This window comes from Lutjanus erythropterus, chromosome 14, assembly GCF_056507025.1.
Source record: "Lutjanus erythropterus isolate fLutEry1 chromosome 14, fLutEry1.hap2, whole genome shotgun sequence".
In the NCBI taxonomy this organism is placed as follows: Eukaryota; Metazoa; Chordata; class Actinopteri; order Lutjaniformes; family Lutjanidae; genus Lutjanus; species Lutjanus erythropterus.
This window is the reverse complement of record NC_139330.1, coordinates 32,716,473-32,857,992: the sequence shown is the minus strand read 5'-3', so window position 1 is coordinate 32,857,992 and position 141,520 is coordinate 32,716,473. Positions and strand designations below refer to the sequence as shown.

Sequence of the window (141,520 nt, the reverse complement as noted above, 5' to 3'; positions counted from 1 at the left end):
CTGTTCAGACCACAGCTGGATGAACCTTTGGGGACTTTTGGGGCAAAAATTTGCCATTGGGCTCTTTACATCATTACAGAAGGTGATAATACAGAACCAAACTTTGCTGATATTGTATAACCAAACACAAAAAAATTAACAGTCAATACTGGACTTTCTGGGCTTCTTGGTGTTTGGAGTTCCAGACCAGTTTCATGCTTTGTCAGATTCAGACAGAAAACAGCACTACATTCATTTAAAAAAATGGACTGTGTGGGTTTGCCCATGCTTTTGTTTATGTTTTTTTTTTTTTTTTTTGTTTTTTCCAGGCATCAGGGAGCCAAGGCCTCTTTGAGTAATGGATACATTAGTTTGAAAAATTATTAGCTGTAGTTTATTCTAAGGATCACATCTTAAAGCCTTCATCAGTGAATGGACCTGAGATATGTTTGATATGGAGTTATGGCTGAAAGCTTTAAGACTTTATGGATATTTCTGTCTTTTAAGTACAGAGCTTTATTCATCTGGCCGCTGCTCCCTCTACCAAGACTTCTCTCCTCTGTTTCCTTCTGCCCCTGAGTCAGAGGGGTTAACACATTTCTCATCCATCTCTTCTTCTCTCTCTTTGACATTCCAGGCAATGATCTCAGTCTCCATTCATGTGAAACCACAAGAAAACACTCAACTGGTGCATATTTGAACAGCACTTACAAAACTGGCAGAGAGGACCTCAGAGGCATGTACATAGTGTTGATACTTAGTTAATACAAGTTGTTCTGTGCCACACTTTTGTGACAGATCAATAAAACCTTTGGATGATATAGTACATGGACCAAAAAGTAGAAAGTGGTAGTTCTACAAGGAGCTGTGATGGAATAAGCAAGTGGCAAACTATGGTGGACACATTTGCATTGTGCACTAGACCAAATTATGTCTGTGAATATTCTCAGTCATCCAGGTCACGGTATTCGTATCAAGGTTTGTAGTAGGCAACTGGACTTGATAGAGTTCTTGAAGACGTTTCGCCTCTCATCCAAGAGGTTTCTTCAGTTCTGCCTGACTAGGTGTTAACGACCCCATTAGGTTTAATACCTGAACTCCCAAACCAGTCAGGCAGAACTGACTCTTTCTCCCTCCCTCCATGTGTAAATCACTCACTGTGTAATCTGACCCACAGAAATTGATGTTACAGCTGTGGTGAGGAGGGTGGGGATAATGCCAGTTCAAGAGGAAGTGTAGATTCTCATCAACCTACTGGATTCTATCACTTATCATATTGACTACAGGCTGGACAAAACATCAGACGTTGGTTCCAGCTTTTGAAGGTAAAGTACTATTTTCTTATATGTATTATATGTAGACTTGATAAGAACAGTCAATGACAGAGCCCGAATATCTATATGAATATATCAAACTAAGAAGACACAGCATGTTTGATTTGATATTATTGTGGATATACTACAGTTGTACTGTATTTGTGTGAACTTTAGTGATATCACTGAACAATGTTTGGTAGATATTAAAACTTGTTCTCTGTCTATAACCTGATCTCTCAAACAGGTTTCACTCTGAAGAATGGAAGATTTCTACAAGAACATCACCTCACAGAACAACAGCTATGATTACAGCAACATCACCTCCAACTACAGGAACAATGATTATGACAATGTAACATTCATCATTGATGTGGTGACATACATTACCATTGGTATCGGCCTTCCTCTGACCCTCGTGGCCATCTATGCTCTTTATTGTCAGGTATTTACATTATGACTGAGATTGATTTATTTACTGTCTGTGTCATGTGTCTGTTGTACAGTCTGTCTGTTCACATCTTCATCTGACTTTAAATTTACTTTTACTGAGTATATATTTAGAAGAATTATTTACTTACTACTAGTTTTAAGGCACCATTTAGCTACAACGCAAAACAAACAGTTGTAAATTTTGCCAGAGTCATTTGTACAATATTATTTGGGCTCAATGTGACATTTTTTAGACATTCATGGTCCTCAGAGATGAAGCCTCTGTTTTCTTTAACACCACTATGAGGTTGATGGTTCTGGTTTTTAGTGAAATGTCTCACTTTGTTCAATTTATTGCCATAAAAAAAAACAAAAAAAAAAACATAAACATCTGTGGTGACTAAAAGTTGAATCATAATTATTTTTTCTGACTTTTCATTTATTCAAGACATCAGATCAAGTGGAGTTTGTTTACTTTTATCAATGTTTTTCTGCAGATACGAAAAGATCATGTTGCTCCGATCTACGTCATCAACCTTCTCATCTCTGACATCATTCAGCTCTGCTGCATGATTGTTCAGGTGGCAGCAACTGGCAATGCCATGATGTTTAGAGTCTCCGGTCTTATTTACCTCTGTTGTCTGATGGTCAGTGTTGGCTTCATGGTGTGCATCGCCCTGGAAAGGTAGCTATCTGTCTGTCCAGTATGTGTGAAGCTACTTCTATGTCTCACCATTACAATACTATATAATTTTGAAGCTCTTCAAAGACAATGTGTCCATCTTGTATTACAGGTATTTGGTCATCATCCACCCACTGTGGTACCGCTTCAGACGAACCATCAAGATCTCTGTGGTGGTCTGTGTCCTGGTCTGGGTCCTTGCTCTGTTCTGTCTCCTCATGTTCATTTTGTGGGCAGTTAAGAATTTCTTAATCATATTCGGCATCGTCTTCCTCTTTCCCCTCCCACTGTTCATATTCTTCCTGGTTGGGACCCTCAAAGCCCTGTCTGCCAGCCATGTCCCCTCTGATGAAAAACGACGGATTGTGGCAGTTTTGGTTCTGGTGCTGCTGATTTACACACTGCTGTTCCTGCCTACCATCATTTTTTTCCTTTCAATGGGAGTCCTACGTAACAGTACACTGAACATCCTGACTGACGTCTTGTCTCAGCTGAGTCCTCTTGCAGACTTGATTCTGTATATTTTCATGAGGAAAGGGATCATAGACAAGTTTTTGTCTTCTGTGTGTTGTTGCAGAATGGACAGTGATGATACCAACAGTCCATCAGTATGAATGATGACAACATTTACACAGTCAGCTTCGTGTAGGCAGAGAAAGAGAGAGAGAGAGAGAATGGAGAGAAAACAGAAGGAGAAATGTAGACAAATAGAAAAGACAGAGAGCAGACAGATACTGTCATCTACTGATATGATCTCCAATAAGACACCTGACTGTAGATAAAAGGATGATGGGAAACGTTTTGGTCAACTTGTTGTGGTTCACTGTGATGGTGCAGACAAATGTAACGTAATGTACATTTTTTTTATTTATCTGATTTGTTAGTTATGAGTTAATGTTTATTACTATTATCCTTTAATCACAGACGCAAACCAGATATTACTTTAATTGAGCTCATTATAGCCAACACACTGTCTTATTCCTAAATCTTCATTTTGACTGTTTGTATTTTAACAGGGAGAACATCTTAACAGGTCATTGGGACTTTTTGACATCATAGTTGTTTAATTTTTTTCCCTTAATGATCAGTAATGTTTTTCAATTCAAAACTGTTTTGCTTTTGGTTATTGTTTTGTAAAAATAACAAACTATGCCTGTAGGGGCTTATGTGATCTGTTGCATGTGTGCATGCATGAATATTTGATTTGTCCACAGCTGATCTCATATACTACTGGACCCATCAGCCTAAAAGTTTTGTGAGCATATAGAATAAAAAGAATATTCTTTCTGGGTTTCCTAGCAGAGAACAGCACTCTACTGTGTGGCCTCTTCTAGTTAAGTTTTGTTTTTGGTATTTTAGTAACATGCTAGTTTGTAGGATGTGATTCAGAGCAACAGTTGTTGTTTGCTTGGCAATATGGATAAAACTTTATATCACAGTATGTATATTGACAGGAAATTATGTTCTCTTGAAATCCAATTAGAACTCAGCTTCAAGACAAAATGTTAATGTCTCACTTTGACTAACTCACTGATTTAAAATTTTATATGAAGGCAATTTCTCTGCTGGTTGGCATTTAAACAATATCACACATGAGGGAGTGCTGTTGTACTGAATATCATGATATTCAGTACAACAGCACTCCCTCATGTATGATATTGCTATGTCAGTTAACTAATGCCATTTGTTAATTAACAGGGATTAGCATCATGTTTGTTTACTCATTTATCTTTATCTCACACTGTGTACTACATGTTATATCAGACCAGCTACTTTGTGTCAAAAACAGTATTTTAGGCCTGTAATGGGTGTTCTTTGGACCCAGTAGCAGCACAAAGAAAATCTGGGGCAGTTGGTAATGACCTTTATTTTAACAGAAACAGAACAGGAACTAGAGCTGATGAAGAAACACAGGTTACAGTTCGCTCTACGGGCTAGGAGCCCAAACACAGACTCAGGGTGTCAGACTCGAGGAATGGGTAGAGCCAAACCTGGACGCAGGGACCGAGGGAGAAGACGTGAGCCCTCAGACCCGTACAGTTCCGTTCTCTTACAGGCATGAGTGACAGAGAGAGGCTTACTGGAGGCAAGGTTGATGAGGCGACGAAGCAGAGGAACAGCTGAGGAGTGCGCAGCAGGGAAGTCGGGACCAGGCAGAGAAGTCAAGACCAGATGAGACTGCGATGACCGACAGACACGCCAAGCAGCCACAGGGACAGGCAGGCAGAAACTAGGAACGTAGAGACAGAACTCACAGTCAGGGACAGAAGGCTGAGGTGAACATCCAGGAACCAGGCAAGGCAGGTGAGTCAGACAGGCAGGGTAGGCAAACAGGAAAACAATCCAGGAAAAAAGGCTGAAGAGTCTTTCAAGGAATACTGAAGAACAGTCTGGCCAGGAGTGAGAGTGCTGGAGAGGCTTTATACTGGGCTGATTGGAGATGAGCTGCAGCTGAGCTTGCAGGTGGGTAGAGTTGGGCTGATGAGGTGGGAGTGGCTGGCAGGTAGAGTGGAGCAAAAGCAGGGAGAGTGGAAATTTACCAAGGGAGAGTGAGAGGAGGGAAACTGGGCCTGCAGAACTGTGACAAGGCCACAGAAATAATGGTGGGAAGTAGTGTTGTTTTTGGCAGCCTGTTTTAATTTTAGTTTTAGTCTAGTCTTTGTGTCAAACTGTCATTTTAGTTTTTATTAGTTTTAGTCACCTTCATACTCTTTTTTGTCTAGTCAAGTTTTAGTCGACTAAAAGTCTGAGCATTTTAGTCTTATTTTAGTCAGAATAACACATGACTATTTTCGTCTAGTTTTAGTCAATGAAAACTGATGACATTTTAGTCTAGTTTTAGTCAATGAAAATTGTATTTTACTCTCTTTTTAGTATTCTAATTCTATTTAATCCAATCAGTATAGCAGGGGTATTCAACTAAAATTCAAAGAGGTCCAGTTAGAGAAAATTTCCTAAAGCAAAGGTCCAAAACATCATAATGTCTAACTTAGTAACTAAGTAAAAACACTAATACCACAATGTAAAAATACCTAAGTAAAGAATGTGAGTATTTTTTCCATCACAGCAGGTCAGTGATCAGTGAATAGTGTTTTATTTATGGCGGCCCGCCACATTAAAAACATCGACACCGAGACATGATTTTCTATTTTTTTGAGCTGCGCACCTTTTTCGGTCGTGTCTAGAAGGTAACTCTTTATTTGCACAACTCTCGCGAGTTATTTCTACTAAAATAATCAAATTCGCGCGATCTTTCGCGGGTCTAGGGTTCCCTTCTAGACACGACCCTCTGTCTCTGTCAAACTACAGACAGCAGACTGTCTGTAAACAGCACGATGTTACACTCTGCAGTGTTTCACACAAAGACTTTATTTGTGTGGACATCCAGGTTTGGTTTGTCACCAACTTTGTCATTTTTATTTTTTTAGTCAGTCCGAGAGGACGACAGTATCAGTGATTGATTAGTGATCAGTCTGCCCTCCTCTCCTCCTTCACCTGTTCACTCTGCTGTGAGAAGATCTCAAAGTTTCTGACAGAGAAACACAGACTCTCCTGTTTTACGTTTAGGCCTCCTTATACAGTTGTTTCGTTTTATAAGCGCATCTGGTTGGTGTCGATGTCATTAACCATCACATTAGTTTCTGTTGTAATAAACTCGTCATTAACAACAGTCTCCTCCACACGCAGCTTCTCTGCAGTTGGTCTGTGTGTTTCCTGATCAGATAAACCAGCGACGGAAACACTAGAAAAGTTGCGCCAGTTAAAATAGAAGCGTCTTTAAAATCTCTTAATAATTTATTGGTTATAAGTCCGGGTCCGTATAGGACGGCGTCTGGGTCCAGACTCGGACCGCGGTCCACCTGTTAGCGACCCCTGGTATAGACAAAACCAGATTTTTCTTTTAGTCAAACCCATTTCACAAATCAAACATGGTTATCTTATTCTTATATTGTTACCTTATAAACTTGTCGTGTTTTTCCCCGTTATTTTGTGGCCGCATTTCTCCCCATCTTTTTCCACAACACATTCCGTTTTGTTTTCCACTTGTTTGTACTCAAAGTATGTCCATAGATCATGTCTTTGTTTTCTCCGCGGCTGCCCGGCCATGATCCCACCACAGCTGCATCTAAATAATGCCGCGAGTGGGGATTGGAAGTGACGTCGCCTGCGTCTGCGCAGTGCGACACACAGCCTAGGAAACAGAAACACTGCAAAATAATAAACGCGACTGAACATTAAAAAGTTATTTCGTCTCGTCTCGTTTTGGTCAACGAAAATGAAGAGACATTTTAGCAGGGTTTTTATTTTGTAAACCACATTTCGTCTCGTTTTTATTCGTCAACAATATTGCATTATATATTTTTATTATAGTTATCGTCACATAACCACCATTTACGTTTCGTCTCGTCTCGTTTTCGTCACGTGATAAAGGTTCGTTGACGACGATATTTCGTCATAAATTTCGTTGACGAAAGCAACACTAGTGGGAAGAAATCCATCACTGAAAACTAAACTCCACAATAGGAGGAGCTTCATTGAGTACAAACGAAGGCTCCTGAGGGATTGTAACTCAGGTTTGAGGTACTTGCACTTGAACTTCAGTGAAACTTCAACTGAACTCCACTGGACTCATTATGTTTTCTTTGATTTTTTTCCATATGTTTCTAGACTTGAAGAAAACTGTATTTTTCAGGCCCTGAAAATTTTGGCCTGTCTGAAGTTTATCTCAATCTATATTTCTGTAGATGCAGATTAAAAGTAACGTTCTAGTCAGTGTTAGATTATCTTGAAATTTTTTTCTATGCATTGTTATACAAATGAAGCTCAGCGTGAGTTTAATCGGCAGGACTTACTCGATGCCTCATTCATTCACAACTCTCTTTACCTCACTTATTCTCAATCAGCTGTCAATGACCGTTCATTGTTTAAGTTAAGCAAACAGATTTAGCCTCAGTCTCCATCAGCCAATCATGTCATTGCCATTAAAATTTTTAATCTGTTTTCCCCTCTGCCGCATTCAGCTGTCTTTTCAACATGGAATTGTTGAAACCCTCCGCCACCTCATTCACCTCCAGTTCTTCTAATCCAGTGCCCAGGTTGAGCTCACCAGAAATCCAGTCCTTATCACATCCAGATCTTGGGGGTGTCACTATCCCCTTTATACATGAGTCTAATCACCTCATCAAAGCAAAATATAGTCAGTTCATGTACCATATCCAAAATATCCATATCCAGGATCAATAAATCATCTGGGTCTGGACCCAGTTGCAGGCATAGGCACAGGCAAGAATAATAATATAGAAATAACTGATCTTCTTGCTAATGGTTTCCTTTAATTATGAATGAAATAGAGGTATCAGCTTTAAATTGGACTGTTTCATAGCAAGTTAAAAACTTCCTGTAGTAGCTTTAATTGTCTAGTCAACATTCTCTCTCCCTCTCTTCCTCTGTGTAAATCACTCAATCTCTAATGTGACTTACTGACACTGATGTCACAGCTGTGGTGAGAAGGGTGGGGGTAATGCATATTTAAGAGGAAGTGTAGATTCTCATCAACCTACTTGATTCTATCACTTGTCATATTGACTACAGGCTGTTTGGATGAAGAGGACAAAACATCAGACGTTGATTCCAGCTTTTGAAGGTAAAGTACTATTTTCTTATATGTATTATGATAAGAACTGCAAACAGTTATGACAATTAAAGTGCCTGAATATTTATATAATAAAAAATAAATGTAAGAAGTAGTACAGCATTTTTGATTACAACTATAGTGTATTTGTGTGAACTTTAGTGATGTCACTTAACAGTGTTTGGTAGATTTTAAAAAAAAACCTTGTTCTCTGTCTATAACCTGATCTCTCAAACAGGTTTCACTCTGAAGAATGGAAGATTTCTACATGAACATCACCTCACAGAACAACAGCTATGATTACTGGAACATCACCTCACAGATGGAAAACTATGATTACTGGAACATCACCTCACAGAACAACAACTATGATTACAGCAACATCACCCCTGCCCCTGTCTACAATCATTCTGACACTGAATTCATACTTGATGTGGTGACATACATAATCATTGGTATTGGCCTTCCTCTGACCCTCGTGGCCATCTATGCTCTTTATTGTCAGGTATGTACATTATGACTGAGATTGATTTATTTACTGTCTGTGTCATGTGTCTGTCGTACAGTCTGTCTGTTCACATCTTCATCTGATGTGGGGTCGAGGTGTCAGTGGGCTGAGACAAAGTGTTGTAATGATCCTGTAAATTTAAAGGAATAATTTACTCCATAATTAAAATTAACATGAAGTTTACTGGACTATAAACACATGCAGGTTAATGGTTGTTGGTTTTAGTTAAATGTCTCAACAACTAATTGCTCATTGGATGTATTGCCATAAAAAAATGACAAAGTAATGTTCATTAATAACAGTCCGATTGTTTCATTTTGTTCCTAATGCTCAGCTGTTAGTTATATGTGAGTCTATATTAATTTCATTTGGAGATAAGTGCTTCATTGGGCAGCTTTGAAAGCTGATTAGCCAGTGTGTCATATCTGATATTTCTGACATCACAAAGAGTTTGATGGAAAGAAAAATTTTTAATTTCTGACATTGCTAATGAAAGTTTGATGAAAAATGCATAAATGTCTCTGACTACAACTGCTGGGTGGATCAAGAAGACATATGTGGGAGGAGGTGGAGTTCAGAACATGTTTACAACTGTTTGTTTACTTTTATCAATGTTTTCCTGCAGATACGAAAAGATCATGTTGCTCTGATCTACGTCATCAACCTTCTCATCTCTGACATCATTCAGTTCTGCTGCTTGACAGTTAGGGTGGCAGCAACTGACAATGCCTTGATGTATGACATCATCATTTATAGCTACATCTATACTCTGGTGGTCAGTGTTGTCTTCATGGTGTGCATCGCCCTGGAAAGGTAGCTATCTGTCTGTCCAGTATGTGTGAAGCTACTTCTGTGTCTCACCATTATATTACTATATAATTCTGAAACTCATCAAAGACTATGTGTCCATCTTGTATTACAGGTATTTGGTCATCGTCCACCCACTGTGGTACCACTTCAGACGAACCATCAAGATCTCTGTGGTGGTCTGTGTCCTGGTCTGGGTCCTTCTACTTGTTTATGATATCATTTTAATTTTCTGCATCAGTAATGGGAACCTCTTGATCATCTTCAGCGTCTTCTTCCTCCTTCCCCTCCCACTGTTCATATTCTTCCTGGGTGGGACCCTCAAAGCCCTGTCTACCACCCGTGTCCCCTCTGATGAAAAACGACGGATTGTGGGAACTTTGGTTCTGGTGCTGCTTATTTACACACTGCTGTTCCTGCCTGCCATCATTTTGCTCCTTTCAAAGGGAGACCTACATGGCATCACACTCTACAACCTCTCTCATCTTTGTTCAGTTGAGTCCTCTTGCAGACTTGACTCTGTATATTTTCATGAGGAAAGGGACCATAGACATGTGTTTGTCCTCTGTGTGTTGTTGCAGAATGGACAGTGATGATACCAACAGTTCATCAGTGTGAATGATGACAACAAGCAAGGTGTCAGCGTCTCCCTCCACACCGGGCTCCAGTCTACCTGCGCAGTCTGCAATGTGTTTTTTATCACCAATTTTAATCTTTTCTGGAATTGTCCTTCCTTTTATAGGATTGATGGCATCCACCCCAATGACCTGGGTGCAGATAACTTGTTTTATGTGGTTTTTAACGGCTCTGAGTCCTGACTCACAGCTACCGCATGCCCACGGCCCTCACTGACCATTTTCGGTGTCCAGCCAAGGGACCACTTCACCACGTCCACGTTACCACATCACTCGCTGTTAGGCTCACCAGTGCCGCCCTGTGGCCTGGCGCCAATTACTCAAAGGTCATCTCCGAAAACTCCATTGGTTCAACAAACACTGCCGTCAGAATACCCAAAACATGATGAAACATTGTCTTCCATCCTCCCAAACACAATTCCACCTTCTTACCTGTATGCTCAGAATTTTTATTTCATATTTGTACCAAGAGAGAAAGGGGAGAAAACAGAAGGAGAAATGTAGACAAATAGAAAGGATAGAGAGCAGACAGATACTGTCATCTACTGATATAATCTCCAATAAAGCACCTAACTTTAGATAAAAGGATGCTGGGAAATGTTTTGGTCAACTTCTTGTGGTTCACTGTGATGGTGCAAATGCACATTGATGGCGTACGTTGATGACATGTTGTACACTGACTTGCGCCGCACAGTTCAGGAGGTGTGATAATTGTATAGCCTATATAAATCCAACTTGATGTTGGACCCAAGTTTATTAGATCCATGTCACTTAGTGTGGTTTGCATTAAACTTGTAAGATTGTTGAAACCTCACAGTCTGTATCATTTCAAAGTCTTTTGTGTGTTTTCAGAGCTTTGTTTTCAGTCATTTACACCTGTAATGTTGGCTGTTCAGACCACAGCTGGATGAACCTTTGGGGACTTTTGGGCAAAAAATTTGCCATTGGGCTCTTTACATCATTACAGAAGATGATAATACAGAACCAAACTTTGCTGATATTGTATAACCAAACACAAAATAATTAACAGTCACCCTTGACCTCTTGGGGCTCCTTGGTGTTTGGAGTTCCAGACCAGTTTCATGCTTTGTTTTGCCTTGGTTTAGACAGAAAACAGCACTACATTATTTTTTTTTTTTTAAAAGGGCTGTGTGGGTTTGGGTAGGTAATAGGGAGACAAGACAGCTTTGAATAAGGGATCCATGAGATTGGAGAATTATTAGCTGTAGTTTATTTGAAGGAACATGATATTACATCCCTAAAAAGTTATAACTGCCTTCATCAGTGAATGGTGCAGATTTATAAATTACATGGAGATATGGCTGAAAGCTTCATTCTTTTCTCCAGGCAATGATCTCTATCTTCATTTGTGTGAAACCACAAGTAAACACACAACCGATGCATATTTGAACAGCGCTTACAGACTTCAGAGGCATGTCCATAGAGTTGATGCTCAGTTAATACAAGTCCTTTAGAAGATCTAATTGGAAGGATTGCAAACTGGGGTTTGCTTGGTTTCACCAATTTTGTTACTTTATCCTTAGCTGTTGTAGTAAGTTGTATAGCACAAAACTGATAGGCATGGACCAAAAAGTAGAAAGTGGTAGGTCTATGAGGGGCTGCGATGGAAAAAGCAAGTAGCAAACTGTGGTGGAGACACTTGCGTTGTGTCCCAGGCCAAACATATCAGCTATGGGCTGAATCTATGGACCTTATTGACTTCTTTAACTCACTACAATTTGTGGCTTGGACTTTCTGCCTCATCACCATCAAACTTGACACTAATCACCCACCTCTAAAACATAATTTGTACCAATTCCAATTGGGTTACTAGATCCTAACAAGTCATATGTACCCTTCTAGAGACAGTCTTGCATATGCAGGACTCTGCAGTCAAGTTAGCTCTAATAAATATGCAACACTGGACTAAACTTTCAAAATATAGGCACAAAAAGTACTTGGTTTAAATTACGATTTATAAAATGTTCATCATATAAATCAACATTGACTACAGGATTTTCAAACAGGAACCAGGAAACCAAACCTGGGTAAAATTCCTGTGTTTATTTGATCCATTCTTCCAACCAATCACCTCCATTACTGAGTACTCATGGCACTGAACATCAACAGCTGATGCTACCTACACCAGAGGGGAAAACATTCCACGGCTCTCCACTGACTGTTCCTCGTATCACTTTATGTTATCTAGCAAACAGAAAAATGTTGACAACCTGCTATGCACTGAGCAGTGCAGTTTAACACTTCGTATCTACAGCAATAGGGTGGGAGAATTTATAGGTAATAGGAAGAAGCAAGCAACAAATGCCATAATTATTGTGACCTAAGATAGAACATAAATCCATTTGATAATAGTTCTGTATTAACATACATACAGCTACGTCTTCACGCAGATCTCCTCCTCAAATCTGGCAGCAGTTGGTAGATAATGGCAACAGTTGTCGCTGTATATTGCAGCAAAACCATGGTTACTGAAAGTGATGACAGTTGCTGTTCATCTTTGCTGTTTCCATCGGAGAGATGAGTCGGCCCCAAAGCTTATCCATGTACATATACTCTGCACCCTAATCAAGGGTGCTTCATTCAGCTACAAGGGGACTACAAAACAGAGTTCCCTCTGTGACAGAATGAAAGTGGGGAGCGACTGGTTTGAGAAAGGCCCAGGATGTTATGATCACACAGTTTGCCAACATGTTTACAGACTTTCTGCTGTGTGAATAATATAATAAGAACGTTGAACCCTCTGAGCATCCATTCTGTTCTGTCTGAAAAGAAAAAAAAAATATTTACAGGATAAAGGATGGATGAAAGATTCAACAAGTAAATGATGTCAACACACCAGACAGAAGCATGAAACAGTTCTGAGTCTAATGGAGTTTTTATTTTGTGGGTTTACTTTAGTCCATGTGTTTATTTGTGAGGGAATTATGTATATTGGTTAACCAACCACATCCACATTGAACTACATTAAAGCCATGCTAGTGATGTTTTGCATCATTAATACTTCATGTTAATGTTATTGTTGAGCTTTTAGTGGGAATTTAGAGGAAGAAAAAACATAAGATAAACATTTTTACATTAAAGGAATCTGTCTGAATCTGTCTTTTTGTGTGTCTTTCACATATCTCAAACAACTGTTCAACCGATCTACATCACACATCAGGGGAGTGGGCTCTAACAAAGAACTTTTTGAATTTCAGGTTTCAGGAACAAAATTATTTTCCCCTGGATTCTGTGGGTCCAGACAAATGAAGCTCAGCGTAAGTTCAATCAGGAAGACTTTCTTTTACGTTGCCATCATTCACCATTTTCCGTAATCTGTCTCTCTCCTCCTATTCCCTCTAATCAGCTATTTGTGGGCGTTCACCTTCCTCTTTACTGTCCATTCAGATTTTGCCATGGTCTCAGTAGCCAGTCAATTTGCTGCTGCCAAACTTTAAATCGCCTCTGTCTTTGCTCCATCAGTTGTCATTCAGTCAGTTGCACGATCACCTCGATCCTTCCTGACGCCCTCTTCTCCAGACTTCAGGTCCAGGCAGCCAGGAGTCCAGAGCCACTTCACCTCATCTGTCTCTGCTTTGCACATCTTCACCACCACCAGTGTCTAGACCCCGGGGGGTTCTCTTCACTACAGCTTCATCACCCCCATTTATATATGTGCATATTGTTTTCACCATGATGGGGTCTAACCGCCAAAGACTGTTCATGTTTCATTTCTCATGCTCGTGTTAATAAACTATTTTCTTTTACTCTTAGTCTCTCCTGATTGAAACCTATTTACCACCTCCCATTAGCATCTAGCTCGAATTTCTGTCATTTAGTATTTTCAGCTTTCTCTTTGTCACCGCCTCCTGAGAGTCCAGCTCAACTCCACTTTAACCTGCTGCTTTTCTATAACCTGCCGTCTCAAACAATCAAACAAGAAGTCTTACTGTGAATAATGGATGAAATCTACAGTTCAATCAGGAGAGACTTCATTCTGAGTGTATGAAATATATTTAATTGACATGTACACAATCAAGATGAGAAATGTGAAAGTTTTGGACAAGTAGACCCCATTGTCAAGTCATCATGTATATAGCCATTGCACCAAAAAAGAAAGAAAAGAAAGAGAGAAAGAGACATGTTTTGCTGAAAAGACAATTGTTACAATAATATAAATATTAAAATAATGCCATGAATGAGGATACGTCTACCATGATGTGGTGACTGATGTCACAAGTGGACTAAATTACAACTTACAAACTTAAAAAATAAATATGAAATAAGGCATTTTTCACCTTAATACATAAGGTGTGTATTTACAACATACCAAAAGAGCAACAAGGATCAAAATGAAATTAAAGTCAATGGGAGACAAAGTTAAAGGAATAGATAGCCTGGCAACCAAACAAATGAAGATCCAACAACCAGCTGAAAATGATTATACATGAGGTCACAAACACCATGTGTGATGTATGATAAGAATATAATGGGTGTAAGATGTTGCGAAAGGTGCCATGACCATGAATGAGAATACACAATATCTATTGTGATGACCATGAGCAGGGCTTCGCAGCCAGTTACATGTGTGTCTTACCTGGACATTAGGGCTTCAGGGATCTGCGATTTGCAAGAACAGCGCTGATATCAAACTGAATGTAGGAGGCGTAAGATGAAATACCTTGATTTGCAGCAGAAGTCGCCACACCAATTGAGAATACAAGGATACTGTTGGACATTGTCCAAGAGGTGTAGATCTCATTTTGGCTTTTACTGAGGTAGGTGCAAGGATGCTGCAGAGAAAAAAAATAATTGCCAGTATACAGATCCAGAGTAGTAGGCAATGTTGTTGTGCAGGTGGGAATTTTCAGGAGACAAAACATACTGGCACAGGCCCAGTGGTGTTAGTTTAGCAGCAGCAATAGTCATGGTAGCAATGGAAGCTTTTCAGTCAGCTGCTCTCCTCCATTAACTTGAACAATACATGTATTTTACCAGATATAGCTAAAAGCTCATCTTCATCTGTAGAGTCCTGGGCAGAGGCCACCAGTAATGTTAATTAACCCAACTTTTCAGGGAGTCTTGGTCTGGTTGTTTGGTTCACACCAGGGTTCAACTGACAACTTTCACACCAGCTCAAATGAACCACAGTAAACAGACACTAAACTGAATATTCTACCAGCATTTGTTCAGTAAACCTTTTGGATTGTCTGTATTCAGTGCTGCAGAATATTTTTAAGATGCAGTAGTCTTCAGGTGAAACTGGGGGGTGCCCTTCTGCCCTTCTGATCTCTTTCATAAAAACTCTTAAGACATTATTACCTGATATGAATTCTGCATTAAATACCATGAACAGTTCACCATGGTGTTGTTCATATAACAGTACTAACCAACCCGAAGCTCCAGGTAGCAGCTGATGCTGTAGAGATCTCCTCTGGTTGTGTGGATGGATCCATAAAACTGCATCAAGAGTGTATTCAGCTTGTTCTTCTGAACGGACTCAAAGTCCATGTTTACGAGGTGTGTCAGAAAAGTAACATGACTTAGTGTGCTGTGTGAACTATGAGTGGGGTACAACATGTGTTGTAATATCAGGGAGTATATAACTGCAATCTCAGCTCTCTGCAGCCATGAGCTGCTTGCTGTATGCTTTTGTTAACAGCTCCGTAATTTCAGGCCGTCAACACCTAAAATGTCCTGAGTAGTCCTTCGTCCTGCATGACACATATCCAAGTATCCCCTGTTGGCGGTGGCTAACAACTGGTGTCAGAAGTGGGATCCTCGTCTTCATGACCAGAGAAACGGCCTCGTAATGTCGGTTGACTCACTCCAGCAGGACGAAGGTATAGGCTGAATTAAGAGAAGACAAAAGTCAAAAGGAAAACAAAGCATACTGGTCAGTAGAGATGGGTAGAGTAGTCAAAAATTGTACTCAAGTAAGAGTACTGTTACTTAAGAATAATTTGACTCAAGTAAAAGTAAAAAGTAGTTATCCAAATAAATACTTCAGTAAGAGTAAGTATTTAGTGATAAAACTATTCAAGTACAGAGAAACTGCTAAGTAACTGATTTATTGTTTTAATAATCAGGGCATGAATGTAATCAAATAGACAAAAATATAAAATAGCAATATGCAAATTCAGATGTTGCCAAACAATATCCCTATAACTAAAACAATAATAAATGAAATCTTTACAAAATAACATAAATTCAGCCACAAGAAATGGTGATAAATCCTTTATTACCAATTTAGTAGTTTCAAAACATTCTCTTCTGTCAGACTTTTTTTTTCATAACAACATTTATTTTTGAAACCAGTGCCTTGTAAACAGCACCTGGGCACTGTGTTTGAACTTCAAACATTTGGAATGAGGTTTAATAATCAGTAAACGAGAGACTAGGTTATGCTGAATGAAAATTAGTAGAACAGATTTAGTCATTTCAAAACATTCTCTTAATTCGTATCATTCTTTTTCACAACATAAAGCTTTTGAAACCAATACTTAGAAAACAATATTGTATGTGAACCCTGCAAACTTTAGTTGTAGTAACAAGTTATGTATAGCAGAGAAGACTGAATGTGTTCTGCTGAATGAAATTCTGTGTGTTGTCCTCCTGATTGTCCTCAGAATGGGAGAAGTAGACGGCAGACATTTTATTTCAATAGCACATCATTCCCTTACTTGCTCTCCAAACAGCACAATAGGCTGAGCAGGCAAAGATTGCATAGAATAAGGCAGCCTGTACATTTAGGGGTCTCTGTGTCCATAAACAGCGTGTGTGTGTTTTAGTGAAAATTAGTGTTTTTGCATGTTCTGCCCTCTCCCCCCAAAAAATCACTGTGAAGTGACTGTTAAGCTTCAACAGTAGTTGGCTCTCAAGGTTCTTGCAGTGAAGCTGTGATCTTTTAGCAGTGAACAGGAGCCCCGAATGACTAAAAAGGAAGTCATGTGAGGAAAGGAATGCAACAGATCCATACCTCCAGTGGATGGACATGAAAGGTACCTCTCCAGCTCTCCTGTTTGTGATTTTCCTGACCTCATGGATGCAAAGAGGGCATTTTCATTAGACTGGCTGCTGTTTGCACAGGCATCATCATCCAAGTCAGTGTCCAGTTGATTTTTGATGCAGTCAAGGCCTGTGGCAACATAAATTGTTTTCAAAAGAATTAGGTTTGCACATCCTTCTTACACTTCTTCTGTAAAGGTTGCCAAGCTGCTGGTTTCTGGTATTAAAAGCTCTCAGAGCTTGTTACTCTGACACAATATAAACCTAAATGACATAACATAAATTTATATATGTCAAGGTCTGACATATATAGGTATATAGGTTTCTGGTACATATATTTATTGTGCATTGTCCATGTTAAATAAACAAATAAATACAAAATAAAATAACATTTAATAAACTATTTTATTCAAATCAACTACAATCACACTTACAACTACAATCATGTTCCAATATCACACAACCATAAAAAGAAAACTAATTTATACTGCAACTTAAGACAGGTGGATTCACCCATTAATCAGCAATGCTGACATCTATTTCATTACTCTTTAACCATGTGAGTTCTGCCAACTTACATCTTTATCTTCAATGCTGTGCATACATTACAAATTGCCTTTTCTCCTCGCTCCTTCTGGATGCGCACAATCCTTTCTACAGTGAGGAACAGGGAGCTCCAACGGGTCTGATTGGGTCAGAGGAACTGCAATTTGCCTTCACGTTCCCCTGTTTCAGATGCCATGGCAATGCTTCATTGCACCATTATATTGTACCTCATGATGCACTACCTCCACTGGTAGAAATAGGGCTCCAGAGCGATTCCATTTAGGAGCCTTTTGGTGATTGTGATTCTAAAATGTACATAGGACCAGTGTTTATTGCAAATATACACAATTTTTGGAATCAATGTAGGCTACAGCACATTAATTTCTAAACTGTTCATGTGGAGGCAGATATTTAGTGTCATTGTGTATATGCATGGTATTTCTGTCTATTACATCTATTTATTTTTATAACAGGGCTAATGTTAGCCTATCCACAGACAAAACCTGTCCACAACTTACCGCAATATGTTCTCTCAAGTTCGAAGTGGAGTTCTTGTAGGCTGAAATGTCTACATGTTTGGGCAGACACCGATGACAGCACATGAAATAGCTGATTTTTTTTTTTTTTTCGAAGTTTGTAAAGTACACATGGTTTTCATGCAAGACCACGGGTGTTCTGCCTCTTCTGGGTCACACACCAGTGTTTCTGCCAACATTGCCGTCCACTCTCATTCTTGTGTGTGTGTTCCCACATAGTCACTATGTTTCTGTGCAGGGCCGCGAAGAGTTTGTGTACGGTCATATGACTGCCTGGCTCCATTTGATTGGGGAAATGGAGTCCAACGTCGCTAGTGGCTACATTTGATTGATGAAACAGAGTCATGTGACAGAGCATTTGGCAGAAGTTTCGCTGATAAAACAAACAGATCCAAGAAGTCCAAGTAACGAGTGGAATGTAGCCCAATGTAACAGAGTAAAAGTAGCGCTTCTTCTTCACAAATATACTCAAGTAAAAGTAAAAAGTATGTTGCATTAGAACTACTCTTACAAGTAGCATTTATCAAAAAAGCTACTTAAGTAAATGTAACAGAGTAAATGTAACGTGTTACTACCCACCTCTGGGTGGCAGGAATTAAGAATAATTGATATATAACTGAGAAATAGCCAATCTTTTCACAAATGGTTTTGTTCACTTGTGTATGACAAATAAAAGCATCAAATTTAAATGGGACTGTTTCATTACTAATTAAAAACTCCCCATAGCAGCATTAACTAATTAGTTAACACGGTTTCTCTCTCCCTCCCTCTGTGTGTAAATCACTCAATCTTTAATGTGACTTACTGACACTGATGTTACAGCTGTGGTGAGGAGGGTGGGGCTAATGCATATTCAAGAGGAAGTGTAGATTCTCATCAACCTACTTGATTCTATCACTTGTCATATTGACTACAGGCTGTTTGGATGAAGAGGACAAAACATCAGACGTTGATTCCAGCCTTTGAAGGTAAATTACTATTTTCTTATATGTAATATATGTAGACATGATAAGAACTGCAAACAGTCATGACAATGTGTGCGTTAATATTTATATAAAAATATGAATCAAAGAAGACAGCATTTTTGATTACAACTATAGTGTATTTGTGTGAACTTCAGTGATGTCACTGAACAATGTGGGGTAGATATTAAAACTTGTTCTCTGTCTATAACCTGATCTCTCAAACAGGTTTCACTCTGAAGAATGGAAGATTTCTACATGAACATCACCTCACAGAACAACAGCTATGATTACAGCAACATCACCCTTGACTTTAATGATTACAGCAACATCAACAAAGACAACATCACCTCACCCTCCGTCTCCAAATATTATGATGCTGATTTCATCCATTTTGTGGTGACATGCACAATCATTTGCATCAGCCTTCCTCTGACCCTCGTGGCCATCTATGCTCTTTATTCTCAGGTATGTACATTATGACTGAGATTGATTTATTTACTGTCTGTGTCATGTGTCTGTCGTACAGTCTGTCTGTTCACATCTTCATCTGACTTGGGGTCGAGGTGTCAGGGAGCTGAGACAAAGTGTTGTAATGATCCTGTAAACACTTATCTCCACATTTTGGAGATAAGTGTTTTTCATTGGACAACTTCCACACCTGATTAGCCAGTGTATCATATCTGGATACAGTGGAGTTCAGAACATGTTTACAAAACATGTTTGCAAAAAAAAACTACTTTTCAGAAAAATTTGAACAATCCCGTAATGATATAAAAAACACATGGAACTATCCCATCTCAATTATTTGATGGTGTGAGAAGTTATACTAATCTTTCTGACATAACAAATGGCTTCAATGATTTCTTTGTAAATATCGGTCCTTCCTTAGCTAAAGACATAGAATAGAGAATACAGATGAATCCGTCTTGGTGAATATCAGTGAGCAGTATCCTCATATCAGTATGTTTGATCCCCCCACCTCTAAAGAAGTACATGACATTATATTGGATATGAAAAATTCTGGTCCAGGACATGATGAAATAAGAGCTAGTCTTGTAAAGAAGGTAGTCTTGTCTATTGTTGAGCCCCTCACCTATGTTCTAAGTTTATCCCTAAAAACAGGTGTTGCACCAAGCAACCTTAAATTAGCTAAAGTCACTCCGCTATTTAAATCAGGTGATTCTAGCACATTTACTAATTATCATCCCATATCTGTTTTACCTAGTTTTTCTAAAGTTTTAGAGAAACTAGTATATTCAAGAATTAAAAAACATTTAGATGAGAGCAACATACTGTACAGCCATCAATATGGTTTTCGGAAAACAAATGTCGGCTGAAATGGCTCTCTTACAGCTTGTTCATAAAATCTCTACAGCTTTAGATAATAAAAAAAATTCTCTTGGCATGTTCTTAGACTTGTCAAAAGCCTTTGATACTGTTGATCACAACATCCTTATTGCTAAGTTACAAAAATATGGCTTTCATGATGTTGCTCTGAAATGGCTGACTGATTATTTAAAGGACAGGGAACAATATGTATCTATAAATATAAAAAAATTCAAATAGAGCTAAGCTGCTTTGTGGGGTTCCTCAGGGTTCCATCCTTGGACCTCTCTTGTTTTTGATATATATGAATGATTTACCCAGGGTTTGTAATAATGTCCTGCCTCTTTTATTTGCTGATGACACATGTATTATTGCTTCACATGAACATTTTGGCACACTGATTCAAGAAGCAAATGGAGAACTGTCATCAATCTCTAAATGGTTTCAGATGAACAAACTCTCTCTCAATATAAATAAATCTAATTTTATAATATTCTGTAATAAAAATAAAAAGTATTCAAAAGAAGAAGCCAAATTATTTATAGACAATATTGGAATTACTCGGGTTCCTGATATTAAATTCCTTGGTGTCATAGTAGACGAAAAATTAACATGGAAATACCATATTGAATTTGTCTGTATAAAGACTATGAAGTCAATTGGAATTTTGAGAAGAGTTCGTTCATTGATAAATCATTCTTGTATTCTAACTTTTTATTACAGCTTAATTTATCCTTATATTATGTACTGTAACACCGTGTGGGCTGCCACATGTCCCACTTTTCTCAATATGATTTTGTCAGTTCAGAAGTAGTTTTTGAGAATGATGAGTTTTGCTAAAAAATCTGATTCATCTGCTCCTCTTTTCCTAAAATACAAACTGCTATCAATTTTTAACGTAAACATATACCAGACTTGTGTGTTCATGTACAAATATGGACACCTAACTCATCAATTGCCGAGCACTTTTCTGAATTTTTTTAAGTTTTCATTAGACATTCATTCTCATTATACAAGACACTCAAAAGACTTCCATCTTCCATATTGTCGGACTTCCCCGAACCAATACACACTGAAATACAGAGGACCATCTCTTTGGAATAATTTACCTATATCTCTACAATCAATTTCTACATTATCTTTGTTCAAAAAACATTTAAAAAAGTTTTTAATGAGCAAATAGCAGTTTTAATAAGCTTTTTTTCCTTTTTTGTTTGTTTTGTTTTTATGTTTGTTTGTTTTTTTGTTAATGCATCGCACCCTGTATACTTTCATTTCTGTATATTAGTTTTATATATATTTAGTCTTGAGACCTTGAAGTTGTCAATGTTAATTATATAGGGGAGGTATCTTTATAAGCCTTTTTGGCTTCCAACCTCTCCTGCACAATGTTTTAATCTTTTGTTATTTTTTTTGTCTTTGTATATATATATAATGTGCAAATAAACTAAACTAAAAAAAAACTAAACTTTACAACTCTTTGTTTACTTTTATCAATGTTTTCCTGCAGATACGAAAAGATCATGTTGCTCCGATCTACGTCATCAACCTTCTCATCTCAGATCTCATTCAGCTCTGCTGCTTGATCGTTTTCATCGTACCAAATACGGACTTGATGACAGTGGCAATCTTCATTTCTTGTTATAGCTATTGTCTGATGGTCAGTGTTGGCTTCATGGTGTGCGTCGCCCTGGAAAGGTAGCTATCTGTCTGTCCAGTATGTGTGAAGCTACTTCTGTGTCTCATCATTATATTACTATATAATTCTGAAGGTCCTCAAAGACTATGTGTCCATCTTGTATTACAGGTATTTGGTCATCGTCCACCCACTGTGGTACCGCTTCAGACGAACCATCAAGATCTCTGTGGGGGTCTGTGTCCTGGTCTGGGTCCTGCCTCTTGTCCTTGCTGCCATTTTCATTTTCTGGGTCACTGTTAAGAACCTCTTGATCATCTTTGGTGTCATCCTCCTCCTTCCCCTCCCACTGTTCATATTCTTCCTGGGTGGGACCCTCAAAGTCCTGTCTACCACCCGTGTCCCCTCTGAAGAAAAACGACGGATAGTGGCAGTTTTGGTTCTGGTGCTGCTTATTTACACACTGCTGTTCTTGCCTGTCATCATTTTGCTCCTATCAAAGGGAAAGGCATTTACCTTCACACTCTACAGCCTGTCTCTCTACTTCGTGCACTTGAGTCCTCTTGCAGACTTGACTCTGTATATTTTCATGAGGAAAGGGACCATAGACAAGTGTTTGTCCTCTGTGTGTAGTTGCAGAATGGACAGTGATGATACCAACAGTTCATCAGTATGAATGATGACAACATTTACACAATCAGCTTAATGTAGGCAAAGAGAGAGAGAGAGAGAGAGAGAGAGAGAGAAAGGAGAGAAAACAGAAGGAGAAATGTAGACAAATAGAAAAGACAGAGAGCAGACAGATACTGTCATCTACTGATATGATCTCCAATAAGACACCTGACTGTAGATAAAAGGATGATGGGAAATGTTTTAGTCAAGTTGTTCTGGTTCACTGTGATGCCTTCAACAAATGTAAATACAATTTCTTTTTTATTAGTTTGTTAGGTGTAAGTTGATGTTGATCATTATTATCCTTCAATCACAAAAGTAAACGAGATCATGATTTGTTTAACTGAGCTCATTATGGTCAGCACACCATCTTATTTCTATTTTTTTTATTTTGACTGTTGTTTGTATGTTTATGGGTTTTTTTGTCTTTTAATTTAGTGCTGATTTTGTTTTTAGCGTTGTTTACTCATAAATAATATTTGTCGGTTCAAAACTGTTTTGCTTCTCGTCATTTTATTTGAAAATAAAAAAATTGAGCCTGTCGGGGATCATGTGATCTGTTGCATGTGTGCGTCCATGAATATTTGTCCACAGCTCATCTGACATACTACTGGAATTATCAGCTGAAAATTTTTGTGCACATTAAGAACAAGAAGAAAATAGTTTGGGGGTTTCCTGGCAGAGATTTGCACTTTACTGAGTGACCTTTTCTAGTCAAGATGTGATTCTGAGCAGGTATTTAGCAACAGCTGTTGTTTGCATGGCAATATGGGTAAAATCTTATATCTCAGTGTATATACATTTACATGAAATTGTACATTTTCTTGAAAACTAATTAAAAATCTGTTTCTAGACAAAAATGTGAATGTCTGTCTTTGACTAACTCACTGAATTAAAATCTGATATGAACACAATGAATGAGGACAGTTTGCCTCTTGGTTGACAAATCTGTGATATGAAAAAAAGACGTCATGGTGGGTTAACACCTGAGCATATGTTAACATTTATGTATTTAGGTCTTCAAACGTGTTAAAGTAAGGTCACTGATCTATTGGTGCAAGTGTTATACTGACCTTTGCTTTAATTAATCAGTTAACAATCACAAAGTGCCATGAATTCAAACACCTGTGATTATTAATGCTCTTAATACAGTAACTTTTGGCTCTATCATCTGAATAACACAACACAATGTCTGCCACCTGCTTTGTGTGGAAATACTTCTAAATAATAAGGCAGGAAGATGTAAATTGTGTGGAGGGATAAAATCTGCTGGACTGAAGTTTGTTGCGACATTTGGAATATCAGACAGAATTCTAGATGAAAGCCCAAAGCTTCATGAACACTGGATTGATACTTTATCTACAACAAGGTTCCCCTATAGCTCATTTGTGCCCTCTGTCTTGAGGCTTTTAGTCCTCGGTTCGATTCCAACCTGTGGCTCACTTGCTGTGTCATCCCCTCTCTCTGTACCCTCTTTCCTGTCGTATCTTCAGCTGTCCTTATCAAAATAAAAGTAAAAGCCCTTAAATCCAATAAGAATCCTACCAAACCCTCACACAAGTGACTGGGAGTTTTTTGGTTTGTTTGTTTGTTTTTTTGGGAGTTTTGCATTTTAACTTGGAATGATGATTGACTTCATTAAGCCGACTATGTTGAACACTGAAGTGTGTGGTGCAATCCATCTGCAGCAGCCTCTGCATGCACATGGGATGTGGACTCTGTTTCAGCTCAATATCATGACTTTGAAAACACCAAATGACTTGTTTTAACTAATTTCATTAGTTTAAAAAAGATTGTAAAAAAAAAAAAAAAGCTGTTCAGTCAGACAGGCTGAACTTGGCATTTTATCCTCACATGCAGCTGCAGTGAAGATCAAGCTGCACACAGTCTGCACAGTTTATATTAAATTCATTATAATGTTAATTAATATTGACCTTGCGTACTTGTGCCTCAATAACAATTATTAGTATAACTCACTAAAGTCATCAGGTTTGGAACCCACATATATTGGGATAGTGTGCCTCTTTTACCTGGATAGAAAATGTGTCATTTTCAGGAAAATATGAATTCCTAACCCTCATCTCATCACATTTTAACATTATAAGGGCCGATAGTTTTTGACCCCCAGTGGTAAACTCAAGTTGGTGCCTATGATCCCATCACACACACATGAATGTGTCTCCAAGCTAACAATCTACAGTGAAGATTTAGGCTGAAATCATGGTGCAGCATGCACCAAGCAACATGGAGACATTTTATGCTTTTTTTCCCCCTTTTGTTTCTTTATGTTTGGAAACCGCTCACAGCAACTCTGTTTTCCTGTGGAACTCCAGCAGAGTTTTGTGGACTAAAAAACAAGGGTATGTAGATAATGACTGAATGTTCACGTTTGGGTGAACTAACCCTTTAATGCATTTTCTTTAGATATCTCAGGAGCTATTCAAGTACAATGTTAAGGTTGAATTTCAAGGTTGCATGTTCTTAATGAACATAACTGAAAATATTATGAAGTGTAATGTATATCGTGACATTTCATGACCGTTGGACTGTTGATTGCAAACAAGCAATTTAATGCAAATATCTCAAGCTTTAGAACACTGTAAGAGACAGTTATCACTATTTTCTGACATATAATAGACCAAACAATTAATCAAGTAATTGAAAAATTTACTGACAAAGAAAATAATCATAAAAGCTGATTTTTAAACATTTTCAGAAATATCCATATACATAAAGAAGGATGAAAGAGTCAACAAGTAAATGATGTCAACACACGAGACAGAAGCACCAAACAGTTCTAATGAGTCTAATGGAGTTTTTTTTATTGTGGGTTTACTTTAGTCTGCGTGTTTATCTGGGAGGGAATTATATATATCAACCACATCCACTTTGAACTACATTACAGCCATGTTAGTGTTGTTTTGCATCATTAATACTTCATGTTAATGTTATTGTTGAGCTTTTAGTGAGAATTTACTGTAAGAAAACACATAAGATGGACCAAACCAAAGATTAAGGTCAATGAAAGAACAATTTAAATAAAATAAAAAAGTAGGGGTTGAGTCTGAGGTTAGAGTTCAGGATAAGAGTTAGGGGTTAGGATTGGGGGAAGAGTTTATTATACTGATGTGGACTCAAAAAACCGCATGCACATCCAAAAGTGATGAGTACTGGGACAGTAGAACAGGTACAAAAATCAAAAAATAGGTCCGCACACCAGAAACAGCTCCTTAAGACTTTTGTAATAGCATCACCACATGTGACGTTTCGGGCACCAGCCCTTCATCAGACATGAACAAGATGAGAGGACACACCTCCATATATACAGCTAGTGGTAGTCACCCCATAGATCATGTGATCACAGATGCATATATACAAAAACATACAAAACACAGAATAAAACTACATGATTCCAAGGAATATATATACACAATTCATTTACCTTGGAAAAAGGACATTTACAAGCATATATTACAATAATATGGCCAACAGTGCCGAGGGTAACATCTTGAATATGACGTCAGAGAACATCAGGTGAAAAAATGTTATAATAACATGTAAAGATGGTATGTAATAGATTTCAGAAAATTCCTTTTTTTAAATAAAGGTGTAATAATACAGAAAGTAGCGATACTTCATGAGATGTACCACAGATATAAAATAGAGGTTGAGCAGCATGTGAACATCCCTCCCACAGCAATAGAAAAATACATCATACCATACAGAACCAAATGCTGGGGCAACAATGTCCACACAAGCACATTCACATATCCCAGATGCCACAGATGCATGATACGAATACAGTGGGTGTAAGATGTTGTAAATAATTGCTAAAGATGCCATGGCTATGAATGGGAATAAACAACAGCTGTTGTGACGACCACAGGCAGAGGACCACCACCAGTTTTATATGTATCTTACCTGGACATTAGGGCTTCAGGGGTCGTTGATTTGTAAGAACAGCGCTGATATCTGGGCGAATGTAGGAGGAGGAGGCAAAGGATAACCAGCGCCACATATCCAATTCTGTACTGGTCAAATTCACACACTGATGATCACATCATGTGTACGCTGACACAGACAGTAACATCACAGCCACAACAGTGCTGGTCACAGCAGAACACGCTCAGACGTTTGCTTGCAGTCGGTGTAGTCAACAGGTTCCAGGAACATGATAAAGAGAAGACAGATGGTCTTCATGAAGCAGCTGATGGTGTCAACAACTTTCTAGCTCTTTGGGCTAATGCTAGCCAGCAACACAGCGCTGTTCACTCCTCAAACACTTTCTCTCAGCAAACTGCTGCACCACATCAGTCTCTGTTTCCACATGAGATCTTGTGAAATCCTGTTCCATTTGAGATCCCGTGTTCCCTCTGGTACATAATCTGAATGTAATAAGGCCTGGTTCTAATCTGGACCACAAATTTTAAAGTTATTTAATAGTCAGTGGTTCTTTAATGTGCATTATTTTCATTCATAACCGCTTATTCAGTAAGGGTCACGGGCTGCTGGACTCTATCCCAGCTGACATTGGGCGAGAGGCGGGGTTCACCCTGGACAAGTCACCAGTTCATCACAGGGCCGACACATAGACAGACAACCACTCACACTCACATTCACACCTACGGGCAATTTAGAGTCACCAATTAACTTAGAATGCATGTCTTTGGACTGTTGGAGAAAGCCGGAGAGAACCCACGCAGACACGGGGAGAACATGCAAACTCCGCACAGAAAGGTCCTGCCCCAGCAAGATGGGGGATTTGAACTCAGGACCTTCTTGCTGAGAGGCAGCAGTGCTAACCACTGCACAACTGTGCCGCCCATGTAAAGTAATTTAACTGATTCATTTCATTTTACATTAAAAAATGTTACAAAAATAGACGTGTGCGCTGTCAACTATAGTTCTTAGAAAGACTGAAAATTAGACCCTTAAAAACATGGAAAAGGCCAAGGAAATTGCAATCGGTGCATCTCTAGATCCAAGTACCGATGCCTAAAATGTTTTAGATTCATTAAAACATAAAAGAAAAACTCCAGGATGTGTCAGTGTAGCTTGAAATGTGTCTACAAACATATTTAGGCTCGATGCCTACATTAATTCATTAACCCACCTTTTCAGGCAGACTCGGTGTGGTTGTTTGGTCTGCACCAGGGTTCAACTGACAACTTTCACACCAGCTCAAATGAACCACAGTAAACAGACACTAAACTGAATATTCTACCAGCATTTGTTCAGTAAACCTTTTGGACTGTGTTGGACTCTGTGCTGCAGAATATTTTAAGATGCAGTCTTCAGGTGAAACTTGTGTGGTGCCCTTCTGATCTCTTTTTTTAACACCTTTGATGACATTATTAGCTGATATGAATTCTGCATTAAATTCCATGAACCGTTCATCATAGTCTTGTTGATAAAAGGGTAGAAATTAAATTAGCTTCATACTCAGTCTGAGTAATTGATCAAATTAGATGTCCTATTAAATATTTTATGTACCATAACACTAAAATCTGGATCTGGGCCTGTTGGCAGGAGTTAAGAATAATAATATCATAGAAATCGCCAATCTTTTCACTAATGGTTTTCTTCGCTTCTGTATGGCAAATGCAAGCATAAAATTTAAATTTAGCTGTTTCATAACTAATTAAAAACTCCCTGTAGTAGCTTTAACAAGCTAGTCAACATTGTCTCTCTCTTCCTCTCTGTGTAAATCACTCAATCTTTAATGTGACTTAGTGAAACTGATGTTACAGCTGTGGTGAGAAGGGTGGGGCTAATGCATATTCAAGAGGAAGTGTAGATTCTCATCAACCTACTGGATTCTATCACTTGTCATATTGACTACAGGCTGTTTGGATGAAGAGGACAAAACATCAGACGTTGATTCCAGCTTTTGAAGGTAAAGTACTATTTTCTTCTATGTAAAATGACAGAGCTTCAATATTTATATGAATATATCAAACTAAGAAGACACAGCATGTTTGATTGATATTGTTGTGGATATACTACAGTTGTACTGTATTTGTGTGAACTTCAGTGATGTCACTGAACAATGTTTGGTAGATATTAAAAACTTGTTCTCTGTCTATAACCTGATCTCTCAAACAGGTTTCACTCTGAAGAATGGAAGATTTCTACATGAACATCACCTCACAGAACAACAGCTATGATTACAGCAACATCACCTCCTTCTCCATCAGCAATTATTATAACAACATTGATTTCATCCATTTTGTGGTGACATGCACAATCATTGGTATCAGCCTTCCTCTGACCCTCGTGGCCATCTATGCTCTTTATTGTCAGGTATGTACATTATGACTGAGATTGATTTATTTACTGTCTGTGTCATGTGTCTGTCGTACAGTCTGTCCGTTCACATCTTCATCTGACTTGGGGTCGAGGTGTCAGGGGGCTGAGACAAAGTGTTGTAATGACACTATTCCTATCTGGTGCATTTTGAAGCCATTTTGTAATCCTGGCCTAAATTCCTTGGTCCGTGGCATCAGAAGTCAGATGATTACGTTGCCCAGCCGCTAAAACACACACACACACACACATATAGGCAAAAATTCAGAATTGGGCATCAAGACCTGCAGTGTAAATCCAGCCATAAAAAATGCATAATCAAAGTGAGTCTGCGAGGGAGTCAGTAAACCTCAAGACAAACCAATTACTTACCAATCACAACATCTTTTATCTGCAGTTGCTGGAAGCCAGTCTTCCCAGTTATACCTCACATGTTGATATTCTTGGCCATAGAGTGTGCACAGTTGCCACCATGACTCTCTTTACACACTCCTTCACGTCTCCCCGATCTTTAAGAGCCAGTGCATTTCTCTGTGAATTGATATTTGTTTGTTGATCAGCAGTACAACATGCCCTAACCTAAAAAAAAGCAAAGCAGAACAGAAATTTTTGGGATTAATTTAATAGCTTATCAAACTCAAATTAACAGTTGGGGTTTACCATGGTTTTCTTGTTAGTAAGACAGCTTCCTCCCCAGAATCATTCCCTTGGGGACTAGAGCCAAATGCATGAAGAATCTTTGGTGCACTAGGCAGTTCAGCTGGTCTACAATGACATAGCAAACATTTTACATACCGATAGCAGAAGATTAAACTCAAATGAACAATTCAAACTTCTTACTTCTTCCATGGCTTAACTTTTAGAAAGACATGTGCCACCTCATCTTCATCTTCATCTTCATCTTCACCTTCATCTTCACCAAGGAAGAGTATTTTCTTTGGTCTAATTAAATACTTGATGTTATTATAACTGAAAATGCAGATAAATATAGGAATGTAAAAATAAAACATAACTTACATTCTTTGTGTTTAACCCTATGAGGTCTAAGCCTATTTTTTTGCCTTTAGATCCGCCTGGTCTTTTAGTGTAAAAATGCTTGTAAAACATCCCCCCTATGATGCACAATAAAGATTTTAACACCTTTTTTTTCAGGACAACCTAAGCTATCAGAATATATAAGCTGCAGTGGTGTCACATTAATTGGAGAATCCTCCCCATCTGTCCCAAGGCCAGTGTGTTCAACAGCTTCTGGAAGCTTAAGCCTTGCCTCGTTGTAATCATCTACAAAATAACAAGTACTTAATGGTTCATTTTTTGTTATTCACGTGAAAAAGCTTAAACCCGACTGGATATATTTCAATAATGTGACTGTTTATTTCCCTAGAAATTGTGCATTTACATTTGTTTGTGATGACTCGTGCCTATTTACACATTCACCAAAGATTAGTCTCAACATGTACCAGATTCCACACAACTGTACTTACTTGATGTGAATATAACTCAGACCCTATATGATTTCCAACCTGCTCCAGGTTGTTCATACATTCTTCTCCGTTGACCCACTTTGATGATGCCACTTCAACTTCATTAGTTTTCTCAAAAATAACAATGTGATACCATTGCCTATATAAATTTAAAGACTGTCACTCATTTTCATGTTACTGTGTTTTGTCATCTATAAAAAACTGGAGAACTTGAGAGCAATATGAGAAGACACAAACACTCTAGTCACTTTAAGATTAACTGTAATAAAGCAATAATTGATAAATATTGTGATAAATACTGATTCTGTTTACAGTTGTCATATTTTATTTTTTTAAAAAGGTTACATTAGATAAGTGGTTCTCAAACATTTTCATGTCAACGACCCCCACATTGATATCCATGTGGTGGTGGACCCTGATTTGAAACGGTTTTGTGCTAGGGACCCCCAGATGATTTGTGTTGTGAATGATTTTCAAAACTGTTCCCATTTTAAGATTTTTCATAATTTTGAAAAAAATACAAAAAAAGACAAACAGTGGATCTACAAGCTCACAAAGAATCCAATGTGATGTGCTGTGAGCTTGAAGATCTGCTTATTATTGATTATCCAAAGTATAAAATAGGGTTAAAGTGGTTTGACTGATTTTGATGCTACAATCTTTGCTGTGGACCCCCTGACCCCACTTTGAGACCCACTGTATTAGATTACAAATGTCTACCATTTTTAATGATTTGCCATGATGATCAATGATTGTACTGTACCTTAGACGTTCTTATTGTTCACACCGGCCTGCACAGCCACTTCATAATAAACTAGTTAAACAGCCACATATGTTTTACACATAAAACCAATTATGTTTCGTTTTTTAACAGCTTACGCTAGCTACTTAGCCTCGTAGTTATAACTCCACATCCCATGCAACTAGCCCATTGAGTTAGCTTCACTCCTTTCTATAACCCGGTAACTAGACCAGTATTGTTTTTACTAGGGATGGTCTTGGTGACTAATTTCACTGTCAATTAAACGCAAATTTTAATTTAGACTAGCCGATTAGTCTAACACTAAGAAAAGACTCAGTGCTAGGAGCAGCAGCAACTCCTCTTGCTGGTTAATATCCGTGTGTGTGCTTAATGTGGACATGTTTCTCCAGACAAATGATTATATATCAGCTTATTCTGTCACAGTCTACATTCAACATTACTATATATTTATATAAATAAAACTGTAAACTCACCTCTGTTCTCTCTCTGCTCAAAACGGCGCATCCAGTTTTGTTCGCGCTTTTAACAACAGGAAGTAGCTAGAGCCAGTGAGAGCATAGGAAACGGGGTCACATGTTGTCGGATGGCCAATGGCAGCGAAGGACAAGATTGGTTGGTTGGTTGTCAGGTGGATGGCCATTCTGTAGTTTTATTGGTTGGTTGTCTGGGAGGCATCAGTGGGCAGTCTTAAGGACAGTGAAACATTTATTTCTCAGCACACAAACAAGAATTGTCCTGTAACTCAATAATAGGTAAGGCCAGGGCCATCTGTTTTAATTATTACTCATTCAATTCTGATAAATAAAGGTTTTCTGTCAGTGTTGGAGGATGTGATTTGGATGTGTTCGTGAGTTTGAATGCATTAAATTGACTTAGGAGTGGGGTGGTGGGGTGTGAGACACCAGTAAAGGTAGAAAAACATTTTAAAGATAAGACTTAAAAAATCTTTGTGGTTCACACTTAAGACAACACGTGCACCTGTTCATATGAGACAGATATGGGAAACATAAGCTCAGCCACAATTGGCCCACATGTGGCATGGACAGATCTGGGCCACATAGACCGAACCACAATTGGGCCACATGTGGCATGCCATCATGTAAACAGTGCCGTCATTGCCAGACCTGGCCCACATCCAGTTGACATACCACTTGTCATACCAGCAGTCCGCCAGCAGTGCCGACTTGACACCATCTGGCCCAGACCTGTCTGCTATGTGGGTCGGTGGATCAAGAAGACAAATGTGGAAGGAGGTGGAGTTCAGAACATGTTTACAACTGTTTGTTTACTTTTATCAATGTTTTCCTGCAGATACGAAATGATCAAGTTGCTCCGATCTACATCATCAACCTTCTCATCTCCGACATCATTCAGCTCTGCTGCTTGATTGTTTGGGTGGCACCTGCTACTGACAACATGAATAACATCACCCATTTCTCTTACTACTATACTCTGGTGGTCAGTGTTGTCTTCATGGTGTGCATCGCCCTGGAAAGGTAGCTATCTGTCTGTCCAGTATGTGTGAAGCTACTTCTGTGTCTCATCATTATATTACTATATAATTCTGAAGCTCCTCAAAGACTATGTGTCCATCTTGTATTACAGGTATTTGGTCATCGCCCACCCACTGTGGTACCGCTTCAGACGAACCATCAAGATCTCTGTGGTGGTCTCTGTCCTGGTCTGGGTCTTTTCTCTTGTCTTTCACCTCTCCTTGTTTTTCTGGCTTGATTTTAAGACTGACTCCATCATCCTCGGTGTCTTCTTCTTCCTTCCTCTCCCACTGTTCATATTCTTGTTGACTGGGACCCTCAAAGTCCTGTCTACCAGTCGTGTCCCCTCTGATGAAAAACGACGGATTGTGGGAACTTTGGTTCTGGTGCTGCTTCTTTACATGCTGCTGATCCTGCCCAACATCATTTGGTACCTGTCAGAGGTAAATCAACAAAACGTTACATTCACCGTCCTGTCTGACATCTCTTTTCAGTTGAGTCCTCTTGCAGACTTGACTCTGTATGTTTTCATGAGGAAAGGGACCATAGACAAGTTTTTGTCCTCTGTGTGTTGTTGTAGAATGGACAGTGATGATACCAACAGTTCATCAGTATGAATGATGACAACATTTACACAGTCAGCTTCATGTAGGCAGAGAGAGAGAGAGGAAGAGAGAGAGAGAGAGAGAGAGAGAGAGAGAGAGATAGAGAGAGAGAGAGAGAGAGAGAGAGAGAGAAAGGTGAGAAAACAGAAGTCAGCTTGTTCTGGTTCACTGTGATGCCTTCAACAAATGTAAATACCGTTTGTTTATATTAGTTTGATAACTGTAAGCTGATGCTTATCATTATTACCCTTATGCTACAAAAGCAAACCAGATATGATTTTATTAACTCACCTCGTTATAGCTGCCACAACTTCTTATCCCAGTAAATTATTTCTGTAAATTAACAGGAAATTGTACATTTTCTTGAAATCCAATTAAAAATCTGTTTCAAGACAAAAGTGTGAATGTTTGACTGAATTCAAACCTGATATGAACACAATGAATGAGGACATATTAAATGAAATGTACAAATGCAGTCAGGTCTGCTTATTGCTGTTTATCAAACTGTTCTTACAGTAACTTAACAAGTGTCAGAGACAGTGGGCCTCATTCATTAACATGTGCCTGGAAATGTTCTTATTGTTCGGACTAAACAAGTTCCTTCACAAACTGACCATCATGAAACGTGTGCACCAGCCATTTTTCTTCTGTCCACCGTGTGCATGTTTGTGAATCAGAGTCATTCTAAACACAAAGGCTTAAAACTCAAACACACAGTTAAAACAAGCAGCTGTGAATTGAGAGTGAAAGAGTTTACTGCAAAAATACACAAAGAAGAAGTGCTGAAGTGCTGTTTTTCTTTATTTGAATGACACATGCCTCAGTAAGCTCAGTAAACTTCAGTCTTGTTTTGCCAGTATAAGGTGTGTTATCAGCAAAGTTACCTCTATATCAGGCTCATTATAGCATTTTGATTTTACAAGGAAACATATTTTCATGTTTTAAATTGATATAATAATCACCATATTACTGAATAGAGAAAAACAGGAATATTGTTTAATGTGGAGTCATTAATTGTTTACTTGTCATATTGTTAGCAATAATTAAGTGTTTTTCAGCTGTGATTTTGAGAAGAATATTGAAGAAAATTTGCTTTATTAGTTCTACTAAGAGTGTTTATCCAAGCTTTGTGTTTGTAATTGTAATTGGTGAAACAAGTACTGTTTCCACATTAAAATAATAACAATAAGAATAATTTCGCTTTCATTGAGACAGTGAGTTTATAGGTTTAACATTACTGTGTGAATGAATATTTTATTGTTTGTTTACTCAAATATTGGTTAAAATAAAACAGTTAAATTTATTTTCATGTGTGACATTTGCACTGTGTTAACATATGCTAAACACATCTGCATATTTTGTTAAGACAAAGTGATTCTAACCTTTGAGAATGTTAAACTGACACTTGGAGACCTAGTCACACTCTGAGAGAGTTTCAAAGATGGCCACTCTTACAGTCATGCGACCAAAGATAGTCTGGGACAAATTCTGATGGTGTCAAAAATTTAGAACAACCATTTCACAATTTGACTGCTGCTGTGACCTACGTCTGTTAACCAACCTATTGGAATGTAGTGTGTGTTGGTGAACAAAGACAGATCAACCACAAACTGTATATTAAGGCACGAACATATGTTCATGTATGCTATTTTAGCATTTATGTACATGAACAAACTAAAGCTCTCTTTGTGAAAATGGCGTCCCAAGTAGGCATCTTTTCCCTCACCATGACTTCACCATTTTCCATACACATAAATACCACTATTGCAAGGGCTTGGCTCTTGCTTAACTTGATTATTTACCACTACAGAGCTGCAAACTCACATTGATGCCATATGTCAATGACATGTTCTTGTACATTGACTGGCGCCGCACGATTCAGGAGGTGTGATAATTGTATAGTCTACATGCATCAAACTTGATGTTAGATCCAAGTTTATTAGATCCATGTCACTCGGTGTGGTTTGCATTAAACTTGTAAGATTGTTGAAACCTCACAGTCTGTATCACTTCAAAGTCTTTTGTGTGTTCTCAGAGCTTTATTTTCTGTCATTTACACCTGTAATGTTGGCTGTTCAGACCACAGCTGGATGAACCTTAGAGGAGGAGCACTACATTAATTTAAAAAAAAAGGGCTGTGTGGGTTTGGGTAGGTATTAGGGAGACAAGGCAGCTTTGAGTAATGGATCGATGAGATTGGAGAATTATTAGCCGTAGTTTATTTGAAGGAACATGATATTATATCCCTAAAAAGTTATAACTGCCTTCATTAGTGAATGGTGCAGATTTATAAATTATATGGAGATATGGCTGAAAGCTTCATGAACTTTATTTAGATTTCTTTCTTACAGATCTTTACTCATCTGGCCTCTGCTCCCTCTACCAAGACCTTCCTCCTATCTTCTCACAGGGTTCGCTCTCTTTCCACAGAATTTCTCTCCTCTGTTTCCTTCTCCTCCTGAGTCAGTTAGAGGTTAATACACGTTTCTCCTCCATCTCTTCTTCTCTCTCTTTGATATTCCAGCCAATGACCCCTATTTCCATTTTTGTGAAACCACGAGAAAACACTCAACTGATGCATATTTGAACAGTGCTTACAAAACTGTCAGAGATGACCACAGAGGCATGTGCATAGTGTTGACGGTCACTGAATACAAGTTGTTTTGTGCCACAGTTTTTTGACAGATAAATCCTTTGGATTATATAATTGGACAGGTTGCAAATTGGTTTTTGATGCTTAGTTTTTTTTCTGTATCCTCAAAACATGTATAGGCATGGACCAAAAAGTAGAAAGCGGTAGGTCTATGAGGGGCTGATATGGAAAAACCAAGTACCAAACCGTGGTGGAGTCACTTTTGAAATGTAACTCAGCAAAATTTGTGTCTTTAACTTTCTGCCTCATCACCATCAAACTTGACATGAATCCCCTACCTCTAAAACATAATTTGTACCAGTTCCATTGGGGGTGTCCCTGGTGGTCTAGGGTTTTAAGGTGCTGATATGACTAGTTCTCAACAGTAAGTCAACATTGACCACAGGGTTTTCAAACAGGACCCAGGAAACCAAACCTTGGTCTCTTTGGTAAAATTCCTGTGTTTGTTTGAGCCAGTCATCTAACCTCCATGTACAGATGTTTGTTAAATCTCCCTAATGTTCTTCTGTGTAGATCAGATCAAAATGATGGCAGAATCATGGGAAAGGGCCAATTGACCCCCCATTTTTCACCCATGATTTGTTTTAAGTTGCAGATCTTTGTATCTCATGTTCAATCATTCCCATCCACCCTAAGTTGTTAGTTTAAATTTCCTTGTGAATCTGTGTGCATGTGTGTCATTATGTGGTCCTGGAGACACCAACTATAGCCGGAACCACCACAGAACTGGCTTTAAGTATTTTTTCTGGTGTTTATATATCTGTCTGTGGACAGATTTTGTCAACACCATAGCGTCACAACCGTCCAAAGTGCAGTCACGAAACTTCACAGGTGTGTAGTTGAGATTGAAATGAAGGATGAGCTTTAAGGTGGTAGTGGTCCAACTCCTGGGTACTGAGGACTAATGTGATAATGACATCATAAGCTGTATCTCAAAGTCTCCTTTAAGCTTACAGGCTGTTTCCCAGAGTCTCCTTAGCTAAGGGTCGTCTGAACCACTTGTAAGCTGTCCCCCACTGATGTGCTCTGTTCATCCTGTTCATCCTGTCACAGTTTTAGCTATATTAGGCTAACATTATGCTTTTCAAATGGACAGTTGCAGTATACTTCATGTCTGGGCTACCTGCAGAAAATAACATAAGATGCCTATTGTGTGATGACAACAAATTTGTATTCAACCTTTTGTTTGTATGACAACAAAATCATTCACCCATTTCACTATATTATTTACCCTGGCCTTTCAGGAAGTCTGAGACTGTGGCTTACATGTCTCGATATAGCCTTTGTTTTAATATTTTGTAAGCTATAGGCTACATATTTATTGGAAATATGACAAGGTCTTCTTTGGACTCTTAAGTAGATTAAGCAGATGATCTATAGTAGGTCTTAAGGCCACCTAATTTTCTACCATGTAGGACAGCCGATATGGCACTGCATTGCCTTTTCATCATCATCACCATAGAGGACACTTTAACACATTTTGTCTACTGGAAGGGAACTGTATAAGACATTTAACCATTTTTCGTCCACTGAAGGGCCCCCAAGGACCCTCTCTGAGTCCACTAGTATCCCCTACCACTGGTCTTCCAATGTTGCTTTGGAGGTCATATTCGATTAATTGATTGATACTTTGCAAAACTATAAATCATTAAAATCAATTTCAAGGGATAAAGGCACAAATGTTCGAGACTCTCAGATGTGAATTTCCTGCTTTTGTTTGTGTTAAATTATAGTAAACTAGATATTCAGAACTGTTGGTCAAACTGTCTGAATGCTAACTTGGCTTTGAAAAATTATCATGAGCATTTTCAACCTTTTTTCTGATATTTCTGTGATCAAACAATCAATCAGTTAGTCAATAATGAAAAAGAGTAAGTTGCACTCATAGTCCACATTCATAGCTGACCTGATGTAAACAAAGTCTGGGAGCAAAGTATTGACAAGATCATCTTTTGTCCACTACAAACGTTTGCGGCAGGTATTAGTCTTATCCGGAGGGCTACTCGTCAACAAACACTACTGTGGCTGCAACCTAAAAGTAATAATGTCTCCATTTAGTGACTGGACAGGTATAAATAACCAGGTTAAACACTGTGACATGACTAGCAGGTGTATATTTACAGCAGAGCCTAGTTTTCTGTAAAAATCAATCACATTGTGTGACAATCTTTTGACCTTGATGTGTGATAAGACTGACTGGGAGGGCTGGGCTGGCTTTTAGCCAATTTTATTTTCATTTTTTACATCTCAGAGACACATATCACAAAATCTGGACAAATTAAAGCTCAGCTATCTGCATGACTAGAATGCCACTTAAAATAGGCAGGGGTAACGGTTGTTAAGGATAATAATTTGGTGCCCTCTGGTGGCACAAATGTAAACTGCACAATGTGAGTTTGGACTTCATACAGCACACATGTACTGTTTTATCAGGCGCTATAAGGTCTTATTACATGGCTTTGTTAAATATTAGATTCTGATTGGTGTATAACAGACTGTTGCTATGACAAAGAGACAGTTGCTATAAACATAGTTCTGATCATAGACTCTGGAGGAGAAATAAAATCATTTTTAAATTAATATTTTGAGTCAATTTATTTATTTATATTTTTAAAAATTGACAGTTACCATGTAACAAGCAGGATAATGTACAGTGAACAGGTCATTATTGCTTATATTTGCTTTCCGTCAGGGTCCTACATTATTTTGCAACAATGATCTGCTCACTTACTTGGTTTGGTAAATACTCAATTCTAATAAAAGATTATTAAAAGATTCATTAGAAATTTTGATTAAACCTTAAATACAGACTAAAAACTTCTGTCGCTGACATCAACAGATACCCGGACGATCTCTGCATCTTTATTTTCCCTAGATTCAATTTGAACTACAATGCAACAAGATTGTATAACAAAAAGAAAGATGATTTTGTTACAAAAGTGTGAATCTAACCTTTCCTGTCAGTCTATAATAACATTAGCACAGCAGCCAGAACAGGCTGAGGTCTGCCAACAGGATCATCATTATCAGATTACAAAAAAATAGTTACTATTATCATCCCAGATTACATTTGAAAAGTGTGTAATTATATTACACAAAATAGTACACCTGTAGTTTGTACCAGTACTGTTCTTGTGAGTAATTTGCTTTGATCAACTACTGAATATGCAAAATGCATTTTATTTGCATTTAAAATGTTTTAAGATATTTAAAGAGAAAAAATAATATTTGTGGAATCAATTTCTAATAAATTATAATATTTTCAATGCTTAATTTTGAAGTAATCCAAATCTATTCAGATGAGATTACATATTTAGTAACCCTAACCTTAACTCCAACAATTCAGTCACATGACTTACTTATTTTTACCCAAGTAAGCAGCTACACAGCATTCAACTCTAAATAAACTTTCAATATTGGTTAGAGTAATGAAAAAGTACTTGTTATCATCATAGTAATGTTTCTATTACCATTAAATATCAGCTACAGTAAACTGGTCAGTTTTATTTTTCAGATTCAGGTGAATTATCAAGACTTAAAGTAAAATATGAATTAAAATATTTAAGCAAATGAGTGTTCTTACCTCATCACTCTATTTTTTATCCAAATACTTTAGTAATTTCTTATAAATTCTCTTTTATACTGAATGCCATTGAAAACAAAACTAGTTTTATGTCTAGTACAGTATGTTAAATACAAAATCTCATGTCACTTTAATGTTTTGTAGAACTCAAATGGTGAAATTGTCACAGTGGTGTTTATTCTCCCTCTTTGATGGAGCAACGACTCAGAGAAAAATATTCAGATGTTTCAGTTTTTTGTGAACTCACCAAAGAATCTTTCTGTCAGACACATCAAAATAAACAAAATTAAAACACACACAATATGCCAATTAGAATGATTTATTAAAAATAGCAGTGTTGCAAATTCATATAGCCAATGATCAGATTGGTAAAGAGAAGAGATGGATCATTCACAACCAGATTCACAGTCAGATTCACAGTTTTGACCAGATTAGAATCTCTAATTAAAGATGCATGTTTTTTTTTTGAGTGTGGGAGGAAACCGGAGCACCCGGAGAAAACCCACGCAGACACGGCGAGAACATGCAAACTGCACAGACAGGAGCAGCCTCTGCTGTCGAGGCCGCTCCCATCTGTGTGAGGTGACAGGCTGATCACCGCACCACCGTGCCGCCCTGTAGGGCTGGGTACCATTTTTAAAAGGATGATACCAGGACTTGCACTCTTAGGCTGGGCTGCACCAACAAGGATTAACTTTTAAACCTAATTAAATCATGGTTTGACTTTTTATCGTGTTGCACCAAACTTTTAAACTAGCTTAAAATGGAGAAAGGTTAAATTTAAACCTTAGTTTAGTTTTTACTCCAAACCAAGACTAAATTTAATTTTGTTGTACCAAACCTTTAAACTCTAATTTAAACTGTCATCCAGTAGTAACTTTAACAGGGAAAACATTTTTTGGTCAAATTAATTAATTGGTCGGCTCACACTCACATTTACACCTACGGGCAATTTAGAATCACTAATTAACCTGGCATGCATGTCTTTGGACTGTGGGAGGAAGCCGGAGCACCCGGAGAGAACCCACGCAGACACGGGGAGAACATGCTAAGCACTGCACCACCGTGCTGCCCGTCTGCTCTGTATTCAGTTTTAAAATTGAATACAGAGCAGATCTTGATTGTTTCACCTTTTATATTTATTAGGTCCTGACAGCATTCAAATTAATTTTTTCACATTTTCTTTATTTTAATTTGGTTATGCAAGCATTTTGATCAAACTGTTTGGTTCACATGAATAAACTTGGATTTACTAAACCAAGACAGGTTTTTAATTGTGCAACAGAGCTCTGCTTAATTCAAAATTTGGATTTTCCTGCTTAATCTAAGTTTTGTTTTCTTTTGGAACAAATCTTAGAGTACATTAATCTTTGTTGGTGCAGCCTAGTCTTAAAGTGATACCGATACCAATAAAGTTGTTATTTGGTACCTTTATTTGCCCTACTTATGTGAATGGAAGTGTTCCTGAAATGACATAACATACAAACACAACACTACAAATGTCTTTAAAGGTTTTGAGAAAACAAAGAGCAGACAGGGAGGGCTGGATATTGATACTTGATACCTGTACCAGTACCCAGCCCTACTGATATCTCACTGTCTGCTCTTTGTGTTCTCTCTCTCCTCTCCTATCACGCCTTCGCGGTCCTCAGGATCTTCTCCAGCACACGTCGGTCCTTGTCAGCGATGATGTCTCGCCACAGATCGTTGAAGTCCTTGTGAAGGGCCAGTTGTTGGAGGACGGCGTGTCCGTGGGGCCTGTAGAGAGATACGCTTCTTATTTAGCACCTCAGTGTTCAAAGCAAAAGACTGAGCAAAAACAATTTCTCACACAAACCACAAAATTCATCTCATCAGACATTTCTTGATAACTTACCTGACTTCGGCGGCAGCATCCAGGGACATCTTGCTAACGGCCTTCAGGAAACGTTGGGCAGAGCTCTTTCCTGCTGTTAAGATGGAATCCGCTCCCAGTCTGTCAGCCAGCAGGTGGAGATGCTGAGCAGCACCGGCTCTCACTGCTGCACATTTGTGGCTGTAGAAGGACAAAGACAAACCAATCCATTCATATCTCATTCCAACTGAATGCAACTAAACTTATTCACAGATTGGGATCCTGCGATGTGGTCGTACCTCAGTCCTGTGTTTAGCAGAGGGGTCAGGACTCGACCTGAGCTGCAGTTCAGCACCATGGCCTCCAGGGCTATGTTGGCCTGCTGCTGAATGAAGGCATTTCCAGACGCCTGTGCGATCTTCAGCAGCAGAGCGATGCCTGTCCGCTCCACCTGAGGGTCCATCTCTTTCTGCAGGTAGATATATAAATAACGTAGGGTGTCCATCGCTGCGCAGGCGACTGAAGAGCGCAGGTTTTTAACCTGGAGAGTAAGAAGGAACATCGTCAGTCAGCGGTCACACTGCTACAAACGAGAACAGAAACACAGAGAGACAAAGAGGAAAACGTCTTACTTACTTCTTCTATGAGAACCAGACACACTTCATGAAGTTTGACCATCAGCGCGTCCGGATGGTTTTGAGCTAAAATCCGGATGGTTCGCAGTCCCTCGGTCTTCTTCTCCCTGTGTTTAGATGACAGTGTTATTAAACTGTTCTTTTATTCAGAAAACACATTAACATGATAAACCTTCAGTTCAAACCGCTGCTGCAAATTCTGTCACTGCTAAACATAAACAAGCGCTAATTTGCAAGACTGCAGACTGAACATTGAAACTGGGAGTAATTGTTGAAACACAACATTTCTTGCTGCCCACAGCTATCTCTGTTTAAAACTATGACTATTCCTGACTGACTGTAAAATCTTTTTCAGCATGGTGTTTAGAGTCTTACCAGTCCTCAGTGTTGATCATCTTGAAGCATGTGGACAGACCCTCCGTAGGGTTAGACAGCCGCGGGAGCTGCTCGACTTCCTGGCTGTCGGCTGTCTGGCGGGTGCTGTCTTTCTTCATGCCTCCGTTGCTGGTCTTGGCGGGCTTTAGAGTCGTCCCGCGACGATGTCCTGTTTTCTTCTGCGGGGCACGATTTGGGGGAGGAGCTGGTCTGACAGGCGTCACTGCAGGCACAGGTGTGAATTCTGGATCTTGCACGTGGTCGTTCTTGATGGTATCCTCCCTGCGTTCATGGCTGTTCATCCTCGTGTTCTTGTTCTCTACATTCAGTTGTCTTTTTGTCTTCAGTGCTTCGCTCCTGACTGTGGGGTTCCTTTTCGGTTCCTTCGGCGGTTGAGGCGAATGGTGGACGCCGTTTACGTTGAGGTTTTCAATTCTCCTCTGTATTTCCTCTACCTTACCTTGAACTGTTTGGAGTCTGCATCCCCATACTTCTTTGTCTGTTGAGATTAAGATTAAAATACGTGTCAGTCACATTTCTACCTCCAGTGAGCTCCAACCAGGATTTCAACATTGAGTTCTAGTTTGTTGGTATTAAAATATGATCTGTATCCAGATAAGTTACCCAGACTGTTTTACGGATTGCGTTTACACCAGACACAGACTAGACTCAGACTTGCTCCAGATTTCGTCTGGAAGATCTGATCACGAAGCGTTCACACCTTAACATTAAGGTGTGTTTTTCGTTATCTGGATACAGATCATATTTTAATACCAGGTGTAAATGGGGTGTAACAGACTGAGACCAGCAGGTTTAAATGATTCTAAGCAATAATAGAAACCTCGTTTTTAAAAATTCATTCAAAATTCAAAGTTCGTAGCTCTGCCGTTATGACTCATCAGTTTGTAATAGAAGAACTTACCTGCTCCACCGACGCATGTCATCATCACGGGGAGACGGGACAGTCTTCTTGGGGGTGTTGGAGGAGGTGGAGACGGGGTGACGGGCGTCTGAGGAGGTGACACCTCAACTGGACTTTCGATCAGTGTGATGTCCCTCAGCTCATCTGGAGTGTGAGCATCCAGTGAGCTGATGGAGCTCCGGGGACGAAGGTCCAGCTCCTCATCCAGTGATTCAACGCTCCTCTGGTGTGTTTGGGTCTTGGCTGTCTCCCCGTTATAAAAAGTTCCATGTTCAATAGGCTTGAGCCTCCGTCCTCGAACTGAGGACTGAGGCCTTTGCCTGTGAACTGCTGGGGGCTGAGGTGGAGGGACGGGGTCCTGCTGGGTGGAGATTCGCAGTCTCTCCAGCACAGCGTTGGTGCATCTTCTGTTTTGTGCATACAGCCTCTCTGACTGACGTTTGAGAGACTCTATCTCAGCCCTCTGCATGTCCAGGATCTTGACCTCACTAGTGTAGACATCTTGTCTCTGGTAGTTATCAGCTCTCTGTCATAAATAAGAAGTCATTTCAACAGTTAGTTCAATTGTCCATCCAGAAAAATGTGGTTTTAAAGACAGAGAGAATATAAAATACTAATATTATTTTATTTGGGCCAATAATTAATTACACATTAAATCACTGAAACAATCAGATGTTCTGTATGTGTCTCTGAATAACATTCATATAAGAACAGCAGAAAGTTTGTAAAATAAAATAGCTGTACTTACATTGTCACCAGACCTCCTTCTCCCAAATAGATTGGCCAGAAATGGATCCATAGTTTTCACTAAAAAGTTCCCGAAGTTTCACTAATGAACAGGTTTCTCCAACAAGAAAGTATCACTAACTTTCACTATCGACTGTTTCTCCAACAAGTAAGTTTGTCCAACAAGAAATATTTTCACCAACGACTAAGTTTCACTACAGTTTCTCCAACGAGTAAGTTTGTCCAACAAGAAATATTTTCACCAACACTAAGTTTCACTACAGTTTCTCCAACAAGTAAGTCTGTCCAACAAGAAATATTTTCACCAACACTAAGTTTCACTACAGTTTCTCCAACAAGTAAGAAAAGATATGAGTGTTTGTCTGCTGGCTGTTAGTTTTTTGGCCTTGATGTGTCACACGTTCTAAATGATGTCACAGTGAGACCTGAATGCATGAATTAGAACTCTGCAACATTCTAGATTCTCTTTTTCCATAAAAGGAAAATGTCTGAATTTTAAATAAAAACAAATATTTCTGCTGCTGTTGTGTGAAGCTGATAACCTGGTTTTATTTCACAAAGTGGTTCGGTTTCAAAGAGAAGAATAAAACTGAGTCAAACCCAGTTTCACCTGCTCACAGCGTGTTCACATCTTTCATATAAACTCCTTCACTCTGTCCAAATAAATCTTTACACCACATGTAAAGACATCCACCTTTCTACTTATTTTATATTATTTCATTACGTGGATTCAGGTTGTGGAGATGTGTGATCCCTAAACCTGATTTAGACTTTGTAATGATAAATTAAAATAACATAAATCATTAAGACATAACAGCTTGGTTATTAATTACAGCACCAGTCAAAAGTTTAGACACACTTTTCATTCTTCTAAGTCTTTTTTGCTTTATTTTAATTCTTATAAGAAATGGTTGTGATTTTACCAACAGTGTGTAAAGCAAAATGTAGCAGCTCTACAATATGAAAGAGCAAAAAACTTTGTTCTGTTGCAGGTTGACAGGTGCAAAAGCACTTCTTTTCACATTTTTTGCTCACATCATTCCATGTAATTCCGTACTTTATATGTTTTAATGTCTCCGTTACAATGTAGGAAAACAAACACTGAATGATGAAAGACTTTGACTGATACTTTATATGGTTAATACATCATTTACACATGATTTATAGATCACAGTTATAAGTAAGGCTGGGTTTTGTCCAGAAAGTTTTCACTCCTGGTACAGATAACGATATCTTGACTTCGATACTGAATGATACTTTTTTCAATACCATTTTTATAAAAAACATTTTAACAAAATGAAATAACAGTAAAATTACACATCACAGTACACATCTGTAGTTTTATTTTTCAGCTCCTTGTTACACACTAAACCCTTAAGCCCTCCTCTGGCATTTTTCTCTCTCTTTTTTTTTTATTTGGTGATCATTTTGGCTGTGTTACAGCTTCTGGCATGAATTTTTATAAGAAATTATCTTTTTAGTCAAATTTTTGAAATCCAATATCTTTTACTCTAACATGTCATTTATACTCTCTTGATGCATTTTGCACCCTCTGGACACCTTCGTGCCAAAAATGTACACGCACAAAAAAACTGCTATAAATCATCATACCTCAATATTTTTTTCTGCTTTTTTTCAGAAACATTCACTCATTTTCAGGATTTTAATCCTTTAAATGCCAGTTTAAGAATTTGAATTATTAATGATTTATTACATTACATTAATTATTTATTACACCACATCCATTACAATATAAAACCATGCATTTTGTAATGTCAGCATTTCATTTTGAAGAAAAGTAGTGATATTTGACATTTTTATTGTATTCCACCAGATTCAACTGTTTTCCTATTGTAGGCCGATGTATGAAATTCTTGTATTTTTGCCAGTTATATTATGGAGCCATGTGACTATCAGGGGGCGCCAGGAGTGATTTGTTTGTTTGTTTGTTTGTGTGTGTGTGTGTGTGTGTGTGTGTGTGTGTGTGTGTGTGTGTGTGTGTGTGTGTGTGTGTGTGTGTGCGTGTGTGTTTAGTTTAGTTCATTTCCAGCAGCAGACCAGCAGGTCCTGCAGCATGTGACACTCTGCTCTCTACAAATGCACCTGTTACACTTGGTGCAGGTGGTAGAAGGGTTAAAATCCTGAAAATGAGTGAATGTTTGGTAGTTTTGAGCAAGTCTGAAGTTGTTTAAGTGAGTTATGAAAAAAAAGTACTTGCTCACTTACTCCTAATGTATTGGCAGAGTTAGAAGGGTTACTTTATTACATGTTAAAAAAAATAGTAACCTAATGCAGTATCACAATATCAAAATAATGTAACTTGATTACTTTTGGATTATGTCTAATGTTAGCGGTTGTTGTGTTTAGCTCATATTGGCGGTTTGTTTGTGTAGCTATCAGCTGGTCTGTGTAGCTAAAGTTAGTGGTTGGTCTTAAATGTAAAAATCCCGGTTTGTCGTATTTTGGTTTTCTGTGAAACCACTTGGTGAACTACATCTCCCATCTCGCACAGTATGAGTCATCAACACCCACCTCACTGCACCTTGACTCTCTGTAGGCTCAACCTAAAATGAATTAATCTTAACTTTTGTTTTGGACTATTGGAAGTGAAATAAAACCTACTTTACATGTTAGCTACTGTTCTGCAGCTCCACTTCTCTTATTGTTGTAGAAATGACATGACACAACAAAGTTCTCTCCATCAGATGTTCATTTATTTAGCAGTAACCCACTGCACCTTGACAGACTGTTAGCTTTGGTCTGTTCTTACTGACTGTCATCTGTTCTGTACTCAGGCTTGAGGAGTAAACAGAAGAAAAGTTGTCTTATGTCCTTTTATGTCCATTTTTGTCATGTTATATCCTTTGCGTCATTTTTGTCTTGCTACATCTTAATGGGCCTTATTGAAACTAAAGGAATTCTTCTTATCATTATTATTATTATTAGGGCCCAAGCACCGAACCAACAGGAAGTCGGTCATTTTGAATTTTGTGGTCATTTTTGGCAATTTTTGACGTTTTCCACATGTCATATTTTAACAAACTCCTCCTACAGGATTAATCAGAACGGCTTCAAAATCACTGTGTATCATGTACACAACTTTGTGATCAAAAGTTATCAAAAGATTGCGCTCTCTTAGAACAGCGTGGTCGTCAGGTGGCGGCGAAGTTTGATGTCTCACCATGAAACACAAAATTGCTATAACTTTACCATAAATGGTCCGATCTGACTGACACTTAATATGTTTGTTAATGGTCCAGCCCTGAACGTATGGTGTGAGTTTCGTCGATGGGTGTGGCCCAATGGTTTGGCCACGCCCTTTAAACTGCAGCATGCCACATAGCAAGTTTCGCCAAAGTAAATTAAAATTGGTATGTACATGTATCACATCCAGACACACAAAAAAGTCTCTGGATCCATTGGCCAAACCCAACAGGAAGTCAGCCATTTTTAATTTTGCGACCATTTTTGGCATTTTCCACGTGTCTTATTTTAACGAACTCCTCCTACAGAAATGTTCCAATTGATGTCAAAACTGGTGTGTACCATTCTGACAAGTGTGTGATCAACAGTTGTTAAAAGGTTTGGTCAGCGTTAAACAGTGTGGCTGTGACGTGGCCTCGAATTTGATGTCTCGCCATGAAAGACGAAATTGCTATAACTTGGGTGTACATGGTCTGATCCGCACCAAACTTCAGAGGTCTCATTAAAGTTCCAGTCTGAACACATTGACATGACAGTCATGAGACATACTCATTGCGCCACCTAGTGGCGACAGGAGGCAACATCATCTGACATGCTACTGGAATTATCAGATGAAGAAGAAAATTGTTTGGGGGTTTCCTGGCAGAGATCTGCACTTTACTGAGTGACCTTTTCTAGTCAAGATATGATTCAGAGCAGGTATTTAGCAACAGCTGTTGTTTGCATGGCAATATGGGTAAAATCTTATATCTCAGTGTATATACATTTACATGAAATTGTACATTTTCTTGAAAACTAATTAAAAATCTGTTTCTAGACAAAAATGTGAATGTCTGTCTTTGACTAACTCACTTAATTAAAACCTGATATGAACACAATGAATGAGGACAGTTTGTCTGTTGGTTGACAAATCTGTGATATGAAAAAAAAGACATCATAGTGGGTTAACACCTGAGCATATGTTAACATTTATGTATTTAGGTCTTTAAAGGTGTTAAAGTAAGGTCTTATGATCTATTGCTAGAAGTGTTATACTGCTCCATCTGCAATTTTGCCTGATGTCAGTGGGTTTTATGCCCACTGAAAGTTGGGGGTGCAGTGACGCCCCCAGTTTTGGGGCACAGCAGGAAATATGCAGTTGTAAAATAGTCATACACTAATAAATTTTAATTGGCATTTCACAGGAAAGGAAAATAAAGTTATATCATGTGCTATATTGTTTCATTTTCATGCAGATAGTGCCTGTTTTGTTGCTCGTATGTGTTACTGGCCGAGTGCACCTAGTGCTTTAATTAATCAGTTAACAATCACAAAGTGCCATGAATTCAAACACCTGTGATTATTTATGCTCTTAATACAGTAACTTTTGGCTCTATCATCTGAATAACACAACACAATGTCTGCCACCTGCTTTGTGTGGAAATACTTCTAAATAATAAGGCAGGAAGATGTAAGATGTGTGGAGGGATAAAATCTGCTGGACTGAAGTTTGTTGCGACATTTGGAATATCAGACAGAATTCTAGATGAAAGCCCAAAGCTTCATGAACACTGGATTGATACTTTATCTACAACAAGGTGCCCCTATAGCTCATTTGTGCCCTCTGTCTGGAGGCTTTTAGTCCTCGGTTCGATTCCAACCTGTGGCTCACTTGCTGTGTCATCCCCTCTCTCTGTACCCTCTTTCCTGTCATATCTTCAGCTGTCCTTATCAAAATAAAGGTAAAAGCCCTAAAATCCAATAAGAATCCTACCAAACCCTCACACAAGTGACTGGGAGTTTTTTTGTTTGTTTGTTTGTTTTCTTGGGAGTTTTGCATTTTAACTTGGAATGATGATTGACTTCATTAAGCCGACTATGTTGAACACTGAAGTGCATGGTGCAATCCATCTGCAGCAGCCTCTGCATGCACATGGGATGTGGACTCTGTTTCAGCTCAATATCATGACTTTGAAAACACCAAATGACTTGTTTTAACTAATTTCATTAGTTTAAAAACAAAGATTGTAAAAAAAAAAAAAAAAGCTGTTCAGTCAGACAGGCTGAACTTGGCATTTTATCCTCACATGCAGCTGCAGTGAAGATCAAGCTGCACACAGTCTGCACAGTTTATATTAAATTCATTATAATGTTAATTAATATTGAACTTGCGTACTTGTGCCTCAATAACAATTATCAGTACAACTCACTAAAGTCATCAGGTTTGGAACCCACATATATTGGGATAGTGTGCCTCTTTTACCTGGATAAAAAAATGTGTCATTTTCAGGAAAATATGAATTCCTAACCCTCATCTCATCACATCTTAACATTATAATGGCCGATAGTTTTTGACCCCCAGTGTTAAACTCAAGTTGGTGCCTATGATCCCATCACACACACATGAATGTGTCTCCAAGCTAACAATCTACAGTGAAGATTTAGGCTGAAATCATGGTGCAGCATGCACCGAGCAACATGGAGACATTTTATGCTTTTTTTTCCCCTTTTGTTTCTTTATGTTTGGAAACCGCTCACAGCAACTCTGTTTTCCTGTGGAACTCCAGCAGAGTTTTGTGGACTAAAAAACAAGGGTATGTAGATAATGACTGAATTTTCACTTTTGGGTGAACTATCCCTTTAATGCATTTTCTTTAGATATCTCAGGAGCTATTCAAGTACGATGTTAAGGTTGAATTTACTTACTGAACATAACTGAAAATATTATGAAGTGTAATGTATATCGTGACATTTCATGACCGTTGGACTGTTGATTACAAACAAGCAATTAAATGCAAATATCTCAAGCTTTAAACACTGTAACAGACAATTATCACTATTTTCTGACATATAATAGACCAAACAATTAATCAACTAATTGAGAAATTTACTGACAAAGAAAATAATCATAAAAGCTGATTTTTAAACATTTTCAGAAATATCCATATACATAAAGAAGGATGAAAGAGTCAACAAGTAAATGATGTCAACACACGAGACAGAAGCACCAAACAGTTCTAATGAGTCTAATGGAGTTTTTCTTTTGTGGGTTTACTTTAGTCCGCATGTTTATCTGGGAGGGAATTATATATATCAACCACATCCACTTTGAACTACATTACAGCCATGTTAGTGTTGTTTTGCATCATTAATACTTCATGTTAATGTTATTGTTGAGCTTTTAGTGAGAATTTACTGGAAGAAAACACATAAGATGGACCAAACCAAAGATTAAGGTCAATGAAAGAACAATTTAAATAAAATAAAAAAGTAGGGGTTGAGTCTGAGGTTAGAGTTCAGGATAAGAGTTAGGGGTTAGGATTGGGGGAAGAGTTTATTAAACTGATGTGGACTCAAAAAACATCACACACATCCAAAACTGATGAGTACTGGGTGTTGGACAGTAGAACAGGTACAAAAATCAAAAAATAGGTCCGCACACCAGAAACAGCTCCTTAAGACTTTTGTAATAGCATCACCACATGTGACGTTTCGGGCACCAGCCCTTCATCAGACATGAACAACATGAGAGGACACACCTCCATATATACAGCCAGTGGTAGTCACCCCATAGATCATGTGATCACAGATGCATATATACAAAAACATACAAAACACAGAATAAAACTACATGATACCAAGGAATATATATACACAATTCATTTACCTTGGAAAAAGGACATTTACGAGCATATATTACAATAATATGGCCAACAGTGCCGAGGGTAACATCTTGAATATGACGTCAGAGAACATCAGGTGAAAAAATGTTATAATAGCATGTAAAGATGGTATATAATAGGTTTTAGAACATTGCTTTTTTTTTTAAATAAAGGTGTAATAATACAGAAAGTAGCGATACTTCATGAGATGTACCACAGATATAAAATAGAGGTTGAGCAGCATGTGAACATCTCTCCCACAGCAATAAAAAAATACATCATACCATACAGAACCAAATGCTGGGGGAACAATGTCCACACAAGCACAATCACATATCTCAGATATCACAGATGCATGATATGAATACAATGAGTGTAAGATGTTGTAAATAATTGCTAAAGATGCCATGGCTATGAATGGGAATAAACAACAGCTGTTGTGACGACCACAAGCAGAGGACCACCACCAGTTTTATATGTATCTTACCAGGACATTAGGGCTTCACGGGTCGTTGATTTGTAAGAACAGCGCTGATATCTGGGCGAATGTAGGAGGAGGAGGCAAAGGATAACCAGTGCCACATATCCGATTCTGTACTGGTCAAATTCACACACTGATGGTCACTTCAGCTGATGGTGTCAACAACTTTCTAGCTCTTTGGGCTAATGCAGCAACACAGCGCTGTTCACTCCTCAAACACTTTCTCTCAGCAAACTGCTGCACCACATCAGTCTCTGTTTCCACATGAGATCTTGTGAAATCCTGTTCCATTTGAGATCCCGTGTTCCCTCTGGTACATAATCTGAATGTAATAAGGCCTGGTTCTAATCTGGACCACAAATTTTAAAGTTATTTAATAGTCAGTGGTTCTTTTAATGTACATTAATTTAACTTATTAATTTAATTTTACATTAAAAAATGTTACAAAAATAGATGTATGATCTGTCAACTATAGTTCTTAGAAAGACTGAAAATTAGACGCTTAAAAACAAGGAAAAGGCCAAGAAAATTGCAATCGGTGCATCTCTAGATCCAAGTACAGATGACTAAAACCTTTTACATTCATTAAAACATGAAAGAAAAACTCCAGGATGTGTCAGTGTAGCTTAAAATGTGTCTACAAACATATTTAGGCTCGATGCCTACAGAACCTCTATCACGTTTTTAAACTAACTTGTGTGTTTAAAGTACTGCTCTCTGTGCTAAAGAACTCTACTTCCCAGATGCCTGAACTGAGAAGCAGTTTTGACTGAATGTTGAAGACCAAAATTCAACACACAATTCAATCTAATTAACTAATTAAATTGAATTCATTAACCCACCTTTTCAGGCAGACTCGGTGTGGTTGTTTGGTCTGCACCAGGGTTCAACTGACAACTTTCACACCAGCTCAAATGAACCACAGTAAACAGACACTAAACTGAATATTCTACCAGCATTTGTTCAGTAAACCTTTTGGACTGTGTTGGACTCTGTGCTGCAGAATATTTTAAGATGCAGTCTTCAGGTGAAACTTGTGTGGTGCCCTTCTGCCCTTCTGATCTCTTTTTTTAACACCTTTGATGACATTATTAGCTGATATGAATTTGTAGTGGTATAATTTTCTATCATCAAGTTCACTCCATCCACTGTAGTGATATAATTTTCAAGCACCAGACTCACTCCATCCAAAGGCAAAATTCCATTCTAAGGTAGATCATGATGCCCATCCAGAAGGATGATGAGGCAAAGGACCTTGTAGGTACTTTCCCACACCTGGTGTTTACCACATGGATTAAAAGTCAGTAAAAGTCAGATCAGCTGTTACCACACGGATTAAAAGTCAGTAAAAGCCAGACTAGCTGTTCTTTTCATGTAATGCATTAACCTGTATTGTCATTTAACTATTTTTAAAAAATATAAGATTAATGCATGCGAACCTAAGGGAAGCAGCAATTTGCTAGAAAATGAATGACATTATGATCCCATAAGGTAAAATTTAATACACAATTATGTTTGATTGTGAGCCAAAATGTTCAAAGTGGGAGGAGGCTCATAGAGCCTCCTAAACAGTATATAACAAGGTGTTTTGCACCTCTTTCTTCAGTCCAAACCTGGGTTTGACTCAAGCTTGTTGATTTTTCTACCTAGAGAGATCAATAAACTTTGTGTGGCAGAACTTTGTTGCTCTTCCAGTGATTTTTCCAGACTTTGCCTGATTCTTCTTTTTGATGGTTTTGAACTTTGAAAATATACAAGTGATAACAGTGTTTTTTTATTAAGGTTTTTAGGGTGTTGTGGCTCTAAGCCCAGACCTTACTGGCCTATTTTTCTGAGCTTTTTTTGTCACAACAAATTCTGCATTAAATTCCATGAACCGTTCATCATAGTCTTGTTGATAAAAGGGTAGAAATTAAATTAGCTTCATACTCAATCTGAGTAATTGATCAAATTAGATGTCCTATGAATTAAAGCAAGATGTGGTAGGTTTAGAAATATTTTATGTACCATAACACTAAAATCTGGATCTGGGCCTGTTGACAGGAGTTAAGAATAATAATAACATAGAAATCGTCGATCTTTTCACTAATGGTTTTGTTCGCTTGTATATGGCAAATAAAAACATCAAATTTAAATTGGACTGTTTCATAACTAATTAAAAACTCCCTGTAGTAGCTTTAACTAGCTAGTCAACATTGTCTCTCTCTCCCTCTATGTGTAAATCACTCAATCTTTAATGTGACTTACTGAGACTGATGTTACAGCTGTGGTGAAGAGGGTGGGGGTAATGCATGTTCAAGAGGAAGTGTAGATTCTCATCAACCTACTGGATTCTATCACTTGTCATATTGACTACAGGCTGTTTGGATGAAGAGGACAAAACATCAGACGTTGGTTCCAGCTTCTGAAGGTAAAGTACTATTTTCTTATATGTAAAATAACAGCTTCAATATTGATATGAATATATCAAACTAGGAAGACACAGCATGTTTGATTGATATTGTTGTGGATATACTACAGTTGTACTGTATTTGTGTGAACTTTAGTGATGTCACTGAACAATGTTTGGTAGATATTAAAAACTTGTTCTCTGTCTATAACCTGATCTCTCAAACAGGTTTCACTCTGAAGAATGGAAGATTTCTACATGAACATCACCTCACAGAACAACAGCTATGATTACTGGAACATCACCTCCAACTACAGCAACATCACCTCACAGAAGGAAAACTATGATTACAGGAATATCAGCTACAACTATGATGGTTATTGGGAAAATGTTGAATTCATCTATTTTGTGGGGAGATGCATAACCATTTGTATCAGCCTTCCTCTGACCCTCGTGGCCATCTATGCTCTTTATTCTCAGGTATGTACATTATGACTGAGAGTGATTTATTTACTGTCTGTGTCATGTGTCTGTCGTACAGTCTGTCTGTTCACATCTTCATCTGACTTGGGGTCGAGGTGTCAGTGGGCTGAGATAAGGTGTTGTAATGACCTATACATTTAAAGGAATAATTTATTACATAATTAAAATTAACATGAAGTTAATCAGATTATAAACACATGCAGCTAAATGGTTGTTGAGTTTAAGGCGTCATTTAGCTGCAACTCAAAGAAAAACACAAAACAATTATACAGTTTGTCTCAGTCATTTTTTCATGATTTGGGCTCAATTTGAAATTTTGCACATATCTGTGGTCCTCAGAGGATGGAGGATACTGAACTTGTTCATTGTCTAATATTTTCTTTAACACCACCATCAGGTTGATATTTCTGGTTGTAGTTAAATGTCTCAACAACAAATTGCTTATTGGATGGACTGCCATAAAAAAATGACACATTAATGTTCATTAATAACAGCCTAATTATTTCATTTTTGTTCCTGATGCTCAGCTGTTACTAATATGTGAGTCTATATTCAATGCATGTTTGTTTTACCCTCCAGTCTTGTAAATCCATGTGTTTTATGTTTAAGGTCTTCAGAGACAGAGAGAGAAGAATTTTCTCTGCAAACTGACAAACTGAGTGACTTCAGTAAATCCAGTGGAAACATAATTAACCTGTGATAACATGTGTCCTGGGAGGAGGTGGAGTTCAGAACATGTTTACAACTGTTTCTTTACTTTTATCAATGTTTTCCTGCAGATACGAAATGATCAAGTTGCTCCGATCTACATCATCAACCTTCTCATCTCTGACCTCATTCAGCTCTGCTGCATGATCGTTCAGGTGACACTAACTGACCATTACGTTATGCAAGATATCTTCTATTATATTTACTTCTATTGTCTGATGGTCAGTGTTGTCTTCATGGTGTGCATCGCCCTGGAAAGGTAGCTATCTGTCTGTCCAGTATGTGTGAAGCTACTTCTGTGTCTCACCATTATATTACTATATAATTCTGAAGCTCTTCAAAGACTATGTGTCCATCTTGTATTACAGGTATTTGGTCATTGCCCACCCACTGTGGTACCGCTTCAGACGAACCATCAAGATCTCTGTGAGGGTCTGTGTCCTGGTCTGGACCGTTCCTCTTGTCTTTGTCCTCGCTTTCTATTTCTGGCTTGATTTTAAGCTCTTCCACATTATCTTTGGCATCTTCCTTCTCTTTCCCCTCCCACTGTTCATATTCTTCCTGGGTGGGTCCCTCAAAGCCCTGTCTGCCAGCCGTGTCCCTGCTGATGAAAAGCGACGGATTGTGACAGTTTTGGTTCTGGTGCTGCTTATTTACACACTGCTGTTCCTGCCAATCATCATTTATTTCCTGTCAAAAGAACGCACACTTCAGTCAACCCTCAACTGGCTATCTCACATCTTTGTTCAGTTGAGTCCTCTTGCAGACTTGACTCTGTATATTTTCATGAGGAAAGGGACCATAGACAAGTGTTTGTCCTCTGTGTGTTGTTGCAGAATGGACAGTGATGATACCAACAGTTCATCAGTATGAATGATGACAACATTTACACAGTCAGCTTCATGTAGGCAGAGAGAGAGAGAGAGAGAGACAGAGAGAGAGAGAGAGAGAGAGAGAGAGAGAGAGAAAGGAGAGAAAACAGAAGGAGAAATGTAGACAAATAGAAAAGACAGAGAGCAGACAGATACTGTCATCTACTGATATGATCTCCAATAAGACACCTGACTGTAGATAAAAGGATGATGGGAAATGTTTTGGTCAATTTGTTCTGGTTCAATGTGATGCCTTCAACAAATGAAAACATGGTTTATTTTTTGTTAGTTTGTTAGGTGTAAATTGATGTTTATCATTATTAGTCTTTACTACTGGACCCATCAGTCTAAAAGTTTTGTGCACATTTAGAATAAAAAGAAAATTCTTTCCTGGCAGAGTGAGTAGTTCAGTACTTGTTAAGTTTTATTTTAATGTTTTAGTGACATACTAGTGTTTAGGATGTGATTCAGTGCAGGTATTTTGAAACAGCTGTTGTTTGCTCGCTAATATGGATAAAATCTTATATCACAGTGTTTGTAAATTAACATGAAATTGTACATTTTCTTGAAATCCAATTAAATATCTGTTGCTAGACAAAAATGTAAATGTCTGTTTTTGACTAACTCACTGAATTAGAATCTAATATGAACACAGTGAATGAGGACAGTGAGAGAGCTGTGATATGAAAAAGCACTTGAACATACAGTAACATTTATGCATTTAGGTCTTTAACCATGCAATATTCATAAAATGCAACACAAAGTGATATATAATAACACAAAAAGTGATGAAAATAAAAACAGATCATATCATTTATGATAATGCCTGAAAAAATAAAAGGGAAATAAAGATAAATTGACCATAAAAACACTTCCTGGATTTCCTTTTTTTCTGAATGTGGCTTTGATTTGTTCTGCATTTAGTTATAAGATCAGTGACCATCCTGCCCACTGAATACTTAGTGAATGACAGTGGGCAGTGACTGCTCCCCTAAACAGGGAGCTGACCAATCAGAGCAGACTGGACCTTTTTGACAGTGTTTCAGACAACGTGAATTAAGAAGGCACAAAAATGGCCAGTATAAGAAAAATAATGTGTTTCATGAAAATTAAAACCTGTAAACCACTGAACATGTTTTGACTGACATTAAGCAGGTAGCTGGCTCAAGAATACATTAGCAGAGGGTTGACTACACAGTTAACAATAAACTTACTAACCATAGTGCGATTCAAGCACAATGACAGTCAGCAACATTCAGCTTTGGGCTGATCTGCTGCCACAAATGGGCATGTGGCTTAATAGAGCCTGAGCTCAATAATGAACAAGCAAGCTACAGTTTAAAGTTTCTTGGTCATGTTGAAATGCTCTCTGGTGGACAGAACGTATAACAAGCACATTCTAATAGTGTCACTGGCAATGCATAAGGCTGCATAAAGTGTATAGGTGCATAGTAATTGTGGATAATATGCTAAATTTGAGCTTTATAAATCCTAATATAATTTGAACATTAAAAATAATAATGATGAATTATGATAAAGGAAGACTGACAGCACTAATTTCAGTTGTCATTTTAAGAGTCTGACATTATTGTCAAAAATGAGGTATTCACATATTCTCATTCACTGACATTATGCAAGGTATTTTGATTTTTAGGTTACAGGCAAGTTTGGGCTCTTTATTTAGACAAAAAGTAATTGTTTTACAGTTCCTTAATGTTAGTCTGCAGACAATGCTAACTAAAGGATAGATTCAGGTTTTTACCTGTGACTTGAATAAAGTTTCTAGACTTCAAACAACCCTGAGCTTATTCTTTAGTACTTTCCTCTTAGCGTTATGTTAGCATTAGCTGCCAGCAGGGTGAGAAATGAGTACCAGCCACCAGCCAAATGCTGGTAAAATGGCTGGTAGATTTCAGACATAAAATAATGATATACTACTGAGGTCTAGAAGTTAACTTTCCACCCCGGCTGCCAGGCCAACATTAGGAAGCTAGCATTAGCTTGCTAGTATGGTAGCTAATAATGAAAATAAAGTCCTCAGCAAGAGCAAAACAATTAACATGTTTACAACTCAATTGTTAACTCAACAATTGAGTGAAGAACAAACTGTGAAACATGAAAAAAAAGTTCTTGAAACAGTTTTAAATTTGACAAACATTTAGTCTTAAAAATCAGCAAATAGTCTACATTTGAATTGATATTGTCTTAATCAAACATAAATACTAATTCCATTCACTTGTCATTTTTTTATTTCCCCAAAATACTACATACATTTGGTGAATCAGGACATTTACAAATTTGATGATATTTTGATATTTTACATTTAGAATACATTTAGAGAGCCTGTCATTTTCACGTATGAAAGAGAGTTGTTCCACGTATCAATTTTGCTATTTGGAAGTAAAAACCTTTGATGCTCAATAACTCAAAACTACTCACATCACAGATAGAACCTTATATTTCCAAGGGTAAGATTTAAAGATGTATAGTAAAGTTTGTTTAGGTAAATGCTGAACTCACTGAAGACACTGCATTTCCTGTGACCAGTCTACTTCATAATCAAAGTCAATTCATGTTTTGCAAGTTAAATGATTTTAATGTGAATCTGCAGCAGTAGGAAATGTTTGGTTTATATAACAGTCAGTTAATACAGCACTCCACAGACAGGGAGCGTCTTGTAAAAAGCCAAGGGTTACCCAGCACACTGGTGTTGTCACAAGCTTATTATGTAAGTGAGAAAATTTCAACGCTGTAGTGACCGTAGTGTTGGTCCGGTTCATATCTTGGGTTGTTGTGTCTAAATCTTCAATTTTGACTGATGCTTGGGATTCTGCTATTTTGAAAGCAGGAATGTGTTAATGATTCTAAAAGTCTGTCAATAAGCTGTTCACCTTGTTTTATTTGTTAGTATGGAAATGCTTCCTTCCTTCCTTCATTATGAGGTCATTTTGGTTTATGCTGAATAAGCTTAAATTTAAACCAAAAATGACAATTCAGTCATTATCTATTCATCCTCATGCTGATTGGAGGTCGGGTTTATTTTGTTAGTCTGCAAAACACTATTGAATGCAACACTCTTTCACAGGAAAACAGTGTTTCCAAATAATTCACTATATTGTCACCACTTTTCAAATGGGAAAACCAAGCAAAGCACTGACAAACCGTTCACACACTACCACACCACACACACCCAGTTCAGACACATGTGAAAATCTGTCCAAGATAACAATCTACAATGAAGATTTAGGCTAAAATTACAGTGAAAATGACATCTTTCAAGTTGACTTGGCATGTCGGGGCTTTAGGATACTTGGGTTACACCAGACGAGCAGTATGGAGGCATTTTATGTTTTTTTTCCTCCTTTTTTTTAACTCTTGGAAATTGGTCACTATTCACTTCCATTGTTTGGGAGATTTTGCAATGTTGTTTTCCCATGAAACTCCAACAGTGTTTTGTGGATTTATAAAATAACCTCAACCTTAAATCAGCATGATTGTGTGTAGATAATGACTGAAGTTTTATTTTTGCATGAGCTATCCCTCTAATGTGTTTTCTTTAGCTATATCAGGGGCTATTCAAGACCAATGTCAAGGTTGAATGTTCTCCTAACTGAACACAACTGAAAATACATACAGATAATTTAATGACCCTTGTCCCCAATTCAAAGTAACACACTGAAAGGTGAGTTTTTATGGGGTTGTGTATATGTCTGAAGACTACAAAATGTACATTAAAAAACTTTAATTTCACATTCTAATCTTTCATGATCTAATATCTAATATAATATTGTACATCTCTGATATTCTGCCACTCATCTGTCCATCTGCCACAGCGACTTCCTTCCCTCCCTGTTAAACCTCAGAATGCTCTCAGTTCAGTCCTGCTTCATAATGAAGATGCATTAAGCCTCCAAAAAAAGGTGCCATTACTGGAACAAGCAATCACTAGATATGAAAAGAGAATGTGTGAACAAACAATTAGGCAAGATGCCTCCTCCACTCCCTCTGCACTTTCACATTGGAACAAGCTAGTAGAAACTCCTCTTTTCTCAAACCAGCCTCGATCCTCTTGCCCTATCTAGTCCCCCTCTGTTTGCATGTTCACACACCAGTCCACTATATTAAGTGCCAACCCAAACCAATTACTACTACCAATGCCTATGTTTATGAAGAGAAACAGAATACATGTGCATAAAATGCTAATAATAATAATCACAAGTAATCTTGGCCAAACAGATGCTGTGGATGCTGGACAGGAGCAGACAGCTGTGCAGCAATCCTGTGCTTTACATGGTTTCCAGTAGTGGGAATCCTGGGAATCTTCATCAGACAGAGGTTCCTCCATCTGGTCCAGAACATCATTCATGATGAGACAAAGATTATGTAAAAGGCACAGCAGGCAGTGATATCTGGTGTGATGGTTGGGTGGATCTCCATGTCCTCTGACAGTTGCATCACTTCAAAAGCTTGTTTACCAACAGAACAAGCCCTGGAGTCATGCAAGTTGTATCTTTCCTGGACCTGGGTGTGAAGAGGGTGCCTGTGGGGTCTTAGGACACCAGTTGAGTTTTCCAGGTGAGGATAGGCACCATCCCCTAGGAGAAAATAGCCAGCTGAGGGGCCTCAAGGAAAGAAGCTGCAGTGGGTGTGTGACATTAGCTCTTTTCATTCTGAAATCCTTCTTGAGGCAGGCTTCTGGAAATGCTTATAAAAGCATGCCAGGTGTGGCAGCATTTAGCTGCATGTGTAGCCCTCCACCCACCTGGGAAAAAGAATAACAGACACAGTTGTTAAAAATAAGCATAAAAAGCCAAAATTAATGTGACCTAAAATAGAACATAAACCCATTTGATATTAGTTCAGTATTAACATACATACATCTACGCCTTCAGGCAGATCTCCTCCTCAAAGCTTGTTGCAGTTGGTAGATGATGGCAAGAGTTGCTGCTGCATGTTGAAGCAAAAATCATGGTTACTGAAAGTCATGGCAGCTGTGGTTCGTCTTTCCTGTTTCCACTGGAGAGAGAGGAGTGTGTCCTGAAGCTTAGCCATGTGTTTCTACAGTACACCCTAAGTGAGGGTGCTTCATTCAGCTATGAGGGGACCACAAAAGTGGAGTTTTCTCCATGATAGACTGATAATGGGGATAATGGGACAATCACATGGTTTCCCACAGGTTGGCAACATGTTTGTGGTGAGTGGATGGATGGCCTGAGAATATTTTGGACTGTTGATAAAAATGACCCAATTAAATGCAAATCTCTATATCCAAAATGTTCCTTGAATATTCAATGTATACTTTAGATGGAGGAGCCTTTTGTTGATCCTAAAATGTCTTGTGAGCAGAAATGTGGCATATGTGTGTTCAGTATAGCTGTTTTCTGTCAAAGGACTAAATGTGTAACTAGACTCAAAACAGCATACTGACCTATTATCAAATGAAAAGCCCTCTCATGACTGTAGAAGTGGGCATTTTACATGTCTGAACAGGCTTCAAGAGAGGCCTGTACACCATGAATCCTCCTTTGTACATTTCAACCTGCTCTATGAAATGTTAACATGTTTACAGCCTTTCTGCTGTGTGAATAATGGAAAAAATTATGGAAATAAGGGCTGTTGTTAGAGTTTTCTTCAGTGACAATATTATCAACCAGAAAACTAGAAGTGCGAATCTTCTGAGTTGCAAACATCCATTCTGTTGAGGGAAAAAAGTAGTATTTTCTGGTAAATGATGTCAACACACGAGAGAGAAGCAAGGAACAGTTCTAATGAGTCTAATGGAGTTTTTCTTTTGTGGGTTTACTTTAGCCAGTCTGTTTATTTGTGAGGGAATTATATATATATTGGCCAATCAACCACATCCATGCTGAACTACATTACAGCCATGCTAGTGATGTTTTGCATCATTAATACTTCATGTTGATGTTATTGTTGAGCTTTTAGTGGGAATTCAGTGGAAGGAAAGATATAACAAAAATAGTTTTACATTAAAGGAAGGAATCTGTCTTTTTGTGTGTCCTTCACATACCTCAAACAACTTTTCATCTGATCTGCATCACACTTAGCGGGTGTTAGCAGGCAGCCCATCAGGCAGATGGGAAGTTTCAGGAAACAAAATGTACCGGCATGGGCCCAGCGCCATTGGTGTAGCAGCCGCAATAGTCATAGTAGCAGTGGCAGCCTTTCAATCAGCCTTTCTCTACTGTTGGGGTCAGAAACTACACTACTGAGACTGAACCAAAAAAGTAACGTTAGAACGTGGTAGCTGTTGTAGTGAGTTGATCACTGTGACTAGTTATGGCATTCATTGGTATTAATTAGAGGTCCACAACTGATGATGTGTCATACTGGTAGCTTCATATGGTGCTCACCTCCAAACACCCGCCTGCATAAGTATCGTGCTGATCGTCAGGGATTGTAACACCCAGTCCTAATATTCGTGTCGTGCTGAATCTTCAGGGACTGTAACACCCAGTCTTATCAATGAATCTGTACATCTGGTAAAAAAAAAACAGTATCTGCTGCGGAAGGGAAGCTGACAACTAGGGAAAGACCTAGTGACAGCCAGGAGACTGCTGACCGGAGGGAACAGACCCCACTGGGGCTGGCACAGGCTAGCTACTCATGCCAGCAGCATCCATCACTAGAAAGTGTAATGAATCCACCCAGCCATCACTATGAGAAATTAAGAAGAACACCCCTGGAGTCTGCGAGAGCTGGGGTGTAAGATGACCCACCAATGGACTACATGGTTACAGACCCACGAACTGAAATTACTATAATCAGAAGACCAGCACAGCAAGTAACAGAACAAAGCTGCACCCGTGGCTGGACAAAGATAACATCAGAGAAGGGCCTCAAGATTCACCAAGGTAGGAGAAAGTGCCTGAAGGAGATAGGCAACGGGCATTCCTAGCAGTAGAGAGTAAGAAGGAAAGAAGTAAGAAGGAAGGACAAAAGCCCACAATCTTTGTGGCCAAAGTCCTGCCAGAAAACACAGTGGGAGACCATCCACACAGACCTCATCCATCTTTTAGAAGGACTGAAAGCAGTGTGCGAAATACCCGTCAATATTCGGGGCGGTCCCCATCTCCCGATTGTTGCGCAATACCGATCTAAATGTTCTCAATATGCAGTAGGTCTATAACATTACAATATTTCATGGATGCAAGCCAAGACAATCAGTCTATAGCCTACGTGACAACACACAGACACACACTTAACAATTTTTGATAATCCCATAATATTCGCAAAGCAACACTGACATAGGAGGTTGCATTGGCTAAAGTTGTATGGATGCACGTTGTTTTATAACAAGGAGGCAAAGTTGTGCATTACAATGCAGACACAACAACAATTGACACCAATCTGGCGCACTTACAAGAGCAATTGACTGAATTAAATGTCAGGTATAACCTATCGGCACGCGATCAGTGCACTTGCAAATGAGAGCCTGCAGTATGACCGATCGTGTGACATAATTTAACCATCCATCTACAGCAAATATGACAGTGCTAGCAGCTGTAGCAGCTAACATTACCTCAGCACCTGCTGTGTCTTCAGAGCACTCGGCCTCAACTTCACCTTGTTCTTCTGTGGAGTCACTGGGTGGGAGAGGATCCTCTGTTCTGGTAGTGAGTGGAACACTGTTCTACCTGCACCAGCATCTTCATCTCTGAGTGCCACCTTTTTCAATGTGAACCCAAAGTGTGCGCGTGATACACTCTGGTTTAGCTTTTGCTTGCTTGCCATTTTTAGTATGACCAGTATGACTTCTCAACGTTACGTCTTTCTTCCGTTTGGTGCGCACATGGCTAATTTGCATACACACACAGGACTGGCTGGCTCCGTTTGGCAAAAAATATTTGTGAGTATTTTTTTTTAAATTCTGAATACTGGACATGGTGAGATTAAAAAACATTTTAGTGACCATTAGTGACAATGAAATATTTCTTTTGACAACATTTGAGACCCCCTTCAAATTTTGCTTTTGAGGCTTTCGTTGGTCTCATGGGTTAATCGGGGGGGTCGGACCCCCCTGGACCCCCCCGTATTTCGCACACTGACTGAAAGGATGTGTGGAAAGAAAATTGGAGCAGATAGGAGACACCATATACAACTACGGTGCAGAGAGATTTGGTCTGAAGATCAAGAACCACAAGACACAGAAGGGACCATCAGCCCAGCCCAAGTCCAGGAGACAGCAGTAAAATGTAGAGACTAGGGAAGGAAAGAAGACAACTGAGGAAATAGTGGAGGAAAGCCACTAAAGTCGAAAGACAAGGATTTGATGAGCTACAGGCAGGAATGAAGCAGCGTCTGGCAAAACTGTCTGAAAAGGCAGCATTAGAAGAAAGAACAGGTGAGGACTGCCTTTTACAGGGACCATTATATTTGTTAAAAGCCTCTTTGTCAAGGAGAAAAATGGGATCCTGGGAGCAGCAGTAAGGGATCTGAGGGAGCACCTAAGGAACAGCTATTCTGACAGCCAGAGGCACTAGCCAGTCACAATTCCAGATGGCATGCCACCTATCCACCCACCTAAGCCAAAGATGAACACAAGGCATCATTTGGCACCAGATCCAAACTGCCAGGAAGGAAAAGAGGAATCCCCTGGACCTTGCAAATGACTTCAGGTCAGTGCCACTTGAGACCCTGTGGGCAGCTTTAAACTTCTTCCAGGTCCCAGAGGGACCTATGAGGTTGGTCAGAGCATACTTCTCAGATCCCCAGTTCTGTGCAACAACACAGGACAACACCGTGGCATGGCAGCACCTTGAGAAAGGCATAATGGCGTGCTGTATCATCTCCCTCCTGGCATTCACCATGGCAATGGAGCTCATCCGAACATCAAGATGGGTGGTCAGTGGGGAATGCTTAAAGAGTAGACTGTGTCTTCCTCCTATCAGAGCACATGTGAATGACATTACTACAATAACAACTATAAAAGCATGCATGAAATACCTATTGGACAAACTTCACAGACGTATCAAATGGGTCCAAATGGAGATCAAACCCGGCATGTTCTGCAGCATTTTCAATGTGAAAGGTCAACTAACTGATGAAAGATTCCACATCAATGACAAACCAATACCAGCTGTTCTGGAGAAGGCTATCAAAAACCTTGGATGATGGTACAATGCAGAGCTCACAGACTCTGAGCAGGTGGAACAACTCTGGCTACAATCAGCGGCCTCAAGCAAATCAACAACACTGCTCTTCCAGGGAAGCTGAAGCTCTAGTGCTTTCAATTTGGACTGCTGTCTCAACTTGTGGTCAATCACTGTCTACAAGATCAGTCTATCTCATGCCAATCAACTGAAGAGTTTAGTGAATGCACAAGTGAGGAAATGGCTTGAAGTACCGAGATGTCTCAACAGCATTGGGCTCTACAGGACTGGAGATGACACAGAATCTTGGGACCTGGTGGTAAGACGCATGGCCCCAACCCTAGCCACAGGAAAAAAGTGGACCCCAGCTGCTGCAGTACTGGATGGAAAATCAGCCCTCCTGCACCCAGACATAGTTCACCATGTTCAACAAAGCAGAGGAGGCAAATGAAGAGAAGACAAATGAAACCTACCTGACAAAAGGCTACTCCAACCGAACGCAGCTCCTGGTGACTGAGGACGTGCACCACGAAAAAGAAGCAGCGAGGTGCACCAGAATTATCTGTCAAGCCAAACAAGGCAGCTGGACAAGGTTGGATACCATTGAGAGGAGGAAAATTACATGGAGTGATCTGGGGAACATGGAGGCTAACATGCTGAGCTTCACCATCAGAGCCACATATGACATCCTGCCCTCACCTAAACCTTGGGAAGAGAGAAGATCCAGCCTGTCCTCTGTGTACAGTCCCAGCAACCCTCAAGCATATCTTGGTAGGATGTAAGACCAGGCTAACACAAAGCAGATACACCTGGCAGCCTTGGTGGCTATGCTAGAGCACTTGAGATTAACCACTAATGCCATGCCTCTCAAGACCGAGGAGAAGCAGCGACACCTGCCATCCTTCATCTGGGAAGAAGAGAAACATGCAGCCAGCCACTCCCCTGCCTGCTCAAGCTTGCTGAATGCAGCCAGGGACTGGGACATGCGGGCTGACTTAAGCCAAAGACTCACTTTCCCATCCCTAACTGCAACAACCAACCTGCGATCTGGTTCTCTGGTCCATTTCCTGTCAGCATGCCTGCCTCGTCAGGCTTCCCAGGGAGGATGGTGTGGAAGAAGCTTTTGAGCACAAGAAGCCGCGATATGCTGACCTGGCAGCTGAAGCTGAGGAGCAAGGCTGGAAGGTTGAAGTGCAGCCAGTGGAAGTGGTTGCAGAGGCTTTGTTGCTAGTTCCACCGCAAGGTTCTTGAGGGATGTGGGAGTCAAAGGGCAGACCTACAGGAAGGCAATCAAATCCCTTTCCAACACTGCTGAAAGGAGCAATCATTTGTTGTGGCTGAAGAGGAGAGATCCCATCTGGGCCCCTAACTGACCATCCAAAGCTGGTTGTGATCTACTGTCCATTAAACAGGACAGAATCATTGCCTAGAGATCTTGCCTAGAGATGATGGTTCCTCCTGATGTGGTTATGCTGCTGGTTATGATTTACAGTCCACTTAACAGGGCTGAGTCATAAAAAGAAGATACCTGGATATGACTGTTTCTCATGATGGGGTGATGCTATTTCATAGTATTGTTTTAATTGTAAATTGTACTGCACAATGTGTTCCACCATCAGAGACATAGTGACCACAAGTGACTACCTAGAAACCAACCATGAGATACATACCCAGACTCGATCAACCTGGGTTGGGCCTGCCTTGACTGATGGTGTCTTGTGATAAAAGACAGAACCACCCAATGATGTCTAGGTCCACAACTGATGATGTGTCAAACTGGTAGCTTCATATGGTGGTCACCTCCAAAAACCCATCTGTGAAAGTATATTGCTGATTGTCAGGGATTGTAACACCCAGTCCTATTAATGAATCTGAATAGCCACTGATTATAATGGATCCTTGTCAGCTTGTCAGTTATTCCATTTGTAGGAGGCTGCAGAGGGTTCTGTTTGCCTAATAGATGGTGACATGGAGTGGCAAATAACACCGTGGTTGAGTGGTTTAGATATAAACTGTACATTGGAACATGCTCTTATTTGCTTGCTACTGTGTATCTTAAGTTGTACAATCACTGTGTGTATCTTTCAATGAAACTGCTGTTCTCACTGGATTATTTATTTACTGTTTACTTAGCAGAGGAAATGCACTATACATGTATTGTACCAGATACAGTTAAAAGCTATTTTTCATCTGTAGACTCCTGGGCAGAGGCCAGCAGAAATGGGCAGGTTACAGAGACTGAAGATCAGTTTTACCAAATCAAACCCTTAGACTTGGATTAAAAATTAGACAAAAAACACTAAATGACAAACCAAGAACAAAACAGCCACACTGCACTGAAGAACACTACTAAACTCCCTCTATGACACAAACCATCAGCAATCCTAAGACCATTAAAAACAGTTCATCACTACAAGAAAATACCAACCAATTCTGGCTATATTCAGTGTCTTATGTTATTTTTCGAATTAACTTTAAAATTTCAATTCAATTCAATATTAAAATTTTAATTTATTAACCCACCTTTCCAGGCAGACTGGCCTGGTTTGGTCCGCACCAGGGTTCAGTTGACAGCTTTCACATCAGCCCAAACAAACTGCACTAAATTGGCGATGAACAGAATATCCTACCAGAGTTTGTACAGTGTACCTTTTGGACTGTCTAGACTGCAGAATATTTTAGGATGCACTGGTCTTCAGGTTAAGGCAGGTTGTTTTGTCTCTCCTTTCCCCTTAACACGTGTCAGTTTCAAGAGAGACTGTTCTTATCTGTCCGAGACTGTGGCTCCTTAACTTATTATTACTTACTTAAAATATCCATATCCAGGCTCAATACCTCATCTGGATCTGGACCAGATTAAGGCATTAAAAATAACTGTATAGAAATAGTCGATCTACTTGCTAATGGTTTCATTTAATTATGGAAGTATCAGTTTTAAATTGGACTTTTTCATAACCAGTTAAAAGCTCCCTGTAGTAGCTTTTACTAGCTAGCAAACATTCTCTCTCTCCCTCCCTCTGTGTGAAAATCACTCAATCTTTAATCTCATTCATGGCAACTGATGACATAGCTGTGGTGAGAAGGGTGGGGGTAATGCATATTCAAGAGGAAGTGTAGATTCTCATCAACCTACTTGATTCTATCACTTGTCATATTGACTACAGGCTGTTTGGATGAAGAGGACAAAACATCAGATGTTAATTCCAGCCTTTGAAGGTAAATTACTATTTTCTTATATGTATTAAATGTAGACATGATAAGAACTGCAAACAGTCATGTGATGAATAGTTATATGTGTCTTAATATTTATATGAATATGAATATTAAACTAAGAAGACATGGCCTGTTTGATTTGATATTATTGTGGATATACTACAGTTGTACTGTATTTGTGTGAACTTTAGTGATATGACTGAACAATGTGAGGTAGATATTGAAAACTTGCTCTCTGTCTATAACCTGATCTCTCAAACAGGTTTCACTCTGAAGAATGGGAGATTTCTACACCTTACACCTGAACAGCACCTTACAGAATGAAAGCCGTGGCAGCAACATCTCCAGCAGTGATGAAAACGCTAAATTCATGTATTTTGTAGTGACAGTTATAACCATCTGTGTCGACCTTCCTCTGACCCTCGTGGCCATCTACGCTCTTTATTGTCAGGTATGTACATTATGACTGAGATTGATTTATTTACTGTGTCATGTGTCTGTCGTACAGTCTGTCTGTTCACATCTTGATTTCACTTGAGGTCTAGGTGTCAGGGTGCTGAGACAAAGTGTTGTTTAAGTGAAATGTCTCATCAACCAGGCAAAAAAAAAAAACATATTAATGTTCATTAATAACAGCCTAATTATTTCAATTTTTGTTCCTAATGCTCAGCTGTTAAGAATGTGTGAGTGTGCATCTTTCTTTTACCCTGCAGTCTTATAAATCCATTTGTGTTATATTTACAGACCTCAGAGACAAAGAGGAATTTTCTCTGCCAATTGACAGTTGTAAAATTGAGTGACCTCAGTAAATCCAGTGGAAATATAATTAAACTGTGATAAAATGTGTCCTATTATTTGTGTGATCCTCCCTCCTATCCTTCTATCTCCACATTTTGGAGATAAGTGTTTTTCATTGGACAACTTCCACACCTGATTAGCCAGTGTGTCATATTTGATATTTCTGACATCACAAAGGAGAGTTTGATGAGAAATACATAAATGTCTCTGACTTCAACTGCTGAGTGGATCAAGAAGACATATGTGGGAGGAGGTGGAGTTCAGAACATGTTTACAACTGTTTGTTTACTTTTATCAATGTTTTCCTGCAGATACAAAATGGTCATGTTGCTCCGATCTACATCATCAACCTTCTCATCTCTGACCTCATTCAGCTCTGCTGCATGATCGTTTGGGTGGCACCACCTCCTAATACAATGATATTTAATATCAACTATGTTGTTCACATCTATGGTCTGGTGGTCAGTGTTTGCTTCATGGTGTGCATCACCCTGGAAAGGTAGCTATCTGTCTGTCCAGTATGTGTGAAGCTACTTCTGTGTCTCGTCATTATATTACTATATAATTCTGAAGCTCATCAAAGACTATGTGTCCATCTTGTATTACAGGTATTTGGTCATCGCCCACCCACTGTGGTACCGCTTCAGACGAACCATCAAGATCTCTGTGGGGGTCTGTGTCCTGGTCTGGGTCCTGCCTCTTGTCTCTGTCCTCACTTTCTGTTTCTGGCTTAATTTGAGTAATTTCTTAATCATCTTCTGCATCTTCCTCCTCCTCCCCCTCCCACTGTTCATATTCTTCCTGGGTGGGACCCTCAAAGTCCTGTCTACCACCCGTGTCCCCTCTGATGAAAAACGACGGATTGTGGGAGTTTTGGTTCTGGTGCTGCTTATTTACTTACTGCTGTTCCTGCCTGAAATCATTTGGCACCTGGGAGACCTAGAAAACTTTACTCTCTACAACCTGTCTTTTATCTTTCTTCAGTTTAGTCCTCTTACAGACTTGGGTTTGTATATTTTCTTGAGGAAAGGGTCCATAGACAAGCTTTTGTCCTCTGTGTGTTGTTGCAGAATGGACAGTGATGATACCAACAGTTCATCAGTATGAATGATGACAACATTTACACAGTCAGCTTCATGTAGGCAGAGAAAGAGAGACAGAGAGAGAGAGAGAGAGAGAGAGAGAGAGAGAGAGAGGAGAGAAAACAGAAGGAGAAATGTAGACAAAGAGAAAAGACAGAGAGCAGACAGATACAGATCATCTACTGATATGATCTCCAATAAGACACCTGACTGTAGATAAAAGGATGCTGGGAAATGTTTTGGTCAACTTGTTGTGGTTCACTGTGATGATTCAACAAATGTAATAAATGTTTTTTATTCATACGTTATGTGTAAGATTAATTACGGAAGCAACTATATATTATTATTTGATTAACTGAGCTCATTATTGCCACCACATTGTCTTATTCCTCAATCTTTATTTTAACTGTCTGTATGCTTAACAGGAGGAGCGTCTTAACAGGTCATTCTTTTTTTTCCCTTTTAAGTTTAGTGTTATTTTTCACTTACATTTGGGTTTATTATGTTTGTCCGTTCAAAATTGTTTTGCTTAAAGAACATATTATTTGTAAAAATGAATAAAAAAACATTCAGCCTGTGGTGGATCGTGTGATCAGTTCCATGTGCGCATGCATAAATATTTGAATATTTGATATCTGTCCACAGCTGATCTCATATACTACTGAACCCATCAGGTTAAAAGTTTTGTGCACATTTAGAATAAACTGAATATTCTTTTTGGGTTTCCTGGCAGAGATCTGCACTTTACTGAGTGACTTCTTCAAGTGAAGTTTTACTTTTGGTGTTTTAGTGGCATGCTAGAGTTTAGGATGTGATTCAGAGCAGGTGTTTTGCAGCAGCTGTTGTTTGCTTGGCAAAGTCTTACATCACAGTGTATGTAAAGCGACATGAAATTTTACATTTTCTTGAAATCCAATTAAAAATCTGCTTCAAGACAAAAATGTGAATGTCTGCATTTGACTAACTCGCTGAATTGAAACCTGATATGAACACAATGAATGAGGACAGTTTCAGGAGGGGGGCAGGAGATAAGACAGAGCGTTTCAGACAGAAGTGTCAATTAAAAAGGTACAAAAATGGCCAGTATAAGAAAAATAATGTTTTATGAAAAGTAAAGCCTGTAAACCTTTTATGTTATATGTGGTGAGAGATAAACAATGACACTGTTTTGATTGGCATTAGGCAGGTAGCTGTCTGAAGAACACGTTAACAGCGGTTCGACTGCACAGTTGTAGCAAGCAACATTCAATTTCAGGCTGATCTGCTGCAACAAATGGGCTTTTCTGTTTCTGTTAAATATCCACATTAATAAAGTTAATATTCTACCCTGGCTGCCAGGCTAACATTAAGAACTAGCATTAGCATGCTATTTTCCTTCCTCAGCAAGATTGAAAGCAATTAAAAGAAGTTGCCTGTCATTTATCAAGTTCAAAACTCAACAATTGAATTAAGAACAAACTTTGTGAAACATGAAAAGGAATTGTTGAAATAGTCTTAAAATGTCTCAAATTTGATAAATATTTAGCCTTAAATAGTCTACATTTGAAATGATGGAGTTGTAATTCCATTCATTTTTTTTTTAGTTTTTATTTCTTTCCCCAAAATACTACATATATTTGGTGAATCAGGATCAGCATTTCTGAGATGAAACAAAACCTAAAAAATGTCATATAAAACATTCAATTTCACTTCCTTATTCATGTAGACATTCTGTTATATCACTAATTTTATGGTTCCTTGAAAATGATTGCAGACACTGAGTTCTTAGGATTAGAAGGTTCAATTTACAAATTTGATACATTTGATATTGTACATTTACATTACATTTAAAGTGTGTGTCATTTTCATGTATGAAAGAAAGTTCCATGTATCAGTTTTGCTATTTGGAAGGAAAAACTGCTTCCATTACTTGTTAACGAACTGAACTGTTCGGGTCCATGGGCACACGTCCCAGCCCTCGGTCCCGCTTCTGGGTTCAACTGAACTCACTCCCCAAGCCTAAGACCCAGAGACTGTGTGTGGGCTGTGAGCCCGAAGAACGAACTGTTGCCTGTGTTTCTTCATCTGCCCAAGTTCCTGTTTTGCCTGTGTGTGAATTCGTCATTACTGAACGTTATTCTGTGCCTGTGTGCTGCAAGTGGGTCCAATACATACCCGTTACATCACCCAGAAATGAAAATTCAGTCATTATCTATTTACCTCATGCCAAGTAAAGATCAGGTTTATTTTGTTAGTCTGCAAAACACTGTTGAACGCAACATTGTTTCACAGGAAAATCAGAATCTCCAAAACAACTGATTAATGGTGACCATTTTTTCAAATGGGAAGAACAACCAAAAAAAAAAAAAAAAAAAAACACAAAATGCCTCCATACTACTCATTTGGTATATTCCAAGTCTCCTAACACTATCAAATGCATGCACACGTGAATGTGTCTCCAAGCTAACGATCTACAGTGAAGATTCAGGTTAAAAACATGGTGAAAACGACAACTTTCAAGTGAACATGTAGATAATGACTGAATGTTTTTGGGTGAAGTATCCCTTTAATGCACTTTCTTGAGCTATCTCAGGAGCTACTCAAGAACACTGTAAAGGTTGAATGTTCTCCTCACTGAACAACTCTTAAAATACATGCAGATAATGACATTTAATTACCCTAAGGCAAAGTAAGGCACCGAAAGGTGACTTTTATGGGGATGTGTATTTGTGTATGGCTGAAGACCCCAAAACGGACATTAAAATAACTTGTAACTTGTGCTTGTTTGCTGCATCTTCACTGCTCTGTTTGCAGCTGTTTTTATTTCTATATTTATTTGTGCCCATTTGTTCATCATAAATTGATTGTAACACATCAACTGTAAAAGGAATTCATTTCAAAGCATCCATTACTGCAGGGTATCATGGGATATTTCAGAGTGCACTCTGCAGTTTGTCTCTCTGCATGCATGTCGACTGTGCTACTGTAGCTACTGATGTTCTTTTTTATTTTATCATAGCTACTTCTATTATTTGGTTTCTATTTCATTTCTCTGAGAGTAAGGACATTTTTGGAAAGCAAGGACAACTTGTCCAGTCTTGACTTCTTTAAAGTCTGTTTAAGGCTTGGTTTTAAAGGTAAAGGTCAACTTTATTGTGTCATATACAACCATACAAAGTACAGTTATAGTCGGTGTCAGTCTCTGCATTTAATCCATCATATTAGGAGTAGTAGGCAGCACCCGGGGATCAATTCCAGTTCTAAGCTAGCACCATGGACAGGAGTACTGATGGGAAGATTGACCTAGCATATTTGTCTTTGATGGTGGGTGAAACTGCAGCACCCAGAAGGAACCCATGCAGGTACAGGGAGAGTGAGCAACATCCACATAGAAAGGCCGTGTCCGATTCAAAGCCACAACCTTCTTACTGTGAGGCGAAAGTGCTAGTAAAGGGTTTTTGGTAGACCGCATATGGAGTTGGAAAATGTCAAGTCAGTTCTGTTTATATAACTCCAAACCATAACACAAGTCATCTCAGGGTACTTTTCTTTGGGAACAGGAATAGACCATACTATTTTTAATATTATTTAGAGAACCAACAGTCCTCATAATGAGCAAGCACTTGCCAACAGTGATGAGGAAAAATTTCCTTAGCAGGCAGAAACCCTGAGCAGAACCAGGCTCTAGGGAAAAGGAAAGTCTTAAGCCTCTTAATTGTGGAGACCTCCTGCACCCAAACAGGGAGCTGATTCCACAGCAGAGGAGCCTGGGTGGATGGATATCAGGCAGAAAGATTCTAACAAAGCAAGTTGTATTATGGGGGATGCAGGAACCGGTATTTTTGACCTATAGCGGGCTAAAAGGCAGAGTGTCTTTGCCTCTGTTGCTTTCGGTTTAAGCTTTATTCTTAGTCTCTCTCTTACAAATCTTTGCTTTACAAAGACAGATGTGGAGCATGGAGTAGCAAAAATTGTCTGAAAGTTGGCATCAAATGTCTGGCTGCAATCTTCTTTACTTCGTCTGTTGTTTAAGATTGTGATTGAAATCATGATGTTGTACATTTTAGACCTTTAGAAAAGTACTTAGATCGTTTTGGTATCTGAACCGAATGTCAGATGCTGTCTGAGAACATTGAAAAAACTTGAAATGATAATAAATGATAGGTGTATGTGTTTCTATAGTGTGTCAATCCTCAGATACAGTGGTCTAGGAGTTGAGGAGATCTGGGACAAAGCTCAGAGACTGCGCCCAATTTTTTTTTCTGCTTCCATGTGGAGGGAAATAACATTTTTCTTGCTTCAGCGCACAGCTAAAATATTTTTTTGCTTCTACTGAAATGTCTTAACAACTTAAAGCAGAAAAAAGGTCTGTGGAGAACACATATTGACACATAAATTCACAACAGTTAATGATGCAAATGAATGTCTTAACTTACTCAAGATTCAGTTAGCAGCTGATTAAGGTCAGCTGTTCAGATCTCTGTCTTGTTGCCTCATATCTGTTCTCTTACATGTGCTCCTGGCTGCACCTCTGATCTCCTTCACTGCTCTGTTCTTCACCCGTCTTCTCAACATATTTTCATCTCTCGCCCCCCTTGCTCTTCACCTTCTTTCTCCACAAGTTTTCACATGTCATTTTTAATTTTCCTCTTGCATTCTTTTCCTCAATTTCTTTTTCCCTCTTATAATTCTTCTCTCCTCCTCACTCCTTGAATACAGACTTCCACTTCAGTCCTCCTCTCACCAATCCCCCCTTCCTCTCCTCCTGGCTCCTCGTCAGTTATGTTTTCTCCTCCATCCTTCTCTTAACTTCTATACAGTCATAACCCAGTGCGCCCACTACAATCCTCCCTCCTTTAAAACTGTCCGCTCCATCCGTCAATCAAAGCATTAGTAGATCTATATACACTTCACTTCATAAGGTACACCTGTTCAACGGCTTGTTAACACAAATATCTAATCAACCAATCACATGGCAGCAACTCAGTGCATTTAAGCATGTAGACATGGTCAAGACGACCTGCTGAAGTTCAAACCGAGCATCAGAATGGGGAAGTAAGGCGATTTTCGTGACTTTGAACATGGCTTGGTTGCTGGTGCCAGACAGGCTGGTCTGAGTATTTCAGAGGGTATGGTTCCTCTTTTTTTTTTTTGCATTTGGCCTTTTTCTCTTTTACAGTATTATGAAAGAGAAAAAGAAGAATACGTACCTTGTAATGTGGCCTCTCCCAACTCCAACTTTTCTCCAACCATAAGTTTCTTCTTCTCACTCACTCCCTCATCTGCTCCATACCATACGTTGGTACGTCCGTTGTCTGTCTCTCGGGTGGAAGCTCAGCACTGCCCCTAGAGGACTGGACCACTTCCGTTGTATGACTGGATACGCAGCATTTTCCTTTTGCATTTGTCTTCTTATGTGAAGTGCATTTCTGTATATGCAGCATTTTCCTTTTGCATTTGTTTTCTTGTATGCGGCGCATTTCTGTACATGTAACTCATTTCTGTACATGTAACTTGTTTTTGTATATGCAGTGCGATTGATCTTGCTAGCCACCATAGTCCATCTGCCACAATGACTTTCTTCTTTCCACTGCTTTTCATAGGGAATGCAGATGGATGAGAATAATTATCCTATTAAACCTCAAAATGCTCTCAGTTCAGTCCTGCTCCATAATGAAGATGCATTAACCCCCCCCCCCACACACACACACACACACAAAAAAGGCACTGTTCCAGTAATACTCAAACACTGGATATGAAAAGAGACTGTGTTAACAAGCAAGTAATCATGCAGGATGCTCCCTCCCCTCCCTTCTCCTCCCCCCAGCAGTTAGGTAGGTATATTCCCATATACAGGCATGATGGGAGTGGCAACATTTACCAACATTTATAGTCCTCTGCCCACCTGGGAAAAAGAATGACAGCCACAGTTGTTCAAAATAAGTGGAAAAAATCATCAAATGCCATAATTAATGTGACCTAAGATAGAGCATAAACACATTTCATAATAGTTCAGTATTGACATAAATGATAAATAAACGATAACACTGAAAACAATAAGATTAAACATGTAAAAACAGACAATAGTAGTCATAATAATGTGAATTATGGTAAAAATGAAATGAAGAATAGCATGAAGTTATAAAATCGAGTAAATTGAATATCAGCTTGAATATCAGCTTGTTACTGCAATTAAAAAAAATCATGTGAATATTTGCTGCTTTCAGCCATAATTTCTGTGTGGAATTGTTGCGAATGTCAGAGAAGAGAAAAGATTGAAAGTTTTGACAGGAACAACGTGATTGGCTGATGTTCCTAAAGCTGATTGGTTTACTGAAAGGCTGAACGCTCAAAGATAGCTGATTGAGAACAAGTGGGTACAACGAGAGGGTAAGAGAGAGTTGTGAATGAATAAGACATAAAGATGGTCTTCCTGATTGAGCTCACGCTGTGCTTTATTACACTGCCTCACTGTATGGCAGCTATAAAGCTATAATAACAGCAACAAAAGCTCACTGTTGGACTAACATGAATATTGCAACATCACCACCACATGGAGCAACTTTGATCTTTTTCACACATTTCATTATAGCAGCATCACTTCACAGCACAACAACATTGATGTCAACAAAGTGCAGTCTAAAATTCAATCTGTATATGTGAGGAGGTGGTTGGTCATCTACTAAGCTCTTCTCTCCCTGCTGTGTAGACTGTGATTTATATGAATGTTTTTACAGGAACTTTCAGTTAGTGATGGGAATTCCGGCTCTTTTTAGCGAGCTGGTTCTTTTGGCTCGGATCCCTAAAAAGAGCCGGCTCTTTCGGCTCCCAAGTGGCTCCTCAGATTTTTTGTTGCTCAAATTAATTTATCACCCAAAATGATGTAAAATGAATTATTAATGTAAAAGACATACATTATATCAAATGTTTATTATTTATATGGCTTTATTTATATACTCAACATACTCAACATGGAGGAGAGTACTACAATATTAAGCAGAGTGCTTAATTTTGACAACAAACACCACATATTATATTAATTACTAATTTTCTGTGTAATTGTAATATTTAACACTGGATATATTAGTCTTCTGTTGTGCAATGAAGTTTTAATCTGTCAACAAGCAGATATTTTATCTGATAATGATAAAGATTATATATATGACTTATATATGACTTGGTTTTACAAGGCAGATAAAAGAACAGATGTTACATATATCAGAAGGGGGATCTCTTCTATTTTAACTTCAATCAGCGATCAAGAACGCACTTTATTTCTTCAGCTATGATCGTGGTCTGCAGACTACAGGTAACCTATTTTCTCTTAACTCTGTTGAAAACTGTCCAACTTGACTGTAGATTTTCGTCTCCACTTCCTGCTGCGGCCGCCTGATCTCGTCTACTTTCCAAGCGAGGCGCAGTTCATCTCAAACGAGTGTATTTTCTAACCTTTCAAGCGTGTTGTCTCTGTCTGTAGCGCATGTTCTCTCTCGTCTCCCTCCCACTTGCTTATGTGCTCACTGTGTTGTGTGTCTATAACCCCTCCCCTCCCCCTTCTACTCAGTGTGGACACACACACGCCACCAATCATGTGCGACTTTAACAGAAAAGAAGAGGAGAAAAAAACAAATCGGCTCCCAATCAAGAGCCGGTTCCGTTGTTCACTTCAAAGAGCCGGCTCTAAGACCCGGATCGTTCGCAACTGACACATCACTACTTTCAGTCTGTTTGTGAAGAAACTTGGCTGAAATTCAGATTTTGTAGTGTGGAAGTGAGTGTTGAAATTTTGTTACCATTGATTTTAGCACTACAACGTTAAGAATGCTTGAAACAAAGCATTGCATACAATGTATTCTCCAACCAAGTCAAAAACCATACTACTGACACAGAACCAAAAAGTAAAGTGAGAATGTGGTCATTGTAGTGGGTTGATCACTTTAACTTGTCATGGCATCCAGTGATATTGATTACAGCCACTTAAGATTATAATGGGTCCTTGTCAGCTCGTCAGTTATTCCATTTGTAGGAGGCTGCAGAGGGATCTATGTTTGGCCACTAGATGGCGACATGGAGCTGCAAATGACATAGTGGTTTAGATATGAACTCTACATTGGAACATGCTGTTATTTACTTCCTACTGTTATCTAAAGTTGTACTTTCACCATGTGTATTTTTTACTGTAATTGCTGTTGTCATTGGATTATTTGTTTACTGTTTATTTAGTAGAAAAAAAACAATACATGTATTGTATCAGATATAGCTAACAGCTATTTTTCATCTGTAGACTCCTGGGCAGAGGCCACCAGTACCGGGCAGGTTACAGGGAGTCTGATCCAACTTGTGTGAACTTCATCAAGACAACACATAATATGCCTCAATAGTGCGTATCACTGTATGCACACCCAACAACGTCTGGGCATGCAGCTGATGAGATGACAGATGGTGTCCTGGGGGGAATCTCTTCCCTGACCTGAATCAGGGCATCAAAGTGCTCCTGGACAGTCTGTGGCAGTACTTGGTGGCTTCGGACGCACGATACCTAACATCCCAGACATCAGTTGGCTTAATGTCAGCGGAAAGTGAAGGCCAGTCAATGGCATCAATGCCTTTGTCACCCAGATACTGTCTACACACTCTGGACACATGAGGCTGGGAAGGTCTGACAGTAGGTCTGAGGAGTTCATCCCAGTATTTAACAGCAGTCAGGGTACCACTAGCTAGCATGTAGAGGTTTGTGCGACCCTCCAAGAACATGCCTCCCCAGACCATCACTGACCCACCACCAAACCAGTCATGCTGGATGATGTTGCAGGCAGCATAATGTTCGCCATGACATCTCTAGACTCTTTCATGTCTGTCACATGTGCTCATCGTGAACCTGCTCTCATCTGTGAAGAGAACTAGATGATGTCGGGCCCTCATGCCACCCTCATGGGATCGTTTTTTCACTTTACACACAAGCTCCTTGTACACTGGTATTTCAATAGGGACAGAAATATGACGCCCCCAGTGGACATGCTATTTTTTGCCTCTTTTCCACAGAGGCAATGGACGCTTGTTGCCTCTGTTGCTAACTACCAGTGGCCTCCTTTATAAACACGACGTATGCACAAAAGCTAAAGTGCTAATACCAATAATTGCATGTAATGAAATGTATTTTCATAAATAATACGGTGAACAAGAGAACAAATTCCATTCACACCGAAGGCCTCAGTCAGGTAGATATGAGTCAATAATTTCATACTAGTGTTTTGTAATCTGTTCATGTCCTTTATGGATATTATTTCGTTTTATCTCTGTGTTTAAATGTGTGGAGTCGATTGTATCTGTAAGGACACGACTGCTGCTGCAGAGTTAAGATTCACAGCTGAGGCAGTGTGCACACTGCTGTACCACCAGCAACCTGCTGGAACACACAGCAGATTAAAGTAAAAAACTGTTTTAGTGAATAAAGCCCTGATTGTTTTTGTACATAAATGTGTTAGTGCATTTGCCAGACTTACATCTCAAACAAGGGAATACAGATGACACAGGCTACCTGAATCATCCAATGTCTGGCACACTCTGTCTAGCCCTCCATCTCCAACACTGCTCCACTCAGGTGGGATTCCTCAATAATCCCTGCCATTTTCTCATCAAAGGACTACCTTTCCCTGCACTTTTTGGCTTCTACTTCTACTTTTCTGTTGCACCATTATCATCTTCATGCAGTCAGTATCAAAAATATTAATTCACGCCATTTTGCTTTCCGTCCATAAGCAAATGTGGGCATTACATGACATTCGCTATGTTTTGTAGAGTTTCTAATTGAGCGGCATTAAGTGAAACTCTGCACATAACAAGTAGCAGGTTAGAATAAGATCCTGCTATGAACCACTGGAGAATATGATGCAGCAGACTTGCAGCAGAGACAAGGCGCTCTGGACAAGCGCAAAAAGGCTGCATGCAAATATGCAGAGAAGTGACTACATGATATGACCTTTCTTTGACCATGAGGCCTGATGTTATGTACAATTCTGTAGTTTAGACCGCAGACTGATTTCCCGGTTGTAATTTCCAACTTCCAATCTCAAAGTGTTCCAGGTGCACAGTTCCTAAAATGAACAAAAAACATGGTTGACAATGACAAATTGACCATTGACCATAACAATTGAGTTCCTCTGGCAAATGTACACACATTTGAACCCTCAGCAGTGCCGCGTCCTTACATAAAAACACAGAGGAGAAAAAATGATGCCTGATGTAACAGATGCCACTATACATTTTATTTTAAGGTATTCAATAACATTGGTGATAGATCATGGCATCAATTTACATACATGCCCGTGTTCATTAAGATAGTATCTATTATTTTTGGCTTCAGTGCATGCTGCCATTGTTGTGTGACATCATACCACAATGTGGTAGATGGATTTGCCCTGAATTCGCAAGCAGAAACTTCAACTTTGGGTAGCATTCCATTATACTTTTTCTAGTAGGAGGTAGTAGGAGGGCTTAATTATTAATTCATGGGTGAATTTAGGCCAAACACGCAATAATCTAATGCATGAATTACAGTTTCTAAGTTCCCAGATGATAAAAATGACCTGATTTTTTAGATGTTTCTGGGCTGAAAAATGCAGCAACACAATATGTATTCTGATCAAAATGAAAGCAGTTGATGCTGGGAGGAGGGCGTTCAGTGACGGCAAGGGTAACGGATGAAATATTGGTTGTAATGTTTTTGATTTTGTCATAGAAAAATGATCGAAACTGTTCACACTTGTCAATTGATGGTGCAGCAACAGCAGGAGGTGGACTCGATTTGTGACTTGCAATGTTGAAGAGGATTCTAGGGTTGGATCTAATTCTATCTAATGCTATGACCTGTTAACCTGACACGGCAGGTGGTTTGTGACACAGAACCATCTAGGACGCCATTCTTAGAAACTGTTTGGAAAAGGGCAGGCACATTTACTTGTTGTCTTTACTGCTTGATTAAAGGTCTTTAAGCATCTATTGTTACTTGTTAGCCAGGGCTAAGGTGTGGTTTGGGGTTTTCTAGCTGTTTCTAGCTGTACTGAGTTATGTATTTAGGAAGCTACCTGGATTTCTGTGTGGCTAACATTAAGAGTTGGTCTTAACTGTAAATGTTTTTTTTTTAAATAGATGTCAAGTCCTCGGATGTTGGCAGTATTATCACACCTGAAGGCAGAATTTGAATTGTACTGTGATGTAGTTTCCTTGTCTGATTTATTATTTAAAGACAAAATAATGGTTAATGGCACCTCCAATTTATGATTAAGCGGGATTCATCATCCAGCAGGTGGATGAGAGCAGATTTGGGTGGTTAAGAACATTTGGTGCACCTGGAGCACCAAAGAGTGAATTTTGCTGCATGAGGTCAAAAGTTTTGTGGTGTGACTGCCACAGGTCTTTCCTTATTCCTACCTCTGCTTTTTCCTTGCAGATCCTCCCTGAATACTTGTCCCTCACTCCTCATTGAGGGATGGCCTTCACCTGCTCCAAGCCTTTGAAGCTTAGGGAATCCAAGATGGTTTATCTCTCTCCCTCCTGGGTGCCTTTCAGGCAGCCACATTGGTTTTGTTTGGGGTGATTTTGTTTTAGCTTTGGTTTCTTTTTACATGTAGTTTATATCTAGTACACCCACTCACAGCACCCAACACCCTCACCACACCACTGATTGCTTACTTAACCATAAATTTTCTTATGCTGGCTTATTTTTTCAATAAATTACTCATTTGTATAAAGGCTGTTAATGTGTGGATCTCCCTTCTTAAGTTATGCTCTTCAACAAGTTGGGCATAACAGTGGAATTGTTTTAATGTGTCTGTCTCCAACACATCTGTTGATTTGCAGCATGTGGAATAATACAGCACAACAGTGTCTGTGGTTATGCTGCAACAGTCCAGTGCTAGTTGCGCAAAATTTCACCAGCGGATCAGCGTAATGCATATGAATGCTTGACTCCTTTTCTTCTCTTCCTTAGAATAGGAGGTGCACAGGAAATTACTGCAGGTTATCACTTCATATATTCACTGTGGACTGACAAGGACAACACATCGGTGGTGCAGGGAAGTCATTCAGGTGGAGTCTTGCAGCTTTCAAAAGGTTAGTCATGTTTCTTTTTTACTCAATTTAGAGACGATTATAGAGGATAAAAGATCTGCAAACAGTCAGATGAACATGCCTCTATATTTACAAATGTATAAAACTGAAAAGACAAAGCAGGTTTTAATTTGATTGTATCTGTATCTGTGTGAACTTTAGTAAAATCACAGAATAGTGTCATGTAGATATTAAAACTTTGCTCTCAAACAACAGGTTACAAACTGAAGTATGGGAGATTTCTACATTAACAGCACTTCAATGGACAAAAGCTACAATTACAGCAACATCACCTCCAACTACATTAACCACAGCAACACCAACTTCAGCAACATCGACACCTCTGAAAATGACTATTACACGAAAGTTCAATTCATCATTCATGTGACGACATGCATAATCATAGTTATCGGCCTTCCTTTGACCCTCGTGGCCATCTATGCTCTTTATTCTCTGGTAAGTACATTATGATTGACAATTATTCTGATTTATTTACTGTCTGTGTTGTGTATGGAAGTGTAATGCACTCACTTGAGAAAAAAATGTCCTGTTTTTCCCAAATTGATGAGATTATTATCTCAAAAGGTTTCAGAAAAAAAGAACTCTTCTGTGTTCACATAAGTTCCCACCTAAAGGTCAGATTCCTTAATTGAAGCAATGCAAGGATGATAAATTGTTTCAGTTTTACGACTGAAAAGTACATTGTATATTGCACATCATGGAGCACTGTCAGGTTCTGTTCATGTTGGTGATGATCTGGAGCGCATTTCAACAGACTTTAGAAGATGGCTCATCTGAATGTCCTGTAAGACAGCGGATATTAAATAAGTTAATAATGCAGGCATTTCTCAACTGTGGCAAGTCCAGCTTTGTCCCCTGCCAGTCTTCATTTTGGTAGCAAACATGCTCCTAGTTCAAATGTTTTTAAACCAGTGAAATGACACATACAATGGTATGTTTCTGTGATTGGTTCAAATTGTGTTCACACCAGAAATGAAACTATCCAGAGTTCATTTGACAGGGGAGTCTTATAGCAACCCGAACAAACCGCACCAAGAGGGTAAATGCTTCAGGTTTCAGTTCAGCTAAACTAAACAGGGCTGGTGTGAACCCACCCTAAAGGCCTTTTCACACCAGATGTTTTTGCTTCATCCAATTCATTTGCTTGTTAATAACGTTTATCCAATACAAGCATTCACATCAACAGCAGCAATATTTTTTTCCGTACCAAATTGCATGTGGTTGACCAGATCACATCCAAAACATCCAACATGGCAGATCACTTGTTTCACAAGGACTCCAGAGGCAAAGATTTCAAAGACAGCTTGTTGAAACGAGCTTCAGTATGACAATGGTGTGTCAATCAAGCTTCCACAGTATACAGAAAACATCTTCTTCAAACTTGGTGCCATCCTGAAATATGCCCTGCCTCTGGTACTTGACACCTCATGCCCTGACACTGGTTCATAGTGTCTACCTGTGGACACTGGAACAAGCTCAAGGCTAGTTATGAGATTTGGGGGACCTGAAATGCCTTGGGTTTTGAAAGCGTGCTGGAACTTTTCTCAGAATTCTAGGATTATCTGGCATAGTCTGTCTTTTAGTTACAAGTAGAAAAAAACATTATTTGGGTTCATTATTTTATTTAAAAAAAAAGGATCAGGGACCATGTGAAGTTTTGTAAACATTCATGGTCCCCATGAAGTACCATAAGTAGGTCTATGAAACCACAGAACTCTGTCATAGAGCATGACATACCATTTCATTTCATCATTTAGTCATATGGGTTTGTAAATTAAATATACAGTATATTTCTCTTCTGTTAAGTATTTCAGCAATGTTACCACCTCTCTCATTGCATCAAAACTCCATTTTCAGTGACCTTAAATGCCAAAATGCATAGAAAAAGCTATATATAAAAAATTACCCGTATGCCTGTGGATAAGGCACACAGAACATTAAAGTCTGTGTAAAGGATAATTTTTTTTTCTTTTAAATCATTATGCATTTTAGAAAAAAGTAGCTCAAAATTTGTGAAAAGGACTGACAGCTATGTACTACTGAATTGTGGTGTAGACCTATAAAATATTGTTCAATAATTACATGTTCAAGATTTTTTTGGGCGGACCTGAAACATGGCTCAGCGATGTGCCAGAACCATGGTCCACCAACACTATATAAGAACCATGAACTGACACACAAACGATACCACCTCCCGCTCCCCTCACCCTCCCCAGCAGTCAGTTATGAATGTACGTTCAGCGACTCTCTCAGTCCAAATCAGCCCTGCAGTTCACGCCAGCTCACTTCAGCTCCAACAACCAGACACAGAAGAAAAAACATACCATCCTGTCTCCGTCCTCTGGCTCTGGTGGCTCAAACAAAACTGCTAGACAGAGCGTCCATATTTCAGGTTGTTTTCAGATCTTAGTGATGTTTAACGCTGTGCTAATTTTTTCATAACCTAATTTTATATACTTAGCAATATTTTGAATCATTCAAATTTGACTGGGTGGTTAATATGTTTCTGTGATGTGACAAACTAAAAGACATTTATCATCGACTTTCAAGATCTTTAATTAACAAGTCTTGATCTATACTGTCGGATTGGAACAATGAAGTTACAGCTGTGCTTCATTTGTGGTGGATTGACTGCAGCGCCCTAGAAGCAGAGTGTACAAGTGTTGTAAACCTTTCTATGTAGGCAAATCTAATCTGAATAACCCTTTAAATAGAAAGAAAATACTGTGCCACTGACTTTAGGCCAGGTTTTTGATGTCAGTAGTGGAATTGCTTTCTGCTGCTTCAAGATAGCAATGTGCCAATAATCCACCTGACCACATCTCATATTAAAACCAACACGTCCATGGGTGCACAGATGGAAGCGAGCTACTTACACAATTGCTGTGAGCCAGTTTCGCTGGGTAGATGATAGCACCCCTATGGTCAGATTTACTAAGAAAATTTAACCTCTCCTAACGTGAATCCTCCAATTATTAGTGTGATCCTCCCTGAAATGCACGTGAAATACATTTCTGACATTGCTAATGAAAGTTTGATGAAAAATGCATAAATATCTGTGACTACAACTGCTGGGTGGATGAAGAAGACATATGTGGGAGGAGGTGGAGTTCAGAACATGTTTACAACTGTTTGTTTACTTTTACCGATGTTTTCCTGCAGGTACGAAAAGATCATGTTGCTCCAATCTACGTCATCAACCTTCTCATCTCTGACTTCATTCAGCTCTGCTGCATGATTAACTGGGTGGCACGACCTCAGTACCTAATGGAAAATGACATCTTCTACTATATTTACTACTTTGGTGTGATTGCCAGTGTTGGCTTCATGGTGTGTGTCGCCCTGGAAAGGTAGCTATCTGTCTGTCCAGTATGTGTGAAGCTACTTCTGTGTCTCACCATTATATTTCTATATAATTCTGAAGCTCCTCAAAGACTCTGTGTCCATCTTGTATTACAGGTATTTGGTCATCGCCCACCCACTGCGGTACCACTTGAAACGATCCATCAAAATGTCTGTGGGGGTCTGTGTCCTGATCTGGACTGTTCCTCTTGTCTATCTTCCCACTTTCCATTATTGGGATTACACAGAAATTATCTCAGCCATCTTCTTCCTCCTTCCCCTCCCACTGTTCATATTCTTCCTGGGTGGGACCCTCAAAGCCCTGTCTGCCAGCCGTGTTCCCTCAGATGAAAAACGACGGATTGTGGCAATTTTGGTTCTGGTGCTGTTTATTTACACGCTGCTGTTCCTGCCCAGTGTTATTTGGTATGCCACCTATTTCAAGAAACTCACCCGTGTGTCCCTCACATTTCTTAAATTGAATCCTCTTGCAGATGCATTTCTGTATGTTTTCATGAGGAAAGGGATCATAGACAAGCTTTTGTCCTCTGTGTGTTGTTGCAGAATGGACAGTGGTTATTCCAGCAGTCCATCAGTATGAATGATGACAACATTTAGAGTCAGCTTCACAGAAAGAGGGAGAGAGAAAGAAAGGAGAACAGGAGAAATGTAAGCAAACAGAAACGAAAGAGAAGCTTTTAATTCTATGTTTAACACAGGGAGCATCTCAACAAACCTTTACTGCTTTTTTTTTTTCCTTTTTGCTCTCTTACACATGTGAATTTAGTTGTTAATTTTTTCTTGGTTATGACTAGTATATGTCCATCCAAAACTGTATTTGTTTTGTCTTCTGTCTATTTTTTTTTATAAAAAGAATAAGAAGAGATAGGAAGAATAAGAAATATAGCTACATACCATTTGTTAATCTGTATTTAATATATGTTTTATTTTGGTGTTTTAGTTGCAGGGATGCTAGTTTTTAGGATGTGATTCAGAGCAGGTATTTTGTAGCAGTTGAGCACTTTGTAATATAGATAAAATCTTATAACACAGTGTATGTAATCTTACATGATATTGTACATTTTATGTTAATTCAATTAAAAATCTGTTTCTTGGAAAAAAGTGACCTTTGACTAACTCACTGAATTAATTCCTGAGAAATTAAGAAATAAATTGCAGCACAGTCTTTGCTGCTTGACTCTATTTTCTGGCATTTGCAAATTAAATGATCAGGAAATTAATGTGGTTTGTGTTAAAATAAATATATTATGGAGTATGACAGAAGTCACATACATAATTAAAGTTAAGCAACTTTTAAAATTTTTAATTTTAAATAAGACATTTGACTTTCACATGAGACTCGAAACTTCAGGGTGACCTGTCTGGAATCTCTCTCAGATGGTTTTTGATTTCAGAGGGGCACAGACCAAAATGCTCAAAAAAAGAAAAAAAGAAAAAAGTACAACCCGAATTCTGATTTTTGACTTGTATTCAACTGAATACAGTACAAAGACTATAAATATGTAGAGACCTGTCTCACGCTGATCTAAAGGGCAAAGTTCACTATCCAAAGAAGCTTTGTGTGTTTTTTTTTAATGTTAACACTGACAAATAGCAATACAATGCATGAACTGTAAATGTCATGCAGATATGTAACTAGTTATGTTTTACACTGAAGCACCATGAAATTCTGCTGTTTTATTTATTTATTTTTATTCATTTATTTATTTATTTATTTATTTATTATTTATTTATTTATTTATTGGTGAAAAAGTGTGTGGAAAAAGTGATACATACATACATATAACATACAAGTACACACATAAATACAGTTAGCATAAAACATATAGATATAGAGAACAGCGAAGTAGTTGCTAAGTCCAGCGGTAGCGATCAATTGTACTGTGTGTGTGTGTGTGTGTGTGTGTGTGTGAGAGAGAGAGAGAGAGAGAGAGAGAGAGAGAGAGAGAGAGAGAGAGAGGGAGAGAGAGAGAGTGAAGCGGTGTTCTGTGATATGATGCAGACATGGGGTAAATGTGGGAAAATAAATAGATCAACATTCAAAATAAATAATAATTATTATTATTGCCATACACTCATGGCAATAATACTAACTAAATAGTAATGATAATAATAATAATAACAATAATAATAATAATAATAATAATAATAATAATAATAATAATAATAATAATAATTGCAATATATGATGGAATAAAATATTAATGCTAGGGAAGAGAAAAAATAAATAAGTAAAAAAAACTAAATAAATAAATATTCCACTGTGTTTTATAGTTCATTATCATCATCATTGTAGTTGGCGGGCAGCACGGTGGTGCCAGCAAGAAGGTCCTGAGTTCGAATCCCCCAGCTTGCTGGGGCGGGGCCTTTCTGTGCGGACTTTGCATGTTCCTCGTGTCTGCGTGGGTTCTCTCTGGGTTCTCCAGCGTCCTCCCACAGTCCAAAGACATGCATGTTAGGTTAATTGGTGACTCTAAATTGCCTGTAGGTGTGAATGTAAGTGTGAGTGGTTGTCTGTCTCTATGTGTCAGCCCTGCGATGAACTGGTGACTTGTCTAGGGTGAACCCCGCCTAATGTCAGCTGGGATAGACTCCAGCCCCCCGCGACTCTTCAGGAATAAGCGGTTACAGAAAATGGATGGACGGATTTTAAAACTGGTCACCATTCACTTCCATTGTTTGGGAGATTCTGCAACACCGTTTTCCTGTGAAACTCCAGCAGTGTTTTATAGACTAACAAAATAAACCTGACCCTCAACCGGCATGAGGGTGAGTAGATAATGACTGAATTTTCATTTTAGGGTGAATTATTTTATTTCTGATTGAAAAAAATGTGAAAAACTTAACATAAAAGAAAGGTGTTTAGTGTTTGTGGAGACATGTGTTTCTGTGCTTTGGCCAAACACGCTGGTTGTTATCTTGTGCAGATGGACCTACTGCTCCACAGACTTTGTGATTCATCCAGGTTGCAAGTTCAGGTGCAAGTTCATTTGGTATCTTGCAGAGGTGGCAAAAATGGAAACTGTACTGGTGTAAAACAGCAAAGCAACTGATGTTTGCAACATGTTTCAACATTGTTGGGACAGGGGCAACAAAAGACTGGGTCCTGTTGTCACTCACACATGCACACATAGAAGTGATTACATGATCCCCTCCCAGCTTATGCCCAGCAGGCAAAATACGTGACTATGTCAGTCATTCCACATTTGATGAGAATATCAGCATGAGGAAAAGAAACACACCTTTTGTCTTACTATCTTTTTAGGACCCTAAGTTTGTCCAAATCCGTCTTTGTCATCTTTTGACAGGGCTATCCAGCCCTGTCCTGACTCTTGTGACTGTTGGATACACCATCAGTGGTGCACAATGCCCTGATTAATTCATGGGTGTGATTTAGGCCTAACATCCAATAAACCAATCAGAAAGTCAGCCCTCATCATCATTAAATTAATCATTAAATTAATGATGAGAGGCTTTTTGTGTAAATTTACAAATATATCATAATTTGAAATGCAGTCAAATGGGATAATGTCGACATAGTTATGAAAGGAAATTTATTTTTAAAACTCAAAATGTCTTCAAACTAATGAAATATACAGTCATTTGTGAAAAACTTTGGTTTGCTTAACAGCAAAGTAACTGCTCATGACTTGTACGACAGGTCTGGACTTTGTAATCTGTGTTCATAACTGAAGGAAAATTCAGAATATGAGAAAACTGCTCAATGTGACAAGTCCTCCTAAATCACTCAGGGGTTCTGTGGTTATTTGTGCAACAGCCTGCTGCTGGTTGCACAAAATTTCACCAGCTGATCAGCGTAATGCTTTCTCACAGTCTTAGAGGAGGAGGTGCAGCTCAAGAGCAAACCACTGCTGGTTATCAGTTAATATATTTACTGATTGACAGAAGACAACACATCAGAAGGTGGTGTAGGGAACTCATTCAGGTGGAGTCTTGCAGCTTTCAAAAGGTAAAGTTAGTCATGTCTCTTTTTTATTACATTTAGAGATAATTAAAAAGCATAAAAGAATGTTCATGAAAATTAACCATACTCAATATTTTTATAAATATATAAAACTGAAGGTTTTATTTGATCTGATCTGTATCTGTGTGAAGTTTATTGATATCACTTAATAGTGTTAGGTAGATGTTTTAAAAAACTTGTTCTCTGTCTATAACCTGATTTCTCAAACAGGTTTCACTCTGAAGAATGGAAGATTTCTACATGAACATCACCTCACAGGACAAAATGTACAATTACAGCAACGTCACCTTCAACTACTTTGACTATAGCAACACCACCATTGACAATGAGTATTACAAAAAAGTTCAATTCATCATTAATGTGACGACACGCACAATCATAGTTATCGGCCTTCCTTTGACCCTCGTGGCCATCTATGCTCTTTATTCTCTGGTAAGTACATTATGACTGAGATTTATTCTTTTACTGTCTGTGTCATGTGTATGGAAGTGTAAAGCATTCACTTGAGAAAAGTCAAAAACAAGTCAAAAAATGTCCTTTTTTCTCAATTAACAATATTTTTATCTCAAGATTGTTCACATGGGTTCCCACCAAAATGTCCTATTCCTGAATTGAACCAATGCAATGATGATAAAGTGTTTCAATTTAAATTCAACTGGAAAGAAGACATACTTTCTTAATCCCGGAGAGGAAGTTAGACTCTTTTCGCTCTGTTGTAATTTTGTACTTAGATACACAGGCCCAAAATAAATACACTTGCACAAACAGGACCTATAGACATGCATCTGAGACAGGGGTCAGAGAGAAGGGGCTTCACACATGCATATAGTCAGGCACCCCATACAGTTAGGGGTTCAGTGCGTTGCTCAAGGGCACCTCAGCAGTGCCCAGGACATGAACCGGCACCTCTCCAGCTAGCAATCCACACTTTGTATTTTGGTCCATGTAAGACTTGAACTGGCAACCCTTTGGTTCCCAAGCCAAGTCCTTACAGACTGAGCTACTGCTGTCCCAAAAGTGTTCATATAGGCAAAACTCATATGGTCCAGGAAGTGGAAATGTTGTTTGATTGTTCAGTAAAAAGACAACAAAACTGAACAATATCTATCTGTATTGAACATCATGGAGCACCATCAGGTTCTGGAGCGCATTTCAACAGACTTTAGGGGATGGTGCATCTGAACGTCTCGTAAAACAATGGGAAATAAAGCCTGACCAAAGCCCCTCACAGTGGCTCCCCAGCCCTGAGACAGGCTCTAATGAGCCCCAGCAGGCAGGATTCTCTGCCCCCTTTCCTTCACTCAAGGCCTCTAATTCTCCCTCAGGAAACCTCGTCCAAGCATGTGGGGCTACACACTTACAGATATCTGTGCTCTGGGTACTCCAATAGATATTTAGTGCCCCTGACACTGGTTCATAGTGTCTACCTGGGGACACTGGAACAAGCTCAGGGTTAGTTATGGGATTTGAGGGGCTAAGAGCCATCCTTGGGTACTGAGAGCCTGGTGGAGGTCTCCAGAGGATGGCCAGTGTTAGATGCTTAGGTTTAGGTTTTGGGGGCTTGAGCCCTGCCTGGACTGGCTTGAACTTTTCTCAGAATTCTCTGGCAAAGTCACCGTAGGGTTTCCAACAACTGCATTTTCAGTGACCTGAAACACCAAAATGCAAAAGGCCAAAGTCCTCATGAAAAAGCTGGATTCACAAGATCATGCAAGAATCCATCTTGCCACTTATCCGTTTGTGTCTGCACCAGAGGTGGTGCGATCGATCAGTGTAGAACCACTGGCAGTTATGGACGTGATTTTAGGTGTGATGACAGTGAAAAGCAGTCAATGGTGCAATTACTTTCTGCTGCCTCAAGATAGCAACGCACCAACAATGAGCCTGACCATACCTCATAGAAGACCAGCACGACCATGAATGCTGAGATGGGTGCAAGCTACTTACAGAGAGTGGACATGAAAAGGACAACTGCATTGTAGAACATATGTAGCAATGACTGCTGCACTGTGCACTATGGTCCAATTTACTAAGAAAATTGTATTATTGCATGACCCCAGTAAATCCTGTGGAATATATAATTAATCTCTGCTAACATGTTTCCTCCTATTATGTGTGCAATCCTCCCTGAAATGCATATGTAATGAGAAGAGAGACGCACCTTGCAAACACAAATGTGACTCAAACTGTGACTCCAGTCTGTTGAATCTGTGTGATAAATATGGTGCATGTGGTTGGTCCAGAATGCCTCATATCTGAGCTTGAAAAACAAAAACTGCAGTAAATCTGGGGAATTCAGAACATGTTTACAACTCTTTGTTTACTTTTATCAATGTTTTCCTGCAGGCACGAAATGATCATGTTGCTCCGATTTACCTCATCAACCTTCTCATCTCTGACCTCGTTCAGTTCTGCTGTATGATTGTTGAGTTGGTACACACTAAGGATTTGGTGACAAGGCAAAACTTTGGTGGTATTTACTCCTATTGTCTGATGGTCAGTGTTGTCTTCATGGTGTGCATCGCCCTGGAAAGGTAGCTATCTGTCTGTCCAGTATGTGTGAAGCTACTTCTGTGTCTCACCATTATATTACTATATAATTCTGAAGGTTCTCAAAGACTATGTGTCCATCTTGTATTACAGGTATTTGGTCATCGCCCACCCACTGTGGTACCGCTTCAGACGAACCATCAAGATCTCTGTGGTGGTCTGTGTCCTGATCTGGGGCCTTTCTCTTGTCTCTGTCCCTATTTTCATTTTCTGGGTTGATCTCAGCGTCTTCTCAATCATCCTCGGCGTCTTCTTCTTCCTTCCCCTCCCACTGTTCATATTCTTCCTGGGTGGGGTCCTCAAAGCCCTGTCTGCCAGCTGTGTTCCCTCTGATGAAAAACGACGGATTGTGGGAACTTTGGTTCTGGTGCTGCTGATTTATGCACTGCTGTTCCTGCCTGCCATCATTTTGCTCCTGTCACAGGGAGACCTATATACCTTTACATTGTCGGGCCTTTCTTCCATCTTTCTTAAGTTGAGTCCTCTTGCAGACTTGACTCTGTATGTTTTCATGAAGAAAGGGATCGTCGACAAGCTTTTGTCCTCTGTGTGTTGTTGCAGAATGGACAGTGATGATTCCAGCAGTTTGAATGATGACAACATTCACACAGTCAGCTCCACGTAGGCAGAGAAACAGAGAGAAAGGAGAAAAAACAGAAGGAGAAATGTAGACAAGTAGAAATGTTTTTGACTGTTGTTTGTATGTTCAATAGAAAGAGAGCACCTTAAAAAGACTTTGTTTTTTCTTCTTGGTCTCATACACATTTTAACTTAGTTGTTTGCTTTTTCTTAAGTATGGCTAATGTATGTAAAAAATATCCAAACCTGTATGTATTGAGCTTTTTTCTAGCTACTTTGTGCAAATAAGTTAAACTGTTTTTGAAGTTACAAGTTTTAAGTACAGTTTCTGAAAATTCAATTCAAAATCTGTTTCTAGACAAAAATATTCATTTTGTCTTTGACTAACTCACTCTCAATTGAAACCTGATAATGAAGGTTCACCAAAATCTCTGCTGGTTAACAAATCTCTATTGTCTTTCTGACAGTGAAATAGTTTTCAGCATTGCAGGGAGTAATAGAACAAGAAGGAGCAGCCACAGTAAGCTGTTACATGAGATAATGGTGGCAGGTTGCATGCCTCCAACTACTCTGTAAAGTTACCAACTCCTTTAACTGTGCCATCCTGCTGTGTGGAAAACTACCTGTATTGTCTGCAGAATAAAACCAGACAGTTGCTCATGATGTAAAAGGGTGAATTATTGACTAACTTCTTTACTGAAGCAATGTGAGTTTGTTTGGCCACAAATTTACTTAAATGTCACTGTCTTTTTCCTAAGCACTTTTAGTGGCAGCTAATGCTTGTACACTCCTGCCTGATCTAAAAGGAACTTTGTATTTACAATTGTTAGAAAAAATCTCTATTAAACTTTTTATTACATTCCTGATGATATGAAAAAAAGGCAGTTAAACTCAGATGACAGACATGTAGGAGTGCAATACATACGGCAACCTATATGTTACATTAGCATGTTTGTTTTACAAATATTCAAACCTGAATAAAGGGGTGTCATACTACATGTTTGCTATATTTTTTGGAATTTCACTAACAAAGACCACACCATATGTTCAGTATAAACGCTAGTTTATTGGATTGGTGACAGGATTTGTGAAGGATGTGAAGAGGGTTGTGTGCAGAGGGATGATGAGGGTCGAAGGGAGGGATGTAGGGGTTGAGGGCAGGGATGATGGGATTGGGGAGATGAAGATGGAGGGGTTTAGTGAAGGGTAAAGGGGTCGAGGGGAGGGATGTAGAGATTGAAGGTAGGGATGATGGGGTCGAGGGATGAAGGTGGTGAGGGATGGGATGAAGGTGGTGAGGGATGGAATGAAGGGGTCAAGGAGAGGGATGAAGTCTTTGAGGGAAGAAAGGGTGGAGGAGATGGATGAAGCCCTGCATCGGCGAGCATAACGGTTTAGAGTTGCCCCGGGTCGGGGCCAATGGGGCCGATGTCTTGTTACTAAAACAGCAAAGTTACAGTGTGATAACAATATAATTGTTTTACAAAGCTCTGTCATGACTACCGTTAGCTCAGCACATACACTGCTCCAGTCTGTTACCTGGCGGTGTTATCAGAGTTCAGTCTGTTGTCAGCAGCTCTGACTGGCTGTTTGTCGGAGTTAGAGAAGTTTACAGTTTAGTGACCTCAGCCCAACTGGTTATCTGAAACAGTCGTCTCATATGCTTGTAGTTTAGTCCTTATCATAAAAAGCTAAAACACCAAATTGGTTTATGACAGTGTGATGAAGTAAGTAGGAGTAGCCTACATTACTCTCATAATTCTAATAACATGACATCACCATGATATCAGCGTTCTGTCTTATACTTCTCCAACATGGATGAGCAGCTATTGACACTGTCTACTTTTTGACTGGTAAATGTTGGTGTCATTTATTTTCATTCTTATAATTCATCAGTGATACTTCACATTATCCAGTGATTGCTTAGCTCTTCAACAGAGACATGCTGTGGCATTATACCACATACCCTATATCCATCAAATGTTAGCAATTCATACCAAAGAAGTGTCTTTGGTATGAAATGTGATGTATACTGTCAACAAGCTCACCTGGCTAATATTGTGTTCATTTTTTGCAAACAATATCGCCTGTCACCACTTCTTGGTGTGGATTCTACAGAGAGAGAGACTTGGACTTGAATTGCAGTACCAGGATTCAAAGAAGTAACAGACCCACAGGATGAACCGTGACTTTGAACTGAATTTTGAATGCTTTTTGTTTTTATGCCTCCGCCCGCTGAAGGTGCCGGGCCAGAGGCATACTGTTCTCCGGTTGTCCGGCCGTACGTGAGTCCGTCCTTCCGTCTGTCCGTCACAGATTTTTGTTTGCGCGATAACTTTTGAACGGGTGGACAGATTTGCACCAAATCTTGTGTGCTAACACTCTATAACAGGTACATGGACTGATTAATTGACTTTGATATATTTTTGAATAACTATGTTGGATACTATTAGGTAATAAAGGTAATAGCTCTTTCCTTGCAATCTTTTCTCATTAACTGTATACTGTATCAATAGAGCCATAATTCTCAAACTCCTGGGACACTTGCAAATAGGATTTACAATGAATCAATGGTTTCAATCAGGTGTAGGGAACACAAAAAGTCACAGTTGTATGAAACTGTTGCAGGTGGAGGCATCAGAATCGACGCTTTAGCGTTGACTTCTACACGTTTTCATTTCTTCCTAGTGTGGTGGGACTCCTCCAGCAGTGCAGAAGAGTGAGTAGGCTGAATGCAGCCTGGGCCTGACTCCTCCTTTGTTCCAACGTCCTAATCAGAGCCAGGTAATGTAAGACACCTGTGGGCTTTTCCTCTCTCTCTTTTCCTGCATCATGCCCTGTCCCTGCTGTGGCTGTGAATGTTTGCGCACACAGGTATGTGCCAATAAAAGCCTTTTTGTGTACAATTGTACTTGCATTTTAGTTTTGTTTGGCATGTGCAATGTGTTGGTTGGCCAGGTACCACTGACTTCCCTCCTGCCCTGCTGTGTCCATTAGAGCCCAGACCTTGAGGTGGTGAGTAGGGTAGTTCATCATCAGTTTTAATATGACGTGTGGTGAGCCTGGCTAATTGTGTTTTCTGCCCTTGTTTCAGGTTTGTCAGTAACGAACCTGTGTGTCTTACATCTACCGTATACACAATATTCAAAGTGCTTTAAGTATTTCCTGGGGTGACATTCCCCAGGTGGCATTGTTTGGCATATTCTCTATTTCTTCCCTGTCATAATTCCATACCTACCTTGACTTTGACTAGTTTATATAATATTAAGATGATCATTTTGACATGAATCTGAATCTGCTACCCACATGGTGTCTGAACTTTGAACGCAGCTAACAGAACAGCAGAAATTGCACAGCCATGGTATAATGAAACAAAACCAATTGGGTAAGTGTGCTGGTGTGTCAACATAGTTATCAAGAAAAACAGTGATGCACAGAGAGATAGGAAGGCAGACAGGAAGGACAGTCTCATTAACAGTGATGGTGACAATGACGTGATGGTAGCTGTTATGTTTGGGTGTCAACGTCAGAGGATTTTTGATATGTGGTGTGATGTCCCTCCCACTGTGTCTAGACAGTTTGGTTTGGTTTACAGTGGAGGGTTGTCAGCTGATCTACAGTAACTCCCCTGAGTCCTTTTACAATGTAATAGTGGAAAGGGACTGGTGATAGCATGGATAAGGGTTTTTAAGCATAACCAGCAGGAGCTAGCTGGGATAGCATCTCTGCTGCTGGTATTATTTTGCAGCACAGTCATACAAACCAATAACCAGAAGCATCTATGCTTTGCACTGCTTCACATATAAATGAATGGGCAGCAAAAATCTGTTACCCCACTTTTAGGCTAAAAGAAGCTGACCCATGAGCTCAGTCATGCTATCCGCCTCCAGCTGTCCCACTCTGCATCATCTCTATGCCTTTATTTCATGGCTGAGGTTGTTCCACTCCATGAAAAATAAAGAAACTTTTGTTGACATTATTGTGACATATACAACCATAAAAATGTGCTATTATACAGTCAGATTCACTACATTTAACCCATTCCAGTATAGGGTGCAGTGGGCAGCAGCTGTGTAGTGTCTGAGGTCCCTCTTAAGTGTAAAATGTGATATAAAAAGTTTAATGTTTTTGTTATTGCTTATTGCTAGACAGATCACATGAGTAACACATGAGAGCGATGCAAGAATTGTCTGGTTGATAACACAACAGCACAGGCGTCACCTACAGGGCGCCATTGGGTTTTATGCCCCCCCCCCCAAAGTTGAATTTGGGGGTGCAGTGAGCCCCCAGTCTTGAGGCAAAAATGCAGGTTCAAAATAGCCATAGACTAATAAATTTAATTGGCATTTGACAGGAAATGAAAATAAAGTCATGGCATTTTATACTCGCATGGAGCTGCAGTGAAGGTCAACCTGCACAGTTTATATTATGTTCATTATCATGATGATAAAGGTTGAAATGACATTCTTCTGCCTCAGTAAGAATTGTTAATATGAGCAGATAATAGACTTAAGTGATCATGTGGTCAAGATGTGTCATTTTCGAGAAAATATTGTTCGTCTTTGTGGAAGTTCCAAGAGATATTCAGTGTGGGTGTTTTAATCTAGTTTAATTGCATAAGAAGGAGATGAATTCTTTTGAACTGGTAAATGCAACAATCTTTATTTACAACAGTTCATGCTAATAGTTAGCACAGTTCCCATGCTATGTATAGTGCGTTTTAATGTGCTTTATGTTGCTGTGACTTGAGACTAGTAGTAGAAAGGTATGTCGTTCATGCAGAAGTTGGGCTGCAGGCTCTCAAACGTGCAGTCGGACGTGTCCATGGCACAGCGGCCGCAGTGGCAGCTTAAAGCCACAGGGTAGGTGACGGTCGGGTCCACACCAGGTGGACAGTCAGAAAGCTCAAACGTCTTATAGTATAAGTCCCGGTACGTGCACACATGCTGATAAATGTTGCTGAATGGTATCTTGATGATAGGATCCTGGAGGGAGGCAAAAATAACAAGGTGAGTGTTTCTCTTAAGATGCCACAGTGCTATGAACCTATACATCATGCAGGGTGGGGAACAACAGTGCATGACTGCTAAAATGATGTAAACTATCACAGAATCAGCCACTCTTTGGACAAAACATTCAAATCCAGATCCAGATGGTGGCCAACACACCCACGGATTGGACAAGCAGCAGGAGTTCTGGTGAAGAAGTTAAGCACTGTGCTGCTGTGGACAGGTTCAGCAGCAAAACATATTTAGCTGACTATTCTCCTGTATGCTGATGATACAGTCCTTTTTGCAGTTTAACTTAATACTTAGTAAAGGGAAGTACTATTACTTATGGGCAAATTAACCTCTCTCGTTTATTAATTTATTGTCAGGTTTAATTCTTTTTATTCCTCAAAGCTTCAGATTTCCACTTCGTCACATTTATTATTTATTTAAGATGATCTTAAATGCTGTATGCATCATTCTCTGTTGTTTCACTTTATATAAATAAAAGTAAAATCCCAAAAAACACAGACTAGCTTATGAGGGTTAATCCTTTTTTCCCCCCACTTTTTTCACAGTTAAGACCTTCTTTCCTACATTACCCACAATACCTTGGTGAGGCAGTGGCCGCTGCAGATGGTTGTTTCCACTGGGTGACACTTGGGACAGCCCTCCTTCTCCAGAGACACCGTCTGGTTGATGAGCTGGCAGGGCGGCAGCTGGAAGGCCGCTGGTGATGAAAGATGATGAAGTGTCATAAACTTCCTACAGCTGAACTGTCTGTTTCACATTACTGAATGTCAGCATGCGTAATCTTCACTTGCACATTTCCTGTTTAACAAAACATTTGGGACTTTTTTGTACATCATAGATTACCAAGAAAGCCACCATAAAATTATGAAAACTACCTTAAGTGTTATACTTTAAAAAATGTTTTGACTCAACAGCAATCTTTTTGAATTATGACAAATTCAAATGAAATTAAGTTCCACCAATTAAAACTGAATTAGGAAAATTAGCTTATCCTCTACAGTCAAAACTATTTTAACTTTTTACGTCAGTTACTCAAAAAGTTAAGTTATTGAGTTGCTGAGACTTGCTTGATTCTGACCACAGTAACTTGGGACTCGCATGAGACTTGAAGGTTTAGATTTGAGACTTGCTTGTGACTTGCACAGGTCTAACTTTTGCCCGCCTCTAGCACTTATTTACGATGACTGTCAACACAAGTGTTTTTAGATTACAACCATTTAAAAAGTTTAAAAAGTTTTTGCAGTTAGCTTTTTCATGTTTTTTGCCAATGTAGTAGCTTTAGCAAATTAATTAAAAATGTAATAGAGAGAGTGTTTTCCTCTGGCCTGTTGTGCTATTTATCCATGTGTACTGGATTAGTTTGTGTTGCAGAATTTTGGAGATATTGGCCATAATCTTGTGGTGCTCGAAGCACCAAAAAAGTACATTTGAAAAATATATACTTTTACCACAGGAATAACAAGGTACTGTAATGTTAGTAGTAAAGTACTGTAGATATAAGAGAGAAATAAGAAATGGTACATTAATGTGTGTGTGTGTGTGTGTGTGTGTGTGTGTGTGTGTGTGTGTGTGTGTGTGTGTGTGTGTATGTTTCCATACACACATTGTTAAAATACTTAATTAATTAAATTTAATTAAAGCACGTTCGCCTTTCAAACAGATCAAGAGCCTGTAGCTCAGCCCAGTGATGAGTTCAGGTAAAATGGGACAGCTGGTAAAGTAAAATGTGACGGTAACTGATGGGTTAAAAATGACAACCAACAATTCTGCTTGGTTAAATAACAATTGCATTTGTTTTAAATGTTAAAATCAAATTATCAGTCCAGTTACTAATTCATTAAATCTTCTTTTATTCATTTATTGCACCTTTCATTCTGTCCTCCACTAATTTTACTTTCCTCCATCTTCTCCACCATGCTGCCCCTGTTCTTTTGATGCCTGTTTCCTTTGTCTTATATTTTTTACAAAAGATGCTAAAAATGTCAATATTCCCTTTCAAATTATAGGCTACATCCCCCACAGGATGTGTGTGTGTGTGTGTGTGTGTGTGTGTGTGTGTGTGTGTGTGTGTGTGTGTGTGTGTGTGTGTGTGTGTGTGTGTGAGAGAGAGCGTGGGAGAGGGAAAGAGGCAAATGCACACACTCGCAATTTGTGTGTGCATGTATGTGTGATATGCACAGGCTTCTGTGTGTGTGTGTGTGTGTGTGTGTGCTTGTGTGTGTTTTTAACACTTATGGCTAATTCTGGACTATAGTGGCGGATGTGAACTCACTGCACCATCAGTACTAAAATATCTTTAATATGAGAGGGTGGCATGCAATAGCAAAGGAACATGATTTTATGACCCCTGGTAGCTTAAAAAATATGGTAGTTTCACTTCAGAAAAATTTCACTTTTTAGCTACTTTTTTTTTTTATTACCACTTTATTTACCTGCAGGAGACCAAGTGGAAGACAAGGCTCCGAGAAACAAACTCAGCATCAGGGGGAACATCACTCTGCTGACCTGCACTGCCATCGTCCTGCAGGAGACGAGACGGGTAAGTTAGTCGGTAAACTTTGAACTCTGCGATAGAAGTTGTCGGCCAGTGCCTAATATTGTATTCTGGTGTGCTCGATGTCATTTCTTGGAGTATCTTCTGTAGAACCTCAGCTAAAAGATATTGCAAGTCAGTAAATTATAATAACTGATAAAATATGTCATATGTCAACATCATAAGGAACTATTTCTAAATTTTAAAAGATTATTTTAAAAGGCCACAAAAAGAAGCTGCTGTTGTTCTCTCTTGGTCTGACAGCAGGTTTATACAGTTCCAATCATATAGTGCAAACTCACCGTCTTGCTTTTGACGGTCAGGTGTTCAATCCAAGATTTTTCTTTTCTTTTCTTTTCTTTTCTTTTCTGTTTCTTTCTTCTTCTTTTTTTTTTTTTTGAAATGTATTCCACTCAGTCTGTGAAGGTAAGAGACTGGTGTAACACAGACTTCAGGTACTTGCTCCACCTCCTGGACGTTAATTGTAATTGGCTTAAATAGAAGGTTTGTTCTTTTTATCATGTCTGAGACTACAACTGTGGACACAATTTTTTTTTCCTGTTGACTCTAAATAACCTGCAAAATGTGAAGAATCCCAATGAACATAACCTTAGATATACTTTAAAGCTGCTATTACTAGTGATTGTGTGTTTCTGCCTCTATTTATTGCTTATATTTTTATATTTTCACATATTTTTAAAATATATTTATGTCTATATTTTTCTGATGCATGAAGAGAAGCCATTCTTGAGTATAATAACAATAAAGATCTTTCTGATTTAGACACAGTCACTGAGACACTGAGAGCAATAAGACAAATATTCTGTGCAGCATCACTTCACTGCAGTATTATTGCTGCATTATTTCCATGTACAATATTATGTTTAACATAATATATTGTGTTAATTACCATGTGCAATATCACTTTTTATTGTCATATATCATGTACAATGTTATGTTTAATATTATGCAATATTATGTTTATTCTCAGGTCCTATATTACTTTTCATTGATCCTCAGTATTACTGCTATATTAGTTTTGATTTCATTGTCAGTACTACTTTTCTATTTTAGATTAATTTAGCTTAAATTTTTACTTAACATATGTTACTATTATTTTGCTGTTGGGCACTGTTATTTTGTATTTACCCCTTACAGACTTTATACTTTACATTTCACAGTATACTTCTGTTCCTTCAGTGATCCATTGTTTCTGAGTCGATTCATTTGAAGTGATCCAGTTATTCATGATTACCTTCTTTGTGACTGCACACAACAAGAGAAAGACCCTTTTTGCAAATTCACAACTACTTTTACTTCCCTTCTTTCATAAAATAAAATAAAAGCCATGAACTAAGCATGTGCAAAAAAAGGCATAAATTATCTTTGCCAATGAGTGTTTGAATTATGCAAATGTAGCTGCAAAACAAAAACAATGCAGCAGTCCTTTTATAAAATAAAATAAAAATACTGAAACAAAAAAAAAATAGCTGTAATATCAGTATATACCACCACAGACATTTTTAGATATTCTTACATCTCTTCAGTTTAATGATACAGTTTATATTATTTACTTAAATTCTTCTGCAACAGCGCATTCAGAAATTAAAATGACTAAATATCATGTAGGGTAAAGTAATAAATCTGGTGGTTGTTGGTGTAAAGGAGCCTGACTTACCTGTCAGGTGTCTGCAGGTGTTCTGAGGTCTGCTGTCCTGCTCAGTCTTTATATGAACCTGGTATCCAGGATGAAGCCTGTTCAACCCTGGTTACCTGTTCTTGTTAAAGGTTTGACCTTTATTTCCCCTGGTGATTAGTCTCTCCACATGTATCATCCTGTGTTTTTTACTCACAATAAGTGCCTGAATAATATCAGTAGAAGGAGCAGCGGTGGGTTCAGTGCCGATGTGACAGTGGTAGTTTTTAAAGGAGGAGGGAAACTCATATGTCAGCTTTGGTAACCGTTTTGCTGTGACCTGAGGCTGAACTTTAATGATTAGAATTAGAATTACAACCAACAAAAGGATAATAAATAAAATCGTGAACAGTGGTGGACTCAAGTTCTACATTCAGAACCTTACTTGAGTAAATGTCGCATGCATGAAATACTTTGGGTAGTTTATACATCATATAAGATCATCATATGGTTTTTAAATATTTTATGGATCTTAAGAATTGGGACAATTTTCTCAACCCATAAAACTAAAAAAGTTACAGACACAAACATTCAAAATCTCACATCAATGGACAAGAAAGGTGTGGAAAAAAATGTTATCTGAAGAGTAAGCAGACAAATATAGTGGAGTAAAAAGTATGATATTTGCCTCTTAGATGTAGAGTGCAAGTATTGCTTCATATCATACTCAAGTGAAGTTCAAATACCTTGAATTTGTACAGTAGGGGAGTACAGGTACTTTGTATTAGTCCATCACTGACTGTAAAGCAGTAAAAAGTGACTGTTTAGATAGTTATTAGAATAGTTACTATGATTTAGATTTATTGAAATTAATTAGATGGATGATAGACTGAGTTTGTGCTGTAGGGAAGAATAGTTAATAATTTATACATGTAGCTGCTTCACTTATACTAACCATCTTTAAACTCTGCACCGTCTAAGCAACTTTTTTGGCAGTTTTTTTTGTTTTTGCTCTAAATTGCACATCTTACTGCACGTCTTCAGGCCTGTGACCCTGACTGGGAAACACACAGGGACCAACTAAATAAAGACAAATAAAGAAAGTCTACAAATTAATAAAAATGTCTCAATGCATTCACTTTAGAAAAAAACTTTTTTAAGCCATTGTTAAACTCTTTTGCATTTATACTTATATTTCTGAGAACACAAATATGTTTCTTCTGTTGATGTACATTTTCTGTGGTTTTTATTTTACATTTCTACATAGATAGATTGTTATGACATACTGGGCCATCACTAACTCGTCCCCTGGTTTCAAAAATAGCCGCCAGCAATTGGTCAAACCCTCCTATTCCATCGGACCCACATGCAATAACAGATGTAGTCAAGATCCTAGTGTCCCTGAGAACCCAATAAAATTCTTAGTCTCAATTTTATGAATGTTTACAACATAACCGCTCGTATCATTAGAATTTTATCAGCTCTATATGTTGCTGAGATTCAATAAAACAATTATTGGAGTATTTTTTTGATGGTGATACAGAGCAAACATTTTTTTTTAATTCTTCATCTTCTTTTTTTTTATAAAAGTGCAGAAGAATGTAAGTAAAACACCAATAATTAATAGGATAGCATAGCTAAGCTGTTTTCAGCACCATAAATATCATTCACGTACAAGTTAAAGTGATTTTTATTTATTTATTTTTTTAATTACAGTGTAAAGCGATACTAAATGAAAGAAGAGACATGTTATAATAACAACTGGATTTAACTGAATATTCTTTATGTGTAATTGGTCTGTTCTGCCACATGATGTGAAGCTGCTGCAGTCACCTGCTGTTTCCAAACATGACCACCAGAGGGCGCTTTTTCATCTCTCACAGACCTCACAACCTGTGGCCACAGTCTGTGTCCAGCAGTGTTGCTTTGTCCCTCTCTTTAATTCATTTTTATATGTAGATATAAAATAAGCGTCTTCATGGGCCTCAGGGTAAAACACGACTCTGTGTTTAGTGATTACTGATTCACGGTAAAGTGGCACAGTGGTATACAGGTTCAATTTAACACAATACATACACATTTTCACTGTCCATAACACCAATAAATCTGATTGACACAGTGATTGAAATGGTTTACAGATGGCCCAGATGGTCCAGTGGTTAGGATTCCTTGTTGTCACCCAGGTGGCTCCACTCTCAGTATGTGAACATTGGCTTTTCGCATCAAATTCCACATTGATTGCATCTAAGAAACACACTATAGCCTTTGTAATATTGCTGACAAGATGGTCGATTCTGCTTAACTGGAAATCCAAACATCCTCCCTCTCATTTTCATTGCATCAAAGTTATTCTTTACTTCCTTAAATTGGAAGTTCCTGAAACTATGGCTCCCTTTTTCTGATTAAGTCAAAAGTGTCAACTTTTCACTTAACAAAGATTAGAGGACATATCTTACCAGTAGAGTCTGCTCCTTCCCTTCCTGTACCAAATGTGAGATGTGACTTCTGGATATTCTTGCATGTACATTGTGCCCCTTACTGACTCCACTGACTGTATTTATTTTTCTTTTTCTATTTTCTCTGTCTCTCCCCTTTTCACTCTCTTCTCTTTCTGTTATTTTATTTATCTATTTGTTATTATTTTTATTTACTTATTTATTTCCTCATGTTTCTGTCTTGTCTGTCTTTATCAATGTGTTACTGCCAATATTTTAAATTTGCATTCTTTGTTTTTCTTTTTTCTTTTCACTTGTTCATGATAATACACTGATTATTATAACCATCTTGTTGGTATAAATATTCTGTGTAAAATCATATTAATAAATGTGTGAAAAAAATTACACATTGACTGAAGTCAGAATATATTCATCATTCTTCTACTTGATGCACTGCAGCTGAAATAAACTGCATAAACAGTAGTAAATGGCTTATTTAACTTGAACAACACTGATTATGTTCCATATTTCTATTATAATGATGACAACACATTCAATTTACAGTAATTTGAAACAACTGTAATCTAATTATTTAGTGGTAATTAAATCTCCAGTTTGAATATAAATCCTATAGACTCCTAAAGGTTGTCTTTAATGATCTCAGCCACAGAACAGGATGAGGACTGTCAGTGATCTGCTGCTGCCGGTGATATAATCCTGTTTTATCAGTGTGAGGTCACTCTGACACGCTGACTTCCTCCTCACGTGGATTATTTCTGACTTTGATCCCATCGTTTAGAGAATGAAGGTTATTTTTAATGTGTTGAGATGACGCAGCATGATTCAGCTTTCCTGTTTTTTGTCACGGATGAGCTAAGCACACTTCCGAAATGCAGCCTTGGGATTTCATTTTGATTAACTGCTTCTTTTCCACATCTGTTGTTTGGAACACAGGGTGAAACAGGCCCACCAGAGTGAAAATTTCAGTTGCAGAAGCAAAGACATACAAACAGCAGGCTGTATTAAGAACAGATAATAAATTGTTGCAGAAAATTAAAATTAAGCTGTGCAGCAACAGATTTTGCTCTTGCAGATTTCAGATATTATAAAATGTTACTGTTTTAGGCAGCAGTATTTTTATACAAGGGAATGTGAACTCTTACATTGCAGGATTTTTAGTTTCATCATTTCATTATTAGCTCATTTGGAGAAATCTGGAATATACAGATCAGCAAAGAACATAATTGATGTAGGCCTAAATATATATTATATTTTCATATTTGAATGTGTTAGCAATATAAACAAAATATGATATATTATTAATTTTGGTGCATAATGTCAAGAACAAGTAATTGCATCTCTATAACTATAGCAGAGAACAAATATCAGACAATTTCAAAAATACTAGTGAATAAAGAGAAGAACATTTTTGTAAAAAAAAAAGAAAGAAAGAAAGAACGGAAGAAAGAAAGAAATATACATATAAAAAGTACATGTTATACATCTAGCAACATAATAATAATAACATAATCCTCTGATATTTTTTACTTTTATTTTTAAGTAAATAAAGTTTAGACCAACCTTTGTAATCCTACATATATGAATAGAATTTAACTTCCACTGTGTCGGAACTATACATCAGCAGTTTGCGCCTTTCGAGTCGGCCATTAATAGCAGACGGACCAGTCGGTAGTTACAGCGCCTGCGCGAAGGCCAATATGGTTACGAAAATGGTTGTTACATGACGGGTGTTTTTAAGATAAATTGAACGCAAACTTCGCAGAAGGAGACAAACACAGTTGCACAATGGCAGGAGAAGAAGAGGAGACCAGGAACAAAGTAAGAGCTTCAAGGAGCTTCACGTTGCAGGGAAACATTTTAATGAAACATGTTTGTTAGCTTCCAGTTCTCAGAAGGTCAACAGCAGCGGTTAACGTTCTCGCAATGTTAACCTGATTCATAAAGTCCTCTCAGTTACTCTTGGTGATGTAACCTTGCTTTAGTGAGGCTCTCTGTTAATCTGAAACTATCATGTCACTAGTGTGTGTCCTCCGGTCTGAGTTGTGTGTTGCCATTCAGGGATAACAAACACACAGCTAATGTTAATATGAAACACAATAACGAGTTAACATGAAGAGCATCGTAGCCTGTAAACATAACAGCTAACCGGTATCAGAAATGACTCAAAGTCAAGTCAAACCAAAGCACGTACAAATATTTGATCATTAAAGATGAAGAACTTGTGTCCAGAAAGAAAACTTGAGTTATCTACATCCTGATTGAAAAGCTTTACTGAAACATTCCCATTGAATGGCTGACATATTATTTACCAATTAGCTCTGGATTTCAGTAAAACATCCATCTGTCTGAATGGCACAGCTCGTTCACTGCGTCTATCCAATTGCAAACTTGTACATTTTATAGAAAGGAGTTTTGCTAGGTGTTACTCCAGTGTGTAAGTGATGAGGTGATTGTAAAGAGATAGTTCACTCTAAAATGAAAATTCAGTAATTCTCTATTTACCCTCATGTGAATTGAGGTTCGGGTTTATTTTGTTAGTCCACAGATCACTGCTTTCACTGGAAAACAGCTTTGCAGAATCTCCCAAACAATGGAAGTGGATGGTGACCAGTTTTCAAACTTAATAAACAAGTGGGGGAAAAAAACATAAAATGCCTCCATACTGCTTGTCTGGTGTAATCCAAGTCTCCTGAAGTCTCGACATGCTGTTTGCACGCTGTCACAACTCACACACACACACACAGTTCAGACAGTGTGCATGTTCACGTGAACATGCCTCCAAGCTAAATATCTACAGTGAAGATTCAGGCTAAAAACATGGTGTAATGGCACATTGGGGCGTTAGGAGACTTGGATTACACCAGACAAGTAGTATGCAGTATGGAGGCATTTTATGTTTTTATTCTGTTGTTTGTTTGTTTGTTTGTTTGTTTTAGGTTTGAAAACTCGTCACCATTCACTTCTGTTGTTTGGGAGATTCTGCAACATTGTTTTCCTGTGAAACCCCAGCAGTGTTTTGTGGACTAAAAAAACTAAACCTGACCTTCACTTGGCATGAGAGTGAATAGATAATGACTGAATTTTCAACTTTGGGTGAACTGTCCCTTTAAGGTCACAATTTGATTGTTTTTTCAGTTTAAACTTTATTTTTGTTCCAGTCACGAGGGCCATGCTGTTGCTAGATTATGGAGTTCTTACTTGCAAAAAGCCCCAAGTCCCCTTTGTCTTTTGAGTAACCTGAACTCTAATATGTGACATAGGAGAGTGAGAAGTCTCTCCTGATGCCAGCATGTTACTGCAGTCCCAGAAAAGTGCTATAAGGGGTAGTAGTATAGCATAGTATCACAATATTAAAGTAATGTAACTTGATTACTTTGTTACTTTTGGATCACCTCAATATAAAGTATGGTGAAATTGTTTAGCAAAATATAGTGTTTATATACTGCAATTAACATTATTTTCAGCATCAGTTAATTGGTTGATAATTTTCTCAATAATCAATTAGTTGTTTGGTCCATAAATATATCATAAAATGGTGAAAATTGTTGATCAAAGTCCAAGATGATGTCCTCAAACATCTTGTTTTGTCCTCAACCCAGAAGCATTCAGTTTACGGTCAGAGAGGAGTAAAGAAACCAGAAAATAATCATGTTTAACATGCTGAAATTTTTATTTAAAAAAAGACTTAAAACTAACGTTGAAAATTGTAAGCACTTTTCTTGATTGACCACTGGTAACAGTAACAATCAATTAATTGATCAATCATTATTTAAAAAAAAAACATTAAAAAATTTGGATATAACAAACAGTAGCAAATGCATTTTCTCTCCTCAATCAATCATTTTCACAGCAACATATTGGATATTCTCGAACAGCATCACATAGCCTATGAAACATATACAGGCATAAAGGCCGACATATTGAACACATAAACTAAAATATCAGATAGCGTGTGGTTCACACTAAATAATCAGTTATATTTCAGATCTTTGCTAGTAGATCGATTAAATTTCACCTGATAGACTACATTCTTAAACACCAATTAATTGGTCATTGATTAAATTTCATTTCTTAAAACAATTCTGATCAAAATTAGATTAATTTCAGATTAATTTAATAGTTGATTAATAATGGGTTAATTGTGGGCACACTAAGTGTTGTATATTCATTGTTAGGTTCATTAGTTTGTCCAGCTGTGTTCCTTTGTTTCTTATGCGCAATTTATTGATTGATTGATTTAAAGAAAAAACATTGTGAAATTTCCACCCACTGAGGCCATGATCATGAATTTACAACTATGTGTGCACTGTGCATGATAGGATATCATTCTTTATTTTAAAAATGTAATCCTACTAATCCCCATTTTTACTAAATGTATTTGTAATCTGATTAAGTCTTTTTTTTATCTGTAACTGTAATTCATTTTAATTATTTTTTTTCCAATTGTGCTTATAATCAGAGATAAAGTACCATCAATACACATCCATTCAATGAAGGACATTTTTCTGGACAACATATGAACAGTATACATTATTGCTAACACACGCAGTGTTATGTACGGCTGACAAAATACACCACTCATAAAAAACAGTACATGAAAAAAAGTTATCTGTAATATAACTTTGCACCAGATTATATTAATCTTTGTAATGTTTGTTGGGATTAGCATTTTCAGTTTTCTTTATATTTAAATATGACCTTACTGTGGAGAATGTAAGAGAAAATAAGTCACATTTAAGGTCGACTTCTGTGTCTTTGTCTCGCCTGTCTGTCCGACAGGGTTTCAGGCTGCTGGGGATTCTGGATGTCCAGAACACTCCGTGTGCCAGAGACGCCATCCTGCACGGAGCCGGGGGCTCGCTAGCTGCTGGCCTGCTCCACTTTCTAGCCACTAGTGAGTCTTATCTGAGTCTGAACTCTGCGTGTGTCTGTGTGTGTGTGTGTGTGTGTGTGTGTGTGTGTGTGTGTGTGTGTGTGTCTTTGTAAGTGTGTGTCTTCTCTGTGCTAATTTAGTGATTGTTTTTAGAGGCGCACACACACCCCGTCCCGCCTCCCTCCGTTTCTCTCTCCCTGTCTGATCTGATGACTTTCTTCATCAGCTGGATGTTTTATGACGTCGGCCAAAAACACAACTTGCATTTTGTTTTGTTTTTTTTCCATAGATATATTCACCCACAATTCTGTTTTCACAACAGCAGGAGAGTTGCATGTGGAGGAGGCCTGTTGTTAATGACGTCACCAATTAAAACGATCAAAACCAAAGTTGTACTGAATGACATCAACACCGAACAGGTGCACTTATAAGATTTACTCAACAACTGTATAAGTAGGCCTTTATTTTTAACTCGCTCTCTCCCTTCTGTGTGTTTCTCCGAAACTTTTCCCACACAGCAGAGTGATCAGGAGAGGGAGGGGTAGGAAGGGATTGTTCACTAATCATGGGTGCCATCATCCTCTCAGACTGATTAAAAAAATATATAAAAATGCTAAAATGGGTCACAAAATGTATCCAGTGGTCAATCCCCTCCCACCACATGGCAGTGCTGGAACTCTTCTCAGTCAGCCTTTCTGCTGCCCCATATTTTTCCCACAGGTCTTCACAGTTTTTCCTAATCTGAGCATACAGTACAATTACAGGATCCTCTCAATAAAAGACTGTTAAGCAGAGAGAGTTTTGTTATCTATATTAAAAAGTTCAGTTTTGTCAGAAAGTAAATGAGCTGTTGGCTGTTCTTAAAAATAGCACCCGCACATCAGTCTCCAGAGAGTTTGTGATCTATAATAAGAACAAGATACTTCAGTCTCCTCTTATCCTAGATAGGGTGGGTGGTGGAGCATCACGTCTAAAATCTAAAATTGGTTCTTTGGTCTTGGACATGTTCAGGCTCAAACGCGAGGCCTCGCATCAGCCGACGAGGATATTTGGAAGCGCTTGACTTCATCCTGCTCCAGAACGCTGTCCAAGACGACGTCATCCACAAACATTATTATACGGTGCCAAAGGTATCTGCTAAAATGTAAAGCGAGGGTGACACAGCACTGCAAGAGCTCCATGAGTGTCCAAGTGTGCTGTCACTGCAGTCTGTCTTGTCTGTAATGAGACATGGAAGTGCTTCTTATAATGTAGTAAACTAGGCTGCACATCCAGTAAAAAGCTGATCAGATATTCTACAGTGACTCATTTAAAGCCTGATGACACCAGGCTTAAAAGAAATGAGTCATAAACTTATATTAACAGTGTTGAGGGAGGGCTCTGCACCTCTTAGTCCGTTAAATGGGCTACAATGTAATTCTTATGGGCCTCTCTGCACCATCAAATACCCCTTTTCCGTACACATGTTCTGGCTTGGTTTGACTCAGCACATCAACCCGACATAGCAGGTCGTAGCAGTGTCTTTAACTGAAGACTCACAGCTTAGCTCGAGTTCAGCAGCTGTAAGACAAAGAATAAACAAAGATTCTTCACAATAAAAGTCCCATGTTATTCAAAAGCTTTTATTATAAAGCAACAAATCAAGGAATTTTTACGTTTTCATCAGTGGTAACTTGACACAACTTCTGTACAGCTGAAAGTGAACATGATAATAAAATACAGCAGATACCTGAATGTAAAAACAGCAACACAAGAAAAACTTCAAACCACAGAGTTAAGTGTCTGAGAGCTGAACACACAGCAACAGACTCTTTTAAAAAAGGTCTTCCTCTCTGCTCTCCTGCACAAGCATGAGTTGAGTATCACAACACAAGCTTGTTCACCGAAACCTGCTTCGAAGTCAGGTCGGGCTTGCTTTGGCCCCGTTCCAGAGTAGGTCCATTTTGGGCATGATTCGGCACAGCTCAGCACGATAAAAGTTGTACTGGGTTAATCTGTTGATTATAAAATGAGTTGTGGACAGAACAAGACATTTGAGGAGAACAGTGATGAACATTTTCACCAAAGACATTCAGTTTGCTGTCGTAGAAGAGTAAAGAAACTGAAAAAATATTAACATTTAATAAGTTGAAATCAGAGAAACTTGATTTTTTTTTCTTTAAAAAAAGTCTCATATCGATTATCAAAATTGTTGGTGATTAATTTAATAATCGATTCATTGTTACAGTTATTAAAAGTATTTTCACTAAAAGTGACTGGTTGAAGTGTCTGATAACATTATGGAAAGGATCCCTACAGAGATGGAGCTTTGTTAAAAAGTGAGATAAGTTTTGTCAAATGTGAAAGTATCAGGCGAGGACAGAGAGGGAGGTGGGACATGAGAAAAGCAGCCAGGAGAAAACAGTGTCAAGCCAGAATATTTTCACGTCTCGTACTGAAATACGGGTTTATTTCAACCAAACCAGAGCTGGTGGAAAGACGAACCAAGATGGCTTTGGTGAGCTTTTAGCCGTTATTAAAAGGACAGCTGACAGGAGAGGTGTCCAGAGTGAGGGAATGACATGTAGCAAAGGGCCACAGAGAGAGGACAGTTTGTCTCAGTACATGGAGCGCAGGCTCTACCATCTGAGCGACAGGACCGCTCCTAATGGACGTACTTTGACGGTGTGCGGTTGACTGTAGGCATTATCTTACAGGTCAGTTTTGTTTTTGCCTGAAGCATTTTCAAAAGTCTTTGTCCCCATTAGTCACTCAGGTATTAGTCACTGGGGTCCAGGCCCTCTTTAGGGCGGCGGCAAAAATCACAGGGGGTCCCTGTTCTGAGGTTGTCAAAAATTAGATTTGTCCTTGTTAACTAAAATCACAACTTATCCAAAAGTCCTTCTACAAAACTATATAAAAGGATGCATTTTTTTTGTCCTCATTCATAAAAAGTAGGCTATGTAGTAGACCACACTTCTGTGACCTCTAAATCTCTGTGAAAATGAATCATTATGATTCTTTTGGTAAGAGTGAGTGTGTATTAACCCAGAGGTCCCCAAACTTTTCCATGCCGAGGCCCCCCAATAGCATTAGCCTGTGCTCAAGCCCCCCCCACCCTTTTGTAAGGTGTCTTTGAAAACTCAGCAGCATTACTACATAATATATATTGTTTTAGCATTTTCCCTCATCTTCCCCCCAGTTTGTGGAGGCCCACCTGGCACCCTACCCTTTGGGGTTGTTAAAAGAAAAAAATTCAAGCTAGTACTAGGAAAGATACATTCTGGATACACAACTTAGGAATTAATGACTTATTTGTTTGTGTGGGCTGGGGGGTCTCAGCTTTTCTTACAGGAGGGGGTTCTAAGGGAAAAAGGTTGGGAACCAAAGACTTAGAGAGCATGAGTTGTCAGAACATGAGAAAATACAAGCCAGAAAAATACTGAAGTTACCTTTTAAATACCACTATTTAGTTGCACATTAACCATAGGTATCACTCTGGTCTTTTAAGGGTCTTTAAAGGCAAATTACGCAGGATATTCTGAACAAAACAGTGCATAGACTCATACAAAACTAATCGAGACCCCACCCTCTGCCTTTACCTTCTTATTTCCTCTCTCTTTTTTTTTTGGTTTGTTGTGCCTGTGACACTTATCAAAAAATGTTGGTATTTGTAGTCCTGGGAGTGAGAGTCAACAATCACCTATATTTCTTATGTGTTTACAGACTACAGTGAACAAATTTTTAATTTTTGGACTAAAGCCCGTTACATTTTTCTTTTCAATGTCTCAGTTTTCTGAGAGTGACAGAAAGAGGTTGTTTGACGTGGTAAGGGAATGTTTGCCTGTCCTGTTATCCACAGGTCGTGTGAAGAGGTCTTTTGACGTGGGATTTGCAGGCTTTATGCTCACCACACTCGGATCCTGGTACGTCCTTACTTTTACTGATGCTCCAACCTTTTTTTGCATGTCTTTTACTTTCCATTCAAATCAAATGCTTTGTATTTTTGGCATGCTGAAAAACGTACAGTGAACCAGCGACCACCAATCACATCCGTGTCTCCCTCCCCAGGTTTTACTGCCGGATGAACAACGCCAAGCTTCGCGTGCAGCAGAGGATGATCCAGGACGGCATCAAGAACAAGGTGGTGTACGAAGGGACCGTTTTGGACCCCACAAACAAAACTGGAGCAGAAACGCCATCAGGGCCCTCATGACCCGCAGCTCTGAACCTCCTCCCCCTCCTCTGTCAGGGCTGGGAGGAGAAGAAAGGACACTGTCAGGGTCAAAAGACTGACTTCTGCTGCTAAAATGATAGAAGGGTTTAAAATTCCAGCAATTTGTGTGTGCTGTTTTTTTTCTGTATTTTGTTTTTGTCTGATAACTTATGATACAGCAAATCCAGAGCATAGGATCTGCTATCCCAGATCCCTAAATATGGACTTGAAGAGTAAGCTGTTCCAAAAGGGTATCATACAAGTTTTTAAATTAAATATTAGGACCCCAATATCAAATTCTCCCTCCTTGTTGCATGACATGATGTGATTTCAGTGACTACTTTTCTTTTTTTTGCACACCAGTCAAGCTCTAAACAGCTGAATTTAGTGAGATGCTGACATGCAGGAAACGTCCCCAGCCAGGACTAAACCAGGGTATTGTGTTTATTTGGTACGCACAGGTTTTTCAGATCTGTCAAAATCAGAACACCTGCTGTGACATCGCTGACTGGGGCGTGGCCTAATGTGTACCATGCTTGAAAGTTTTAACCCAAAAAGGGTGAGACAGCAGCTTTCTGTGATCAAGTGTTCAATCAGCCTTTGAATTCACCTCCAAACCTGCTATGTTATCGTTTCATATTTAAAGGTTGAATGTGTGGAAAATAAATTGTGTAATGATCTAACAATGTTAATGTGCACTCTGGGATGTTTCATTGCTGTTGCTGAAATTTCAAGTAATTTAGCATCTGGATTTTTCTTGTAAATACCTTCAGATTTTCACAACTTATCAATTAGTATGTCTGTAGTCAATTAAAGGACCAGCGTGTACAGTTTAGTGACATCATCTAGAGCCAGTGTTTGGTTTGTCCTCTCTGTGTTGCTGTAGGAAAATGATAGTTCAACATGGCGCCCTCTGTGGAGGAGGAGCAGCTCTGCAGACATAAAGTGCTCATTCTGAATCAGTGTTTCCCAGACATTTTTAGCTGGGGACCCACTTTTTAAAAATGAGAAACTACTGTGACCCAACTCACAACAGGCCTTTTCAGTAAAACAACAGGAAAACAACATAGCACATTTTGCCTGCTTCATAACTGAGACAAAATAAGTGCATTTAGACGGAATTAACAGGCACTCATTTTTTTCCCTTCACCAGTAAAACAATATGAACATTTTAAATGCTGTATAAAAGATGTACCATAGATATAAATCTTAAATTTCCAGAATTCTTTCCATAGTCTTATTTATTTGGGGACCCAAAGAAAAGCTCCTGTGACCCACCTGTGGGTGCCGTCCCAGTGTTTGGGAATGACAGCTCTAAAGTAATAAAAACACAACTCTTATATTCTTCCTTTTCTAATGAAAACATACTCATGAATATTATATTCAGTTTCTGTAAAAAGGTCATGTGATCTGATGAGTCCAGATTTACCCTGTTCCAGAGTGATGAGGGCATCAGGGTAAGAAGAGAAGCAGATGAAGTGATGCTCCCATCATGCCTAGTGCCTACCGAACAAGCCTGTGGGGGCAGTGTTATGATCTGGGATGATTCACTTGTCGAGGTTCAGCAATGTTATGAGCCCAAAAAAAATGAGGTCAGGTCAGTACCTTAATATAATGAATGAACAGGTTCTTCCATCAATGGATTTTCTTCTTCCCTGGTGGTACGGACGTATTCCGTTATTATGACAATGTCAAGATTCATCAGGCTCAGATTGTGAAAGCGTGGTTCAGGGAACATGAGACATCATTTTCATACATGGATTGTCCATCACCAGACCTTAACCTCATTGAAAATCTGGGATGAAGACTTTACACAGCGGTCTGACTCTCCCATCATCAATACAAGATCTTGTTGAAAAATTAATGCAACTCTGGACAAAAATAAATGTTGTGACACTGCATAAGCTTATCGAAACAATGCCATGGCAAACGCATACCATAATCAAAGCTAAGAGTGCGCCAACAAAATATTAGTGTCTGTGATGGGCAGTGTATATTAGATAAATTATTAAATCAGATTTTAATTAGTTAAGTGAATGATTCCAAATTTAAAATAAATCTAAAACATCAAAGTATTAATGGGATTTAAAACTCCTCTGTGAGCTCTGTTTGATTTTGGTGCAGTGACTGTAGAGTGAAGCTCCATTGTTCACAGTTGACTTCACAGTCTCTTTGAACTGAGCATTTCTTGATGCTCCGTACAGTTAAGTATCTTACATAACATGGCTGAATATCTACAAGCTCTGTGTTTGACAAACTAGCAACAAACATTTTTTATGTCTTAACTTCTTAGGCAGTGGATTGAACTGTTTGACCTGTGTAGAATGTGTTTGTTGTAATGTTAAAAATGTAGGACCAAAAAACATATATTATTGTAAGTCACCCTGGATAAATCTGTCAACTAGTGTCTGTCACATTAACCAGGTTTGGTGTTCTGTTGTACCACGAGACAACCAGCAGGTGTCACTGTGTCCATCCTCTGACTGTCTGACAAGTCCTGCACTGTGTGTATTATGTATTTATGTTCAAAGTTTGACCTAAAACTTTCCTTTACTGGCAGCTTAGCATGAGGGAAACATTGGGTCTTTTATTGTAATAATAATAATAATAATGATAAAACATGATTAATTTATCATGTAAACAAAAACATTATTTCAAGGTTAAGGAGTAACCTCATTCCAAACCTCATTCCTAGCATAACCATCAGCAATCAAACAAGGGACAGAGGAAGCAGCAGCGTCCTTCTGACATCAACACTTGCGTGTGTGGTCTTATTATAGAAGACCTTTATCTCAGTGTGTGTTGCTGCGTCCTGTGGGACGATTGTTCCACCAGAGCTGCTGGCACATGGACAAGTCAGGAGCGAGATGTCACCTCGTATGATACCACGCTGATATATTGTTCCTTGACTTAGATTGACGCGGGCATCGGGGGACAGTCCGGACATCTGTCACAGCCGCGGCATACCACGCAGTCCTATGTTGAATTATCAAGCAGAGGGGAGTTATTTTTGTGTGTCATCGTAAGCTCGTAGGACACTGGGAAGCAGCTTTAGGCGTGTAGACTTAAACAAGCAAATTCCAAAACTTATTGCATTCATGTTTGGCTACATACCCAGACAGATTTTAAAATAAAGGCCTCTGTCCTCACAAAATGTCTTGATTACCATACACTTTAATGTGACTCTTTTTTGAGAATTGGGACAAAAAGAATTATTATTAATACCAAAAATCTAATTCATTTTTTTGGATGAACATGTATACTACATATATTTATATATATATATGAAACATATGTAATTTATGAAATGATTTGGTTTGCTTTATTTATTTATTTATTTATTTATTTATTTTTATTTCTAAACTTGCTCTGTGTCAGAAAACAACCTTGTCCCAGACAAGAATTCAGAACTTCAAACAATTCAAAATCTAAAACTAACAATACCTACGAACACAGGTGTAAAATGAAATGAAAAAAGAAAGATTTAATCAGGCATAAAAAGGGTTAGCTATAGGGTTAGCTTAGCCTTGTCTCACTTCCTGTTTTAAAAAAAGGCGGGAAAACTGCTCTTTGTATTTAAAAAAAAAATAGTAATAATAGTAAATATATAAATAAATAAATAATGTTGCTATCAGATGTATCTCATAACATGTCAGCACTCTAGCCCTTCAAAATCAAGGCTAAATTAGAATTATGATTTAAAAATGTGTATTTTGATTAGCATTAAGAGAACTTTGAGCAACTTTTAAAACATAAATAAAATGGCTGCTCATTATGACTATGCTGTGAAATGACAAAAATGTAACATTTTGTCAACTCTGAGTCATCAGCTCTGTCAAATTTTCCAAAGACCAAAGGGTGCTCAAAGACAGCACCCACCCCAGTCACAGCCTGTTCACCCTCCTGCCATCTGGCAAGAGATACACGAGTTATCTGCTACCATGTCCTTCAGGCTGTGAGACTTTTCAATTCTTCCTCAGCATTCCAACATGAAAAATTGTGCATTTTATTTTCAGTTTCTACTGTATATAATTTTAGCATTTTTTGTGAGTAGCAAAAAGGTAATTACAACTTGAACTCGCTATACAACCCTATTTGTACCTGGTAATTATACCAGCAGTAAACAGAGAAGAGTCGACACCTTTTTTTTGTAGATATCTTTTTTGGAAGCGCTTCTGTATTTTTTTTTTATTGATTTTATTTTCTCGTTGTTTTATACTTATTTAAACTTCCATTCAACAGAATACAGTTAAAATAAAAACACAATTCTACTGAAAAAAAATAATTATGCATGTATTTCTGCATGTTGCAGTTCTCTGATATTCTATGTCCACAAAAGAATCCCTGTCATCGGAGGCATTATCATTTTCATTGGGAGTATTAATGACTAATTCAAGTGATGGAAGAGTTGCTGGGTTTGTCCAATGCAAGGATAACTACTGTATATAAAAATTAGTCCGCCATTTTTCTACAGTAGCCTTGAACAGACAAACCAAACACTGGCTCTAGATACAGACTTTCGTCTTTTGAGTTTCATGGCCACCATTCTTGACAGTGATCCTGATGTTCTTTCATATTAAATATTTAATGGGCTGATGATGCTTTGCACTTAACAATTTATAATGAGTACTGACTCGAGAAAATACTTAAAAGTCATCTCTCTGCCATATAGACAGATCACATTGTTGAGAGACCAGACTGACCACAGTCTGAAATAACATTTCAATAAATATACACGTGTAAAGAAAAAGAATGGCCATGGCAAAGACAGGAGGTTTATTTTAAATGAAATGGTTACATTTGAACATTTCCTTAATTTAGTGTCCTCCATAGGATGGCTTCCCTCACCCTTACAGACAGGGTGAGGAACTCAGACATCCAGAGTAGAGCTGCTGTCCAAGGGAGCCAGTTCAGGTGGTCTGGGCGTATGATCAAGATCCTCCTGATCGACTTCCTTTGAAGGTTTTTTCCGGTTACGTCAAACTGGTATGAGACCTCGGGATAACTTGAACACACTGGAGAGATTATACATCTCATCTGGCTTGCAACAACACCTCGGGATCCCCCAGGAGGAGCTGGAAAACGTTGCTTGGACTTCTCTGCTACCTTGCTTAGCCTGCACCCTCCACAACCCGGCCCCAGACAAGAAGTGTTCTCTTGGTCCTGATCTCAGTCAAAATCTTTTTGTTGTCTGATCTGACATTTCATTGTATTTTTGTTTATTTTTATTTTTTTCAACATAACAGAGCTGCACCGTGCATGCCAAGGGTACAGTAAGCACACACCAAAAATACAATTGACAATTGCGTAGCTCTGCTTCAAGAAGATATGACCTTCACTGCAGGTTTCCTTTAATTGTTTCCTATAAAACTGTGCACCTATAGCATTGTGTATAATAAGTGTAAGCTTTGAGAAGGGTTAAAGGTCCAGTGTGTAAGATTTAAAGGGATTTAATGGCAGTTTTCATTAGTGTATAATCACCTGAAAATAAGAATTGTTGTGTTTTTGTTACTTTGGAATAAGCCCTTTTTATCCATAAGAGGCCGGCATGTTGCACAGTCATGTTTCTATAGTAGCCCAGGAGAGACAAACAAACAAATACTGGCTCTAGAGAGTGTCTTTCGGGTATTCTTGCCACTGCAATTTCCCCCGCAAGCTTTGAAAGGGAGGGTGAGGCGAGCAGCATACTTGCCAACCTGGAAACCTCAAAAATAAGGAAAACCAAAGCCGGGGTTAAGTTTCATAGACTTTGTTTCCTGCATTCTGGTGACTTTTGAAAAATGAAACTACCAAAATACTGAGCAATGTACAATATTTTCATGAAAAGATGCCTACAGATGATGTATAAATGACAATAACTAGCTGAAAAACACAACGGGACCACAGCATTTTGCCTTACCTTGTAGTCCCGTTTCAAATTTTATAACAACACAGAAAATTAATATTTTACAAACGTTTTTCTAAAGGTATATCAATTAGGCTGCTCTTCTCTAAAACTTGACTTAAACAAAAAATAAATAAAATTTGTTATAATATGCAGAAATACAGGAATCCAGGAGTCCAGGAAAGGACTCAAAGAAAGGAAAGGAAACAAAAAACAGGGACAAAAATTGAGAGGGTTGGCAAGTATGGTGAGAGGTATTCAGTTGGTTGCAATCTACAACCTCACCACTAGATGCTACTAAACCATACACACTGGTCCTTTAATGGTTTCCTATACAATCTGTGCATCTATAGCATTGTGTATAATATGTGGAAGCTTTCAGAAGAGCTTATACAGCCTTCCTTTATCTCCACGAACAAGACACTAAAGTTCAATTTTTTTTCTGTTTACTTCTAAATTGTTCCTTTACGATCAAATAGAAGCATTTTTTTTAATAGATTTACAATCACACTGTTGCTTGTAGCATAAAAATGTTGGTCTATTGGTCCTAAACTTGAAGATCTCTGGATTGTTACCAGATGTTTCTGGTCCTCAGAGGAAGAATCTTGATGGTTTTGGTGAAACATAAATGTGACCCCTCCCCCATCAGATGAATACAGTTTCTAGAGTTGAGTTGAGCATCTAGTCCGCTGTTCTGATGACGGACTAGATGGCTAACGTGCAATATGTCGCTCACAAACGTGAAAACAACCGAGGACTGGGTTCCCGGTCACCTCTATTGTTTTTCCAACCCAGTTTAGACAAAGCCACACCCACTTCCACATAATGTTGCACATGACAGTCAATCAGAGTCTACAGCACTAATAGCAGCTGAGAATGACCACTTTTGGCACTGATTTCATGAACCGACTGTCTTTCATAGTGTTGAGTGATGGCAAACGTTAACGTCAGAGTGAATTAACAGATACTGTATTATGTGTAGCTCTGGTTGTGTAAAACAAACAGCCAGCAGCAGAGCTCATACATACAACCCACTGTTCCTTCAGCGGACCCTGCAGTCGCCATCTTGGCACTGCCAAAATCACGTATTCCTGGCTGCACCTATCGTTTTTCCAAGCTCAGTTTGTCTGGAGTGACAGTACCTACAGCACAGATTCCGGTGCCACATGCCTGAGCTGTCTATTGAAATAGTTTCCCTCTGTCACCGATGTTACAGACACATCACCGAATCTGCTCTCACTCTACATGGCTCTGGCAGCAGGTAGCCTTCCGTTAGCTAGTAGCCACGGTGAACACGGTTAAAATGTTGTGCTAAACGGTCTAAAGTGCATTAGTATTTCACTCTAAACAAATCCAACACTGGGCGGGATGGCCAACAAACAACTGCGTGTAAATGGGAGAAGCATTTGGCGACACACAGGACACTTTTTTTTCCCCAAGATGGTGAATTCATGACCCATGGGACATGATTTGCCATAGGAGGAAAATAAATCGTGCACGGGATGCACTTGTGAATGAGAAATGGGGAGCATAGATCTAAAACACTAGCTGAGATGTGTTTTAATGACATGGCATTTATATTTATGACGAGAAGACCACTGCTGATGACGACAGCAGCCTTTCTATGGTTAGAAAATATGATAAAATTCTTCAAAAAAGTTGCTGACGTTTGAAGCTGGAATTTTTATTTATTTGGCTGTTAAAAGTACTGTAACTGTTATGTAATTTAGTTGGGTTAGGTTCTATTTATCATGTGGATTTCTTATGTAAATTTGTTAAGTGTTTAGTACTTATTTACATTTTATTCATATTTATATATTTGAATATACTTTAAACTGTTAACAGTTTATATATTGTTCAATTTCAAATTCAAATTTGCCTGAGCAATGAAAAATTTTGTTCTTTTGGTTCAGGCATCGTTTAGGCACTGGCACTGTTTTAAAAGTATCATTTTAGCACGGGTATCGGAAAAACCCCAAACGATACCCCGACCCTAATCAACACCATGACTGGCTGTTTGTTTAAACCAACCGCAGAAAAACAAGTTTCTAGCTTAGTGTAATTTCACTGGCTGTCATTTACTGTCAAGACTTTAGTCATACGGCATTGGGTGGGCTTTCACCTAAACTAGGATGGAAAAACAAATGAAAATGCTTCCTGGTAATGGAAACACCTTTACACATTTGTGCCTAAGGGTCTATTTTCTTATATTCCCTCAGTGCTTGAAGGTATCACTGCTGCAAAAAACTGCAGAGAAAATGCTGAGCTCTTATAATTATAAAGAGCATAGGTGTCATATTTTTTCCATTTATGCTATGTATAAAAGTATACAAAAATTCAAAATATACCATACTATTAAAATAATATCATTACACATAACATACATTTGTTCTTAAACCAGTCCATACTGATGAAACATGTATAAAAATGTTTTCCAAATAATATTTCTTACTTAACATGTTGATTCTAGCATAGGTTCACACACATCATTGTTCTCATTTTGTTCTTTTAAGTTCTCGTGCTTCGTGTCGGATCTGGCGCCACCTTGTGTTTGTATTGAGTATTGAGCTTTTATATTAAAAATGTCCCATTTCTCAGGAATCAGGCCCCTGCTGAAGAGAAGAGACGCCAGGTAGGAGAACAACAAGATGGACACCACAGCGGACAGCATGCAGATGGTCCTGATTGGAGAGCGCTGGACGTAAACACCATTTACCAGAGTGCATCCTGGGAATTTAATAATCGGTGGTATCCCGAGCTGCGGCTCCCCGCACAATGCCCGCAGCAACATGCCCATCACGCAGCCAAGAACGGCCCCGTAGCCGTTGGAGATCTTGAAGAAGAGGACGCAGACGAGCTGCGGCAGCATGAGGGTGTAGGTGAGGTCAGATCGAAGCATCCAGATCATCAGGACGCTGTTGTCCATGAAGGTGAGAGACGTCCCGGCTAGGCCCACCACCACCACCGAGACCCGGATCACCCACTGGATCTCTTGCTCTAACGCCTGTAGGTAAGAAACAAACAATTATCTCTGGTTAGCTCAGTTAGCTAAGCTGTTGAAATCAAACATTGGTGCTAAACTGAGTAACAAGCTAACGCCGCTAACAGTTATCTAAGATACTGAGGCTCAGTATCTCAGTTAGAAGCTTAAGGAAGTTTCTCATTGTGGCACCAGCAATCGTTTTCTAGACTAGCATACACCGTCTTGCAAAAGCAATCAGTAAAACAGTCCCTCCAGGAAGTTGCCATGTTGTCATCACAACAATTGATGCAAATTTAACCAATCTCTGTGAATTCTGCATGACCTTGCAGTTTGGTTCAAAACCTGCAGTCGCCATCTTGGCACAACCAGTGACAACACGAAGTATTCCTGGCTGCACCTACTGTTTTTCCAAGTTAAACGATTTAAAGTGCATTAGTATTTCATTCAAAACAACTCGAACACCAGTCAGAATGTCAAACAAACAACAATGGAAATACGAGAAGCATCTGGTGACACAAAGGACATGGGACCTTACACTTCTGTCCAAACTCCACAACTTTTCCACAAATCTGACCAATCATCATAACTTCCTGCATGTTCTACCAATCATAGCAGTCCCCCATGCAAAAGTCATACATGTACAGTACATCTCAATAAATTGACTCTGTTTTGTTATTTATTAACATTTTATATTTATATATATTTTTGTTTTGTCACAGCTACTGAAAAGAACACAAAGTTTGTCATTGTCATTGACATTTATGAATTCTCTGTGCTCTTTTATTTTATAATTTTGTGCTTGCTGTTGTGACTGAGCTTGAGTTCCACAAAGACTTTGTTAGTTTTTGTGATCTTGAGCCTTTTTGGTAACGTTTCTTAGAACACTCAGAACAGTTTATGGTTTTGTTTTCCCCAGAACAAACGGCCTTTTATATTTAATGAATTATACAAAAAAATTACAAATTTATTTTGTTGTTGTTGTTGCAATTTTTATGCAATTTCATTGCAAAAAGTGGCTAAAAACATTGCAACATGCAGCACAATTTTTTAGGGAAAGCAGCTGTCAATTCAGGCATTTTAGGTTGCAACAATCCTTAAGACAGCCCGCTGTTGTAATAAATTCTGCTGCGTTTGAATGAAGATAATGACGATAAATAATGTTGCTGCTACAACAGGGATAGCATACTAGCTAACGTGAGGGGATTAAGGTTATAAAAATGCTCAAAAACAACTATAAACACAATGAATGTCAAATACTTTTAATAAGCTAATTGTGAAAAGTCAACAAAATAACTTAATGATGAAAAATCAGTAAGGTTTGTTGCAAAAATAACATTACTGAAGTTCATTGATACATTATTAAATCAATACTTTTTAAATGTACATTCAATCTGATGACCCTATTAATAACTTTGTAACTTTGCCTCCCCTCACTCTCCTCCTCCTCTTCCTCACCTGTGGCCTCAGGATGTTCTTGTAGATGTTGGAGGTGAAGATGGAGGCTGCAGACAGTAAGGCGGAGTCAGTGGATGACATCACAGCGGCGGCCACCGCCCCGATGCCGATGATGGAGATGTAGGTGGGGGTAAGGTGCTGCAGGACGATGGGCAGGGCGAGTCCCGTCTCCCCACGGTCAAACGGAGACGGAGAACCATAAGAAGTCATGTTCCAGTCTGAGGATCATACAGATGAGAAATGGTGTTTTTTCATTGCTTTTCTAATGGTTTTTATTTAATATTCATTCTTGAGAATTGGGATAGAACTGCATTTTGAGGGGGTTTGATTTTTACTCTTGAGTTATGCTGGAAAAAAAATATTTTAAAGGATCCAACTCTTGGCTATAAAACCTTTTAAGGGACCAACATCATAGTGATTACATTTTTTATTAAATCTAGACACCATCAGATTTTCTATCTGACGTCTTACTGAGTTGACAAAATGCTACATTTCTTCATTTCACTTGTTTGAGTGTGACTTATGTAACATGGACTTGAGTCACAACCTCTGGTGAGAACAGAATTATTTTCTATTTTTCATGTGATCCTTTTCTATTTCATGATACAACAGCAACAGTTCTTTACTTTTTTCAGATTCATATAGTTTTCCATCACCAGCCCCAAGTGTAGACATTTTCTGGCCAATTTGAAGCATTAAAATTTAAAGATTAAAGATGTTCTGTTCTCTGTTCCTGAACCTTACTTGTTGATGCAGCCACGGCGCCGAGGAGTATGGGAGGGATGCCCAATGTGGGAACAATGAAAGCAGCAGCGAAGCAGGTGATCTTTGCTGTAGCTGAGGAGGCGGCTGACAGCGTCCGCTGGTGGAAGTTCTGAAGACCCAAGTTCCCCAAACCCTTGGAGAGACAGAGGAAAAACAAGAGATGGAAGAAAATCAAGAAGGAGAGGTAGATAAGAGTATAGTATTGTAGCAGCAGAAAAGGAGCAGGTTTTCTGATCGTAAAATAAATTGATCAATCATCAAACATTACCCAGACATAAGAAAAAATAAAACAAGAGAGAATGAAGTCAAAATGTTGAGAACAAAGTTGAATTTCCATTTCAAGAATGAATTCAAACTTTCAATTTTATTCTCCACATTCTGCCTTTATTATCAACATTTAGTGTTATGCTGCAGTCACACCTTACTTTGTTTTTTAGGAGAATTATTTATGTATTTCCTTTTTATTACTCTATTCCAGGTTTTCCCATTACAAGTTATCTAGTTCATCACTAATTTAATTCATCCTGCCGCATTTTTACAGTTTTTGTTTTTACAGACAGAATGAGGGGAATAGAGGGGACTTTAGGGGAATTACTGATTAAACCTAAATGGATGGAACAAGAACACGAGGATTACATGGTGTATCTGTAAGTGCATACCACTAATGACAGACGTGACATGACGAGAATTACATAACAATATGAAAAAGACAAATCAAAGGGAAAAAAAAGGTCATCAAAGATGTACCAAGATGGAAAAGATGTAACAAAATGTAACAAAAGATGTAATATGACAAAAAAACATTACAAGATGAAAAGAATGTATCAAGACAAAAAACAACATAAAAGATGTAAAAAGACAAAAGAGACGTCACAAGTCAATAAAGACGTAGCAAGTTACAAAAGATATAACAGGACAAAAAATGACGTAAAAGACGTAAAAAGACAAATGAGGCATAACAAGTCAAAACAAGATGTAACATGTTACAAAAGACAAGACAAAAAACAACGTAAAAGATGAAACAAGTAAAATAAGATGCAGCAAACTGCAAAACGATGACAATGACTTGTTACTTTTATATTCAGAGCCTGTACTTTTTCACTTATATTTGAATAAAGAAGTTAAATCACTTCAACTTGAGAGAAGAATGTGTGTATTTTTTACCACTTCTGATGATATCAGTGTTTATTTTTTTTTATATCAGTTATCGGCAATATTGCAACACCTCTATTCTTGACATTTCGACTTTATTTTTGAAATGCAATATGTAAAAAGTCTTCCTCCTCTCATTTTTTCCCCCTTGTGCCTGGCCCTCATAGTCTTCTACAGATAATAGCTCTGTGATGTAAAACGTAATAAAACCTGAGAGGCAAACTGGAGCTGCTCCATCATCCTCCAGACCTCTCAAGAGTTCTCAGGAGTGCTGGGAGATGAAGTCTTTCAGTCTCTTCTGCACAAGCTTAACAGATTTAGACCTCTTCATAGGGTGTAATGATTAACGGCTGACCCCAGCTGTGAGTTACTGTAGTTATAGAAAATTTTAACTGGTTTTAAAAGTCCCATTTAACAACTACTTTGAGTGAAAGGATTCACATATGCAAACATGAAACTTAAGGAGGATGTTTGTGTAACACATGCAGCGCAGTTCACTTCATTGCACAAGACAGATCACAGTCTATTGTAAAAAGATAAACTCTCCAAAACAGCATGGATGCAAATCCTCTCCGGTTCAAACCTGAAACTCAATATGCCGTCCATGATTTAATAAAACAGTGAAGCAGAGGACACCCCTGCCGGCATCCTTGAACAAACTTCTCCTTTCATGAGAACCCTTCCAGTCTTACCAAAAGTAGAAAGTTATCGATCCACTTCCAGGCTCTGTCTGCCTCCAGACTTCCAACCCACGCGGGCTGGTAGGTGTAGTTGTAGGCTGTCTCGGTGATGTCCAACACAGCGGGGCTCATCAGGGCAAAGGGGACGCACAGCCACTAAGGAAATGCAATGACCTTCAGCACATTACAGAACACTAAAAACTGTCAGCAAAGGAGGAACATTAGTTGGTAGTTACTGTTAACATCATGTTCACAAAGGACATCCTGTAAGACCATACTTGCCATCCTTGAGACCTCAAACATAGTGAGAACTTTCAAACCAAAGTATGTTATTTTCTCCTGCATTCTGGTGACTGTTAAGGCCTAAAAATAACAAATAAAAACAACATTGCTGTTGGTAGACTTCACAGTAGACTTTTATAGTTGTAAGCCTTATATGCATACAGAGCCAGAAAGAGGTTGTGATAACAAAACAGGAAAAAAAAAAAATAAAATATCAACATATCAAGGTCACTTATCATCATTACACAACACAGGGTTGTGCAACAAAATGACAGTGGTACCTTTATGGTACACACACAGGCTTGGGGAGTTACGGATTACGTGTAATGGAATTACGTAAGTAGAAACAAACAAAGGAACTATTCCATTACAGCTACAAAACTATGACATAATTAGAAGAAAAGACCAACTGCTAACATTAGCTACACAGAACAACCGCTTACGTTAATGCTGCTACTGCTATAAATGAAAAATATTTTGGGACTATAGGTAGTGGTGACTGGGATGATGTGTGTGAGAGAGTGTGAGAAACACATTTAAATGTGCATAATTACTAATATTAATCTAAATGCGCATTTGCACATAACAAAGGAAAGAATACCTGGACAAACAATTATACCTAACAACGAACATATTTTAAATCGTATAAAAAATCGAGAGCCTGCTGGGAAAATAAGGAGGGTTGGCATGTATGTGTATGACCAAGCGGTGCCCATTAAAGTTTATCTTAAAACAACATATATTAATTTTATCCTTCACTCCATTCACTGGAGTTAGATTTAAGATTTCCTGTCTATTTATGTACTGTATCTGCTTTTACTGTCTAAGGACACAGAGGCTGGACTTTGTCCAAGCACAAGTTATGCAAGAGGCGGGGTACCTGTACAGGATGTCTTTTTTAGCGTTACCACAAATAGACAGACGAACACACTCACATTCACGCTTCAGCGGGTTTGGACTGGGATAATAATACTAATTCAGGCCAGGAAGCTAACGTCAATCCAAGCTAATTTATATATTCGCACTATTCACGACAGACTACAGTATACTGTGAGGGTTTCGTTGAAATTATTTTTATGCTTCTGTTTATGCCAGTGACATATCTTTTACTTTTAGTTTAAAAAAAATCTCCATCCAAAAATAAAAAAGGTTAAAAACAGCTAGGTGTCTTTTTCAAGAGTTAGTTAATTGCACCTCCAAGGCAACAGGACTAAATATTCATATCTATCATTTCTGTGGACTTTTGGAGGGTCTGTTTTGCACCTGTCATTTCCTCAGAGCTCTGACTGGACTTGTGTTGATCATCATGAAGCTCTGGTAACTCTGAGTAAACAGGATCTGCAGGTCTTTATTTTCCAGATTATTATGCATACACATCACCTGCTTTACTACATGATTAACTTTCTTAAAACAGAATCAACCCAGGAAAGGTAGTTGTGATTGTGATGGAAATTCCGAATTTACTGTCTGTAATCTGTAATATATTTTCTGTAATAAATCATAAAAAACACAATGTGTTGTCAGAGATCAAGGAAACTAAGGTGAAACACTTGCTTCACTTGCCACAGTATCCTCCTTTGAAGCTTCCACAATAACTGTTTTCTATGTCTGTGTCATGTTAATTAGAGCTAAATTAATGCCGAATGTTTGCCATATGAGTAAGTGTTTGTTTATGAGTTGCAAGAAATCATTAATAATCTTGTAGAAGGCGTAGATGTGTAGAACTGTAAAACTGAGTAAAATGTTAATGGAGTTTGGCAGGCAGTAAGACGGGCAGCCACTGAACTCACTGTCCAGAGTGTGTATTTTCAGACCAGTGGGCTTTTGTCTTCAGAATAACAGGCTTAACTTTACATTGACAGACATGACAGCTATAAACAGCTGATCAACTTACAGTGGAGGACTCGTCCTCGCTTGTCATTGTCAGTTTAGGAGGTTGCTTGTGTCTCCAGCTCCTGTACTGTTCATGTAACCTGCCTGTCTTTGTCTGGGGAGGAGGAGGCAAGGGGCTCTGAAATAATATATGGACTGCAGTGCTCATTTTTGCACGCAGAGGCTACATATAGCTCCTTTAAAGCTACCGCAAGGAGTTTTTAACTGGTTATGAAACAGTCTCAATTCAATATTGATGACTCTATATGACCTACATAAGCAAACAAGACCATCCAGGAGGAGACTGGCTATTTCTGTACAGTTGTTTTTAATGTCTGCAACTGGGTCGGTTTCTCTGTGAAATAAGTCTGTGGTTACGTCTTCACAGGCAAAGTTACAGTGATTTGTATATTAGCCAGTTAAAAACAAGCAGATTTAAATCATTTCATTTTTGACATTATATTTTATGGATATCACAGTGGAGACACTACCGCTTTTGGCCACAGGGGCCTCCAAAATCAATACAGTATGGGGGTTCCTTGTGGTAGCTTTAAGCTAATGATAACCTGAGAGACAGATCCATCTATAAAGATTAAGTGTCCTGTATGAACACAAATCAGCTGTAATAAACTCTTAGGGCAGCCCTGCTCTCTCTTGTAAAGATATCCATAATTTTAAAGCATTTACCAGCAATTTCCTTCCAGATCTTTCTCCCTTTAATGTGCTCCCTCTCAGCTCTACCTTTTCTCTTTCTCCCATGCTGTCTGTTTATTTCACCACACTGCTCAGCCACGTGCACTCCATGCACTGACTGGATGTTGTATTGATGCGTGTCTATGGGCGTGCAACCAATCGCGTGTGATGACAGACGGAGATCATACGGTCTACAGTTCTGAGGGACTGTGGCTGCCCTGTGTTGTCTTCTCTTTGATTTATGCATTTCATTTAGCATTTATAACACTGGCTTGCACTTCAGTCACCAGCTCACCTGACTGGCACGTGTTTGGACTGTCTGTTTCATGTCTTTATGTTAAAGTGAGACTATGTAGCATTTGCTTAATAAATTTCCATTATAGAGCAACCCAAACTTTGCTAAGACCTAGACCCAGACCTAGTAAAGGGTAAGTAAAGGGGCCCTCACACAATAAGAAATTTGTTCCAGGCTCACTGTGAGGTAGGGTACAAAGAGGCGAAGCACAGCGCTATACATCCTGTCTGCCTGGTATAAAAACGGCTAAGCTAGCAGCCTGATCTGACTGCTGGCATTTTGCTATGCACTATGTTTACAAGTTAGATTGTTTTTAATGCTCTGTATTAGAGTTAGGGGGAGCTCTAAACACTTTTGTTCAGTCTCGGTTGTGTCTAGAAGGGAACCCTTGATCTACGAATCCCCCCCACCAATTGCACAGTTTGTTCCCTTATTGTGCGTGTTGTACAAACATTGAAATGAACCATCGCTCTCTTCCTCCTCTGCTTGTGTTGCTTCCATCTGGTCGCTTGTGGCCATGTCGCCACATACGGCTGTTCTCTTACTGGTTGCGGTTTGAAAGGTCAGCGGCGAACAAGGTCAAAGTTCAAATAATCTGAACTCTGAGCGCAGCGGTCAGGGGCAAATCCAAGCAGCGCGCCATGCCAAGGATAGTGGTGCCACTCAGTTTTCCAGAGGAAAACAATGGGACAGCCAGAGACATTTGTAAAATACAGAAAAGGGTTAGGCAACAGTTACACAGTTAAGCTTTAAGTATGGTGGGTATAGCTTAAAACCTAGCTTAGCTTAGCATAAAGAGTGGAAGCAGGTGGAAACAGCTAGCATGACTCTCTTCAAAGTTTAAAAATATGACCAAACCTCTAAAGCTCACACTTTAACATGTCTTCGGCACACAAACAGAAATGTAAACAGGACAATTTGTAGTTTGACAGGAAGTTTTCTCCACGGTGACTTCTTTCGTCACCATGAGGACAGCCAGGTGACCAGCAGAGATGCTGCACGGATGTCAGATGTGCTGGGCAGGTGGATAAACAGTGGTTGATCGAGAAATAGTTCCAGCATGTGGCTTGCCAAAAACCACAAGTGTGTCACAGGTGCTAGCTGTTCAGTTCACACAGATTTAAAGGAACTAGTTCATATTCATAGGAAACAATTTTGAATTTCAAAATTCACTGTCCCTGAAAAGGAACCAGTTCCCATCCCATCCATTTGTTTGTTTAGCCTGGAGCTATTCTTTTTCAATAGAACCACCTCCTACCCATCATTCATTGCTGCTGCCCACTCCCCCAACAAAATGAATACCATACCACTACAGAATCACAAACAGAGATTACTTTTAAAAGCCAAGAAAAAACAACATTAATATATGTCTTACAACGTTCAATAGTTGCATTTTTCAGCCTCTCAAATATTTAATTATTATATTAAACTGAATATCTTTAGATGTTGGACTGACAAAACAAGACAGACATCACCTTAGGCTTTGAAAAACTGGGATGGACACTTTCACTTTTTTCTGACATTTTAGAGACACTGCAGCCCTAGATTACACACGATAATCAACTTTAGTCTCTGTTGTTATTTCATAACCGTTTACAGCTAAAACAGTTTGCACAGGGGCGAATAAAAATTGACTTTGGGCCAGTAGACTTCTGCCTACTTAACGATGAACCCTGTGTCCAGTTCACTGTTCACCAAAAGCATCAACATGTTCAATCAACCCGTTCTTTTAGCACATCCATGCATCCATTAGTGAGAGGTGTTGGTAGGTCTGTTTTTTAAACTTTGGACAGAGCCAGGCTGGCTGTCTCCCCCATGCTTCCAGTCTTAATGCTAAGCTAAGCTAAACACGTCCAGACTCTAGCTCTGTGCTGAACACAGAGATGAGAGGGAAGCAATAACTCACCAAGCTGATGAAAATGAGGATGAGTTGTATGATGTCTGTGTAGGCCACAGAGTAGAGACCTCCCAGCAGGGTGTAGGTGATGGCCACAGCTGCAGAGATCCAGATGCTCACAGTGTAGGATAAATCCAGGATCACGCTCATGGTTACACCTGTGAAATGCAGACACATTAGTGTTTTAAACACGCAATCTGAATTCAACCATTTGTGCTTTTCAGATACTTGTGAGGGCGTAAAACCCTGATGTTACCATGTTAAAGACATAAAGGGACTGCAAACGGAAATGTCATTATTATACCTTGTGTGGTAAATTGACTCACTTGATTTACCCTAAAATAGTGACCATCACAGCCATGATATACAGACCAAAACACCAAAGCTGTCAACGTTTAACCAAACTTTTGTCACTAAACTTATCTTTAACCATAAGATAAGACAGAAGGTTGTAATCTATTTATTTCTTTTAGAGTTTACAAATTTATTTATGCCGAGGGAAACACCCCAAGAACCCTTGCAATCTCATTTTTATTTGGACAGTTAATAATAGAATAAAGCAACCGATTATTATTTACAGGTACATGATTATATTATAACACCTAGATTCTCAAATTCTGGTGAAAGTACCACTGGTGCTCCCTCTAGTTTTTAAAATAAATTTAAAAACATAATACAATCAAAATGCTACAAATTTTCTAATAAAAACATAAAATATGAAATGCGAAAATACATACATAAATACAAAAATTACAATCTTGGCTCCAAGTGGAAACAATTACAAAGAAAAGTGCAGATCAGGAAGAGAATATTTCGAGCAACTGTGTTGAAAACAAAGTAGATGATAGTGAACCGAGCATAGTCCACAGCACCCGCTAGCATGTTGGTACTTGAAGAGTTCAGTATCTTGTGAGGTGGTACACAGTATAAAAAACAGTAAAAAAATTTAAGAAATCTGGAATTTGGATGACCAAGACAGAATTTGTCTATCCAATCCTTATTTTAAGTTCCCATGAAGTCAAAATAGATGTGTATTTCGGAATTTGTCTTTTTCTGAAAATTTATTAAAAAAATTGATGATGATCATTCTGCACTCAGTTGTGTACACTAATCCAATAAAATGTTTTCTCATTAATGATGCTGCTTTTTGGGGATCAGGCCTCACTGTACAAATGCACAACTTTATAACTTAATTCACTGGTTTGGGTGACACTGGATTGTATTCTTTTGAGAAAATATTTTCTTGTTCCCCTCTGATGTCCTCTGATTAGTCAGATTCACCTGATATGACAGATGCACTGCTTGGTTTCTTGTGACAGAAACTTGGAGCTGTTTAGGCGTTGGCTTATGCGCAACCCTTTACGTCAAGATGAAAGATTTTGTTGATGTTCTCATTATTTATTACCATAATTAAATTTTATACCGTCATCATTGCTGCAGTAAAAACACAAGTGAGTGCAGCAGAAGTGAGTAATAAATGATCCTTTAAATTATTAATGTGATGCTCAGAGCCAGATGGACAAACAAGAGTTCTATCATCTGTTTTAGAGTTTAGTATATCCCGACATATATTGGATTTTTAAGGCTGATGTTGGTATTCGGGGGTTTTAAATATTTAACAACAATTTATCAGCATTTTTTATGTGAACACATAACATAAACTGATGTTTTAAAAGAATAAGATCTGTAGTGAGTGGAACATTTTACAGTTGAAACACAAACTTGTCAAAGGTTTCTGGTGATCAAACTATGTGACACACACACTGTTTCCAAATTACCACAAGCATTTCTGAGACATTTTATACTGGAATTTTTGCATATTTATCTGCCAACATTCTGTATATACCGATTAGGCTGCTTTTTTTGAGCTTTGAATGTCTGTCGTCATATTTTACGACATTGTCACCATTAGGAAGAAAAATCCTGGAACAAAATATGCAATTTGAATAGAGCGTTTTATCAGACTAAATGCCTTAGTCTTTTTTTTATTAAATCATTTTTCTCTAATGAACATAACTTGTCAGTTTGGTCAACATAAATGTAATTTATGGCGCTGTTGGATTGTTGCCCCGTTAATACAGGGTGCATGATTCTCTTTGTTTGTGGCAAGCAGGAGAGCAAACAGTTATGCAAGAAATATGGATTAAAGCAGAATATTGATTAGAATACTCTGGTTAGCCTGCTGCCGCTGCGACCCAGCACCAGACGAACAGAAGAAAATGTATAAAGATGGGTATCTTTTTAAAAATAAATTTTGACTTCTGGACTTTACAGCACTCTGGTCAAACACTGACAACACTGGAATCTAATTCTACAAACAGTATCATAATATATATTTGTGAGCGTAGCCTTATCTGTTTAAACCAAATGATAAAAAATAAAAAGCTGCACAGCACTTGAATCTTGACATAAGATTCTAATGTCAATGTTACGACTGAAGCTTTGAACTCTGCAGTCCTGCCAATAACTATGATAATGTAAGTCTGGATTATTGGAAAGAACATTATATACTGTAACACTATAGGAACTTAAGTTACACTTAAGGGTGCTTAAAGGGACAGTTCACCCCACAATCAAAAATGCATATTTTTCCTCCGGCTCATTGTGCTATTTATCCATCTAGCAGTTTCATGTGGGACTTTATTTCCACTAGAAAAGAAGTAGCTCCTAGATTCTACTGCAGAAGAAAACAATTCACAAGGTTTGAGGATTATTTTTAGCAACTGGGTCATGGTTTCTGAACAGAGACGCTGCCAATAGCAGACATCTCTATGGCCAATATCTCCAAAACTCTGCAGCTCGCAGTAAAACTATCTAGATGGATAAATAGTGATACAGGTAAGAGGAAAAATATGTATTTTTGATTTTGGGGGTGAACTACGCCTTTAAACCTGAAATTTCTATCCATCACAACTACATCTAGTAAAAAGTAAAAGCCCCAGCATCTGTCCCGGCGGGCAGTAAAAAAAATTCAGTTATCGATATATTGGCCAATATATTATTTATTCATTTGCACACACACACACACACACACACATACATATATAAAATGCTTCGTATGAACTAAAAAAACCAAAAAAAACAATATGCATTATTTTCTGTATTTTCTGTGCATTATTTTTTATTTATAGCTATTTAAAATTTTCCCTCTAAGACTTGATTTGTTGCAGACAACAGAAACGTTATAAAAGAATTGTATTTTCTTTACCTCCCTAATTGATTATTATAATGCAGTGTATTTATTTAGCAGCACGTTACTGTCTCGGAGCCATCAATGATGTGGTTACCGGTGTGATCTAAGGTCTTGTTCCATTGATGAAGTCATTTACTTCAGAGCAACCGTACAATTAGACAAAGGCTTGTGTTTCACTCAACACCTCAGCAAAGAGCTGCGATCAACAGCTGCTCCGCTGCAAGGGTCAACATACAAGTATCAGATGCATCACACCCACACAGAGAAACATTCTTACCTAATCCTATGAGTGTTCCGGTCACCCACATAATCTCTGATATGAGCGAAGCCAGCGAGAGAGCGGCCGTCGGTACTTTTCCATATTTGATCTGGAAGGGGTCCATCATGGTCACGTATTTATTGTTTCTCATCGGCTCGGCGAAGAACAGTCCACCTCAAGGAGAGAACAGAAGAAAGGAAGGATTTAGATTTATTGGCTGAATGCATTTGTTAGTTACGTGTCATTTATCTGTATCTTTATGATTTGCTAGTGAAATAGCGCCTCTGCCCTTTTTCCCCTTCATGAAAATGTTTTATTTCATAAAACAGAAACAGAAAACTCCCCAGTAAAACACCTTCAACACTGCACAAAACCCTGGCTACTGAATACACAGTCACAGTTAAATAATACAAAAAAATTGTCACTGTGTAATGTGCACCCTCATTAATGTCAGTGTACATTCATCAGGGATTAAGAGGATAAATCTCTCTTTGGTCATGTGATTTTCATGTGGATGAGGAATGTTGTTTTTCCTCTGCTAATCTCCAGATTTAGGGAAGCTGAGGTCACACAACTTGTGTTTCCATTCATCAAAAGATATCACACAACGTTAATGCTTTAAAAGGACATTTCGGGAGTCAGTGTTGTAATTTAGGGTTTTAGGAAAACCAGTCTCTAAACCTGCACGCTCTATTTCTACTTCAGTCAGTGATTTCCTACGTATCCCAGGAGGCCTTACAGCAGTTTCCAGGGAAAAGGATACCACACACTGTAAACATAAAGCATCAATACTTCAGTCTGGTTAAATGCAAGCAGCTAAAACTGCTTATTTGAGGTCAGGAGGTTTGGCTGTAGATGATTAAAAGAAACCACTGCTCATTGTGGATGTAACGGTGCCAAGAACCAAAACAGATGAAAAGTCCATCATACAATATTTATCACTGAAAAACAAAGAAAAATTTATAAATATAATAATATATAATGAAAACACAATTCTTATTTTCAAGTGATTACACATTAATGAAAACATACTTATGAATATTATATTGCATGTCTGACATATCCCGCCAATAAGATCCCTATTAATCTCACGGATTGACTCCAATGGGCACGGCTGTGTTGCCACCAGAGCTGATTGCAGCTATTCCACAGAAGTGCTGCAGCGTGCCCCAGAAGCAGGTCTCCGCTGTGCTCCATGGAAATACATGCCAAGTCTGCACGGAGCAGCTGGGGCAGGAGGTCAGACGGAGGAACGGATTAGACACGGATTAGATGGTCAGTTTTCAAAATAAAAGACCCTGTGCTGACTCACCATCATAAAAACTGACAAAAAAAGAAACTGTTTAACTACTTAGACTACTTACTCATGGTAGAAGCACAGAAATCAAGGGAAAAAGGCTAAATCAGTAAAAAAAACAAGCAAGTCAATATAATCAGGCAGGCAGAACACTCTGTTTATGAAATGCTCATGGTGGGGCATGAAGCCACGTGGAGGACAAATCGAAACCATGTTGTGGACACGATGTACCCAATGGAATCAAAGCGTTACACACTGGACTTCTGACATACAGGAGTAACGTAGTCATTTTAACCCAAACCACGATCTTTTCTTAAACCTAACCACCATTTCACAATGTTAACCAGGTCACCTGACTATGACTAAAAAGGTCACTTGATTATTGTTACAATTTTGAAAACTCCTATTGTGCACTGAATATAATCGCAGTAATGGCATGCAAAAAACTTAAAATACGGAGACATGATGTAAGATGTCTTAGCAAGTATCTTATGGCTGCATCGAGTTATGGCTGCACCACGTCAGCTGAAGCTGAGCGCTGCCAGTCTACACAATACTTGTGATTCCACAAGCAGCGTCTTGCCGCATCCCAGAAGCAGCTCTCCGCTACACTTCAAACATGCGTGAGTTTATTTTTTATGGATGCCGCATCAATCTGCATAGAGCAGATCGAGTGAGCAGGAAGTCAGAGACAGAAAAAGTAGCGAGAATCTGGTCAATTTTCAAAATAAAAGAGCCTGTGCACGCGCCTGATCATAAAGACAGACGGAAAAGAAACGATTTAACTGCATAACCTGTTTATTCATGGTAGAAGCACAAAAAGCAAAGAAAAGAGCACCAAATCAACAAAATCTGAGCAAGTCAACAAAAACAGGCGGGCAAAATGCTGTGCTGCTGAAACGCTGCTGGTGAGGGCATGCAGTCGTGTGGAAGACAGGTCAAAACCGTGACGCAGACAGGCCGTGCCCAGTGGAATAAACAGGTTACTATTCCTACACCTTCCCATGAGATCACATTAGTTTTGTTCACTCAAACATTCAACCCGACATCCTCCCTAAGAGGTTTCGCAGTGCTACAACAACATCATGCTGCTACTGCCCATGCCTGTACTGCTCACATGTGGTATCAACTTCTTTTTTCTGGCTGCTCTGCAATCAAGTTCCCCATAGGAATGCAAAATTCTTCAGAATAACAAGCACATGTATATTGCCTATGCTCCATATTATATCTTTGCCATGTAACAAGCAAGCATCCTCATTTCAGATGTGTAGCTTTATGCACAAATATGTGGAACAATTTAATTTGGAATATAATATTTTTCTCAGAGTTGCACTCAATGTTTTTAGACATGTTCAAATACGAGGCGAGTACGCCTTACCTTCATTAGTTTGAGTCACTTAGGTTGATTAAGTTTAGGCATGTGAATGGTTAGTGTTAGGGTAAGAATAGCATCTTTAGCATCTAGAATAACATCTAGAATCTTTCTTGTTTTCATTTTCTTATGTCTTATGTTGTTTTCATCTTGTTACGTCTTTTTCGTCTGTTACATCTTGTTATGTAGTTTTCGTCTTCTTATGTCTCTTACATAATTTTCATCTTCTTTTGTCTTGTTATGTTGTTTTCGTCTGGATGCATCTTTTTTGTCTTGTTACATCTTTTACATCTTGATATGTCTCTTTTGTCTTGTTACATCATTTTTGTCTGTTACATCTTGTTACATTGGTTTTGTCTTGATATGTCTTTTTTGTCTTGTTACGTCATTTTTGTCTGTTACATCTTGTTACATTGGTTTTGTCTTGATATGTCTTTTTTGTCTTGTTACGTCATTTTCGTCTTGTTATATCTTTTGCATCTTTTTCATCTTGTTATGTCTTAGTACGTTGTTTTCGTCTTCTTACATCTTTTCATGTCATATTTTGTTGTTTTTGTCTTATGCCGTTTTTGTCTTGTTACATCTTTTTCATCTTGCTGATATAAAAAATAATAAAATGTGAAAGATGTAAGTCAGTATTGTCAGTGGTGTAGTGACTGCTTGGGTGAGGTGAATATGTAATGTAGGTCAGATGGAAAAACGAATTAAACAAACAGAACAAAACAACCAAACCCTGTCAGTCAGGAGGAGAGAGACCAAAACTGACCTATCCAGTCCAGACACACCTCTTTTCTTTTTCTCTTGGACTCCATGGACTCATCAGCTGCTATGTATCTCAACCCTAGTCTTTGAGAAGTTAATTGTGAGGGGGTGCTTACACACAAATCAGTGGGGTGGGAAAGCAACTGTTATCCAGTGACCCCCCCAAGAGCCCCTGACAGTGTTCCCGAGCTGCGCTCTACCCACGTTCACCACCATAAAAACAAAAAACGAGACAGTGGATTACCAAAGCAACCCACTGTCAATCTAAAGCCTAGCAGGGGAACAGAACTCCAAAAACCGAGCCACTTAGAACCAGTACTGCACCAAAACCTACCAGTGACTGACCAAACTCTTTCTCTCTCACCCAACCTCCAAAACCAAATACCCATGTGCATCTCCCAGAATTTCCACAAGTGAAATCATTTCACTGTAACACAAAAAAACAAACTTTCCAAAGTGTTACTTACCAGGAAAGTCAAACTAGGCCAAAAGCCACTGTACTTGTCCATTATAATAAAGCCCCCATTTTGTCATAAAGCAGCTCAAAGTTCAGACAAAGCAAGGGAGACCATACAGGTAATTCTGGTTAAAGTTAAAAATGAATTTATTTAACTAATATTTAACTGTGCACAAAAATAATGTGGAAGCTGTCAGTCAGTATTATCAGTGGTTTAGTGTGCTTGGGTGAGGTGAATATGTTACATAGCTGTGAGAAATCAAACAAACAGAACAAAGCAACTAAATCCTGAGAGAGACCAGAACTGACAAATCCAGTCCTCTATAAAAACCAACATGCACAATCTTGGGAGTTGAATCAGGTGTCCCTAATTCTCTAGACACACCTCTTTTTTTATCTGTAGACTCCATTTTTTGACTTCTTATTATGGATTTGGACTCGTCTCTGACTCGACTTAAAGCCACTATAAGGAACTTTAATACTTTGTTGATTTTGGAGACCCCTGTGGACAAAAGCGGTAGTGTTTCCACCATAATAACAACAAAATATAATGTCAAAATAGTGATCTAAATAAAAGAAAATAATAAAACTTATGTAGGTCATATAGTGGCATCAGTAATAAATTGAAACTGTTTCATAACCAGTTAAAAACTCCTTATAGTAGCTTTAAGTGGTCTTGGCTAAAGCCGTGCCCCTGCCTTTGCCTCTGAGAAAGGACATTATTCACACAGCCACACAGAAAACGTAAGCCATTTTAATTATTTAACGGCAGATGCTGTTGTTTTCTTAATAAGGACAGTGAACCCTCAGCACAAACTTTCCATTTCTGCCCAGCTAGTGAGGTGGATCCAAGAATAACAAAGTTCTCTGTCCATTTTTTATCCATCCAGTGTGGTGTGGAATGAGCACAGCCTGGGAAGGGGGGGGGGGGGGGCACAGTGTTCTCTTCTTATACACTTTTTCTTTAATCCACACAATCCCCATGTGATACCTGTTCCTGTTACAAGACTTTAAAAGGAAATCTCACCAATGATGAAACACATGGTTGCTGCGATCGGCATTACGGCCCAGATAAGTCCCATGGAGGGGTTGTACACGGCCTCTGCTGTGCCCACGATGAATCCACCTCCAACCCATGTAGCTGTACATCACACACACACACACACACACACACACACAGAATCACACACAAGCAGAGGACGTCAGGCACAAGCAGCCACCAACTGTCTTGCTAGGCCTAACTGGCACATGCCTGTAACCTGATGACATGAACCAGCCGGCCTACTGTAACTTTAGGAATTACTGTAAATTTAATGACCAATTACTTTAAAACACCCACATCCTGGAAGTTGTTTCGCCTTGTGAGATGAAACAAGTGATTTGGACTGAGAGACATTATCATAAAATATAAAAGTCAGTGTAAAGCAACCATAAATGATGTATTTTGGGTTTGGCACATGACAGAAAATGTGTTATTGAGCACCAAGCCACATTTAAAGGATTAAAAATATAAATTTAGGTGTAAAAATGGTGAAAAAAGCAGTACTCTTTGTTCCTCAACAGAATATTTTCTATGATTTTTTGTTCCCATGCTTCAAAAACAAAAAAATATGTCAAATAAATGAAAGCTGTGAGTCTTTTGGGTTCTCTTGTAACGCTATCAGTTTTTATTGGCTAATAAAAAAAATATATGTTCAGCCTATATCATTCCTAGTGGCCTTAAAATTCTATGTTCAAGATTTATTACATAGTTGTCGCTGTTGTAAATCCACATTTTGTTTCCTTGATTTATTTTCTGCAAATAGGCTACAAGATTTTCAGGCTCGCTACGAGAAATCGATGTTAAATAATTTAGATGGCAAGGGCACGCGGACGGATACGCAACTGAAACGGATAACATCCGAAATAAAATACCAGATGCAGCTGATTATTTCGTGAAAACAGTTAAAATGCATGATGACTCCATGTTGTCGCCTGTTCCTGTTACCGCAGTTACTCGCCTGTCATGGTGAAGATGCCGACCACCAGGTTGATGCCTCGGTTGCCCAGCAGCGCCATCTCCGTCTTATCCCCCTGGCCCTTCTTGGCTTCCTTTTTGGACTTGATGGAAGCCCAGATGCCGATCCCGAGGACCAGCAGGTAGAAGAACATCATCACGGCCACGCCGGGGATGTTGAGAGCCATGATGGTGCTGCAGGATTCCGACTGAAGGACACAGAGCGTCTGCCGGGCTGTCTGGATGATACAGCATAGCCCTCCCTGCTGCTGCTGCTGCGTGAAGAGTCATGGAGGAAATTAATGCTCCGGAGCGCAGTGGAGGCGCGTGGAACTGCACATAACCCGCAGCAGTCGACCGTCAAGGTGAAACACACATCCAGTGCCAGGATATTATCTGGGCTACAGGCCTATATACTGTATTTTATCTATTTGTGTTTGAACTGAGAAAACAAAAATAAGAAAAAAATATTTGGGAATATCCACCATCAGATTTTCATGAAATCAAACCCTGTTCTTATGGTATTTGATGGCATTTTTCAGCAATAGCCATTTAAGGTATTAATGTTATTATTACCCCTCTATATAATAATTTTTATTTATAGTGGCGGGGTCCGCCATTCCCAAGCAGGATTTAAATTATGTAATAATGATAATAATAATAATAATAAGAAGAAGAATAATACTAATCTTTATTTGTATAGAACTTTCCAAATTTCAAAGTGCTTCAGCCAGCAAAGAACACATGAAAACAACATAAAATCATACCAATAAAAAGAATAAATGTACTAAAAATACAAAATCAGTACATGTCAGTAAATAAATAAATACATTTAAGTGTCTATCAAACCCCATTTTTATACTATATGA

At 38.7% G+C, this 141,520-nt stretch overlaps 11 protein-coding genes and 1 pseudogene across 12 annotated transcripts; 9 read left to right on the top strand and 3 right to left on the bottom strand.

Moving 5' to 3' along the window:
* The first annotated feature begins 1,554 nt into the window (after positions 1–1,554).
* LOC146315771 (uncharacterized) lies at positions 1,555–3,195 on the top strand. The gene is made up of 3 exons (XM_084736146.1): positions 1,555–1,737; positions 2,222–2,409; positions 2,519–3,195. The coding sequence occupies exons 1-3, from the start codon at positions 1,555–1,557 to the stop codon at positions 3,018–3,020; spliced, it is 873 nt and encodes a 290-aa protein (XP_084592272.1). The 3' UTR covers positions 3,021–3,195.
* A 5,096-nt stretch (positions 3,196–8,291) lies between these two features.
* LOC146315770 (proteinase-activated receptor 2-like) lies at positions 8,292–9,971 on the top strand (annotated as a pseudogene).
* Positions 9,972–19,283: 9,312 nt separating this feature from the next.
* Positions 19,284–23,057, top strand: LOC146315769 (uncharacterized). 2 transcript variants are annotated; one of them, XM_084736161.1, is made up of 4 exons: positions 19,284–19,326; positions 19,396–19,508; positions 21,880–22,067; positions 22,177–23,057. In XM_084736161.1, exons 1-4 carry the CDS (start codon positions 19,284–19,286, stop codon positions 22,679–22,681), a joined length of 849 nt encoding a protein of 282 aa, XP_084592287.1. In that variant the 3' UTR covers positions 22,682–23,057. The 2 variants fall into 2 exon arrangements, with proteins under 2 accessions (XP_084592287.1, XP_084592286.1); XM_084736160.1 differs by having other exon boundaries at positions 19,284–19,508.
* Positions 23,058–28,797: 5,740 nt separating this feature from the next.
* Positions 28,798–33,340, top strand: LOC146315768 (G-protein coupled receptor 4-like). Its single transcript, XM_084736285.1, has 3 exons — positions 28,798–28,980; positions 32,542–32,726; positions 32,836–33,340. The coding sequence occupies exons 1-3, from the start codon at positions 28,798–28,800 to the stop codon at positions 33,338–33,340; spliced, it is 873 nt and encodes a 290-aa protein (XP_084592411.1).
* A 7,356-nt stretch (positions 33,341–40,696) lies between these two features.
* LOC146315767 (uncharacterized) lies at positions 40,697–44,129 on the bottom strand. Its single transcript, XM_084736570.1, has 8 exons — positions 44,079–44,129; positions 43,331–43,856; positions 42,777–42,907; positions 42,409–42,638; positions 42,035–42,140; positions 41,698–41,939; positions 41,441–41,599; positions 40,697–41,322 (listed from the first exon to the last, which is right to left on the bottom strand). Exons 1-8 carry the CDS (start codon positions 44,127–44,129, stop codon positions 41,196–41,198), a joined length of 1,572 nt encoding a protein of 523 aa, XP_084592696.1. The 3' UTR covers positions 40,697–41,195.
* A 9,906-nt stretch (positions 44,130–54,035) lies between these two features.
* LOC146315766 (uncharacterized) lies at positions 54,036–56,101 on the top strand. Its single transcript, XM_084736208.1, has 3 exons — positions 54,036–54,272; positions 55,055–55,242; positions 55,352–56,101. The coding sequence occupies exons 1-3, from the start codon at positions 54,036–54,038 to the stop codon at positions 55,854–55,856; spliced, it is 930 nt and encodes a 309-aa protein (XP_084592334.1). The 3' UTR covers positions 55,857–56,101.
* Positions 56,102–68,455: 12,354 nt separating this feature from the next.
* Positions 68,456–70,550, top strand: LOC146315765 (G-protein coupled receptor 4-like). The gene is made up of 4 exons (XM_084736569.1): positions 68,456–68,629; positions 68,892–68,964; positions 69,202–69,475; positions 69,585–70,550. The coding sequence occupies exons 1-4, from the start codon at positions 68,456–68,458 to the stop codon at positions 70,081–70,083; spliced, it is 1,020 nt and encodes a 339-aa protein (XP_084592695.1). The 3' UTR covers positions 70,084–70,550.
* Positions 70,551–82,021: 11,471 nt separating this feature from the next.
* On the top strand, positions 82,022–86,627 carry LOC146315764 (G-protein coupled receptor 68-like). Its single transcript, XM_084736360.1, has 4 exons — positions 82,022–82,148; positions 82,362–82,601; positions 85,329–85,516; positions 85,626–86,627. The coding sequence occupies exons 2-4, from the start codon at positions 82,377–82,379 to the stop codon at positions 86,107–86,109; spliced, it is 897 nt and encodes a 298-aa protein (XP_084592486.1). The 5' UTR covers positions 82,022–82,148; positions 82,362–82,376; the 3' UTR covers positions 86,110–86,627.
* A 2,740-nt stretch (positions 86,628–89,367) lies between these two features.
* Positions 89,368–93,489, top strand: LOC146315763 (G-protein coupled receptor 4-like). Its single transcript, XM_084736359.1, has 4 exons — positions 89,368–89,499; positions 89,725–89,946; positions 91,861–92,048; positions 92,158–93,489. The coding sequence occupies exons 2-4, from the start codon at positions 89,740–89,742 to the stop codon at positions 92,687–92,689; spliced, it is 927 nt and encodes a 308-aa protein (XP_084592485.1). The 5' UTR covers positions 89,368–89,499; positions 89,725–89,739; the 3' UTR covers positions 92,690–93,489.
* A 3,905-nt stretch (positions 93,490–97,394) lies between these two features.
* On the bottom strand, positions 97,395–100,476 carry lhb (luteinizing hormone subunit beta). The gene is made up of 3 exons (XM_084735188.1): positions 100,097–100,476; positions 98,243–98,361; positions 97,395–97,628 (listed from the first exon to the last, which is right to left on the bottom strand). Exons 1-3 carry the CDS (start codon positions 100,179–100,181, stop codon positions 97,395–97,397), a joined length of 438 nt encoding a protein of 145 aa, XP_084591314.1. The 5' UTR covers positions 100,182–100,476.
* Positions 100,477–105,949: 5,473 nt separating this feature from the next.
* cox20 (cytochrome c oxidase assembly factor COX20) lies at positions 105,950–113,619 on the top strand. Its single transcript, XM_084736395.1, has 4 exons — positions 105,950–106,107; positions 109,069–109,183; positions 113,004–113,067; positions 113,213–113,619. Exons 1-4 carry the CDS (start codon positions 106,075–106,077, stop codon positions 113,355–113,357), a joined length of 357 nt encoding a protein of 118 aa, XP_084592521.1. The 5' UTR covers positions 105,950–106,074; the 3' UTR covers positions 113,358–113,619.
* Positions 113,620–121,333: 7,714 nt separating this feature from the next.
* On the bottom strand, positions 121,334–140,930 carry LOC146315760 (high-affinity choline transporter 1-like). The gene is made up of 8 exons (XM_084736214.1): positions 140,656–140,930; positions 139,683–139,796; positions 134,786–134,941; positions 131,325–131,473; positions 126,289–126,432; positions 124,424–124,577; positions 123,680–123,897; positions 121,334–122,245 (listed from the first exon to the last, which is right to left on the bottom strand). Exons 1-8 carry the CDS (start codon positions 140,837–140,839, stop codon positions 121,694–121,696), a joined length of 1,671 nt encoding a protein of 556 aa, XP_084592340.1. The 5' UTR covers positions 140,840–140,930; the 3' UTR covers positions 121,334–121,693.
* Positions 140,931–141,520: the final 590 nt, after the last annotated feature.

Bases quoted from the DNA above. Each gene is read 5' to 3' on its own strand.
- LOC146315771 (XM_084736146.1), top strand. From the start codon at position 1,555: ATGGAAGATTTCTACAAGAACATCACCTCACAGAACAACAGCTATGAT. The intron at 1,738-2,221 runs GTATTTACATTA...GTTTTTCTGCAG, and splicing joins TCTATGCTCTTTATTGTCAG to ATACGAAAAGATCATGTTGC. The intron at 2,410-2,518 runs GTAGCTATCTGT...CTTGTATTACAG, and splicing joins GTGTGCATCGCCCTGGAAAG to GTATTTGGTCATCATCCACC.
- LOC146315769 (XM_084736160.1), top strand. From the start codon at position 19,284: ATGGAAGATTTCTACATGAACATCACCTCACAGAACAACAGCTATGAT. The intron at 19,509-21,879 runs GTATGTACATTA...GTTTTCCTGCAG, and splicing joins TCTATGCTCTTTATTCTCAG to ATACGAAAAGATCATGTTGC. The intron at 22,068-22,176 runs GTAGCTATCTGT...CTTGTATTACAG, and splicing joins GTGTGCGTCGCCCTGGAAAG to GTATTTGGTCATCGTCCACC.
- LOC146315768 (XM_084736285.1), top strand. From the start codon at position 28,798: ATGGAAGATTTCTACATGAACATCACCTCACAGAACAACAGCTATGAT. The intron at 28,981-32,541 runs GTATGTACATTA...GTTTTCCTGCAG, and splicing joins TCTATGCTCTTTATTGTCAG to ATACGAAATGATCAAGTTGC. The intron at 32,727-32,835 runs GTAGCTATCTGT...CTTGTATTACAG, and splicing joins GTGTGCATCGCCCTGGAAAG to GTATTTGGTCATCGCCCACC.
- LOC146315767 (XM_084736570.1), bottom strand. From the start codon at position 44,129: ATGGATCCATTTCTGGCCAATCTATTTGGGAGAAGGAGGTCTGGTGAC. The intron at 43,857-44,078 runs GTAAGTACAGCT...TATTTATGACAG, and splicing joins GAAGGAGGTCTGGTGACAAT to AGAGCTGATAACTACCAGAG. The intron at 41,323-41,440 runs GTAAGTTATCAA...ATCTCTCTACAG, and splicing joins GATGCTGCCGCCGAAGTCAG to GCCCCACGGACACGCCGTCC.
- LOC146315766 (XM_084736208.1), top strand. From the start codon at position 54,036: ATGGAAGATTTCTACATGAACATCACCTCACAGAACAACAGCTATGAT. The intron at 54,273-55,054 runs GTATGTACATTA...GTTTTCCTGCAG, and splicing joins TCTATGCTCTTTATTCTCAG to ATACGAAATGATCAAGTTGC. The intron at 55,243-55,351 runs GTAGCTATCTGT...CTTGTATTACAG, and splicing joins GTGTGCATCGCCCTGGAAAG to GTATTTGGTCATTGCCCACC.
- LOC146315765 (XM_084736569.1), top strand. From the start codon at position 68,456: ATGGGAGATTTCTACACCTTACACCTGAACAGCACCTTACAGAATGAA. The intron at 68,630-68,891 runs GTATGTACATTA...TTTACCCTGCAG, and splicing joins TCTACGCTCTTTATTGTCAG to TCTTATAAATCCATTTGTGT. The intron at 68,965-69,201 runs GTAAAATTGAGT...TCAACTGCTGAG, and splicing joins TTCTCTGCCAATTGACAGTT to TGGATCAAGAAGACATATGT.
- LOC146315764 (XM_084736360.1), top strand. From the start codon at position 82,377: ATGGGAGATTTCTACATTAACAGCACTTCAATGGACAAAAGCTACAAT. The intron at 82,602-85,328 runs GTAAGTACATTA...GTTTTCCTGCAG, and splicing joins TCTATGCTCTTTATTCTCTG to GTACGAAAAGATCATGTTGC. The intron at 85,517-85,625 runs GTAGCTATCTGT...CTTGTATTACAG, and splicing joins GTGTGTGTCGCCCTGGAAAG to GTATTTGGTCATCGCCCACC.
- LOC146315763 (XM_084736359.1), top strand. From the start codon at position 89,740: ATGGAAGATTTCTACATGAACATCACCTCACAGGACAAAATGTACAAT. The intron at 89,947-91,860 runs GTAAGTACATTA...GTTTTCCTGCAG, and splicing joins TCTATGCTCTTTATTCTCTG to GCACGAAATGATCATGTTGC. The intron at 92,049-92,157 runs GTAGCTATCTGT...CTTGTATTACAG, and splicing joins GTGTGCATCGCCCTGGAAAG to GTATTTGGTCATCGCCCACC.
- lhb (XM_084735188.1), bottom strand. From the start codon at position 100,181: ATGGCAGTGCAGGTCAGCAGAGTGATGTTCCCCCTGATGCTGAGTTTG. The intron at 98,362-100,096 runs GTAAATAAAGTG...TTTCATCACCAG, and splicing joins TTCCACTTGGTCTCCTGCAG to CGGCCTTCCAGCTGCCGCCC. The intron at 97,629-98,242 runs GTATTGTGGGTA...GCCTCCCTCCAG, and splicing joins GCGGCCACTGCCTCACCAAG to GATCCTATCATCAAGATACC.
- cox20 (XM_084736395.1), top strand. From the start codon at position 106,075: ATGGCAGGAGAAGAAGAGGAGACCAGGAACAAA. The intron at 109,184-113,003 runs GTGAGTCTTATC...TGTTATCCACAG, and splicing joins GCTCCACTTTCTAGCCACTA to GTCGTGTGAAGAGGTCTTTT. The intron at 113,068-113,212 runs GTACGTCCTTAC...CTCCCTCCCCAG, and splicing joins CTCACCACACTCGGATCCTG to GTTTTACTGCCGGATGAACA.
- LOC146315760 (XM_084736214.1), bottom strand. From the start codon at position 140,839: ATGGCTCTCAACATCCCCGGCGTGGCCGTGATGATGTTCTTCTACCTG. The intron at 131,474-134,785 runs GTAAGAATGTTT...TGCATTTCACAG, and splicing joins CGGAACACTCATAGGATTAG to GTGTAACCATGAGCGTGATC. The intron at 122,246-123,679 runs GTGAGGAAGAGG...TCTTACCTACAG, and splicing joins AGAACATCCTGAGGCCACAG to GCGTTAGAGCAAGAGATCCA.